Below are 144,179 nucleotides of genomic sequence, written 5' to 3'. Positions count from 1 at the left end.
TCAGGAGGAAATAATTATGGTCTGATTTGTCAAAGGGAAGGTGAGGGAGGGCCTTGTATGGGTTTCTGTGTGTGGAGTAAAGGTGATCTAGAGTTTTGTCACCTATAGGAGCAGGTGACATGCTGGTAAAAATGAGGCAAAACGTATCCTGCATTAAAATCACTGACCACAAGAAACACCGCCTCTGAATGTGTATTTTCTTGTTTGCTTATGGCCCTATACAGCTTGTTGAGTGGGTTCTTAATACCAGCATTGGTTTGTGGTGGTGTATACTGTAGACAGCTAGTATGGTCTGCAGCTTATCATTAAGTATTCAAATTCATGCGAGCAAAAACTTCCTTAACATTAGAGATCGCGCAACAGCTGTTGTTAACAAAGCGACACACTCCCCCCCCCCTCACCTTACCTGAATCTGTCGTCCATTCTTGACGATGCATAGAAAAACAAGGTGGGTTGTATATACATGTCCTCGTTCAGCCACAACTCTGAGAAACATAGGATAATACAGAATTTCAGGTCCCGTTGATAGGACAGACTCAAACGGAGCTCATCCAGTTTGTTCTCCAGTTTCTTCTGACTACACGTACGCCAACAAAACAGAGGGCAATGGTGGTCTGCATACTTGCCTACGTAGTTTTGTCATGACGCCGCCTCACTTGCCTCTCTTTCGCCGCTGCTTCCTCTTTTGAGTCCTGGGGATCAGGACCTGTTCCGGGGGTAAGCAGAATGTCCAGTGCTGCTGAGTCGATGAAATAGCAATCTTCATCCAAATTGAGATTAGTGATCGCTGTTCTGATGTCCAGAAGCTGTTTTCGGTCATAGGAAATGATGGCGGAGACATGACAGCGTTAACAAAAATCTGCATTAAAAAACACAAATAGCAGGTCAGGAGCAGCTTTCCACTGCAGCATCATCTTTCCATCTTCCCATGATGTGGGACAGCCTTATGTATCAGGACAAAGAGGACTAAATAAGTAAGTAAGATAACATACAGTATAAGAAAGACTGGATTTATTTGATGTGCTTTCCTCTTGTCTCTATGGATTAAAAGTACATGTTTTTTACATAAATACATTAAAAGTACAGTGGAGTATATCAAATGCTGCACTCTTGTTTTGCTTGTGATGTGTACATTGTTACTTTTTCTCTCTCTCTCTCTCAGAGACAGGATCACACATCCTTTGTCACACACACACACACACACACACACACACACACACACACACACACACACACACACACACACACACACACACACACACACACACACACACACACACACACTATCTCACTCACACATCCTTTATCAGAGCAAGGCGTCGCTCTCTACGGTGACAGGGCCAACTCCCCCTTCCTGCCTGGCTCGCTCCATCGCTCGCTGAGTGAACTATGTTGTCATGGCAACAGAGACAGTTGTCGTGGAACTGACTTATAGTGCATCTCCTTAAGAAGAAAAAGTGAAGACCCATCATCATTGCCATAGTAGCAGCGTTATGCAAATACTTGCACCGTTTTTGTTACTATTCAAGTCGATAAATATTTATTTGGTTTGGATGAGTTAATGAAGTGTGTGTGTGTGTGTGTGCATGTGTGCACGCATGTTTCAGATTGCCCTCCCTCCCTGCCTCTCTCGGAGTACTGAAGGGATATGAGGTATAAGAGCAGCACTTGTGTATCTATTTCAGGGGTGGGCAACATACAGCCCACGTAATCCGGCCCGGGGGATTGTAATAAAAAATGTATAAATACAAATGTTTTTTGTTTCTTTGGAAGGAAATCATTATTTTAGGTTAAACAAAAACTCCAGACCACTCTTGAATGTCTTAAACTAGATAGAAAGTATGTCGAATTTACAATGGACCTATACTGTACGTTTTCAAATTACTGCCCTTTTCCTGGCCTGCAAATTGCTTTTGATGAACAGTCTGGATAAAAATCTGTGCGGCGCTGTGGCCCTCGGGTTGAAATGAATGTCCATCCCTGATGTATTAGGATACATTACTGTTACCTTACAGTTATAATGGGGAATCATAGCACAGTCACAAACAAGGGCCGCACAACATTTCTGTGTTTGCATTGCCATTTGTAAGTGCAATGCAAACATTGGAATTGATCCGTGATCAGAGTCCTGTAGTTAAAAGGAGTATAAAGAGATTTAAAAAATCGTATCACTTTATAAGTAAATACAGATCTCTGCTCCCCTAACTTCACTCCCCCACTGTTTCTTTGTCTCTGTATTTACGATGCATAATAACAAACTAAAAACTGTCCACGTACACAGATGTGCACAGATAGAGTCCACACCCTGGACCCAAACTGTTACAGACCTATATCCATCCTGCCCTGCCTATCTAAAGGTCTTCGAAAGCCAAGTCAACAAACAGGTCACTGACCATCTCGAATCACACCGCACCTTCTCCGCTGTGCAATCTGGTTTCAGAGCCGGTCACGGGTGCACCTCAGCCACGCTCAAGGTACTAAACGATATCATAACGGCCATCGATAAAAGACAGTACTGTGCAGCCGTCTTCATCGACCTTGCCAAGGCTTTCGACTCTGTCAATCACCATATTCTTATCGGCAGACTCAGTAGCCTCGGTTTTTCTGATGACTGCCTTGCCTGGTTCACCAACTACTTTGCAGACAGAGTTCAGGGTGTCAAATCGGAGGGCATGCTGTCCGGTCCTCTGGCAGTCTCTATGGGGGTGCCACAGGGTTCAATTCTCTGGCTGACTCTTTCCTCTGTATATATCAATGATGTTGCTCTTGCTGCGGGCGATTCCCTGATCCACCTCTACGCAGACGACACCATTCTATATACTTCCGGCCCGTCCTTGGACACTGTGCTATCTAACCTCCAAACGAGCTTCAATGCCATACAACACTCCTTCCGTGGCCTCCAGCTGCTCTTAAACGCTAGTAAAACCAAATGCATGCTTTTCAAACGTTCGCTGCCTGCACCCGCACGCCTGACCAGCATCACCACCCTGGATGGTTCCGACCTTGAATATGTGGACATCTATAAGTACCTAGGTGTCTGACTAGCCTGTAAACTCTCCTTCCAGACTCATATCAAATCATCTCCAATCGAAAAGCAAATCTAGAGTCGGCTTTCTATTCCGCAACAAAGCCTCCTTCACTCACGCCGCCAAACTTACCCGAGTAAAACTGACTATCCTACCGATCCTCGACTTCGGCGACGTCATCTACAAAATAGCTTCCAACACTCTACTCAGGAAACTGGATGCAGTTTATCACAGTGCCATCCGTTTTGTCACTAAAGCACCTTATACCACCCACCACTGCGACCTGTATGCTCTAGTCGGCTGGCCCTCGCTACATATTCGTCGCCAGACCCACTGGTTCCTGGTCATCTACAAGTCCATGCTAGGTAAAGCTCCGCCTTATCTCAGTTCACTGGTCACGATGGCAACACCCACCCGTAGCACGCGCTCCAGCAGGTGTATCTCACTGATCATCCCTAAAGCCAACACCTCATTTGGCCGCCTTTCGTTCCAGTTCTCTGCTGCCTGTGACTGGAACGAATTGCAAAAATCGCTGAAGTTGGAGACTTTTTATCTCCCTCACCAACTTCAAACATCTGCTATCTGAGCAGCTAACCGATCGCTGCAGCTGCACTTAGTCTATCGGTAAATAGCCCACCCTATTTTACCTACCTCATCCCCATAATGTTTTTATTTATTTACTTTTCTGCTCTTTTGCACACCAATATCTCTACCTGTACATGACCATCTGATCATTTATCACTCCAGTGTTAATCTGCAAAATTGTAATTATTTTCCTACCTTCTCATGCCTTTTGCACACAATGTATATAGACTCTCTTTTTTTTCTACTGTGTTATTGACTTGTTAATTGTTTACTCCATGTGTAACTCTGTATTGTCTGTTCACACACTGCTATGCTTTATCTTGGCCAGGTCGCTGTTATAAATGAGAACTTGTTCTCAACTAGCCTACCTGGTTAAATAAAGGTGAAATAAAAAAATATGTAAAAAAAATACATTTAGAGTGCCCTCTCCCAAAATTGGGCATTCAAGATTAGCCAAGTGAACTGTTCTATATTTCATGTGTTGCACACTTAATTGAAAGTGGTTTTTGCCTCTCTCTCTCTCTCTCCCCTCCACCTTCTCTCTCGCTCTTTCCTTTTCCCTCTTTCTCATCTCTCTCTCTATCTCGCTCTCTTTCCATCTCCTCCTCGCTCACTTTTCCTCTTTCGCCCTCTCGCACACACAGGGCCTATATTCTCTTTTGTCTCCTCTCTCCCTGTTGGACTCAGTTAAATCTGTTCCATTATTTGACAGGAGAGTGCAGAAAGCGAGTCACCCCCTAAAGGCTCTCATGCTGTGTTCACTTCTCAGGCAGATTAAATCATAAGCAGAGCCTGTGGAGTCTGCTCCATCTGTGTGTGAAAAAGAAAAAAAAGAGGCTTATTTCATTTGCATGTTTTTCTCATCTCTCCTCCCGGTCCTCTCTTTTCTCTTTTTCTTCAACATGAGCCGCCTCCTACGGCAGTTTGACAATACATCCTTTCCATAATGACTCTTTTAAATGTCTTCGATAATCCGTTAGTGTTATGAATTAAATATACATTAGTCAAATTTCACAGAGAGAAGTGGAGTAAGGAGGATGTGGCATGAGACTGAATAGTGTAGTGTGGTCTCTCTCTCTCTCTCCCCCTCTTTTGCTTTCTCTCTCTCCACATCACTCTCTCGGTTCTTTCTTTCTCTCTCTTGCCACCATCTCTCTCTCTCTCTATCCACTGAGAGATCAATGTCCTATTCTGTTCAATTTTTCCTCTGTAAAACAAAAGGTCTCTATAACAATGCCATTGGATTTCACTTTGGTTCAATGCTACTTTCTACAATGTAAGGTTCAGAGTCACAAGCCCTGAATGTCAATGATCTCTGGGATGAGAGAGGCTAGAGAACCAAATGCCTGTGAAATTCAACATTTGAGGGCACAATAAAAGGCATTTATAGCCTGGTTCAAGAACTGTTTGATGCTCTACAAGCCGAACGTAGGAGTCACAGATCTGGGACCAGGCTTAAAGGTATCCTCTGTGTCTAAGCCCTGAATGTCAATGACTTGGGTTGAGTGATTAACCATAGAGGCCTGTGAAACTAAACAATTAAACTAAACAATTAAGATCAGTTTGTGTTTTCTAGCCAACTGTTGACTATACAACTTAAACTGGGACCATGCTAAAATACTTCCTGTGTTTTTTTTAGGGTCATGATAAAATCCTCTATAAGCCTGTTTCTCAAGTTAAATCTGGTAGCTGATGTAGACTCCTGGGTGGTCTTGTGTTCAGTACAGTAGGTGTTCCAGTTTGCCAGCTTGCCCAGTGTTGTGCAGTCTGTCACAAACCCTCCAGGAGAGGAGGGGAAACCAACCGGCTTCCATTATTAAACAAACCCCTCTGGCGACACAGCAGTGTGTCTGTGTGTTTGTCTGTCTGACTGTGTGTTCTTAGCAGTAATTAACAATGCAATGTTCCTTGAGGGTAAACAGTTTAGTAGGAGGAAGGAAACAGGAGATGGTAATAGAAACAGCAACAAGACGGTAACAAACTGTAAGGTAGACTAGGATTTACGAAAACATGTCTTCCTGGTAAAACTGAAAAGAAAGAAAGATAGAAAGAAAGATAGTTTCAGTTCAGAAAGGTTTTTCTGTGCTTGTGCCAAAATCGGTGACTTGATGATGAGCTCTGGGATCTTGGTCTCTACCTTTGATGCTAAAATGAACCTTTGTTTAACTTAAACTGATCCAGTCAGGTGATTCCCGTGAAACTACCCTACTGGGTTCAAATGGTTCCAACACAGAGATATAGTAAACGAAAGCTTTGCACTTTTTTTTTTTTTTTTTTACACTCTTCCTCCTCCTTTTATCATAGATTTTCATCTTGATAGCTTGCATAGTCAACAATACTATGATTCATACTACTGTGTGTAAGCGTGTCTTAAAGATGGAGTAGGGAAAACAGTGCCATTACCTTGTCCGCCCCATTACCTTTGTTATTGTTTTGGTTTTGTTGGCGTAGCGGATCAGTGTCGTGTAACGTGCCAAAATAAATTGCAGTACATATTCTATTGTTCTATCTCTGTTCTTACACACGTGCACTGACGTCCGAGGGAAAACACCTGTGTTTGTTGTTTGCAGTCACTTCTTTGTTAATATCACAAGCGGGCATAGCAGTTTCAACGTTAAGGACTCCAAATTTGACACCACTGATCCAACTGAAGGATAACTGCTCATTTCAGACTCTCACACCTTCAGCTTGCCTGCCTCTGTCCTGTTTATAATTAGCCCTTTGTGTTGTGGCACATTTCCTCTACCTATCTCATTCCAATGTCAAACTCTCGCAGCCTGTGACGTCATTTTAATCAATCAAGGACGTTATCTTGGAAATTGGAGTGTTTACACACAGTGTGTGTATAGGCTGGCCACAGATCCAGTTGTTAATGAATGTGTCACAGACACATCAGACATAAGGAGTCATCTGTGTTCTAGTGGACACATAATCGCCAATAGTGTAGAGGTCCTGTCCATCTTGTCACTCAATGATAGGAAGAGAAGGAGTCATAACTGTAATGCTCCGGGTGTCGTGGGTGTGGAGTCAAACGCAGGAGACAGAGAGTGCAATGCTGTGCTTCTTTAATAGCACCAACACACCACAGGGTGCTCACAATAGTAACGGCCCCAAACACAGGGAATGAAAATGTACAACGGAAAAATGCACGACCAGGCACTAACCGTACCTCTACAACAGAGCCGAAGGTTACACTGAATAATCCCGCACAACAACCAGGCGGGCCGGCTGTCTAATAAAGACAAACTAATCATTCATAAACAGGTGCTACCAATAAACATACAAGGAGGGGGAGGAAAGACAATCAGTGGCAGCTAATAGGCCGGTGACGACCGCCGAGCGCAACCCGCCCGGGAAGGGAAACCACCCTCGGTCGGACTCGTGACAATAACCTTCAAGAAACAGTCAACAGCTCACCTGGAGCTGGTAGTCATGATCCATTATCCCCACATCAACATGATCTTCATTAGTAATGCTTCATACCCTTTAAGGGAAGCAGCTCTGTCCTAGAGTCCTTTCTTGGTCACTGACTTTGGGTATGACATCACCATCCCTTTCCTTTCCATACAGTTCCTGTGAATGTATAGACAAGTTAACATTCTTCTTCTATTTTATTATTAGTTTTATCTTCCTCCAATAGCACAACTGTATCTCAACTATAACACACTAGAGTCATTATTTCAGTCATGTGCAATGAAACTTAGGTTATGATTATAATCCAGATGATTTTATATACATCCATCACACAAGAGGAGCAAAATATCTCATGCAGTGAGTTTATGAGTTCATGTTGATATGCAATTTAACTTTGTTTTGTCATTGCAATCAGATGACGATATCCATGACTATTCTCCAGGGATGTTTGTGGTGTATCCTCTGTCTGTGGTAAGGTATTTACACCCTTATGGTCTATTGAGTTCAAACTGTTGGTATAAAGTTCAGTTTAATCTGTAGAGCTTCAATATCACCATTGTGCTGGAGTTTCTTTTCATTAAAGTGTTTATGTTCATGAGAAGACAGCTGTGCTTTAGTTTGATGAGCAGAGCTTTTGTCTGTGTTGTTCTTGCCCACACACAGTGGTTGCATTTGAGCGGATCACTTTTGTCAAGTCAGTGACCATCTTTGGTCACCACCTTTCAAAGTGTGTTGCATTATCGGCACATAAATTAGCCGACTTGCGCTTACACGTCGACTGCGTGAACTTTACATAAGTCATGTGATCAAAGCTCATGACATTTTGACAAGTTTCATGACAAGTTTCTGCAGTTGCTCTTCACCAATTTCCTCCTGCAGAAATCGTCTGTATTGTGGGAGGCTCTATCGTCAACCAATCATTAAGGTGTTTTTGTTTGACCTAAACGAATGTGACCAAGGACGTGACTGAAACTGGAACCAACTTTGCTGGCATTAATGTATACAGTGGATATATACAAATTAATGTGATATTTCAAACTCTGTATCACTAATTGAATAACCACCTTTGATTTCAATTTGTGAGTGTGTGATATGGGGGTTTGAGGCATGTTTATTTAGATATCATAAAGAATCAAATCAAAATCAAATCAAATGTATTTATATAGCCCTTCGTACATCAGCTGATATCTCAAAGTGCTGTACAGAAACCCAGCCTAAAACCCCAAACAGCAACAATGCAGGTGTAGAAGCACGGTGGCTAGGAAAAACTCCCTAGAAAGGCCAAAACCTAGGAGGAAACCTAGAGAGAACCAGGCTATGTGGGGTGGCCAGTCCTCTTCTGGCTGTGCCGGGTGGAGATTATAACAGAACATGGCCAAGATGTTCAAATGTTCATAAATGACCAGCATGGTCCAATAAAAGTAAGGCAGAACAGTTGAAACTGGAGCAGCAGCACAGCCAGGTGGACTGGGGACAGCAAGGAGTCATCGTGTCAGGTAGTCCTGAGGCATGGTCCTAGGGCTCAGGTCCTCTGAGAGAGAGAAAGAAAGAGAGAAAGAGAGAATTAGAGAGGGTACACTTAAATTCACACAGGACACAGAATAGGACATGAGAAGTACTCCAGATATAACAAACTGACCCTAGCCCCCCAACACAAACTACTGCAGCATAAATACTGGAGGCTGAGACAGGAAAACCTTATTAACCATGTCAACACTGCCATGTTGATCTGAGCTGGTTGGAAAAACCACATTAGTGTCCAACTTTCGGTTGTTGCAGATGCACCTCCCCAACATTACTCCTCGACTTTCATTTACAGTCGGTTGCTTCAGCATTACCACTCAAACAAGCCTAAACACTCTCATAGGTTTAGTGAAATGTGTTATTTTACAAGGTCAGCCATAGTAGAACGACAACCCTGGAGCAAATTATGGCTAAGTGCCTTGTTCAAGGGCACATCGACAGACATTCAGGTGAAAGTCGGCTCGGTTACTGGCCCAACACTGTAACCACGAGTCTACCTGCTGCACCACACATCCACATGAACAAAATACAATAGTTTACTATGGTCTAAATACTGTAGTTACACTAAATTTACTGTAGTGTTTTTGCAGACATGACTAGTATACTACAGTATTCACTGTAGTGTCTTTGTGGACATGGCTGTAGTATACTGTAATATTTACTGAAGTGTTTTTGCGGACATGATGGTAGTATACTATAGCATTCACTGTAGTGCTTTTGCGGACTTTACTGTAGTATTCACAGTAGTGTTTTTGCAGTGTTTTTGAGGACATGACTGTAGTATTATAGCATTCACTGTAGTGTATTTGCAGACTTTACTGTAGTATTCATTGTAGCGTTTTTCCGACATGACTGTAGTAAATCAAATCAAAGCAAATTTGATTTGTTACATTCACATGGTAATGTCTAACAAGTAATCTAACAATTTCACAACAACTACATTATACACACAAGTGTAAAGGAATGAATAAGTACATAAATATGTACATAAAAATATATGGATGACCGATGGCCTCTGCTGTTTTCTGAAGTCCACGATCATCTCCTATATTTTGTTGACATTGACTGTGAGGTTATTTTCCTGACACCACACTCTGAGGGCACTCGCCTCCTCCCTGTAGAACGTCTCGTCGTTGTTGGTAATCAAGCCTACCACTGTAGTATAGTATTCATTTAGTTTTTTTGCAGACATGCCTGCACAGATGTTGGCTCATAACTTCATCACTCTTTTGTCGCAGTCTTTTCCTGAAAGGTTGCAAGATTGAATCCCTGAGCTGACAAGGTAAAATCTCTCGACCTGCCCCTAAACGAGGCAGTTAACCCACAGTTCCTAGGCCGTCATTGAACATAAGAATTTGTTCTTAACTGGCTTGCCTAGTTAAATAAAGATACAATTGGGTTCAAGGCTTGCTGTCAAAATTATGTTATTTCTCGTGAGGCCTAGGTCCTATTACTGGAACATTGATTTAACGAGACATCAATTGTGGCCTGGGGGGGTCTAGTGGTTAGGACTGCTACTTTCAGTGCGGACATAAGCCTACTGTGTCAGCATGGGGTTTGATACCAGCCACACCCTTCTAACATAAATAACTCAATCACCCAATCTGACTTGATGTAACAACACATTTAAAATATGGACACTACAGGGTTATTTCACCCCTGATCTTAATAAGAAATGACCACACCAAACACTTTTGGAAAACATACATCAGAAACAAATTAAATAATAAGTCAATAGACTACACCAAGATGAGTTTCCATTCATACAAAGTGTTTTGTCATGGTAAACCAGGAAATACTTGATTTCTATTGTACAGAATGAATGCTTGTCAATAAGATAAAACACCCTTAGTCTGTTCAAAAAGGACTAAGTAGTTGCGATTACAATACCAACCAAAGGGCGAATATATCTTGAAAGACTGGTTGCATCTTTTAGGGAGTGGTAATGAAGTGACCAATAATGGTTGCAATTGAGATCAGCTGTGCGGGTGAATTTAGAGCATATAGATGGATTAACGAGACATGAGCTGGCAATAATAAGGAATTAATATTGGACAGAAGTTCTCATTTGGGATTGAGAAAAATCCAAAACAATAAGGAATAACTAAATAAATAAACCATACTGCTAAAGCAACTCTCTAGTGGCTTAAGGGGAAACATTTAAAGGTCTTAGAATGGCCTAGTTAAAGCACAGACCTCCTCATTCAATTGAGAATCTGTGGTATGACTTAAAGATTGCTGTACACCAGCAGAACCCATCCAACTTGAAGGAGCTTGAGCAGTTTTGCCTTGAAGAATGGACAAAAATCCCAGTGGCTAGATGTGCCAAGCTAATAGAGACATCCCCCAAGACACTTGCAGCTGTAATTGCTGGAAAAGGTGGCTTTACAAAGTATTGACTTTTGGGGTGTGAATAGTTATGCATGCTCAAGTTTTCATTTTTTGTCTTATTTCTTGTTTGTTTCACAATAAAACATATTTTGCACCTTCAAAGTGGTAGGCATGTTGTGTAAATCAAATGATATACAACCCCCCCAATATCACTAATGTGGGGGTATTGATATCGGCCACTAATGACTGTGAAATGCTAATGGCTCAGTTAAACACCTATTTTGAGTCTATTGATCTGTTCTCTTTGGTACTCGTAGTGTTAATGGCAACATGTTAATTGTTGCACTTTTTGTGCATTGACTTTGTTATGCTACGTAGGCATACTTTATGGCTATGCCTGCAACTTTTGTTAGTTTTATAGTGTTCATGTGCATGCCATGCTATGCTTCGTAGCCATTGATCAATTAGCCTCATAACTTCAGCCTACCATGCCACCTGCTGTTGCACCCCCTTTCTGGCCATTCATTGTTAACTGCTGCGATATTTATGATTAGCTTTACCTATTTATATGCTTACGGCATTTGCATAATTTTATGGATTACTGCCATTAACAGCTGATCAATTATATATGATCATTGCTGTTATTATTATTTTCACGTTTCTGTGTCTCCTTTTAGATAAACCATACTCCATACAAAGCCAACCAAGTCTCAAATCGAGTCGAGTCATGTAAACAACTGTCTATCATTCCTTGCCATGTATCATCTCCATTATCTGAATTTATAAAGAATCTTAAACTGAACTGCTTCTCTGCGCCCGCCTGCTCTTTAACTGGAGTCCCACAGTAGATGGGCATCACCATAACCCTCACCTACACCGCAATCTGTTACAATTGTTTAACTGAAGAATATTGTGTGACAGCCTAGGAACCAAAGTTTTGGTCAGTGTTTCACTGGGCACCCTTATTAGGGACAGAGTTGCTAGAAATGTATTAAATAACCCCTTGGTCATGTTCATCAAAGTAGCAGAGCGAGAGAGCAAGAGGAGCGACAGCTATCCATCATTCTAAAAGATCAACCCTTTAAGAGTCATTCCTAGTTCCTTTCTCCTTTGGGGCTGCCATCCAAGCTACTGTAAACCTACAGCTCTCAGTGTTGTACCGGAGCGACCTCAAGCCACATCAACCCAGACACAAGGCGCTTGATTTGATCTACTTTTGCGCAAGGTATGGTTGCCTGGCTACCCAAAGTCCTTGCTCTGGCCAAAGGCTACACCACGCCAATGTCCGGTTTCTTCTCCGCAACGAGTCTGGATCTGAGTACCTCCCTGATGATTTCTAGAATGCAAACACATTCTAACTGTTCTGATTGGTCCCAGAAACCGATGGGTTGAGCCCGAACACAAGGCGTCAAGAAGTGTTTTGAAAATTCGTCATTGGCTTCGATACTCTGATTGGTTAGAGATGATCCAATCGCTGATTTGTTTTGTACAAATCCCCTAATTTTGACGTCACCTCAAACAACTTCAACAATAGCAGTCTCAGATTAAAGTATGTACCGAACATGAAGCAGCGAAATAATTAGTTTGAGTTATCAGGAAAGAGGTATAGAGGAGCATGGTTGATTCCTGGGACTTGTGCAATCACAGTCACTGTTTTGCACCGAAGCACCTCGTCGTTCACTGTCGGCACCTAGCACAAAGCCAGTCCCCTAACTTCCATATTGTCACATTCCTAAGAACATTATTGTCTCCCGGCAAATTAGCACAGCCATTAGCACTTCTTCCCAGCAATAAATCAATAAATAAACCGTAGCTTACCCTCCGACCAGCCTACATAGGCTATTGAATCACTTGTAAAGTTTCATTTTAACCGCGCAGTTTTAAAATACATTTCCCTGCAGGATTTTATGACTACTGGTTTTATATTGTTCCATCTAACATGCTCTCTACAGCTTGGTTTTATGGAGTAGAGTTTTAGCCCCGCAACGCTGACATCCTTCATCCCATAGATGGTCTGCCTATACAAGCACCACCTGGACTTGACACAGCTAGACAAACTTATCTTTTTGAGAAGATCAGGGGGTTTTGCAAAAAAGAGGCAATGGACAACAACGTCAATGGCAGGACAGGAACAGGCTCTCGGATGGACCAGTAATCAGCACTATCTGCATGGCCTCTATTCAAATGACTCTCTTCTAACACAAACACCATACGTTGCTGCTACTATTATTTTTGTTGCTGCTCAGCCACTTTACCCCTGATTGTATGCATACAACTACCTCGTCTGACTATCGCTATTGTTTATGTACATATGGTATATTATTTTAAATTGACACTCTCTACAGTTGAATTTGGAAGTTTACATACACCTTAGCTAAATGCACTTAAACCAAGTTTTTCACAATTCCTGACATTTAATCCTAGTATAAATTCTCTGTCTTAAGTCAGTTAGGATCACCACTTTATTTTAAGAATGTGAAATGTCAGACTAATAGAAGACTTATTTCAGCTTTTATTTATTTCATCACATTCCCAGTGGGTCAGAAGTTTACATACACTCAATTAGTATTTGCCTTTAAATTGTTTAGCTTGGGTCAAACGTTTCAGGTAGCCTTCCACAAGCTCCCCACAATAAGTTGGGTGAATTTTGGCCCATTCCTCCTGACAGAGCTGGTGTAACTGAGTCATGCTTGTAGGCCTCCTTGCTCACACACAATTTTTCAACTTCCTGACTGATGTCTTGACATGTTGCTTCAATATATCCACATAATTTTACATCCCTCATGATGCCATCTATTTTGTGAAGTGCACCAGTCCCTCCTGCTGGAAAGCACCCCTACAACATGATGCTGCCACCCCCGTGCTTCACGGTTGGGATGGTGTACTTCGGCTTGCAAGCCTCCCCCTTTTTCCTCCAAACATATGGCCAAACAGCTTTGTTTTTGTTTCATCAGACCAGAGGGCATTTCTCCAAAAAGTACAATCTTTGTCCCCATGTGCAGTTGCAAACCGTAGTCTGGATTTTTATGGTGGTTTTGGAGCAGTGGCTTCTTCCTTCCTGAGCGGCCTTTCAGGTTATGTCGAAATAGGCCTCTTTTTACTGTGTATATAGATACTTTTGCACCTGTTTCCTCCAGCATCTTCACAAGGTCCTTTGCTGTTGTTCTGGAATTGATTTACACTTTTCGCACCAAAGTACATTCCTCTCTAGGAGACAGAACGCGTCTCCTTCCTGAGCAGTATGACGGCTGCGTGGTCCCATGGTGCTTCTTCGATATAGGGGGCACTCTTTTAATTTTTGGATGAAAAATGTTCCCGTTTTAAACAAGATATTTTGTCACGAAAAGATGCTCAACTATGCATATAATTGACAGCTTTGGAAAGAAAACACTCTGACGTTTCCAAAACTGCAAAGATATTGTCTGTGAGTGCCACAGAACTGATGTTACAGAAAAAACCCAGATAAAAATACAATCAGGAAGTGCCGCATTTTTTAAAACCGCCTCATGGCAATGACTCCTTATATGGCTGTGGAGGAGCTAGGAGTCAGTTTACCTTTTCCACGTTTTCCCCAAGGTGTCTGCAGCATTGTGACGTATTTGTAGGCATATCATTGGAAGATTGACCATAAGAGACTACATTTACCAGGTGGTCGCTTGGTGTCTGTCCTCCGTCGCAATTATTGCGTAATCTCCAGCTGCAGTATTTTTCTGTTTTCTTCTGATGAGAAGGCATCTGCCACCACTGATTGATTATCGAATAGATATGTGAAAAACACCATGAGGATTGATTCTAAACAACGTTTGCCATGTTTCTGTCGATATTATGGAGCTAATTTGGAAAAAAGTTTGGCGTTGTAAGTGACTGCATTTTCGGGTTTTTTTCTTAGCCAAACGTGATGAACGTTTTGGAGCTATTTCTCTTACACAAATCATCTTTTTGGAAAAAAATTAACATTTTGCTATCTAACTGAGAGTCTCGTCATTGAAAACATCCGAAGTTCTTCAAAGGTAAATTATTTTATTTGAATGCTTTTCTTGTTTTTGTGAAAATGTTGCCTGCTGAATGCTAGGCTTAATGCTATGCTAGGCTAGGCTATCAATACTCTTACACAAATGCTTGTGTAGCTTTGGTTAAAGCATATTTTGAAAATCTGAGATGACAGTGTTGTTAACAAAAGGCTAAGCTTGTGTTTCAATATATTTATTTCATTTCATTTGCGATTATCATGAATAGGAAACGTTGCGTTATGGTAATGAGCTTGAGGCTATGATTACGCTCCCGGATACGGGATTGCTCGACGCTAGAGGTTAATATTTGCATACTATTGTTTGTACGGATGAACGTGGTACCTTCAGGCATTTGGAAATTGCTCCCAAGGATGAACCAGACTTCTGGAGTTCTGATTTATTTTGATTGTCCCATGATGTCAAGCAAAGAGGCACTGAGTTTGAAGGTAGTCCTTGAAATACATCCACAGGTACACCTCCAATTGACTCAAATTATGTCAATTAGCCTATCAGAAGCTTCTAAAGCCATGACATCATTTTCTGGAATTTTCCAAGCTGTTTAAAGGCAGTGTATGTAAACTTCTGACGCACTGGAATTGTAATACAGTGAATTATAAGTGGAATAATCTGTCTGTAAACATTTGTTAGAAAAATTACTTGTGTCATGCACAAAGTAGATGTCCTAACCCGACTTGCCAAAACAATAGTTTGTAACAAGACATTTGTGGAGTGGTTGAAAAACAAGTTAATGACTCCAACCTAAGTGCATGTAAACTACCCAAAGTCGTTTACATTCAGACTTCAACTGTATTTCTGATATTGCTACTATGCAAGAACCCATTTGCTGTACCGTTCACACCTTCTGTAAAGACCCATCCACTTAGCAAGGCTTACCAATATATTGATATATAATGAATTTTGATATGTTTGTTCATAACATGATTTTGTTACATACCACACAGACTCACTGAACACAAATGCTTCATATGTAAATTATGTCTGAGTGTTGGAGTGTGCCCCTGGCTATCCGTCAATAAAAAGAGATTGGTCTGTCTGGTTTAAGGAATTTGAAATTATTTATACTTTTGATACCTAAGTAAATTTTTAGCAATTCCATTTACTTTGATACTACCACATTTAGTCTTAATCTTTACTACACTACTCACTGTTTAGCAAATGACCTCACGTGAATCCTTAAAGAGATGGGTGGGGCTGGCTTAAGAGGGTGTGAACAATGCTGAATGGGTGTAGACAAAGGAGTGCTATCCAGTAGGTGCCAAAACATTCAAAGGCCCTTTTCTCAAAAGTGAGTTTACAAGTGTATCAACTTTCAAAACAGAATTACTTTCCCATTGTTCCTCAAAAATGCAGTATATGATATACCATTTTGTAGCGCTGAGTCTCTACTTTTTACCAATGTAAAAAATCCCATTTCAAATTTTGCCACATAAGACCGAATCCAGGTGGTGAGTCACAACTACCAAAGCACATAGGATCATCAGCCTAGCCACACATCAACGCACTACCTTCATCTGCATTCACCTTAGGATGAAGAAGCTAGCCTACCACTTGCGGGGTTCTACATGGATTATTTCCACTTCAAGGTGGAAAGAGCACAACCACCCACCAGCATCAAACAGTTCCACAAATGCCTAGAATGAATCCACAACTCCACACACTGCAATAAGGTCAAATGCCTCCAATGTGCAGAAAACCACCACTTCAAAGAATGCCCCAAAGAAAAAGAAGATGCAAACTCTGCCAACTGTGGTGGCCCTCACTCATCGGCCTCCAGACACTGCCACACCTATTTAGCCCTCACCATCACCAACCAGACCTCCCCACCACCAAAATAATACCATCACACAAAGCCTCTCCAGCTCTTAGCCCCCACAGCCACCTTTAAGAACATTGCCTACCTGCAGAATGACCTGAAGAAGATATGCGCTGATGATGAGAGTCTTAGAAAAGACACACAACTTTTTAACCATTTTAATCAGTCTTAACTTCTTAACTTTTAACTTCATCCTACATAATTTATTCCCTTTTTTATTAGATGGCTTCTCCAACCACCTGTTTACATGTATACATCAGAGGCATAAGGGTGCACAAGTAGGAGCTGATCCCGCTACTCGAAGAAAAACAAGTGAAGATCGCCTCCATCGATGAGACCAAAAAAATATATATAAGATTTCGCATTCCCTGGTTGAAACATTTTAAGAAATGAACGTTCAGGGGGATTCAGAGGGTGTTGCATTGCTCTTAAAGGAAGGCATTGAGTACTCAGAAACCGTTATTAACCTCACAGAAGAAAATGCTATAAGAATGAGTACATAGCAAACAGAATCGATTTAAACGCATACACCCCTCTCCTGTCCACCTTCAATAAAACCTTCAGAAAAGCTGATCACTGCCATACTTTCATCATGGATGATTTTAATGCCAATCACACCAATTTTAACTGCAAGACTACAAACCACTCGAGAAGAACATTAAGGGACATTCTCAACAACACAAACCTCACCATCCTCAACACCAATACACATCCACACACATCCACTCCTCCACCTCCACTGCAGACACCCTCGACCTTGTCCACTGCTTTCTGGACCTGGCTGCATAACTCCGGAGCTTCTCCATCAGCTATGAAGTAACTACCTTCCCCTCCTTGCCTCCTTTTGCCTTAAACTAAAACAAGCACCTGCCAAACTAAAGTACAACTACAAAAAGCAAACTGGGATATATAGAAAAAATATATGTAACATTACAGCAACAACACAGGACCCCCAGGAGCTGGCCCAGCTGGCAGAGAGGCTGGGAAGTGTCCTCATTCAGGCCCGGGAAGGGACTATTCCCCTTACCACCACCACCGCAACAGCTCCCTCCACACATCCTCAGCCTTATCAAGCAGAATAAAAAGATGCAGAGAGGTTTCATCAGAACAAGAGCACCTCAGCCAGCTACAGAATAAATCAGACACCAACTCACCCTTCATAAACAGAAACAATGGACTGCCTTCTACCACAAGCTAGACACCGACACCAACACCCGGACTTTCTGGCAAAAAATCTAAAGCGTTTACCGAAGACAAGGCCAACAACATCATACCTGTACATAAATCCCATCGTCAACTCATAAAAAAACAACAAAGACTGTCACGCCCTGACCTTAGAGATCCTTTTTATGTCTCTATTTTGGTTTGGTCAGGGCATTCTATGTTTTTGTGTTCTATGTTTTCTATTTCTGTGTGTTTGGCCGGGTGTGGTTCTCAATCAGAGGCAGCTGTCTATCGTTGTCTCTGATTGAGAACCATACTTAAGGTAGCCTTTTCCCACCTGTGTCTTGTGGGTAGTTGTTTTCTGTTTTGTGTCTGCACCAGACAGAACTGTTTCGGTTTCGTTCTTTCTTTTTGTTATTTCATTTTTCAGTTCAATAGAAGTATGAACACGTACCACGCTGCACCTTGTCCCTCTCCTTCCAACAGCCGTTACAGAACTACCCACCACAAACTGACCAAGCAGCGTGGTAACAGGGAGCAGAGGGTTCAGGACTCCTGGACTTGGGAGGAGATATTGGACGGACAGGGACCCTGGAGACAGGCTGGGGAATATCTCCGCCCCAAAGAAGAACTGGAGGCAGAAGGAAAGGGAAACCAGCGGTATGAGGGAACACGGCTGGCAAGGAAGCCCGAGAGGCAGCCCCCAAAACATTTTGGGGGGAGGCACACGGGGAGTTTGGTGGAGTTAGGTTGGAGACCTGAGCCCATAACCCGTGCTTACCGGGGCGAGCATGTGACTGGTCAGGCCCCGTGCTATGGGGTGATGCACACTGTGTCTCGGCCGAGCATTCACAGGCCGGTGTGCTCGGTGCCAGCGTCCCGCATTTGCCGGGTGGAAGCTGGCATCCAGCCAGAGCGGGTGGGGCCAGCTCTGCACTCGAGACCGCCAGTGCGCCTCCACAGCCCAGTGTGTCCGGTGCCTCGGCCAAGGAGGAGGCCGCCTGTATGTCTCCCCAGCCTGGTGAGTCCTGTGCCTGTTCCCAGAACCAGGTCTCCTGTGTGTCTCCCAAGCCCGTTGAGTCCTGTCCGGAGCTGCCAGAGTCGCCCTCCTGTCCGGAGCTGCCAGAGTCGCCCTCCTGTCCGGAGCTGCCAGAGTCGCCCTCCTGTCCGGAGCTGCCAGAGTCGCCCTCCTGTCCACGTCCCGCACCAGAGCCACCGCGGATAGATGCCCACCCAGACCCTCCTCTATAGGTTTAGGTTTTGCGGCCGGAGACCGCACCTGTGGTGGGGGGTACTGTCACGCCCTGACCTTAAAGATCCTTTATATGTCTCTATTTTGGTTTGGTCAGTTATAGACCCCTGTTATAGACCCCCTCAGCTCCCAGCTGTGCCCTGGACACCATATGTGAATTGATTGCCCCCCATCTATATTCAGAGTTTGTTCTGTTAGGTGACCTAAACTGGGATATGCTTAACACCCCAGCAGTCCTACAATCTAAACTAGATGCACTCAATCTCACACAAATTATCAAGGAAACTCTAAGTCCGTAAACATGGGCACCCTCATAGATATTATCCTGACCAACTTGCCCTTTAAATACACCTCTGCTGTTTTCAATCAGGATCTCAGTGATCACTGCCTCATTGCCTGCATCCGCAATGGGTCCGCGGTCAAACGACCACCCCTCATCACTGTCAAACGCTCCCTAAAACACTTCTGTGAGCAGGCCTTTCTAATCGACCTGGCCCGGGTATCTTGGAAGGATATTGACCTCATCCCGTCAGTCGAGGATGCCTGGTCGTTCTTTAAAAGTAATTTCCTCACCATCTCAAATAAGCATGCTCCTTTCAAAAAATGTAGAACTAAGAACAGATATAGCCCTTGGTTCACTCCAGACCTGACTGCCCTTGACCAGCACAAAAACGCAATAGCATCAAATAGTCCCCGCGATATGCAACTGTACACGCAGTCAGTCAGGAAAGCAAAGACTAGCTTTTTCAAACAGAAATTTGCATCCTGTAGCTCTAACTCCCAAAAGTTCTGGGACACTGTAAATTCCATGGAGAACAAGAGCACATCCTCCCAGCTGCCCACTGCACTGAGGCTAGGTAACATGGTCACCACCGATAAATACATGATAATCGAGATGGCTACCCCGACCCCGGCCAACAGCTCTGCACCCCCCGCAGCTACTTGCCCGAGCCTCCCCAGCTTCTCCTTCACCCAAATCCAGATAGCTGAAAGAGCTGCAAAACCTGGACCCGTACAAATCCGCTGGGCTAGACAATCTGGACCCTCTCTTTCTAAAACTATCCGCCAACATTGTTGCAACCCCTATTACCAGTCTGTTCAACCTCTTTCGTATCGTCCAAGATCCCTAAAGATTGGAAAGCTGCCGCGGTCATCCCTCTCTTCAAAGGGGGTGACATTCTAGACCCAAACTGTTATAGACCTATATCCATCCTGCCCTGCCTTTCCTCAGGGTTCAATTCTCGGGCCGACTCTTTTCTCTGTATATATCAACAATGTCGCTCAAGCTGCGGGTGATTCCCTGATCCACCTCTATGCAGACGACACCATTCTGTTTACATCTGGCCCTTCTTTGAACAATGTGTTAACTAACCTCCAAACGAGCTTCAATGCCATACAACACTCCTTCCGTGGCCTCCAACTGCTCTGAAACGCTAGTAAAACCAAATGCTTGCATTTCAACCATTCGCTGCCCGCACCCGCCCACCCGACCAGCATCACTACTCTGGACGGTTCTGCCCTAGAATATGTGGACAACTACAAATACCTAGGTGTCTGGCTAGACTGTAAACTCTCCTTCCAGACTCATATTAAACATCTCCAATCCAAAATCAAATATAGAATCGGCTTTCTATTTCGCAACAAAGCCTCCTTCACTCACACCGCCAAACTTACCCTAGTAAAACTGACTATCCTACCGATCCTCGACTTCGGCGATGTCATCTACAATATAGCTTCCAATACTCTACTCAGCAAACTGGATGCAGTCTATCACAGTGCCATCCGTTTTGTTACCAAAGCCCCTCATACCAGTTCTCTGCTGCCAGTGACTGGACCGAATTGCAAAAATCGCTGAAGCTCGAGACGTACTTTTCCCTCACTAACTTTAAACATCAGCTATCTGAGCAGCTAACCGATCGCTGCAGCTGTACATAGTCCATCTGTAAATAGCGCACCCAATCTACCTACCTCATCCCCATATTGTTTTTATTTACTTTTCTGCTCTTTTGCACACCAGTGTCACTACTTGCATATCATCATCTGCTCATCTATTACTCCAGTGTTAATCTGCTAAATTGTAATTACTTCACTACTATTGCCTTACCTCCTCACGCCATTTGCACACACTGTATATTTCTTTTTTTTCTATTGTGTTATTGACTGTACGCTTGTTTATTCCATGTGTAACTCTGTGTTGTTGTTTGTGTCGCACTGCTTTGCTTTATCTTGGCCAGGTCGCAGTTGTAAATGAGAACTTGTTCTCAACTAGCTTACCTGGTTAAATAAAGGTGAAATAAAACAAAAAAAGTGTTGGACTTTTTGTACCCATTAGTGAAATGGCTGTTCAGGTCTAGATGGTTTAGGTAGTCTAATTTATGAATCTTTCTAAGCCTGGCAGTCATTCTGAATGCAGATTGTGGATGAAATCATGTTCAAATGTTTTTGATTTCCCCAGTCAGGCTGGATTCCAATAGGAATTAGATATCACTTTACACACTAGCATAATGTGATGCTGGTTTTGCGGGTGACCAGCATATGCTGGTATGCTGGTGACCAAAGGCTGCTCACCAGCGAAAATACAATGAAAACTGGTCACCAGTAAAAACACAACGAAAGGTGGTATCCAGAGAAAACACAACGAAGGCTGGTCTCTAGACCATGCTGGTCTATGCTTTTTTTTCTCAGCGTGGCAACGTCACAAGCTATTGACCAATCATCCTCCCCAGCCACGTCGGAAAATTCTTTGAGTGAACACTCACCCAAACCCTCAGCAATCATATAGAAGTCATGGGCCTGCTTGGAACTCACCAGGCTGGCTTCAGAAAGAAAAGGACAACAGGAAATATATTAAGACTTTCTGAAGATATTCTGAGTAACTGTAAAAAGATCGAATTCACCCTGGCTGTCTTCTTTTACATAGAGAAAGTGTTTGCGGCACAATGGGCTGTGCTACAGGCTCTGACTCCAGCCTCAAACTCCCACCAGAAACATTATCACTAGCTTCCTCCACAACCCCACAATAAAAGGGTCTCCACAGCAATCTCTCCATTATTCACCCCCAAGCAGGTGTCCTGGAGGGGGCGGTCCTTAGTTCATTACCCTGCCTCCTCTACATCTGACATCTATTACCCCCCCAACCTAACATTGATCAAGTCTCCCAATTAGCGTATGACCTTTGCTATTGGACCAGCTCTAAATGTCCCCAGCCAGCAGCAAAGAAGCTACACCAGTTTATTGCAGATTGAGAAATGGTCCAACAAAACAAGCCAAAACATAGCAATAAAATGTCCTACAGACAACCAAGACAACCAATACATCCACAGCATATCTGTGCAGCATCTGAAATAATAGTTCAATCTACGGAGGATGTTCATATGGATAACATTGATTATTCGGACTAAGCTAATTGGGAGGGAGATCCAGGTTCGGAGATCATTCTTGATTCGATCCAGGAGTGGGAGATAATTTTCCTTGAAATGACAATTCAGATCTGGTGTTACAAATATCCCAAATGTATCTTATATCCTGAAAACTTGCCGTACTGAGCAACACTCACACTGAGTGTGTCTAAAATGGGAGGGATGGGTTGGATATGTAGATATTATCCAAGGGCGGCAGGTAGCCTAGTGGTTAGAGTGTTGGGCCAGTAACCGAAAGGTTGCTGGATTTTATCCCTGAGCTGACAAGGTAAAAATCTGTTGTTCTGCCCCTGAACAAGGCACTGTTCCCCAGTAGGCTATCATTGTAAATAATATTTTTTTCTGAACTGGCTTGCCTAGTTAAATAAAAAATAGCGTACAGTGAAATCTTGTGCTGAAGTCTGCCTGCAGAAACACCCATAATACTTGGATTGCTCCTTATCAACTCTGCCAGAGGCTCCGTCCCCAACAAGTAGAGCAGGGGGGACAGCGAGCATCCCTTGTCTTGTGCCAAAGGGAATCTGTCATAATTCAGACTGTTAGTAGTCACCATGGCATTTGGATGAGAATATAGGGCCTTCATCCATTTAATAATGTTTGGGCCCATATTGAACTTTTCTGAGCTTGAGAACAGAAAGCTCCACTCCATCCTGTCGAATGCCTTCTCAGCATTCAGTGAAGCCACCGGGACAGGGGTCTTCTGTGTGTTTACTTGTTCTATAATATCAAAAGACGCTGAACATTATCAGAAGAGTCGCTGTTTCTAATAAATATAGTTTGGTACGTATTTATTATTTTGGGGAGAAGAGTGTTTAGTCTTTTAGTGAGCAATTTGGTAATGATATTGTAGTCGAAATCCAACAAGCTTATGGGCCAGAAGGACGAGCAGGATAGAGGGTCCTTGTCTTTTTTGAGCAACACTAATGCGGGCTGTGTACAGAGTCTGCGAGAGTTCCGTTTCTGGCATGAAAATAGGGCTAAACTGGGGCCAAAAAGCTTTGTCATTTGTATTTCACAAATAGCGATTGTTTATGTAGATGCAGTAGCTAATTGTTCTTCCTTTTCTACCATCAGAAATACAGTTTTTCATCATCTTGTGAACTTGGTCAGTGGAATCTCTGTGAAAGCACTATTTCACAAAGCTATCTAGTGGAAATAACAGCTCTAAGGCATTAAACTAGCAAACATAATCCTCTAAGTTTTAATAAACTTAGCTTGTTCTTTATATCTGCCTCTGTACTCTTTCCTTTTAATGGGCCTAGAACTGGTATCTAATGTTTAGATGTTACAATTGTAATAAAAATTCTATATTTTTGCTAATGTGGCAGCCCAGGGGAGTCAGAGGTGAAACTCACAATCCGCAATCTGAGAGTTTGGAATCTGATTGATTCTTCTGTGGACAGGTGTCTTTTATACAGGTAACAAACTGAGATTAGGAGCACTCCCTTTAAGAGTGTGCTCCAAATCTCAGCTTGTAGCCTGTATAAAAGACACCTGGGAGCCAGAAATCTTTCTGATTGAGAGGGGTCAAATACTTATTTCCCTCATTAAAATGCAAATCAATTAATAAAACATTTTCATGCGTTTTTCTGGATTTTTTTGTTGTTATTCTGTCTCTCACTGTTCAAATAAACCTACCATTAAAATTATAGACTGATCATTTCTTTGTCAGTGGGCAAAAGTACAAAATCTCAATCTCTGGAGAGACCTGAAAATAGCTGTGCAGCGACGCTCCCCATTCAACCTGACAGAGATTGAGAGGATCTGCAGAGAATAATGGGAGAAACTTCCCAAATACAGGTGTGCCAAGCTGGCTGCAATCGCTGCCAAAGGTGCTTCAACAAAGTACTGAGTAAAGGATCTGAATACTTAAAAGTCATATTTCTGTTGCAAACATTTCTAAAAACCTATTTATTCTTTGTGATTATGGGTTATTGTGTGTAGATTGATGAGGGAGAATACAGTAGAATAGGGGGGAGAATGGGCATCTGTGAAAGGACTGATGGTAAACTATTACTGTAACGCATCCCAAACAAACCCCTGGGAACATCATTAGGTCCATGGACATTAGGGCTAGACCGGTGGTGTGTGTCTGTGTGTGCGTGAGTGTGTGTGACCAGTGGTGGGGTTAGACAGTGGTGAGTTATGGCCCTATACTGCCTCAATGGAGCAACATTAACAGGTTTTCACATTAAGCAGAGCAACAGTACAGTCTCTGACAGAAGGGGCGAGTAGAGGGAGAGTCAGACCTGGGTTCCAATAATATTTGAAATATTTGAAATACCTTATCAGTGTTTGATTGAGTTTGTCTGGCGCAATGGAGTCAATAAAAAAAGTCCACACAGAGCAAAACCTTCCCACCTGGCACTCTAGGCATACACTCAAAGTATAAATGATTTTAAAAAGTACTGACCCTGGTCTGGAGAGTGTGAGAGAAAACACAATGGTAATTATGTTTCTCCCTCTTCCTCACCTGGCTACTACAACTAGCCTACTGCAAACCAAACCCACACAACACAGAGAGTCTATTGAAATGCACATGAACAGAGTATGTTCTGTTCTGGCCCTAAAAGAGCTGCTTGCCAATTTGAATTAAGCTTGAAAAAAAGGAAGTTGACAAAGCCTACATACACATGCATGCACGCACACATTGCACAAACAAACACACACACATAGGCAGGTAGGTAGGCAGGCACGTGTACGCACACACACACACATGAAAACCCCACATTAAAATTCCATATGACACAGAAATGAATCATTCCCCAGCACTGAATCTGATTTCTGGGGCTGGAGGAGAGGGGAAGAGGGTGGGAGGATGAGGGATGAGGAGTGGACAGAGTGGTGGTGATTCCCCTGCCCTACTTTCCTCCATTCACCAGCTTCTCCTGGGAAAAGAGGAGGAGGTGGATGGAGGGAGGATGGAGGGAGGCTCTTCTGCCACGCTTGGCCTGTCACTACGAGATGCCACATAGCTCAGCAAGCCCACCACACCATACTGCTCTCTCTAACTCTCATGCTCCAACGGTCAGTTTCCCAGACCCAGATTAAGCCTATGGTTTTAGGCTAAAAATAACTGTCAATGGCTGACTATGTATAACCATGCCAGCCCAGGACCTTCACATCCGGCTTCTTCACCTGTGGGATCGTCTGAAACTGAGGAGTATTTCAACAATATATAACAATAAATTATCAAGGTCACCCCCTCTCCTAGGGAGGGTGACATGTTCGATGCCAATATAACGCAGAGACGAAATCGAGTGGCCTGCCTCCAAGAAGTGGGCCGCAACTGGATAAGTAAAATTTTTACACCTAATGGTGCTACGATGCTCTGAGATACGTACTTTTAATTCGCGCTTTGTTTTACCTACATAATTTTTACCACAAGGACAAGTTATAAGATAAATAACTGCCTTAGTGGAGCACGTAATAACACCTTTTATTGGGATCGATTTCCCTGTTTGTGGGTGTTTGAAGGATCTACATTTATAAGTGCCATTGCATTAGGGGCGCAAATAGACGTTGTTCAGGAATATCTTGGGGTGGTAAGTTTACCAATTGGTCTCTGAGATTTCTGCCCCGCGAGAATACGACCAAGGGAAGGTTCGAAAACACATTACCGAGACTATCATCGGATTTTAGGATGTGCCAATGTTTGTGAACAATTCCCTTAATTTGTTCAGAGCACTTTGAATAGCGGGTAGTTAAAACGCAAGAATGCGTCTTTTTGCGAGACTGACCTTGAAAAAGGTCATGTCTCGTTTTGTTTTGAATTTTCTCAATGGCAATATTAATCTGATCATTCTTGTAGCCCCTCTCCTTGAACTTTCTTTGCGTCTCAGCCATATTTCTGTCGAAATCGGACTGTTTTTTGCTAATTCTTTTGATTCGACAGAATTGGCTGTAGGGCAAACTATTTTTTAAGGGAAGTGGGTGACAACTATCAGCCCTCAACAAACTGTTACGATCAGTAGGTTTCCTGTAAAGATCAGTGTATAGAACATTATCTTCACACAAGATCAGAAGATCAAGAAAACTGATTCGACGTGTATCAGATTGAATAGTAAATCTCAGATGCTCAGAACAGGAGTTAAGAAAAGCATGGAACGCCTGGAGCTGTTTTGCATCACCCCTCCATAGAACAAAATTATCATCAATATACCGTTTCCAAATAATGATGTGAGGCAAGAAAACATTTTTGAGAGGATTGAAAATAGACTGTTTCTCCATGTAACCCAGATACAAATTAGCATAGATAGGAGCCATGGGGGATCCCATAGCAGTCCCTTTAGTCTGAATAAAGAAATAATTTAGAAACATGAAATAGTTATGCGTGAGTACTATTTCAGCCAATGTTACAATGCATGCACTGGAAGGTAGTTCATTAGGGTCACGTTGCAGAAGAAAATGTTCCATAGCTTCAATACCGCCCTCGTGTGGAACTTGCAGTTGCCTTGGTGGAAGAGTGGGGTAACATCTCACAGCAAGAACTGGCAAATATGGTGCAGTCCATGAGGAGGATATGCACTGCAGTACTTAATGCAGCTGGTGGCCACACACTGTTACTTTTGATTTTGACCTCCCCCCTTTGTTCAGCGACACATTATTCCATTTGTGTTTGTCACATGTCTGTGGAACTTTAGTTTGAGAAACAGACGTATCACAAGTCCTCAACTGGCAGCTTCATTAAATAGTACCCACAAAACACCAGTCTCAATGTCAAGGGTGAAGCGGTGACTCAGTTTCTGTGTTTCTGTTTCTGTGCGGGTGGACCATTTCAGATTTCAATGATGTGTATACCGAGGAACTTGGTGTACACATCACTGTGTACACCTTCTCCACTGTGGTCTCGTTGATGTGGATAGGGGTGTGCTCCTTCTGCAGTTTCCTGAAGTCCACGATCAGCTCCTTCGTTTTGTTGACGTTGAGGGAGAGGTTATTGTCCTGGCACCACTCCGCCAGGACCCTCACCTCCTCCCTGTAGGCTGTCTCGTCTTTGTTGATAATCAGGCCTACTACTTTTGTGTCATCTGCAAACTTGATGATTGAGTTGGAGGCGTGCGTGGCCACGCAGTCATGAGTGAACAGGGAGTACAGGAGGGGGCTGAGCACGCACCCTTGAGGGCCTGCTGTTTTGAGGATCAGCGAAGTGAGGGTGTTGTTTCCTACCTTCACCACCTGGGGATGGCCCGTCAGGAAGTCCAGGACCCAGTTGCAAAGAGAAGGGTTCAGCCCTGAGCTTAATGATGAGCTTGGAGGGTACTATGGTGTTGAAGGCTGAGCTATAGTCAATGAACAGCATTCTGACGTAGGTATTCCTCTTGTCCATCTGGGATAGGCCAGTGTGCAGTGCAATGGCTATTGCATCGTTTGTGGATCTATTGGTGCGGTAATCAAATTGAAGTGGGTCTCGGCTGTCAGGTAAGGTAAGGTATAGTCTTTTAGTTCAGTTACCTTAGCTTTCTTGGGATCAGGAACAATGGTGGACATCTTGAAGCAAGTGGGGACAGCAGACTAGGATAGAGAGAGATTGAATATGTCCGAAAAACACTCCAGCCAGTTGGTCTGTGCATTCTCTGAGGACGCGGCTAGGGATGCCATCTGGGCCGGCAGACTTGCGAGGGTTAACACGCTTAAATGTCTTACTCACGTCAGCCACGGAGAACAAGAGCCCACAGTCCTTGGGAGCGGGCCGCGTTGGTGGCACTGTGTTGTCCTCAAAGCGGGGGAAGAAGGTGTTTAGCTTGTCTGAGAGCAAGGCGTCGGTGTCCTCGACTTGGCTGGTTTTCCCTTTGTAGTCCGTGATTGTCTGTAGACCTGGCCATATACGTCTCGTGTCTCCACTTGGCTCTGTACTGACGTTTTGCCTGTTGGAATTTCTTAAGGAGTGAATAAGTACACTGTTTTGTATTCTACCATATTCCCATTCACATCGCCACGGTTAAATGAGGTGGTTCACACTTTCAGATTTACGCAAATACTGCCATCTATCCACGGTTTCTGGTTTGTGTAGGTTTTTTTAGTCACTTTGCGAACAACATCCCCTACACACTTCCTGATGAACTCAGTCACTGTGTCCATGTATACGTCAATGTTATTCTCAGAGGCTACCTGGAACATATCCCAGTCCACGTGATTAAAACAATCTTGAAGCATGGATTCCAATTGATCAGAGCAGCGATGAATAAACCTTAGCATGGGTACTTCCTGTTGCCTTATAGGAAGGGAGGAACAAAATGGAGTTGTGATCTGATTTGTCGAAGGGAGGTCGGGGGAGGGCCTTGTAGGCATCTCAAAAAGGCAAGTAGCAGTGGTCTATTGTTTTTCCTAAGCAAGTACTACAGTCAATGTGTTGATAGACTTTCATTAGCCTTTTCCTCAAATTTGTTTTGTTAAAATGTCCTGTTACAATAAATGCGGACTCAGGATATGTGGTTTCCAGTTTGCATAAAGTCCATTATAGTTCCTTGAGGGTCGTCGTGGTATCGGCTTGAGGGGGAATATACACAGTTGTGACTATAACCAAAGAGAGTTATCTTGGAAGGTAATACGGTTGGCATTTTGATTGTGAGGTATTCTAAGTCGGGTGAACAAAAGGACTTGAGTTTCTGTATGTTATCACAATCAAACAATGAGTAGATAATCATGAAACATACAATGTCGCCTTTCTTCTTCTTCTTTCTTTATTCCTGTCTGCACCATGAACTGAGAACCCAGCTGGCTGTATGGACGGGGACAGTATATCCTGAGAGAGCCATGATTCCGTGAAACAGAGTATGTTACAGTCCCTGATGTCTCTCTGGAAGGAGATCCTCACCTTGAGCTTGTCTACTTTATTGTCCAGAGACTGAACATTAGCGAGTAATATACTCAGAAGCGGTGGATGGTGTACTAGCCATTTCAGCAGGACAATAACCTAAAACACAACAGGGAATGTTCCTGCGTGGCCGAGTTACAGTTTGACAGAGCTTGAAGAATTTTGAAAAAAATAATGAACAAATGTTGCACAATCCAGGTGTGGACTTACCCAGAAAGACTCAAAGCAGTAATCACTGTCAAATGTCCTTCTACAAAGTATTGACTCAGGGGTGTGAATACATATGATAAATGAGATATTTCTGTATTTCATTTTCGATACATTTGCTAAAACAACAACATGTTTTTACTTTGTCACTATGGGGTATTTTTATTAGATGGGTTAGAAAAAAAGAAGAATGTAATACATTTTGAATTCAGGCTGTAACACAACATGTAACAGCCTGACCTGTTGAATAAGTCAAAGGGTATGACTACTTTCTAAAGGCACTGTATAGGGAATAGGGTGCCATTTGGGACACAGCCTGAGAATCAGCCAGTCAGTTAGTTAAAAACTTCATATGGCTGCAGGGGCAGTATTGAGTAGCTTGGATGAAAGGTGCCCAGAGTAAACGGTCTGCTATTCAGTCCCAGTTGCTAATATATGCATAATATTATTAGTATTGGATAGAAAACACTCTGACGGTTTCTAAAACTGTTTGGATGATTCTGTTTGGTCGATTTTCAACCCATCCCCTATTGAATTAACAGTAGGATATGGATGAAGTTGCACTTCCTAGGGCTTCCACTAGATGTCAACCGTCTTTAGAAACTTGAATGAGGCTTCTACTGTGATGTGGGGCTGAATAAGAGCTGAATGAGTCAGGTTACTGGCAGAGAGCCAGGTCCTGGTCATGCGCATTTCACATGATAGCGACCTGTGTTCCATGGCTTCTCTACAAACAAAGCAATTTTCCTGTTGGAACATTAGTGAAGATTTATGCCAAAAACATCCTAAAGACTGATTCTATACTTTGTTTGAAATGTTTCTACGACCTGTAATATAACTTTTTGAAGTTTTTGTCCGACGTTATGCCTGACCTACACGCGCGTTTGGATATGTGTACCTAACGCCCTAACAAAAGTAGCTACTTGGACATAAATAATGGACATTATCTAACAAATGAAGCATTTATTGAGGAACTGCGATTCCTGGGAGTGCATTCTGATGAAGATCATCAAATGTAAGGGAATATTTATAATGTCATTTCTGATTTCTGTTAACTCTGTTAGAGGAATTCTAAATTCCTATATGTTTTGTAGCCAAAACCAAATTCACACTATCTATTTCATAATAAGTTGTAAATGTATCATTTTGCATGAAATAGAAAGGGACCAGTCTTAAAAACAAGTTCAGCATTTATTCTTGATGAGTACTGACCCAAAATACAAAGAAAATTACATTTTAAGGAGAGGACATGAAATGACGTCATCAGTTTCTCACACTCTCTCCGATCCACACAATAGCGCAGTGTCTTCAGGTCTGGAGATTGTCTTCTACTCCCCTCATAAAACAAACATTCCAATCTGTCTAAAAGATATACTCTCCCTCTTCCTTAAACCCGCAAGGTACAGACAATTCATTCGTTTTAACTACATTTTCAGTCCTAGTTTAACCAAGAACCCATACATTTCATACCATAACATAATAGTATTAAAATAAATGGTTCTAATTTAAATGTATACATAATTAATCATTGCAACTATAATTTCCTCCAACACTCAAACATGGCGGAAAATGTTATTTGTTTTCTGAGCGCGTTTCAGATTATTGCATGGTTTGCTTTTTCCGTAAAGTAAGGAGAGGTATATCTATATTTCCATGTCTAATGTCACGTTCTGACCTTAGTTCCTTTATTATGTCTTTGTGTTAGTTTGGTCAGGGCGTGAGTTGGGGTGGGTAGTCTATGTTCTTTTTCCTATGTAGTATTTATGTGTTTGGCCTGGTATGGTTCTCAATCAGATGCAGGTGTCGTTCGTTGTCTCTGATTGAGAATCATACTTAGGTAGCCTGTTATCCCCATTTTAGTTGTGGGTGATTGTTTTCTGTCTCTGTGTCTTCACCAGACAGAACTGTTTAGTTTTCATTCGTTCTCCTTGTTATTTTGGTTTTTGTGTTCAGTGTTAATACATCTCAACATGGACTCGTACCACGCTGCATATTGGTCCGATCCTTCATACTCCTCGTCAGAGGAAGATGAATCTCGTTACAGAATCACCCACCACAACCGGACCAAGCAGCGTGGTAACCAGGAGCAGAGGGTGCTGGACTCCTGGACATGGGAGGAGATTTTGGGTGGAAAGGGACCCTGGGCACAGGCTAGGGAATATCGCCGCCCCATGGCAGAGCTGGAGGCAGCGAAAGCTGAGCGGCGGCGATATGAGGAGGTAGCGCGGCAGCACGAGAGGTTTTTGGGGGAGGGGCACACGGGGAGGGTGGCAGAGTCAGGTTGGAGACCTGAGCCCACTCCTCGTGCTTACTGGAAGAAGCGCAGTACTGGTCAGGCACCGTGTTATGCGGTCAAGCGGACAGTGTCGCCAGTACGCGCTCATAGCCCGGTGGGCTATAGGCCAGCCCCCCCGCAAGTGCCATGCGAGAGTGGGCATCCAGCCAGGGCGCGTGTTGTGCCAGCCCAGCGTGTTTGGTCTCCAGTATGCAGTTTCGGCCTTGGGTATCCTGCGCAGGCTCTGCGTGCTGTGTCTCCGAGGCGCTGGGAGGGTGCAGTGCATTCTATGCCTGCACTCCGCCCATGCCGGGCGAATGTGGGTATTGAGCCTAAGGGAGAGGTGTGAGTGGTATGCACCAGATCTCCAGTGCTCACCCACAGCCCGGTTCAACCTGTGCCTGCACTCTGGATGGTCTGGGCTAAAATGGTGATCCAGCCGGGAGGAGTGGTGCCAAGGCTGCGCACCAGGGCTCCAGTGCTCCCCCACAGCCCGGTCCATCCGGTGCCTCCTCCAAGCACCAGGCCTCCTGTAGGTCTCCTCCCTCCAGGTCCGCCCGTCTGTCCTGAGCTGCCAGAGCCGCCCGTCTGTCCTGCACTGCTGGAGTCTCCCATCTAGTCCGAGGTCGGCGGCGAGGGTCGCCGCTCTAAAGGCGCCACTGATGCGGGCAAAGACTATGGTGGAGTGGGGTTGGTTGGAGTGGGGTCCACGTCCCGCGCCAGAGCCGCCACCGCGGGCAGACGCCCACCCAGCCCCTCCCCTATAGGTTCAGGTTTTGAGGCCGGAGTCCGTACCTTTGGGGGGGGGGGGGGGGATCATACTTAGGTAGCCTGTTTTCCCCATTTTAGTTGTGGGTGATTGTTTTCTGTCTCTGTATCTTCACCAGACAGTTTTCGTTCGTTATCCTTGTTATTTTGGTTTTTGTGTTAATAAATCTCAACATGGACACGTACCACGCTGCATATTGGTCCGATCCTTCATACTCCTAGTCAGAGGAAGACGAATCTCGTTACATGTAACACTTGAATTTTCATCGACATTCATGAGTATTTCTGTAAAATGATGTGGCTCTCTGCAATATCACTGGATGTTTTTGGAACTAGTGAACATAACGGCGGCAGGGTAGCCTAGTGGTTAGAGCGTTGGACTAGTAACCTAAAGGTTGCAAGTTCGAATCCCCGAGCTGACAAGGTACAAATCTGTCGTTCTGCCCCTGAACAGGCAGTTAACCCACTGTTCCTAGGCCATCATTGAAAATAAGAATTTGTTCTTAACTGACTTGCCTAGTAAAATAAATAAAAAACCGCACCACTGTAAACTCAGATTTTTTTATATAAATATGAACTTTATCAAACAAAACATATATGAGTGTCATCTGATGAAGATCATCAAAGGTTAGTGATTCATTTTATCTCTATTTGTGCTTTTTGTGACTCCTCTCTTTGGCTGGAAAAATGGCAGAGTTTTTCTTTGGCTTGGTGGTGACCTAACATAATCGTTTGTGTTGCTTTCGCTGTAAAGCCTATTTGAAATCGGACACTGGTGGGTGGGCTTAACAACAAGATTACCTTTAAAACGGTATAAAATACATGTATGTTTGAGGAATTTGGCGCCCTGCACCGTTAACGGGATTGCAGCCCAAAGAAGTTTTAATACCAGACACTGTATCCATTGTTAGAGTGTGGACACCAATGCTATGATTTTATATTCTGAAAGTGACAGTGTTCAGTTGGTATTCCAGTAGTCATTGCCTGTTCACATCTACTTATATATATGCCATTCTGCATAACCAATGCCCACAATAGCCTATCTATGCTCTTTTGCCATTCACTTCAAACACAGTGAAGTTAAAGAGTGACCCAGTCTGTTACTGAGAGTGTGGTCCCTCACTGTGAAAGAGTAAATACAGAGTTTACACCTCTATTGCACAGAGCAACACAACTCAAGGACCATGGAGTCTGCATCCCTGATACCACCCTATTCCCTATGTTGCGTACTGCTTTTGACCAGAGCCCATTTGGGCCAAGCCTACTCACTTCTTTGTTTCCTCTCAGGGTTAATGTGATAAATCAATAATGAATGAAACAGTCAACTCACCCCAGGTTCTGATGACTGGATAGTGGAGGAAAACCCAACAGTACTAACTGATCTGGTGGACTTCCCCAAAAACAGTATTTTGACCTTATTGTGTGTGACAAACGTGGACCTCTGTCCTCTCTGAGCCCTGTGCCTAAAACACCAGACAGCTGCTATCATGTAGCTGCTATCACACACACATACCCACATGCACACACAACACACACACTTCCATTTTGATGGTCATTTAACAAGTAGTTTCTTCTACTCAAGATCCTGACACTTTCTCTCTGTATTGAAATGTTCTTGTTTGGGGTTAGGCAAGTAGAGGGGAAAGGGATAAGGAAACACAGAGTAAAACACAAGGGAATGCAGTTGGGGGTATCACCTATACCACAGGGAATGTCAGTGTCACGATCTTCTGAGATAAGGAAAAAGATCAGCCTGGATACCTGCTTACCTTGCTCTCCCATCTGTAGTAGATTTGTGACATTTGGGACATGCCTGAAAAGAAAACACTTCCATCACCCCAGCCGCACCTCTCTAAATAATCAGTGACCCAAATTGCATTTAATTTATCATAGTCTTTCACCTGTGAGTAAAGTTATCATTACCTTGTGTTTAGAAGATACAATCTAATTCAAACTGAAATAAAGGAGTTAAAGGGGCGTGTCTTGCAGGCTGAGTGCCCGCCCCCGAGGGCTGAATAACGTGTGGATGACTCCAGAGCTTTTCAGCGTGTGGTTCGTTCAGTGAGTTAGGAAGAAAACTGTTTGCATTCCAATCTCTCTCTCGTCTGGAAGACAGCATGACCAAATTGGGGCTATAGTTATCTTCGGCTCTGGAATTTATTTGTTGAAGACTGAAGTCTAAGGCTTGTTGTTATTTTCTTGGACACATATCCTACTTGGCTATTTTCTTAGAATATTTATTTCGTTTTTTTCTGCTCTGATTTTAGTGCATAATTCTATTATCTGACATATTTTGTGGAGAGAACACTAGAAAGCTCGCGCAGAGGTGTTGGACTAAGCTGCAGTTTTGAGGTAAGAACAGCCAATGTCTCTCTTTAGTCGATCTCAATAGAACAACAAAACTATTGCGACCTGTGGAATTTGAACCGAATCCAAATGTGTTCCTTGAAAAGTAATTATAGAGAGCAACATGAAGTGATGGAGAAAACTGTTATGTAAACAATGTTATCACATATCTTCTAATCTTGTTACGCGGTTCTGTGGTATAACGTTGCAATATTGATACAAATTGTACTATGCTATTCATGTCTTATTAACTGTGTATGTTGTGCGCAATGTTTTGATTTGGAAATGGTTTGGATTAGCCTAATGGACTAATGCAGCTGTCGACTATTGTTCTAGTTTGCTCAAGTATAGGTGTTTTTTCTGACCGTCGTATATGCACACTTTATTACACCACCACAACATTTGTTCAATAATTTTAACAAGCAAAAGACTATCTGCTGAATTAAATGTCAGTATTGCGCAAAGGAAATCTTTGCTACATATTGGAACGTTGGACTCATAAATGTATCCAATTTCTCCGGCGTCAAGCAGCGTGCATTGTTCAAGACTGTATCAGTATTAACTCGGATGAGTGGACATCATTAACGTTAGGTGTGGACGTGGAGTCAAAAACGGAATTATAAAAATGCCTGTTGAACTTTCAACAATCGATTTTGCTTTAGCCTATACCTAGCCTCATTTTTCAATATATAAAGCTTATTGTCAGTGGAGTGCATAAGTTATATTGAACATAATATATCCTACTTTAACACTGTAGAATAAACTAATGATAGGATACATTCATTTTGTATGACCAAAACATTTATGACGCTACCATTTATCTTGCAAGACACATTTAATCTCTGGTATGAGGAACACCGTTGACACCGTTGACATATTTACCAATTAGCTTGCCTTTGAGAGAGCAGGCAGCCGGGCGATATTGGAGAGTTGAGAGTGAAAGCCGATGTTTGCCAGTCAATCAGTACATCAGTCTTCAAGGCGGCATCTTTCCCACGCGAAGTGACAGCGTAACGCGCGCGGCCCAGGGGGTTCGGTCATAATGTGTTACCACGACGCACGTGGTAACAGATGGGAACGTCTGGAGCTGTCTCAGTTGGAGGCACCTTGGCTTAAGGGCAGGAGTTTACTGACAATTAACATTAATCAAAGACTAGCACACATTGGAGGGAGCCCTTTGATATTAGATGTAAACTGGAGTACAGTATGATAGCAGAGAGGTTTGAAACCTCTATACAGACTCCAGCCACCCAAGTCAAAGACTGTTCTCTCTGCTACAGCACAGCAAGTAGAGACCCTGAACATCTTCGAGCCCCAAGCCGTAAGAATGCTAAATAGTTAGTGCAATGTAGATAGTTAAATAGTTAACTTGGACTAACTAATTTGACTCATCACATATGCTGCCTCTACTTTTTATTAGCTATCTTGTTGCTTACCCACTTTATACTTAGCTATATGTACAGTGCCTTGCCACAGTATTCATCCCCCTTGGCGTTTTCCTATTTTGTTGCATTACAACCTGTAATTTAAATTGATTTTTTATTTGGATTTCATGTAATGGACATGCATAAAATAGTCCAAATTGTGAAGTGAAAAAAAAAAAAAAACTTGTTTAAAAAAAAAAAAGTGGTGCGTGCATATGTATTCACCCCCTTTGCTATGAAGCCCCTAAATAAGATCTGGTGAAACCAATTACCTTCAGAAGTCACATAATTAGTTAAATAAAGTCCACCTGTGTGCAATCTAAGTGTCACATGATCTCAGTGTATATATACACCTGTTCTGAAAGGATCCAGAGTCTGTAACCACTAAGCAAGGGGCGCCACCAAGTAAGCTGCACCATGAAGACCAAGGAGCACCAAACAGGTCAGGGACAAAGTTGTGGAGAAGTACAGATCAGGTTTGGGTTATAAAAAAAACAACGAAACTTTGAACATCCCACAGAACACCATTAAATCCATGATTAAAAAATGGAAAGAATATGGCACCACAACAAACCTGCCAAGAGAAGGACACCCACCAAAACTCACGGACCAAGCAAGGAAGGCATTAATCAGAGAGGCAACAAAGAGACCAAAGATAACCCTGAAGGAGCTGCAAAGCTCCACAGCAGAGATTAGAGTATCTGTCCATAGGACCACTTTAAGCCTTACACTCCACAGAGCTGGGCTTTACGAAGACTGGCCAGAAAAAAGCCATTGCTTAAGAGACAGGCCCCTTTTTTCATCACTTCCTGTCTGAATGACGTGCCCAGAGTTAATTGCAGTTTGAAGAAATGTTAAAATAATGTAGGAGAATATAGTAGATATAGTAGATAGATATAGTAGATATGGTAGGAGAAAATCCAAAGACAAATCTGCCGTGATTGTTTTTTTTTGAGAGACCATCCTCTTTGAAATGCAAGAGTAAGGTCATATTGAAAATTAGCTCCCTGGATGCAATTCCTATGGCTTTCACGGGGTGTCAGCAGTCTATTTTCAAGGTTTCATGCCTGTAACTTAAAAAAATAAGAAGTATCCGTTTTAGTAGTGGGACACAGTCTTGTAAATTTGTGTTTGCGCAAGCCGTGAAGACATTACGTACGTTTCCTATTGAACATACCTCTTTCTGTAAGAAATATTATAGTTTGATTACATTTTAGGCTGTCTGAGGAGTAAATGGAAACATATTTTGACTAGGGGTAGATTTTCTGATTCTTTCTCTGCACGTGTGGACTCCTCAAATCGATGCCGACTTTTGGGGATATAAAGAAGGATTTTATCTAACAAAACGACACTACATGTTATAGCTGGGACCCTTTGGATGACAAATCAGAGGACGATTTTCAAAAAGTAAGTGAATATTTCATCGCTATTTGTGAATGTATAAAACCTGTGCCGGTGGAAAAATATTTTGATGTGGGGAGCCGTCCTCAAACAATCGCATGGCATGTTTACGCTGTAATAGCTACTGTAAATCGGTCAGTGCACTTAGATTATCAAGCATTTAGCTTTCAGCCAACATAAGATACTTATATGTACCTAAATGTTTAAAATCCATATTTATGATTATTTATTTGAATTGCCCGCCCTCCAGTTTCACCAGAAGTTGTCCCGCTAGTGGGACTCCTATATAAAAAATAAGCAAACACATTTGGTGTTTGCCAAAAGGTGTGTGGGAGACTCGTACAAACATATGGTGGAAGGTACTCTGGTCAGATGAGACTAAAACTGAGATTTTTGGCCATCAAGGCAAACGCTATGTCTGGTGCAAACTCAACACCTCTCATCACCCCAAGAACAACATCCCCACAGTGAAGCATGGTGGTGGCAGCATCATGCTGTGGGGATGTTTGTCTTTGGTAGGGACTGGTAAACTGGTCAGAATTGAAGGAATGATGGAAACGATCAATACAGGGAAATTCTTGAGGGAAACACGTTTGTCTTCCAGAGATTTGAGACTGGTACCGAGGTTCACCTTCCAGCAGGACAATGACCCTAAGCATACTGCTAAAGCAACACTCGAGTGGTTTAAGGGAAAACATTGAAATGTATTGGAAGGGCCTAGTCAAACTGTCTTGTCCTGCATTGCATATAACCAATGCAGTGCCTGTTAATTTATCATCGAATCACAACCTACTTTGCCAAACGGCTGACAATTTAACAAAAGCGCATTCGTGAAAAAAGCACAATCATTGCACGTATGTACCTAACCATGAACACCAATGACTTTTTAAAAATCATTACACAAGTATATATTTTTAAACCTGCATATTTAGTTAAAAGAAATTCATGTTAGCAGGCAATATTAACTAGGGAAATTGTGTCACTTCTCTTGCATTCGGTGCAAGCAGAGTCGGGGTATATGCAGTAGTTTGGGCCGCCTGGCTCATTGCAAAATGTGTGAAGACCATTTCTTCCTAACAAAGACCGTAGTTAATTTGACAGAATTTTACATAATTATGACATAACATTGACGGTCGTGCAATATTATATTTAGACTTATGGATGCCACCCGTTCAATAATATAGGGCACGGTTCTGTATTTCACTGAAAGAATAAACATTTTGTTTTCGAAATGATAGTTTCCGGATTTGACCATATTGATGATTTAAGGCTCGTATTTCTGTGTGTTTATTACATTATAATTAAGTCTATAATTTGATATTTGATAGAGCAGTCTGACTGAGCGGTGGTAGGCAGCATCAGGCTTTTAAGCATTCATTCAAACAGCACTTTCCTGCGTTTGCCAGCAGCTCTTCGCAATGTTTCAAGCACAGCGCTGTTTATGACTTCAAGCCTATTAACTCCCGAGATTAGGCTGGCAATACTATAGTGCCTATAAGAACATCCAATTGTCGGTCTATGAAATACAAATGGTAAAGAGAGAAATAGTCCTATAATAACTACAACCTAAAACTTCTTGCCTGGGAATATTGAAGACTCATGTTAAAAGGAACCACCAGCTTTCATATGTTCTCATGTTCTGAGCAAGGAACTTAAACGTTAGCTTTTTTACATGGCACATATTGCACCTTTACTTTCTTCTTCAACACTGTTTTTGCAATATTTACATCAGATTGAACATGTTTCATTATTTGAGACTAAATAGATTTTTATTTATGTATTATATTAAGTTTTAAAAAAGTGTTCATCCAGTATTGTTGTAATTGTCATTATTATTACATATATATATATATATATATATAAAATATAAGCCAATATTTCGGTTTGGGCTTTTTTTGGACCTCCAATAATCGGTATCGGCGTTGAAAAATCATAATCGGTCGACCTTTCTCACACACAAACACACACACACACATTGACTCCGGTGGATTCATTACAGTAACACAGCTCTCTGGTCAGGTGTGTGTGACAGTGCTGGACTGCTCAGCCTCTTGTAAATCCAATTCACTTATTCAGGTTTTATGTCTCTCTGAGGCCAGTCTAGCTAGCAATACTCTCCAGACCGCAGGGTGAGGCCAAATGAGGTTAGAAAGACAATAGACTAGGTTATAGATAGTCTTTCAGAGCCAGCTGACTGAGGATTGGAAACCTCTCACATCATGATTAATGGACAACACAAGGAACGTACACCAGCAGTATATACAACAGTACATGGCAAACTAAACTCAGGCTAAGTCAGTTGTGTAGCTATAATGTTCATTTATTCAGTGCGTGCCTATCATAGGGTCAGTGTAGCGACAGAAATAAAATATATTCTATTACCTTTATTTCTATGAGTGTAGCGCTCCATCCACATTGTAGGGTGAGAACAAAACAAGGTAAGAACAGTTCACTGGCTCTGAATAGCTGTGAGTGACTCAGATCACATCCCCTATGATGATTAATGTGTTTGGCTAGGATCATGTACATACCCACATTTGTTATCTCACTTTCCCTCTTTTACTTTCTCCTTCTTTCTTTCCCAAATATCTGGGAGGTTTTGAGTGCTTTTTGAGGGGTGAGACATACACACACACTGCAAAGTGTAAACAGAGTATTTTGTTCCTTGTGTGTGTTGCGGCTGGGTAGGAGAGCATTTGCCTTGTTAAAGAAAGAAGAAATAGTCGTGTGATGATGGTAGAACAGCTGCCAACACGGATGACTGAACACACACACTCTTACCACCGCCTAAAGCTTTTCTTCTCTTAACTTTCTTCACATGCGTGTTGTTGGAAAATAGTTTTGCTGCCCAGATACAGAAGTTATGTCCACAGGATATAAAAATGCTAATGTCAACACAGTTCACAAACCCTACAATTTACACAGTCATATGCGTCAGAGAGTAGCAAAAATGCATTCAGTTTTCTTAACGGACCTTCTAATTGTATTTATTTTATTTGTATTTATTTCACTTTCATTTAACTAGGCAAGTCAGTTAAGAACAAATTCTTATTTACAATAACGGCCTACCTAATATAGCAGTGGACCCTGTAAGATAGCAGGAGAGAGAGATATGAGAAAACATCTCATCTCCACCCTAACAAGCCTGCTTTGATTTTGCCTGCACTACAGGGATGAACTGGATTTTTGCCATCAGTGATACCATTATACTTGTGAAACACCCAATCAGCCAGAAAGGGACAGACTGGGAAAAGGCACTGTGCTGTTTGTGTGTTCCCTATCCAATCTAGACCAATCCAGTTATGGGTAGGAGATATTAACGTGTGAAATTCCCATGGCAATAATAATAAGAATTTGGTGGATGCTTATTTTTGTCCTGGAGCAATTAGGGTTAAGTGCCTTGCTCAAGGGCACATCGACCTATTTTTAACTTTGTGGGTTTGAAGGTTTCAAACTAGGAAATTCTCAAGTTACTGGGCCAACCCTCCACCGATCCCTTCCTGTTGTAGCTGATGAGGGAAGGGGTGACAGTGGTGTGCTGCGCTCGCTGGCCTGGTTTAGTATCACTCATAAAAGAGCTCAAATTAAAGATGCACTCTGCAGTAATCGCTCCGCCACTTCTTGGTTGCTAAAATTCTAAAAGTTAGACTAATTTAACTTTAATTGACAAAACAAGCAAGTATAGTGTAGAGAATCATTGTACCACCTAACTGCTGTGAAATATATTTTCCAAAACGAAAAATACTGTATTTTCAGCTGTTAGAAGCAGGTCAACAAAACAAACTACAAAACCGAAAGTAAAAAATAAAAAAAATAAACTTCAAAATGGGAATCATAGAAATAGTGCACATAATTTACTTTCAATGAGAATGATAGATCTATAACACATATTAATTTTGTTTGGTGGCTCAAAAAGTTACACATTGTAGCTTTAATCAATCTGCGGAGGTTCCACATGGAGGGTGTAAGAGTCTCTCTCTCTCTCTCGTTAATAACTGCTGATGTGGCTGTCCGCTTGGACAGCCACATCAGTGTCTGATCGCTGCATGGCCCCGTTTTCACAGCCCTAATCACACCACATGATTCATACTAATACACCATTCTCTCTCTCTCTCTCTCTCTCTCTCTCTCTCTCTCTCTCTCTCTCTCTCTCTCTCTCTCTCTCTCTCTCTCTCTCTCTCTCTCTCTCTCTCTCTCTCTCTCTCTCTCTCTCTCTCTCTCTCTCTCTCTCTCTCTCTCTCTCTCTCTGTGGCCGGTCGTTTGATTGCTGCATGGCCCTAAACAGACCAAATGATTAATACGAATGCACCATCCCCTTTCCCACTACCTTTCTCCTTCTTTCTCTCTCCTTTACATATCTCCATCTCTTTTCTTCCTTCCATATCTCTCTCTTCTTCCTTACCCCTTTTCTCTCTCCCTCCCCCCTCCCCCCACTCTCTCTCTCCTCTGCTCTCATCCAGCCTGAGGGCACGTCTGCATCAGTATCGAGGGGGCAGGCAGGAAGGGGAAAATCAGGCCCGGTGGGTCATCTCTGTGTACTTTGCTTCCCGGTATCGTATCAGCCCCACTGCTCTTCACTCCGGCACCATCCACCATGCTGCAGTTCACCCACATATGCACACCACACAGGCATGTGCACACACACACGCACGAGCACACACACACCGTCCTCTGAGAGCTCGGAACTAAATGGTGTATCTATATATTGGCTCAATGTGAAAATTGCTTTTTTTGATCGCTGGAGGACCCTTCATTGAATGTGTGTGATGTAGGAGAGCAGAGTAGCCTGTAATGGGTTCCGTATCTTTGTTCTCGAGAGACACCAGGAAAATGACATTTGCTTTCCAGTGTTGAAGCAGAAATAATTTACACAGTCGAGGTGAGAAAAGGAGAGGAAAGGTGTGTACTTTTCCGGCACCTTGTATAAAAGGGAATAGATGTATGTTTATGGGGTTTTCACACACAATACATGCATTGGAATTGCACCGGTGTTCTCTCAATTGATTTGATGTTCAAAGACAGTGGGATTTTGTAGTCTTGCTATTTCTTTAAGCTAAAGGTCACGTCATGCAGCAATTGCTTTCATAGCTGCCCAGTTCTTAAAACAATAATGCTGCCCAGTTTTAAAAACAATAACCAGTTCTTAGAATAGCCTATAGAGAACAATGGATGTTTATGTCTGCTTTTTACATGTGTGAGGTTCGCTATGAATATGACTCCCATGAGCATCATAAAAAAATATAGACTAGGTTATAAAAAAATATGGAGGAAGTCGAGGACATGCACATACTGTACAGCAGGGATCCTCAACTACAATGAACAAAAATATAAACGCAACATGCAGCAATTTCAAATATTTTACAGAGTTACAGTTCATAAGAGGAAATCAGTCAATGGAAATACATTCATTAGGTCCTAATCTTTTGATGTCACATGACTGGGAATACAGATATGTAGTATACAGTACCTTAAAAAAAGGTAGTGGATCAGAAAACCAGTAAGTATCTGGTGACCACCATTTGCCTCATGCAGCGCAACACATCTCCTTTGCATAGAGTTGATCTGTGGAATGTTGTCCCACTCCTCTGGATATTGGTGGAAACTGGAACGCGATGTCGTACACATCGATCCAGAGCATCCCAAACGCGCTCAGTGGTTGACATGTCTGGTGAGTATGCAGGCCATGAAAGAAATGGGACAGTTTCAGCTTCCAGGAATTGTGTACAGATCCTTATGACATGGGGCTCTGCATAATTATGCTGAAACATGAGGTGATGACAATGGATGAATGGAACGACAATGGGCCTTAACATCTCTCTGGTAAGAAAAAGGGCGGGGGTGTATGCCTTATGATTAATGAGTCGTGGTGTGATAATAACAACATACAGGAACACAAGTCCTTTTGTTCACCTTACCTAGAATTCCTTACAATCAAATGCTATTCTCTTCGATTATAATCACAGCCGTGTATATCCCCCATCAAGCAGACACCTCGACGGCCCTGAAAGAACCTTATTGAACTCTATGTAAGCTGGAAACAACATAGCCTGAGGCTGCATTTATTGTAGCTGGGGATTTTAACAAGGCTCATCTGAAAACAAGGCTCCCTAAATTTTATCAGCATATCGAATGCGCGACCCGGGCTGGCAACACCCTGGATCATCGCTACTTTAATTTCCGTGATTTATACCAAGCTCTCCCTCGCCCTCCTTTTGGCAAATCTGACCTCCACTCCTTTTTGACGGCCGCCCCAGGTGGTGAAGGTAGGAAACATCATCTCCAGCTCACTGATCCTCAACACTGGGGCCCCACAAGGGTGTGTTCTCAGCCCTCTCCTGTACTCCCTGTTCACCCATGATTGTATGGCCATGCACACCTCCAACTCAGTCATCAAGTTTGCAGACGACACTACAGTGGTAGGCTTGATTACCAACAATGGCAAGACGGCCTACAGGGAGGAGGTGAGGGCCCTCGGAGTGTGGTGACAGGAAAATAACCTCCCACTCAACGTCAACAAAACAAAGGAGATGATCGCCTTTTCAGCGGAATGTTGCCCTAGAAACCCCTGCCCTAGAAAGGTTAATTTATCATTGAATCACAGCCTACTTCGCCAAATGGGGGATTTAACAAGCTCATTCGCGAAAAAAGCACTGTCGTTGCACCAATGTGTACCTAACCATGATCATCATTGGCTTTCTTAAAATCAATACACAAGATATATTTTTGAACCTGCAGATTTAGTTAATATTTCCTGCTAACATGAATTTCTTTTAACTAGGGAAATTGTGTCACTTCTCTTACGTTCTGTGCAAGCAGAGTCAGGGTATATGCAGCAGTTTGGGCCGCCTGGCTCATTGCGAACTATGTGAAGACTATTTCTTCCTAACAAAAAAAATTATAGTTTCTGGATTTGACCATATTAATGACCTAAGGCTCGTATTTCTGTTATTATGTTATAATTAAGTCTATGATTTGATAGAGCAGTCTGACTGAGTGGTGGTAGGCGGCAGCAGGCTCGTAAGCATTCATTCAAACAGCACTTTCCTGCATTTGCCAGCAGCTCTTCACTGAGCTTCAACCATTGCGCTGTTTATGACTTAAATCTATCAACTCCCGAGATTAGGCTGGCAATACTAAAGTACCTATTAGAACATCCAATGGTCAATGGTATATGAAATACAAATGGCATAGAGAGAAATAGTCCTATAATAACTACAACCTAAAACTTCTTACCTGGGAATATTGAAGACTCATGTTAAAAGGAACCACCAGCTTTCATATGTTCTGAGCAAGGAACTTAAACGTTCGCTTTTTACATGGCACATATTGCACTTTTTACTTTCTTGTCCAAAACTTTGTTTTTAAATTATTTTAACCAAATTGAATGTTTCATTATTTATTTGAGACTAAATTGATTTTATTTATGCATTATATTAAGTTAAAATAACATGTTCATTCAGTATTGTTGTAATTCTCATTATAACAAATATATCAATATCGGCCGATTTAATCGGTTTCTGCTTTTTTTGGTCCTCCAATTATCGGTATCGGCATTGAAAAATCATAATTGGTTGACCTGTACTTAAAATTCACTGTATCACATTACCAGTGGGTCAGAAATTTACATACACCAAGTTGACTGTGCCTTTTAAACAGCTTGGAAAATTCCAGAAAAAAAAGCTAAAAGCTTCTTATAGGCTAATTAACATAATTAGAGTATATTGGAGGTGTACCTGTAGATGTATTTCAAGGTCTGCTTTCAAACTCAGTGCCTCTTTGCTTGACATAATGAGGAAATCAGCCAAGACCTCACAAAAACATTTGTAGACCTCCACAAGTCTGGCTCATCCTTGGGAGCAATTTCCAAATGCCTGAAGGTACAATGTTCATCTGTACAAACAATAGTACGCAAGTATAAACACAAAGGGACCATGCAGACGGCATAAAGCTCAGGAAGGAGACGCGTTCTGTCTCCTAGAGATGAACGTACTTTGGTGCGAAAAGTGCAAATAGAGCCAAGAACAACAGCAAAGGACCTTGTGAAGATGCTGGAGGAATCAGGTACAAAAGTATCTATATCCACAGTAAAACGAGTACTATATCGACATAACTTGAAAGGCCGCTCAGCAAGGAAGAAACCACTGCTCCAAAACCGCCATAAAAAAGCCAGACTACAGTTTGCAACTGCACAAAGATCATACTTTTTGGAAAATGTCTTCTGGTCTGATGAAACAAAAATAGAACTGTTTGGCCATAATGACCATCATTATGTTTGGAGGAAAAAGGGGAGGCTTGCAAGCTGAAGAACACCCTCCCAACCGTGAAGCACGGGGGTGGCAGCATCATGTTGTGGGGGTGCTTTGCTGCAGGAGGGACTGGTGCACTTCACAAAATAGATGGCATCATGAGGCAAGAAAATTATGTGGATATATTGAAGCAACATCTCAAGACATCAGTCAGGAAGTTAAAGTTTGGTTGCAAATGGGTATTCCAAATGGACAATGACCCCAAGCAGACTTCCACAGTTGTGGCAAAATGGCTTAAGGACAACTAGGTCAATGTATTGGAGTGGCCACCACAAAGCCATGACCTCAATCCCATGGAAAATTTGTGGGCAGAACTGAAAAACCATGTGCGAGCAAGAAGGTCTGACTCAGTTACACCAGCTCTGGCAGGAGGAATGGGCCAAAATTCACCCAACTTATTGTGTGAAGCTTGTGGAAGGCTACCCGAAATGTTTGACCCAAGTTAAACAATTTAAAGGCAATGCTACCAAATACTAATTGAGTGTATGTAAACTTCTGACGCACTGGGAATGTGATGAAAGAAATAAAAGCTGAAATAAGTCTTCTATTATTCTGACATTTCACATTCTTAAAATAAAGTGGTGATCCTAACTGACCTAAAACAGGGAATTTTTACTTGGATTAAATGTCAGGAATTGTCAAACTGAGTTTAAATGTATTTGGCTAAGGTGTATGTAAACTTCTAACTTCAACTGTATATAGCAAAGGGCACATATGTACAGTGCATTGGGAAAGTACTCAGACGTCTTGACTTTTCCCACAATATTAAATAGTTTCTCCCTCATCAATCTACCCCATAATGACGAAGCAAAAACAGTTTTTTAGATATGTTTGCAAATGTATTAAAATAAACAACTGAAATATCATGTTTACATAAGTATTCAGACCCTTTACTCAGTACTTTGTTGACGCACCTTTGGTAGCGATTACAGCCAAATCAAATTTATTTATAAAGCCCCTCTTACATCAGCTGATTTCTCAAAGTGCTGTACAGAAACCCAGCCTAAAACCCCAAACAGCAAGCAATGCAGGTGTAGAAGCACGGTGGCTAGGAAAAACTCTCTAGAAAGGCCAGAACCTAGGAAGAAACCTAGAGAGAAACGAGGCTATGAGGGGTGGCCAGTCCTCTTCTGGCTGCGCCGAGTGGACATTATAACAGAGCATGGCCAAGATGTTCAACTGTTCATAGATGACCAGCAGGGTCAAATAATAATAATCACAGTGGTTGTCGAGGTTGCAACAGGTCAGCACCTCAGGAGTAAACGGCAGTTGGCTTTTCATAGCCAATCATTCAGAGTATCTCTACCGCTTCTGCTGTCTCTAGAGAGTTGAAAAAAGCAGGTCTGGGACAGGTAGGATGTCCGGTGAAGAGGTCAGGGTTCCATAGCCGCAGGCAGAACAGTTGAAACTGGAGGAGCAGCACGGCCAGGTAGTCCTGAGGCATGGTCCTAGGGCTCAGGTCCTCAGAGTGAGAGAAAGAAAGAGAGAATTAGAGAGAGCATACTTAAATTCACACAGGACACCAGATAAGACAGGAGAAACACTCCAGAAATAACAGACTGACCCTAGCCTCCCGACACAAACTACTGCAGCATATATACTGGAGTCTGAGACAGGGGAGGTCGGGAGACACTGTGGCCCCATCCGACGATGCCCCCGGCCAGGGCCAAACAGGCAGGATATAACACCACACACTTTGCCAAAGCACAGCCCCCACGCCACTAGAGGGATAGCTTCAACCGCCTACTTACCATCCTGAGACAACACAGATCTCCGCCACGGCACAACCCAAGGGGGGGCGTCAACCCAGACAGGAAGATCGCGTCAGTGACTCAACCCACTCAAGTGACGCCTCCCTCCTAGGGACGGCATGGAAGAGCACCAGTAAGCCAGTGACTCCGCCCCTGTATTAGGGTTAGAGGCAGAGAATCCCAGTGGAGAGAGGGGAACCGGCCAGGCAGAGGGTATTTTGGGTATGATGCTACAAGCTTGGCACACCTGTATTCTCCCATTCTTCTCTGAAGATCCTCTCAAGCTCTGCCAGGTTAGAGGGGGAGCGACGCTGCACAGCTGTTTTAAGGTCTCTCCAGAGATGTTAGATCTGGTTCAAGTCCGGGCTCTGGCTGGGCTACTCAAGGGCATTCAGAGACACACAGCCAAGAGACTGTCTTGGCTGTGTGCTTAGGGTCATTGTCATGTTGGAAGATGAACCTTCGCCCCAGTCTGAGATCCTGTGCTCTCTGGAGCAGGTTTTCATCAAGGATCTCTGTACTTTGCTCTGTTCTTTCCCTAAATCCTGACTAGTCTCCCAGTCCCTGCCGCTGAAAAACATCACCACCGCATGAGGCTGTCACCACCATGCTTCACTGTAGGGATGGCACCAGTTGTCCTCCAGACGTGACGCTTGGCATTCAGGCCAAAGAGTTCAGTCTTGATTTCATCAAACCAGATAATCTTTTTTCTCATGGTCAGAGTCCTTTAGGTGCCTTTTGGTAAACTCCAAGCGGGCTGCCATGTGCCTTTTACTGAGGAGTGGCTTCCTACTGGCCATTCTACCATAAAGGCCTGATTAGTGGGGTGCTGTTGTCCTTCTGGAAGATTCTCCCATCTCCACAGAGAAACTCTGAAGCTCTGTAAGAGTGACCATCAGGTCCTTGGTCTCCTCCCTGGCCAAGGCCCTTCTCCCCCGATTGCCAGGTCTAGAAGAGTCTTCTACCATTTAAAAGTAAAAAATTATGGAAGCCAAAGATTTCTTGGGGACCTTCAATGCTGCAGAAACGATTTGGTACCTTTCCCCAGATCTGTGCCTCAACACAATCCTGTCTCGCAGCTCTACGGATAATTCCTTCGACCTCATGGCTTGGTTTTTGCTCTGACACGCACAGTCAACTGTGGGACCTTATATTGACAGGTGTGTGCCTTTCCAGATCATGTCCAATCAATTTAATTGATTGATTGAATGAACTCCAATCAAGTTGTAGAAACATCTAAAGGAAGATCAAAGGAAACAGGATGACCCTGAGCTCAATTTCGAGTCTCATAGCAAAGGGTCTGAATACTTATGTAAATACTTTTTTTTTTATACATTTGCAAAAATGTCTAAACTGACAATTATGTCTAAACTGACACTGTGGACTGCGACGGTCCGGAGTCTCCAGCGACGGTCTGCAGCCCAGAATCTTCAGCGACGAGCTGCAGTCCAGAGTCCTGAGCTACCGGGGACAATCTGCAGTCCGGAGCCTCCAGCGGTGGTTCCCAGTTCATAGCCTCAGGCGATGATCCACGGTCCGGTTCCTCCGACAACGATTCACGGTCCAGAGTCTCCGGCGACGATCCACGGTCCGGTTCCACAGAAGCCGAGGGATCCGCGCATGGAGCGGGCGCTACGTCCCGAACCGGAGCCGCCACCGAGGGTAGATACCCACCCGGACCCTCCCCTATAGGTTCAGGTTTGCGGCCGGGAGTCTGCCAAGTATGGTTCCCAATAAGAGGCAGCTGTCTATCGTTGTCTCTGATTGGGGATCATACTTAGGCAGCCCTTTTTCCCACCTTCAGTTGTGGAATCTTTTCTTTTTGTGTTGCATGTGTTGCACTCCTAGCTTTACGTTCGTTGATTTGTTTATTGTTTTTGGTGGAACATTTAAAAAATTTAAGAAAATGTACACCTACCACACTGCACCTTGGTCTTCATTTAACGACGGACGTTACAGATATAGGACATTTCATATCCCAATAACAATACATATCATGATATAGCACATTTAAATCGTTTATATAAAATTTTCTTAATTTTTCAATTAAGAATTTAACAAAATATAAAATATGAATCTATTCAACTATAGTTGCAAACAAAATAAATGTAGAAAAATGTAGAAAAAAATATAAATATTTTTGGGGGCTTGCCTCTTTTGCATGTTATTTTGGCATTAATACGTGTCACATACCAATGTGCATTTGGTACCTTGGGTCGAGTGTTAGCACCAACTCATGAACCCTCCATTTCTCGACCGTGTAAATTGGGGCCATGTCTTTGCAGATGTAAGTTGTAACGGGAGTTGTTATCTCATCTTTGTGATTCTTTGCCATATGGTGTGCCGCGGGCAAAAGCCTCTTGCAACGTCTGAGTCAGGTTTGTTTTGAGCACTCGATTGTACTTTTTGGGGTCTCATCTGTAGACTCTCTCTGCACTGTTTCACATGATTCTTGCGTAGGTGGTAATAGAGGTTAGTGGCGTTTGAGCCTGTCGTCGGGACCAGCCTGCGGCATATTTTGCAGAGGACGGTTTTCTGGTCTGTGTCAGCATTTTCATACCCAAACCACGTCTATGCTACCGAAGTAGCTCCTCTTTTAGGTACGAGCTCCTTCTCTCCGTGCCCTGTGTCACGTTCACTCTCCTCCGTCTTTGTTTGTGTTGCAAATTTCCTTCCACACGGCACGTGTGATCTAAGATTGGGCGCAGCTGGAGACTCCAGAGTTCACTGAGAATGGGAGGAAAGACACACACACACAAAGGAAGTTTGTCTGTCCAGGGGCCTCTCGCTGAGACTCCCTCTTTATCTAGTGGAAACAGGCTAGTTGTTTGTCCTCCGCCTTGCTCCTCGCCTAGGCCACCCGGCCTAAGGATTCTTGGTGCTTATCTCACACTCTCCCTATTTCCCTTCAATAATAGCCTGGCGAAGACTTGCGGAGAGCAGGTAATTAGGTAAAAGGTATCTTACTGACAAGCTGGACCGGACAGATAGCAGCCGAAGCTGGGAGCAAGGGGAGATTGGATTCTGACAGGCGAGTCAGACGGTTTGTAGAGCAAGGAGAGAGAGGAGTCATTTGTCTAAGGATGTGGAAAAACAACATGTCCACAATGTTTTTTAGTCCTAATAAGCCGTGCCCCTCATGTGTCTATTAAAGCCTACAGCCAAGCAGACAGAGGAGATGAGAGGGGAGTCGGTGGTCATTATGGAGACTGAGTACACAGAGTAAATCCTTGCTAGGCTTCATCTCTCATGTCTCCCACTAATTTATTCATCCCCTAGGTTCAGGGCTCAGCCAGAGAGCCAGTCTATGTCCAGAGAGAGGCTTAAAGAGAGCAGGGTGTCAGCCGTCTGATAGGCATGTGTCTGTCTGGGGGTTAGATGGGATTGGTTGACTGTGGGAGATGACCTAAATGACTGTGGAAATTATCCTGTGTGATGCTGAAGATTAGGGTTGGGCGATGTCTGGAAGGACAGATTGGTTATAACATAACATTGATTTGGTGCATAATGTCATTCTTCTTCATTTAAATTGTTACAAAAGCCACAAACAATAGCATTACATGATTGTTAGGCCTGATTATGTTTTACCTAGTTTAGGCTGCAGAATGATTTTCAAATTGTTAGGGGTATTGTTATTTCATCTTGATTATCTGGGTAAGCGCATTTGCGGCATTCCTTATTCCATTAGGCTACTGTTAATGACAGTTTCAGACTGTAAAAACATTTCACATAGTAACTATAGTATAACCTGCCTTAGCTAAATCAGAAAAAAAAACTATGGCTGTTGGGAAAGAAAAGCAGGTATTTTCCTGTTTAGCTGTTTTTCGTTTTCAGGCTGAATGATGAAGGTGAGCCCAGAAGACCTGAACCAAGTCATATGCTACAACATTTATCCGGGCAAAGGATGGACAAACTACCAACCTCCATCATCCTGCTGAGTTCGCTAATATGGGGGTGAACCTGTTGGTGTTCCTTGTTATGAGGAATGTTATGCAGATTTGTTTTATCTGATTGTATAGTTAGGATTTTGACAGGTCAATAGGCAAAAGGCAAAGCCTTTATTTGTTTTTAGGCTAAGCCAATGTTCCTTCAAGCGTTATAAAGAATGTTATAGGCTAAATAATCATTTGTTTTATCTGATTGTTGTTGACTTTTATATAAATGCACAATTCGTAAGCTATTCAAAATAAAGTTTTTTGTTCCCGCTTATTGAAAGTGCTTGTGAGGGAGCATTTGCCCATTGGGCAATTCAAGGACATTAATAAACACTTTGGCAATATTATACATATTAGTGTATAAGTGTAATGTTTACTGCAACTTTTATTGATAGCAGCCTATATTATTGGCTGTTTTGTTTGCAAGGAGGGATTTTCTGATAGCACAAGTTATTTTGCCCACACTCTGTCAAGTAAAGCAGTAACAAATCAGGTTTGTTTAAACTTCCTATTTGATTAGTCTATCTTGCAATTGTTTGTTATTTCTCTCATTACTAAAACACTACGTTTCACAAATTCACAAACGAATTTCTGAGATTGAACTCCGTTAGGTCTATCGAGTCATTCAACGGTTGATCATGAAAGAGTAGACTAGGCCTAGGTCAACACGTCACATTCAAATCAAATGGGGATTAGGGAGTAAAAGGGAAATTAAGATTTCAAAACAATAAGGCAGACATCAGATTGTCTGCTGCAAATGCTGGCCCATGATCATGCTAATGCCAATAGCTAGCTAAAAGCCATTTATCTAAATGCACTAGTTAGGGCAAAGCAAACTTTGGCTCTAATACAGGTTGCTATCAGTGGTGGTGTAGATCAGCATGTTGTTTGTGCAACGGCATGCTCTTTGTCTAAGTGCAACATCTATTTAAATGTGATTAGGGTCCCCTGGGAAACACTGACCAAAACTTTGGTTCTAATCCTGTCATAACTCCTACCTGGCTTTTTCATTTGTTCTCATGCCAAACAACACCGACCGTAGAATTAGAATAATCATTATATTTATGTGATTCCAGCAGTTTACCCAAGTCTTTTGATCTATTATCGTCAAACATATATTGTCAAACTAAAAAAAAAAAAACTCTATTCGATTTTGGCCCATATCGTGCAACCCTACTAACAACCTGGTATATGCAAACATTTGGTGGCACAGAAAGAAAGGAAAAGGGATGTCTTCTTTAGGAGGTGTGCTTCAAAAGTAAGTAGGATTTATGTAGGCCCAATGTAAGCTATATCTCAATTAATGAAAACATATTATTCTAGTACTCCTAAATTTGATTTGGTGCTTTTAACTTTTCTAAGTTAGGAGTACCATTGCAACAAATGAAAAGTTTTAATTTAAAGCCCTGTATATCGTAATGTTCTAGTCAGTACCATTCTCCAACAGGACACAGTGGCTTGTATTGAGTAGCTGTTCAGTGTTGAAAACAAGGGGAATCCCAACTGTGTTAATCCTACAGCACTGTCTGTGAGTAGGAACTCCTATTAAGCCTTTTGATATCTGATTGTTTTCCACCCGCTCCCTTTAACACTGTAGTCTTTCACTCAATGTCCTGTTGTGCCAAAATTGGCAATTTAAAAAAAGTTTAAGATAAGCAGTGTAGCGACGCCACGCTTCGACACTGAGTTTAATAGCAGTGTCGCCTCCCACTGCCCTTGCACACCCCGTCTGGTCAGGAAGGATACCTCCTACAAATCAACACCAAGATGAAGATGGTCGACCAATCTTCAAAGTCACAGAAGGCAACATCTTTTAAACTGGATCCTGTGTGTCATCATAATTGGTGGATTGTGTACCCATTTAAAATGTGTATCACTGAATTAATATAGTGAAGAAGAGGAGCTTTAGTGGAATACGGCTGGCTTAGGCACCGTGAATAATTAACCATTAATGCCTGAGAACTCCTGAAGGGCTGTTCTAAGGCCCGAGGCGAAAGCAAGGGCCTGGATACAGACTTTGGAGAGTTCACACCAAAATTCCTGGATTTGAGGGCATCATTGCTTTTATAAAACAGTTGGCAACATATTTATTAAAATAGGAATCTTTCATAAATATTACATTTAGTTTTGCACTCTGAAGGGGATAGTTATTTTCTCATGTTTTGACCCAGTCATTAATTAATAAATAATTATATTCATTTTAAGTTGCTATGTGTCACGTTCTGACCTTTATTTCCTTTGTTTTGTATTTATTTTGTATGGTCAGGGCGTGAGTTGGGTGGGCAGTCTATGTTTGTTTTTCTAGGTTTTGGGTATTTCTATGTTTCGGCCTAGTATGGTTCTCAATCAGAGGCAGGTGTCATTAGTTGTCTCTGATTGAGATTCATACTTAGGTAGCCTGGGTTTCACTGTGTGTTTGTGGGTGATTGTTCCTGTCTCTGTGTTTGCACCAGATAGGACTGTTTAGGTTTTCACATTTCATTATTTTGTAGTTTATTCATGTATAGTTTTTCCTTTATTAAACAAACATGAATCATCACAACGCTGCATTTTGGTTCGACTCTACTTCACCTAAAGAAAGCCGTTACACTATGCTAAACAATCATTGGCATGTACCTAGCTAGAAGAGATTCAATGATGATAAGAGACAAGAACCTCAATAAATAATGATTTAATAAATATCCAATAGACCTACATTCAGTAGGCAACTATTATGGTTGGCGAGTCCGAGCTAACCCATCTTGTTGGTGATGTTAACAGTGGAGTTTCCGTTGATGGCACACGAGTGGAAGAACAGCCAGTGCTTGCTGGTGGAGAATCGGACATCCTACTCACATGGTTTCCAGCTAAAATGGCACTTCAGCGCTTATGTTCTCCATGATAGGGGCTGCCAATAACTCTTGAGTGAGATGGCCACTCACAGCCCTTATTTCCCGTGCCTCCAGGCCTGCTTGGAGGACTTTTGCATTCTGAAGTTGCTACACAAGCAGACTGGTCGTTAGTAATTCTAGTCATTCTATTAATTTGAATATGAATCTATTCACGTTGCTATGCTAAACAAATCGTTGGCATGTAGCTAGCTAGCAAAGATTCAATGATGATGAGAGACAAGAAATGCAATAAATAATGATAATAAATATTCAATAGGCCTACAAAGGCCGCATTTGCGCTGGTTAATGTTTTTACGTTTTCAATGGTGAATTATTATTTTCAGCTTCATTTGTGGGCTAGGTAGCCTACTGGCACGGGAGAGATCACATTTGTAAAATGATACATTGTTGCACAGGTCGTAGAGTCAAACAGGTTTATACGTTTTTCCAGATGGAGATGAAGTTGATGAATTTCCTGCCTGGGCTGCAGGACAGTGGACTTATGACATTAACATGTAACATGTAAAACCCCACTGCTCACTATGACTCCTCCTGCCCTGATCTTTAGATTCTAGAGAGGATACCATAACAGCACTGTAGTTGACTGTACTTTTGCAGATAGCAGCTATTTTGAATAACTTGCAATGGTCGTGATATGTGCTTGTTGTACCTACTTTATTTGAGTGCATTGATTGTATGCCACTCTGGAGAAAATGTAGTGTAATGCAAATGTTTGTGCCTCTAGGCCTCTCCTTTCCTCTGGTCTTCTGGGCCGATGCTGTGACTGTGAGCCAGTCCTTTTTTTACTTCCTCTCCCTGTTATGTGACTGTGACTCACTAGGCCCTAATGGCTCCATTCGCCTTCCCCTGACACACACACACGTGTGCCCACACACACACGCGCAACCACACACATGCACCCGCGCCCACACACATATCCCCTGACTCTGGCATTCTTCTGATGAAATGGGACTCTTCTCTTCATGCTTCTGGTCTTTTTTCTATTTCCCCAGCCACAACTGTGTCCCAAGTCTTTCCCCCTTTCGCGTTCAGTCCTTCCTCTCTCTTTCTCTCTCTGGGTTCTGGAAAAGTGCCTTTGGAATGCTCTTTCAATCTGTATTTGAGTGCAAGAAGAGTGTAGCAGTGCAGACAAACCTACTGTAGCTCAGTCATTGTGGGCTTTGTGTGTTTGTAGCTTATAGTGGTTGTTCTGTAATGGGATGCTATTGTTTTGGCATCGTAGCACTCCACTTTATACTATTGTACCTTATGTACCAGTATAATTCTTCCATAAGATAACTTCTATCAAGACTCCTGCGTCTATGTAGCTGCTTATTTCAAATCACACACTAAGGCTTCAACTTGAAATAGTATGCGGATTTCACTAGACACCAAACAGTTGTCTTACATGCTGACTATGCCATCGTGCGCATGTTGATTTTGTCCATCCACACCAGACGCGATCAGGAAACACAGGTTGAAATATCAAAACAAACTCTGAACCATCTATATTAATTTGGGTACAGAACACATTAAATATTCATGGACATTTAGCTAGCTAGCTTGCTGTTGCTAGCTAAATTGTCCTGGGGTATAAACAGTGGGTTGTTATTTTATCTGAAATGTACATGGTTCTTTTTTTGCTGGATCTTTGTAGAATATTGATACATTTTGTGTCACACAAAATCATGTGTTCTCTACTCCAACAATTAATCCACCGATAAGTAATCTCTCCTTGTTCAGTCTTCTTCTTCTTCTGTGGATTTTATATGGTGTTTGGCAACCAACTTTAATGTGCATTACCACAACCGACTGGAGTGAGGACCTCGTTCATCTTTCAATCACCTATGTGGGTATATGCTCCTAAAAACCAATGAGGAGATGGGAGAGGTGGGACTTAAAGCGCGTCAAGCGTCTAAAATAGAACCAATTTCTATTTTAGCGCCTGGCTACGCAGCCGTGCACGAGCAGTTTGGATGAAATGATTGAATAACATGTATGTGTAGATTTATTTTGCAACACTTATTGCATGCATTGTGGCCAGTGTGGTCAACATGTTACAGGGATGGATGGTTGTTAGTGATGACCCTGCCAATTAGCCTAATATTCATTCAAACTATTTAATTAAAACACGTTTGATGTTGAGGGAAGTTGGGAAATTGGGGTTTATGAATGGAGGTCAACGTATTATACTGAGAGGGAGCAGTTAAAACAGATTTATAGACCTGGAGCCAACTGGAGATTTGGGATGCTTCCAAATTGCACACTATTCCCTATATAGTGCACTACTGTTGACCAGAGCCCTCTACTCTAGGCCCTGGTCAAAACTAGTGAGCTTATAAAGGGAATAGGGTGCCATTTGGGACCCACACTTGGTGACTTGGTGGATTGATGTGGATGACGTTATTCCCTATTTGGTGTTTCTGCCTTTTTCAGTGAATTATAGAGTGGCTTTTCCAAGATTTATACTGATTTGGGCCTGCCAAATGTTCTCCATAGAACACACACACAAACACACACCAGGGTTTCTATTAGCCGGTAATTGCTGGCTTTTGGGCGATAAAATAAATTATAGCCGGCCTTATTGTCCAGGTCTGTCTCTCATACATCCCGATTCTCATTCCTTGAGCGTTGACTTACCTGCATGCTCTGCGCCTGCTGCTGAGTTGCAACTTTGGGATTAACTTTATATTAACGGAAGAAATTTGGAACCACTGAGACTCTTCTTCCTAGAGCTGGCCGTCTGTCCAAACTGAGCAATCGGGGGAGAAGGGCCTTGGTCAGGGAGGTGACCAAGCACCCAATGGTCACTCTGACCGAGCTGCAGAGTTCTTCTGTGAAGATAGGAGAACCTTCCCTTCAGCACTTCACCAATCAGGCCTTTATGGTAGAGTGGTCAGGCAGAAGCCACTCCTCAGTAAAAGGCACATGGCAGCCCACTTGGAGTTTGTCAAAAGCACTTAAAGCATGCTCAAACCATGAGAAACAAGATTCTCTTGTCTGATGAAACCAAGACTGAACTCTTTGGCCTGAATGCCAAGCGTCATGTCTGGAGGAATCCTGGCACCATCCCTATGGTGAAGCATGGTGGTGGCAGCATCATGCTGGGGGAATGTTTTTCAGCGCTAGGGACTGGGAGACTAGTCAGGATAGCGGGAAAGATTAATGGAGCAAAGTACAGAAAGATCCTTGATGAAAACCTGCTCCAGAGGGCTCAGCACCTCGGACTGAGGTGAGGGTTCACCATCCAACAGGACAACGGCCGTAAGCACACAGCCAAGACAATGCAGGAGTGGCTTTGGGACAAGTCTCTGGATGTCCTTGAGTGGCCCAGCCAGAGCCTGGACTTGAACCCGATCGAATAATTCTGGAAAGACCTGAAAATTGCTTTACAGCGACACTCCCCATCCAACCTGACAGAGCTTGAGAGGATCTGCAGAGAAGAATGGGAGAAATTCCCCAAATACAGATATGCCAAGCTTGTAGATTGATACCCAAGAAGACTCAAGGCTGTAATCACTACCAAAAGTGCTTCAATAAAGTACTGAGTAAAGGATCTGAATACTTACGTAAATGTGATATTTCAGTTTTTTTTTCTTTACATTTCTTTTGTTTTTGCTTCGTCATTATGAGGTAATGTGTGTAGAACTATTTAATACATTTTAGAATAAGGCTGTAATGTAACAAAATGTTGAAAAAGTCAAGAGGTCTGAATACTTTCCGAATGCACTGTACTTAGCTAAATGCCACTATATTTTTTAGTGGGCATTACGACTACTCACTTCTTAAAAACCTCTTTGGGCTGCAATCCCGTTAACGGGATGATATGACAACAGCCAGTGAAAGTGCAGGGCGCCAAATTCAAAACAACATAAATCTCATAATTTAATTCCTCAAACATACATGTATCTTATACCGTTTTAAAAATATTGATCAAATGAATCACTAACCTTTGATGATCTTCATCAGATGACACTCATAGGACTTTTTGTTACACAATACATGTATGTTTTGTTTGATAAAGTTCATATTTATAAAAAAAAAATCTGAGTTTACATTGGCGCGTTAACATTCACTAGTTACAAAAACATCCAATGATTTTGCATAGCCACATCGATTCAACAGAAATACTCATCATAAATGTAGATGATAATATACACATGGAATTATAGATAAACCTCTCCTTAATGCAACCGCTGTGTCAGATTTTTTTTTTTTTACTTTACGGAAAAACACACCATGCAATAATCTGAGACGGCGCTCAGAACAATAGTCAAATTAGCCGCCATGTTGTAGTCAACAGAAACCAGAAATTACATGATAAATGTTCCCTTACATTTGATGATCTTCATCAGAATGCACTCTCAGCCGCATTAATACGGCTGATGAAACAGATCAGAATGTTTAGCTTAAAGGATAGGAAGCGCTTTCATTCACCAATGTAACAACACAGGCATAATAACTTAGTTGTAGTCATTATCTGGTTACCTATAAGTCCAAACACAGTTGTGTTTTGTGGTATTACATATTTGCTAACTTGTTTCCAGATGTCTTCTAAACTAGCCACAAAGCACTATTGCTCAACGCCATATGGAGGATCTATTATATGCTACCGAGTTTGTATGCTATCTCGGTAGCTAGCTTAATTTGGCTAAGTTTAGCCACACCTCATGTTCTTCACAGACTTTGTGGCTGTGTTATCTAGTGGGAACTCTAGCATGGCAGACTCTAGTTCTTGAGGTGAGCTCAAAACAAATGAGAAAATCATACCTGCTTACTCTGATTGTTTATTACTTCGTGGGTACTCCTTTTTGTTTTGTCAACTTTTGGCCTTTTCAACTTTTCAGCATGTTCTCTGTGAAGAAGGCTGTGGAAGTTTTGTAAACTTTTTCCACCTTGGCTAAGTGCTAGCGCACTAGCTGACTGACATCTGGAATCTATCTATTTTGGATTTTACTAGCTAAACAACTATTGGATTTCCTTGACTCTCCCTCAGCCTGGAGAAGCACCCACCTCCTCCTTGCTTTAGTAGCTTACTCAGCCTGCACTCTTTTAAAAGTTTTACCATCAGATGGACCCCAACCATCATTCTGTAAGTCTCTGCTCTCTCTTTGCTTTTGATCTGCGGTTATGTTTTAGTTGTGTTGTGTGCTAGCTGGTCTCCAGTAGTTGGCCTCTAGCTTGCCAACCAAAACAGTGGTGGTTGGCTAGGCTAGCTAGCCTAAAAGCTTGTTGGCTAAATAGCTCATTTTAGCTGGCTGGCTAACATTCTTAGATTTTTGGTTTGATGGTGTTATGTATTTTGAAACTTTGGTTTACGTCAATGTACAGTGCCTTAAAACTTCCTAATGGCTAGTGGAACCCCTCGACAACATTCCGCTGAAAAGGCAAGAGCGCAAAATTCAAAAATATTTTTTTGAAATATGTAACTTTCATACATTCACAAGTGCAATACAACAAATTAAAGCTTAACTTCTTGTTAATCTACCCATCGTGTCCGATTTCAAAAAGGCTTTACAGCGAAAGCACAGCATATGATTATGTTAGGTCAGAGCCTAGTCACAAAAACACACATAGCCATTTTCTAGCCAAAGAGAGGAGTTACAAAAAGCAGAAATAGAGATAAAATTAATCACTAACCTTTGATGATCTTCATCAGATGGCACTCATAGAACTTCATGTTACACAATACATGTATGTTTTGTTCGATAAAGTTCATATTTATATCCAAAAATCGCAGTTTACATTGGCGCTTTATTGTCAGTAATGTTGTGCCATCCGGCAAATTTTCAGAGAGCCATATAAATTTACAGAAATACTCATAATAAACCTTGATAAAAGACACAAATATTATGCACAAAATTACAGATATACTTCTCCTTAATGCAACTGCAGATTTCCAAAAAGCTTTATGGAAAAAGCAAACCATGCAATAATCGGAGTATGGCGCTCAGACACAAAAACAAGCCATGCAGATACCCGCCATGTTGTGGAGTCAGTAAAAGTCAGAAATAGCGTTATAAATACTCACTTACCTTTGATGATCTTCATCAGAATGCACTCCCAAGTATCCCAGTTCCACAATAAATGTTTGTTTTGTTCGATAATGTCCGTTATTTATGCCCAAATACCTCCTTTTGGTATTTGGTAAACAAATCCAAACACGAAACGTGAAAGTTCAGACGAAAAGTTCAAAAAGTTATATTACAGTTCTTAGAAACATGTCAAACGATGTATAGAGTCAATCTTTAGGATGTTTTTAATGTAAATCTTCAATAATGTTCCAACTGGAGAATTCCTTTGTCTTTAGAATTGCAATGGAACGCAGGTCGCTCTCACGTGTGCGCGTCTGATCAGCTCATGCCACTCTGGCAGACCTCTGGTTGAATCAGCTCTTATTCTCCCCCACTTCACAGTAGATGCCTCGAGCAATGTTCTAAAGACTGTTTACATCTAGTGGAAGCCGTAGGAAGTGCAATATGACCCCACAGACACTGTACATTCGATAGGCAATTAGTTGAAAAACTACAAACCTCAGATTTCCCACTTCCTGGTTGGATTTTTCTAAGCTTTTCGCTTTTCGCCTGAGTTCTGTTATACTCACAGACATCATTCAAACAGTTTTAGAAACTTCAGAGTGTTTTCTATCCAATGCTACTAATATGCATATATTAGCATCTGGGTCAGAGTAGCAGGCAGTTTACTCTGGGCCCGCTTTTCATCCGAACGTGAAAATGCTGCCCCCTATCCCAAACAGGTTATTAAGAAAGTATTCATCCCATTGACTTATTCCCCCCAAAATTGTAGCTGACTGGTGTTAGCTATTCAGCAGCCTGATGATCTGGGGGTAGAAGCTATTGGCCAGTCTGTTAGTTTTAGCCATGACGCTCCTGTACTGCCCGCGTCTGAGTGATGGAAGCAGTGACAACAGGCTGTGGCTCGGGTGCCTGAGGTCCCTGATGATCTTTAGAAACTTTTGTGAAGGTTTAGTTTTGTGTGGCCTATTATACTGCAGGCCTATGATATGAGGCATTGCGCACCGGCTGACTCCGACAGTTGAACTTCAGGTGAGGAAGAATGTTTTAGGCCTACCAGAGTTAGTCCTATAATTGAACAATATAATGTTTATCTTTATGAAAATATTCTGGCTAATGAATTAGCCTCCTTCTGCCTATATTTGTATAGCAGATGTTGTAGCCTATCTGACAAGGAGAAAGAAATGCATTTCTGAAATGCATTTCATATCTGGTGAGGATATTGAAATGCATTTCAGTGTCGCATCATGCCACCGGCATATCTCTGTCTCTCTCCCTGGGACTAGGCATAAGCTGTTTTTCCTTTATATAAATTTTTGTTTTTACATATGTGTCTTTGTATTTGCATGTTAGTCAAATGTAGGCTACATATTTGAGATTCAGAGAACGTGGTGTAGAAAACGGCTGAGGTAAACATAAGTACTGTGTCTAGCCTTTGATTTGGAGGTGAACTGGGTAAACATCAGAAGACATAAGTGGGCTAGTTTGATTCTAACTCCAGTTTTCAATTTAAGTCTATACAATCCTATGCAAATATTATGCTAATATCAAGGTAAAGATTCTCATAAATATTTTTTTTTTTTTACTCTAGGCTGGTTTTCTTTCTTTCTCTCCATCTTTGTCTCTTTCTCTACCTCCCAATCTTCTTCTTCTTCAACTTCTTTCATTCGTCTCTTTCTCTCTGAAGCCCACACACAGCCTTAGTTCCCTGTAGGTCTTCTGTAGTAACAATAATATCACACTACCTCCCGCAGGTTGACCTTCATCACTGGTCTATTAGATTCACAGGTTTCCTTCCATCCTTCCCCCCAATCTCCCCACCTCCGTTTCTGCCTTCCTCCATAGCATCACAGTGCATCCGGGGGACTGATAAATGTTTGATTGTTTGATTGAAATATCCCCTAGTGGTTCATAGACTCTACCTGGGGAGCTGAACCAGCTAATGAGCCCTCCCCCGCTGATATCAGTAGGATCACAATCCTCCCTTCCTGAGACAGAATGGAGATGGTTTTACGCATATACAAAATAGCCTAATAACATGAGCTGGGGAAAAAGAAGGTCCAACATGTAGAGAAAAAGGGAATGTCCACTTACTACCCGGGAGGTAGTCTTGTGTTGCTCTTCTTCTACTTCTTCTTGAGGGTACACAGAACACACTGGATTATTGGTACGATAGTGGATTTCTGTCACATTGCTTCAGGACTGTAGTGTTCTGGTACAGACCATTTACCTTTGACAGCTTCACACTCAAACTATTAGACAGCATAGGTTTTACAGACTTTTTCTTGCTGAAGCCACTGAAGCGCTCTTAGTTGCATCCTTGAGCGATCCAGGTCACTCACTCAGTGTGAAGACAGTCCAGTGACGATGGTTCTTGTACATCTTTCTTTTTTTTCTCTCATCCCTTTAATATTTCTTTAAGACAGAGAATGTAGAGAAGGATACAGTAAGTAAGAGCTTAACATAATTTCTACTCCCAGGGCTCTAATCACTGCTGCCATGGGAGCATAGGTCTACGTGGTCCAGAGTCTAGAGCAGGACTGGGCAATTATTTTCCATGGAGGGTCACATTAGAATATATTTTTGTCATCGCGGGCCAGAATCATATTACAGGATTATACATAATGTGTATGACTGTTGACAGATATCTACTGTAAATCACATCCAGATATGCTACTTATTTAACTTTTTTAACATGCACAGAAATAAACCACATTCATGTTCTCCTTTTCGTAGGTATTTTCATTATTAAACATGCACTGAACTACACAGAGGGAAAAGTACACTGTGCATTCAGCACCACGGACAAAACTCTTGTTAACGGGTATGCATAAAAACACAATGAGCGAGAGCTCAACATTACATTTAAACTACTCAATCAGTGTGAGGAGTGAAGTCTCCGATGGGCATTGACTAGAGCAGTGAAGTCAGGTATAGTTTCTGGCGTCGCTATGCACAGGATTGCTGAGAGGTGAGAGTCAGTAAGAGATGATCTGTGCCTTGACGTGTTAAATTTCATCACTGAAAATGTCTGTTCACATACATAGGTTGACCCAAACAGTACAAATATCTTCTGAGAATGACTCCTAATCTTTGGAAAATGTTGTTCGTCGAGAGATGCATAGAACCTCATCAGTGACATTGTTTTGAATAGTTCTCCAATCACTGCATCAGACTGAAGATATATAACCTCAAGTTGCAGGTCAGTGGGGGAGTTATCCACATTGAAGGTGAAAGGAGAGGAAACTAACAGCATGTCTTTTTTCAACACTTTGAAATCTTCAAAACGATGAGAAAACTCACCCGTTCAAAAAACGCTGCAGCGATGTATACTTCACCCGCTGGTCATCTGATTGGGAACAGACTCGTAGTGTCGGAAGGTGGGTGAGATTGTTGGCTTCTACTTGGTGGGTCAGAAGGAGTGATTTCCCTTGAAGGATTTGACAATGCTGTACATTTGATGTGCAAAAAGGCCCTTCCCTTGTAGTTTGGAATTCAGTTAATTCATGAGGGCCATGATGTCCACTGGGAAGGCAAAATCAGCCAACCATTCTTTATCTTGTAGTTGAGGGAAATCCACATATTTTCCTTTCATTTGCAAAAACTCTGCAATCTCCGACTTCAGGTCCCACACCCTTTTAAGCACCTTCCCCAAACTCAGCCATCTCACGTTTGTGTGGTAGGAGAGATCTGCATGACCCAACTCTGTCTCTTCCAACAGTGAGACAAACTCCCTGTGTGTTAAAGATTTTGCTCTTATCAAATGTACAACTTTAGTGACTGTATCCACAACATGGTTCATTTTCAGAGCACCTCCTGATGAATAATGCAATGCAGGAAAATAATTTCAGCCACTTGATCTTGTATCCTTTTCAAAAGGCCAATATTTTTCCTGTCAAGTTTGGTTACCCATCAGTGGTCACACTGGATAACTTTTCAAAACTCAGTCTCAGCTTTGCCACACACTTATTAACCTCCTCCAACAAATCTTTCCCTGTGGTTGTGCTCTTCATTGACTGCACTGAAGCAAGCTCCTCTGTAATTTCAAAGTCTGGGGTTATGCCTTGTAAGAATATCAACAACTGTGCCGCGTCACGTGCATCACTGCTCTCATCCAGGGCCAAGGAGAAATAGGTGAAATCCTTTACATTGTCTTTCAACGGTTGTTCCATATTCTCTGCGATGTCCTCAACACGCCGTGTCACTGTTCGTCTTGACAGGGAAACATTTTCAAACAGCTCTTTCTTGTCGGGGCGAAGTATTGCTGCAGAGTCAATTAAACATTCTTTAATGAATCACCCTCAGCGAATGGCTTGCAATTAGCAATTTTGTGGGACAGTACATAGCTAGCTCTCGCAATTCTGTTGTTTGCTGAATGCAGTTTTATGAAAACTCCTTTCTGCCTTTGCAACTGAGAAAGCAACTCTTTTGATGCACTTGCCCTCTGCTCAGAAGACATATTCTTATATTTCTATGCATGCTTCATCTGGAAGTGTCGGGACAAGTTTTACTCTTTCAAGACAGCGATGCTCTCTTTGCACACTAAGCACACAGCATGCCCTGATTCCCTGTCCACTCTTGCTGGAACATCCTATATTCATTGTCTACTTTCCTTTTCCTTGAAAAACTCATTTTTGCGCTATTTCTAGCCAGCTACTATTTGTAACTTTGATAGGTGTGTCAGCCTGTCAGTCCTCGTGCAGTTGTTATTTATACGTGCCTTCAAAATAAATGTCCCACAAGCGGTGGGAGTTAAATCATTACATAAAGGAGAGTATTCATTGGGCGTTTAATTTGAACAACAAATGTATTTTTCAAAACTTTACCATCGAAAAATCTTTATGTGATCTGAGCATGATTCCGCGGGCCGTATTGAATCAGGTGGCCGGCCTTTACCCAAGTCTGTAGTAGATCATATAAATAAAATATGTTTTTTATTTTGTAACATTGTGTGTTGATTTCAGAGGTGGCTCCACAGGTCCCAGAATGGTGGGGTGGAAATTGTTTTCCTGGGGCCCAGGGAGGCTAACCTAACCAGGGAAAACTATGGGTATGAGAGTAATAAATCAGCTGTAAAAAAAATGTTTTATATGGGCTATGATGGGACTGTATTGAATCAGGTCGCGGGCCGCATACGGCCCCCGGGCCGGCCTTTGCCCAAGCCTGGTCGAGAGCGTTGCCACTCAAGCAGACTCAAATCAAATCAAATGTATTTATATAGCCCTTCGTACATCAGCTGATATCTCAAAGTGCTGTACAGAAACCCAGCCTAAAACCCCAAACAGCAAGCAATGCAGGTGTAGAAGCACGGTGGCTAGGAAAAACTCCCTAGAAAGGCCAAAACCTAGGAAGAAACCTATAGAGGAACCAGGCTATGTGGGGTGGCCAGTCCTCTTCTGGCTGTGCCGGGTGGAGATTATAACAGAACATGGCCAAGATGTTCAAATGTTCATAAATGACCAGCATGGTCCAATAATAATAAGGCAGCACAGTTGAACCTGGAGCAGCAGCACGGCCAGGTGGACTGGGGACAGCAAGGAGTCATCATGTCAGGTAGTCCTGAGGCATGGTCCTGGGGCTGGGGCATTGAAGTCCCCGGCCACTAGGAGCGCCACCTCTGTTTGAGCATTTTCTTGTTAACCTATTGCCTTATATAGCTCATTGAGTGTGGTCTTAGTGCTATCATCGGTTAGTGGTGGTATATACACAGCTATGAAAAATAGTGTGGTCTACAGCTTATCATGAGATACTCTACCTCAGGCGAGCAAAACCTCAAGACTTCCTTAATATTAGATTTCGTGCACCAGCTGTTATTGACAAATAGACACAGACCGCCACCCCTTGTCTTACCGGAGGCAGCGGTTCTATGTTGCCGATTCACAGAAAATCCAGCCAGCTCTATGTTATCCATGCCGTCATTCAGCCACGACTCAGTGAAACATAAGATATTACAGTTGTTAATGTCCTGTTGGTAGGATGGTCTTGATCAGAGCTCATCCAGTTTATTATCCAATGACTGCACATTGGCTTATAGGACTGATGGTAGAGGCGGATTACCCACTCGCCGTCAAATTCTTACAAGGCACCCCAACCTACATCCCCAATATCTCTGTCTCTTCTTCATGCGAATGACAGGGATTTGAGCCTTGTCCGGTGTCTGAAGTAAATTATTTTGCTTCAGACTCGTTAAAGAAAAGATGGTGGTTGTTGAATGTCTTGAGAACCTATGTACCTATTAGACCACTCCAGTCTACGTCTCTGCGGGTAAACCTTGTCTGCACACTCTCTACTGTTTTCTGTACATTTTACTCTTCACTTCACTACTTTTAAATGCAATGTCATATCAGACCGATGTTTAAACAGCAGATTAAATCTACATGATGTAGATGGTTATATTTACTGTACACCCAGGGACAGATGATTACAGAGCAAGGCTGAAGTAAAGAGGAAGTAGCCTCATGATTTTTTTATGTCGCTTTATAAAAGATTTAGCCCGCCGCCACTTTAAAAGTGCGCTGCTCCAGGCTTTAGTGTTTGTGCGCTAAAATAGTCTTAGAGTACAGCCTTCTCTGTCCTCTGGGTACTGAGCAGGTCAATGTGTGTCTGTACAGCCTTCTACAGAGGAATAACAAGTCAGTATGTGTCTGTGTAGTTTTACTACAGAGAAAGACCATGATTTCAATGTACAGTTAATAGAGGTGCAATGTGTTCTAGTTCATTCTGTGGTATAGACCTACAAGTACTACTGTCAGTGGCTCTGTTATTTAGTAGTATTCCATTTCTCTCCACTTTCAGAAGAAACAATTGTCACATACACCAGATAGTTGTTGTTTTAAAGGGTCAGCCATAGTATTACTGCTAGAGAGAGGTAGAGAGAGAGAGAAGGAGAGCAAGAAAGAGAAGAGCGAGAGAAAAAGAGAAGCCACCAGACTGTTTAATGTAGACATTTAGAAGGTGTTTGATATTGTCATGGCAATGTATTTCATCATCCAACCAACTAATGTTTCTGACAGCAGCATCTGTCCTCCACGAGGAGGATGAGAGTTGAAATTGACTGCAGTCTTCTCTTCATCGATTTAAGCAGAGTAATTAAAACAAGATTGAGCTCTTACACACACACATACACACACATACATACACATAGACACACACACACACTCCCTCGCTTTTAAAGGTTTTATTTTGCACGGGAAGGTCAGAGAGAGAGAGAGGATGCCTTGGATGTGTTCCCAATGATTACTCATGACCTGTCCCTCTTCCAGAGAGCAGAAAGTGAAAATGGTCTAACCTATTCATCACCGTGTGTGTGTGTGTGTGTGTGTGTGTGTGTGTGTGTGTGTGTGTGTGTGTGTGTGTGTGTGTGTGTGTGTGTGTGTGTGTGTCCTTCGCTAATCAGAAAGTGAAGGCAATAGGGCCAAGCGAAACCAGACAATTTTAGGCAGTGCTCCAGCAGCAGTGGTGGAAAAGGTACCCAATTGTCATATTTGAGTACTTTTAGCAAACGAGACGGCACAGTTTTCTTTTTTAAATGTATTATTATTTATGGAACTCCATGGTGAATACTCCAACACTCAGACATCATTTACAAGCGAAGCATTTGTGTTTAGTGAGTTCGCCAGATCAGAGGTAGTAGGCATGACCAGGGATGTTCTCTTGATACGCGCATGAATTCGCCAAATTTCCTGTCCAAGCATTCAAAATGTAATGAGTACTTTTGGGTGTCTGGGAAAATTTATGGAGTAAAAAGTACAATATTTTATTTAGGAATGTAGTGGTGTAAAAGGAAAAGCTGTCAAAAATATAAATAGTAAAGTACAGATACCCCCCAAAACTACTTAAGTAGTACTTTAAAGTATTTTTACACCAGTGTCCAGCAGTATACACTTTAAGGCCTCATGATGATCTCTAATGATAACTGTTGAAGGAGAAGAGACAAGCAACCCCAAAGGAATAGGCCTTGATGATTAATAAAGCTAGCCAAAGCAATTTGGGGGTGTCTCCTAAGCCTCTGGGTGCCCAGAGATCTTTATCTGCCAACTAATTGACGTTGAGTAGTATGTAGGTTTGTCGGCACTACTTAAGGTTTCTATGAGAATAAGGTGCTTGCCTGTGGAAATATTATAGATTCTCAACTTTCCAAAAAAGTAAAAATTGTGCCCAAATCCATCATGCAGTTATTTTCCCTTTTTTGGAAAGATCAGCATCATTGATCCATCTGTCTGCCAACAATACATTCTACCTGGATATGGTTGCCAATGTTGTCTGAGATGGTGGTTGCATTGTAGCCATAGAAAAGCCTGTTTCTCCAAACCAAATACATGCTCATGTAATGTTGAGATAGACACGAGAAACTACCAAATGAAGTCCATACTCCAAAAAAAAGTATAGATGATCTCAGACTGTTCTCAGTTGTGAATGACTAGAGAAGAATAAGAATGATAGAAAGATACTTTCCCTTATCACTTTATAGGCAGTTTGGAGTAGCTAGCACATCACTCTTTGTCTACTCCTAACAGAAAGCAGATGTTTAAAGTATTTTCTGCTCAAAACATCTCCAGGTGAAAGGGGAGCTTGCAGCCTCAACGAGAACCCACCATTCCTTATAATCCAGGACCATGTTCATTAAGGACACTTGTGCAAAATGTTACACTCAGTTCAATACTGTTTTGTTCCTAGTGAACACAACCAAGTGTATGTTTCAGGATTTACAAACTCTTCAGGCTTTTGAGGAACCCGAGACACCATAGATCAGAGGCTGAGGTTTTCCAACGAGTTTGACATAGACAAAACCCCAATTTTGTATCTTTCTACCTCATTATTATACTTAAGCTATGCCTATCTCCCTTTTCTCTCTGCCTCGTCCATATCTTTACCATTTGTGACTGACCAGCTCGATACGATCTTATGTAGCAAAATTATTATTATTATATCGGTTTTTTTTTTACATTGGTTTAAACTAAAGACCCAGAGCTAGAAAATTATATATCATACACTACAGTTGAGGGGAAAAATGGGATAGTAATTCTGCATTGAAAGTTGTAACCCCACTTTTGAGAAAATGGCCCTAGAATGTTTTGATGCACCTACTGGAGAGCACTTCTTTGTCTACACCCATTCAGCATCGTTCATAAGCCAGCCCCACCCATCTCTTTAAGGATTCACATGTGAGGCCATGTGCTAAACAGAGTGAGTACGGTAGTGTACTTAACAACCAAAGGTTTCTAGATTAATGGCTGGTTTATACTACGTCTATCAACATGTCTGTAGACAGTTGTCGCAGTGACATCATGAACATTCTATTGTCGTCCGATATCACACTTGTTGTCGTTGTGAAAAAGTATAAACACAAAAATGGCAGGCTGCGTTATGGTCAAAAATAGCATAACAGCAAACTCATCCGTTTAAAAATTAATTGAGTATGTGTCAATTTAATAAACAATGTTTTGGTTGGTTTCTAGCTTGTTAGCTAGCTAGGTAGTTCAAATAATGACCATATCACATAGCTGAAACCTCATTTGTATTCATTATTACAGGAAAATAAACTCACAACATGTTAATGGCGAGCTAATTACAGAAAATAGCTTACAGTTGTGAGTGTGGCAAAATAAAAGTAGGGCATTGGCCTAACCTTATTATGCTGGATACATGACATTTTTAACAATGCTTTTTCTGACAACAAAATAGTTAATTGCATCCGGCGTGCAACCCAGTTTCATAATATGTACCCGCTGCTAGCCATAGTTTTGAAGTAATCACAAAAAAAATAAGCCTTATTTTAGGGCATTTTTCACCCTGCCAGCACTTATTAGTTCTACTGAGCACTGTGGCACCAACTTGCCTTCCGAACGTTCTATTCCCAGCCTATTGTTCTACATCACAATGGCTGCTTTGCTATTGTTGGCAATGAGACCTGCCCACGTTGTTGGTAGTTCAAATGTAAACAACATCAAAAAAATGATTAATGGAACTTCATGGAGGTTGTCCCATTCTTTCCTATAGGGAAATATAGGTATGTCTGTCTATTGTGCCCGATATCTCACAATGTGTATATTTAGATTTTTTCAAGTCAGACACCATTTTAATCAGGATAATCTCCTCTTTCTAATTACATAAGGTTGGGCAGCGTACTCTTTAGTCATCAATCACTAGACCAGAAATCGGTAGTCCATTTTTTCCCCTACTTTCTCGTTATGCAGACATAAGCACACTTGGGACCATCGAGGTGCGGATGTTTACTTTCACCTGCTTGTCAAACATCTCATTCCAAAATCATGGGTATTAATATGGAGTTGCCCCCCCCTCCCTTTGCTGCTATAACAGCCTCCACTTATCTGGGAAGGCTTTCCACTAGATGTTGGAACATTGCCGCGTGGACTTGCTTCCATTCAGCCATAAGAACATTAGTGAGGTTGGGCACTGATGTTGGGTGATTAGGCCTGGTTCGCAGTCGGCGTTCCAGTTCATCCCAATGGTGTTTAATGGGGTTGAGGTTAGGGCTCTGTGCAGGCCAGTCAAGTTCTTCCACACCGATCTCGACAAACCATTTATGTATGGACATTGCTTTTTGGACGGTGTCATTGCCCCGCTGTAACTGGAAAGGGCCTTCCCCAAACTGTTGCCACAAAGTTAGAATCGCAGAATGTGCTGTAGCGTTGATTTCCCTTCACTGGAACTAAAGGGCCTAGCCCAAACCATGAAAAACAGCCCATGGAAAACAACCCAAACAGACCATTATTCCTCCTCTACCAAATGTTACAGTTGGCACTATGCAGTCGGGCAGGTAGCGTTCTCCTGGCTTCCGCCAAACTGACTTGTTGGAAAGATGGCATCCTATGACGGTGCCATGTTGAAAGTCACTGAGCTCTTCAGTAAGGCCATTAAACTGCCAGTGTTTGTCTATGGAGATTGCATGGCGGTGTGCTCAATTTTATACACCTCTCAGCAACGAGTATGGCTGAAATAGCCGAATCCACTAATTAGTGCACGTACCTTTGGCTATGTAGTGTAATTTAATTTTAAACTCATTATGCATGCACACTGAAATATGAACACTGTTGATCCCCATTTGCCTCAAACTAAGCATTCAAGCACTTCAGCTATTTATTTTCACTTTACATTTCCTCAAATAAACCCCTTCCAAAGGTTTAAGATCAGGCTAAACCATGAAGTTATGAATTCATTGTATATTATTTACTCTCCCATATGGGAGCCTTTCAATAAATAAATTCTGAACACTGGTATGACTCCAGGCCAAGTTGTCTGCCCGTCTGCTATCCCATCCAATCTATCATGTTTTGTGGTGGAACCTATGGACTTGTGTTCCTTCAGGGACCTAATCTTGGACCTCGTCCAAATGTCTCAGTTCCCTCCCTCTCCCTCTCCCTGCCTCCCTCCCTCGCTCCCATACATAAATGTGATGTAATTGTGTAAACTCCCTTTCCCACAGTCTGGGACTCAGTGAGGCAGTGCATTCTCACAGTGTGTTTGTGTGTACACATTCTCATAGTGTAGTTGTCTCAGAGTGGGCTAGTTAACCTCAACCCCATGTCCCAAAAACAGTCCCTCTGGGTCTGGTGAGGGCATGTCAGATCACTCCTATTTCCCCGGACTGCCTTGTAAATAAAAACCTAACATATTTATGCCTTTTAAAGACTTCTGTTTGTGGCCCTTTTCCCCCCATTCGTGATAAGTTTAGGCTTTTTTATGTTTTGTTTTCCCAGGCGGGGAGAGAAGGTTTGATCACTCTGATGTCCCCGGCTTGCCTTGTGAATGAAAATCAAACTATTTTGGCCTTTTGAGCTTTTGCAGTGCAGAAACAGGCAGCGGTTTGTGTTTTGTGTTTTTTATGTTTTGTTTTTCCAGGCTGGGAGGGGAGGGATTGATCGGGAAGTGATCTTTCTTTCTCACAGTTGGCTCAAAGTGTTGATGTTAGGTTCCCTGCTTCCCTTTAGCTACTCGGCTCGTAAGATTAAATCTAATTTCTCTGAGTGCTCTTTGTGTCAAGCTGAGGGTGATTTCTGATTCTCCGTCTCTCATCTTGTGACTTTCTCAAGGCTGGCGGTGGAATGCTCTTAAATGCAGCTCCACGCTTTTTTGAATTTTCACGAGATTGTAGCCTCACGGCTGTGAATAATGTTCAGAGTCTGACCCCTTTTTCCATTCCTCCACCTCTTAGCTTCAGCTTGTTTCCTCTCCAGACTCAGTAAGACTCAGTAAGAGAAGCAGGATGTACAGTATGTCCTTAAGGATATCTTTCAACTCCTTGTCCATGAAGGATTGAGCTTAGGCCCTATTCCCACTATGAGATATGAAGGAAAGTCTGAGGAGCGGGGTGGCGAAAGAGAATGTTCAATTCATATTTCATCCTTGTCTCTTACCTTTTGTTGTGGATGGCAAAGCAAAATTCATGATCAGCAGCTCAAATTGACCATAAATATCACAGTAGCCACTACTAGCCAGTAACCACAAACTATTCAACAATGACAGAAACATTTATTCTAAAACATATTAGATTATTGAATAATGCAACCAAACCATATTACACTCTTGAATAATGCAACATTCCACAAGACTGTAAAGTATGTGCAGACAATTAAAGTTTTTTTTCTTCTCATCCGTAGGTTACAGTCATTACATTTTAGCCTCAAGACAAAAGCACACAGTTGTTAAAATGTCGTTATCAAGTAACCTTAGCCTATCAAAAATGAACGGTTAACCCTCTCACACAAGTATTAAAGTACATTAGGCCTACCTTACAACATTTACAACAAACCAGGCTTAATTTTGATTAATATAATGCAAATCATTACATGTGGAAAAAGCTAATTGTAACTGAAAACATGGGCATAAGGGAATTAACCATGATGAGCTATTTTATATGGAAGCCTATACCCTCCACCAAATTTTTTTAAATAAAATGAAATGCATCACGATTTGTGAACATGCACAATTATTCTGTGCTTCAGTCTGATCACCTGTAGCCTACTAATAACAACCACAGCTGCAGGTAGCCTAGAGAAGCCTATGTGCTCTAATCCTGTCTGTAATATCATGTTTTTACAGCCTAAGCTATGTATTTAAAATAGGCCCATTTTATTTTTCTTCTGAGAAAATGTGAATGTGAACGTGATCAAATTTGGTTTATATTCACACTTCGGGTGGCTAGGTTAGACCTGTTTACTCCAAAATGATTGACTGAAATTAATCAATCAACAATAATGAATACATACTGTAGGAGTATCTTTCTAATTATAGATGCAAAGGCCTACATGATGCGACCCTGCATACAGCGAGTTCAGGACTGTTTGTTTTTGTCCCTTCACAGTTGTTTCTTTGTCTGTGTAAAGGGTTTTAATGTTTTCATCCTCCCCAGGGCCAGGATTTTTACCAGGATTTAAAAATGTAAAAAATGTCATATGACCTGACTACAAAAAATTATCTGGTCCCATCATAATTTTTTTTTTACAGTTAATTTATTACTATGTCATACGCTACAACTAGGGTCTGGAGTTGGTTAGGTTAGCCTAATAACGGTTCAGGAAAAACTAAGCCTCAGGAAAACACTCCCCCCCCCCCCCCCACCAACCACTTTGGGACTACACAAATATATCCTATTTGTATGATCTACATTTTACATGTTTTTGGTGGTGGGGGGATGTAACAGAATGTAACAGGCTGTTAATGACATTTCAGGTAGAAACTCAATAAAACAAGCCTCAAATATTAGGAAAATGTCTATACATTTCAGCTGTTTTCAAAAACATTGCTCTCCTATAGGCTCTATGCATTATACCACCTCCAACGTTCTAATTTACTTCCTACCGGGTTGATGACTTCCGGAAACTGTCGTCGATGCATTTCTGACTGAAGTAGTTCGCAATGACTACGTTTAAATTCCAGCCCCGTGAAGGAGGTGCTAATGAACATTGTTCAGTGCCTCTGGTCAGTTTCTTCCAAATGTAATGGTATTGTGAGCTTCCATAGTTTCCTGGTCGACGTAGAGCTCAGAAAAAGGTGGTTGGTGGCAGTACGTCGTGACAACTTTACTGTCACCAAACACACAAAGATGTGTAGTACACATTGTTGAGAGTGACTTTGTTGAGGGAAAAATTGGGGGGTGACAATACCTAAAAAGAGGAGTTGTTCCTACAGTCTTCACGTGGAACTGGCACATTCAAAAGAGACCTGGTGTTTGGGAAAGAAGACCGAAACCTCCTGCCCCGACTGAGGAGGATAAAGAACAAGGTGCGCTGCCTATGGACAGTGCCGTCTCTGATCCGGTCCACTCCAGACACTTGATTACTGTGCAGTCCTTGAAACTGCAGCCCTGGACATGGCCCTAATGGCACGTAAGAGAAATTGAGGAGCTTCGAGCCAAGCTGGAGAAACTGACCGCCCAACACGGCTTTGGTCTACAGCGATTTGCTGGTTCTGACGAGGATATACATTTTTACACAAAGTACAGTAATGAGTAATTATTAATTATTGACCTAAGCCACGCTAGCATATCTTAGCATAAGTAGGCGCATTGAATGTATATTGTATTTACATTAGTTTTCAGTTAACCCCCCAAAATTCTACCAGGTCATTGCTGCAAATAAGATTTGGTTCTTAGCCAACTTCCCAGGTTAAATAACGGAACATTTAAAACAAAGTCACTGCTGTGATGATAGCTGCTGTGAATTACAGTACGAAATGCAGTAACAAGAAAAACAGGCTCAATAGCAGCTAGGTCATGTCTAGTGCTACTTGATGCTTAGAGAAGTTGGGCAATAATAGTAATGAGCTTTTTTAGTATTCAAATAACTCCGGGTCCATCTTTAGATTTGCAAGCTACACCTGGTGTTACTCGAAGAAAACCGGTAAGGGACATTAAATACTTAAGAGAATATTAATTATCAAACATTTACTTTTTGTTATGGACCGAATATAAGGACTATATTGTACTAAAATGGTTTTCTTTACGTTCAGACACTGCCATCAATCAACAAGTTCTTCTTGTTTATGACTCATCTGTCGCTGGGTCTGAAGCAGAAGGATTTGACCCATCGGTTCAGCATCCACCAATCGACAGTGAGCCGGATTATCATCTCTTGGACCAACTTCCTCTACTGTCTGCTTGGATCAGCACGGATATGGATCCCGGAGGAAACCATCAAAGCCCACCTGCCACCTGAGTTCAAGGACTATCCAGACACCCAGGTAGTGATGGACTGCACTGAACTCTGCTGCCAGACACCATCTTCACTACTACTGCAGAGTGAGATGTTTTCTTCCTACAAGTCACACTGTACCTTTAAGGGCATGTTGGGAATGTCACCGCATGGAGCTGTCACTCTTGTGTCATGGTTGTATGCTGGATCTGTGAGTGACAAGGAGATCTTCAAGCAGTCTGGAATTATTTTCTTCCCCAATCCAATCCATTGCCAGGCTGAGAGTGCATTTTGAAAGAATGATCCCCAGAGTAAAGGAGCACAAGCTGTTTGACACAGTTTGACCATCTCAGGCAGCATCAACCAATTATTTGCAGTGGTGTGCCTGTTGGTCAACTATCAAAACGGACCTTTGGTCAGAGCATGGGCCAAGCCAGTGTAAATGTACATGTGTTGATTTGCTAGTAGCAAAATAATAATTTGTTTATCTACAACACGTATAGTCACGTGTAGTGAATATCAGTTTGTGTGGAGCTTGTATTGGCTTTAATTAGGCAATGAGTTTAGGGGAAAGAAATAAAGTAAACACAGAATAACCAGAATGCAAGATTGAATACAGTGTTAGAGATGTGTAATTGATTAACTGAACTGTTGAACATTTGCTGAAATACATTTTTTTAAACAAATCTATTCTACTGTAGTTTTCTTCACAAGAACATCAATACTTATTTTTCATGAAACCACTAAACTTGGCACCCATGCAGGCAATCAATTCACGTGCGAGAGACACTGATGCAAGTAATGGTAAAAATAAAAGTGGTCAACCTTCTCTCTTGCCGTTTTTGAAACCTGTAGATCTTTATATATCCTTTCAACTAGGATGTCCTCCTGTGCACAGCTGACAAAGTCACACCAGCTACAACCTGTGAGAAGCATTTGACCTTGCACCTGCCAGTAGTAAGCATGAGATCTCTTCAACTTCAGCTCTCCATTCTATATATTCAGGTAAGGGCAGGCAACATAACTTGGTACATTTGGGCACTTGACCTCTAACTCCAAAGTGTGGTCTCACACTGGGATCAAATATGATTCCATCTGGAGAGGATCCTAACCACGGAGCATCTGGGTGCACTACGAAGCCACGCGGAAAGAAGTTAACATTCTTCAGTGTGCAGTACTCCTGTACAGCCACTGGCTCCATGGCTAGCCCCCTCTTCATCTTCATGGTCTGTATACCAGATCCCTGTACAGCCACTGGCTCCATGCCTAGCCCCCTCTTCATCTCCATTGTCTGCATACCAGATCCATTGAACATCCGCTCAGCTAGGCGGTCAGCTGAGGTCTCTCCCAGGACATGGCAAACCTCTCGGAAACGAGAGGATGTTATTCTCATTTTTCTGAGCTGATGCCATTCCGGGCTGCTCTGCTCCCTTGTAGCAACCTCGACTTTGTGTGACATCTCATAGGTTGTCTCTAATGCCTTGACGTGGAACTACTCCTGATGGCTAAGGACGTAAGCACACTGGGAAGCCTGAAGTCTGCCATCTAATGGAAGTATTGGAGAAGGGGCATCGGCAATCTTCCCAATTTCACGGGTCTTTGGCTGTGGAAGTTGATAGGACAGCGCACTGCCAGCTTGCACTGGCCCAAAGGCAGACTCAAACAGGGGCACGTCAGCTGACATTTCCATTATTGTCACAAGAGTGGCAGTAATTTGAGAAAAATTGACATACGTTTCTGAGACGCAGAGAAGGTCCATGTCAGAGAGAGAACTTCTGCAAAACATTTTAAAACCTTAACATCAGGTTGGAGAGATTACTATGACAAAGACTCATGTTACTTTTCCAGAAACAGCACAAGCCCGAAAGTTCAAATAAAATGAATTCAAATATACAGATTATACATTTCCCTCCAGTCTTTGTCCGAAAAATTTGTCATCACATCTTAATGTTTAGGCGTATCAAATGGATACAAAAAGAAATGACCAGAAAATGTTTTCTAAAATGTTTCCATTCTAGAAACCTCCAACTTAACTTATTCAATTAGCACGGGAGTTAGCGGGTTTACGGAACTCTATCCCATCAACCGGACCTGGCTTCACACCCTAATTAAAAAGGATTTACTGTTGCATAGGCAGAATACTTTTCAGGTGCATTTTTTATGGATATTGATAGACTCACAAGTGTTCTTGGCTTGTGCCAACGCTGTTCTGTGTCTGTGCAGCTGTGAACTGGTAGTGTAGCAGGAATGTTTAGTTGAGAGTAGTGCGCTGTCTGGTAAAGAAGGGCCACCAGATGATTGCCCATAGCACTTCCTGCAACACAGGAGCTACCACAATCACTGGTATGGAGTGCTTTAATGCCATCTGTGAAGATAAGTGTGATAAAAGACTGAAATGAGAAACAAGAATGATGTGGCCCATAAATAACAATAAACATACAGTTGAAGTCGGAAGTTAACATACACCTTAGCCAAATACATTTAAATTTTTCACAATTCCTGACATTTAATCCTAGTAAAAATGCCCTGTCTTAAGTCAGTTAGGATCACCGCTTTATTTTAAGAATGTGAAATGTCAGAATAATAGTAATTCTAGTAATGATAATAGTAATGATTTATTTCAGCTGTTATTTATTTCATCACATTCCGTCAATTCGTTTTTGGTAGCATTGCCTTTAAATTGTTTAACTTGGGTCAAACGTTACCTTCCACAAGCTTCCCACAATAAGTTGGGGGAATTTTGTCCAATTCCTCCTGACAGAGCTGGTGTAATGGAGTCAGGTTTGTTGGCCTCCTTGCTTGCACAATGCTTTTTCTGTTCTGCCCACACATTTTCTATAGGATTGAGGTCAGGGCTTTGTGATGGCCACTCAAATACCTTGACTTTGTTGTCTTTAAACCATCTTGCCACAACTGTGGATCATTGTCAATTTGGAAGACCCATTTGCGACCAAGCTTTAACTTCCTGAGTTATGAGGTCTTGAGATGTTGCTTCAATATATCCACATAATTTTCCTCCCTCATGATGCCATCTATTTCTGAAGTGCACCAGTCCCTCCTGCAGAAAAGCACCCCCACAACATGATGCTGCCACCCCCGTGTTTTATGGTTGGGATGGTGTTCTTCGGCCAACAAGCCTCTCCCTTTCTCCTCCAAACATAACGATGGTCATTATGGCCAAACAGTTCTATTTTTGCTTCATCATAGCAGAGGACATTTCTCCAAAAAGTAAGATCTTTGTCCCCATGTGCAATTGCAAACCGTAGTCTGGCTTTTCTATGATGGTTTTGGAGCAGTGGCTTCTTCCTTGCTGAGCGGATACTTTTGCACCTGTTTTTTCCAGCATCTTCACAAGATCCTTTGCTGTTGTTCAGGGATTGATTTGCACTTTTCGTACCAAAGTACGTTCATCTTTAGGAGACAGAATGTGTCTCCTTCCTGAGCGGTGTGACGGCTGTGTGGTCCCATGGTGTTTATACTTGCATACTATTGTTTGTACAGATGAACATGGTACCTTCAGGCGTTTGTAAATTGCCCTCAAGGATGCACCAGACTTGTGGAGGTCTAGAATGTTTTTTCTGAGGTCTTGGCTGATTTCTTCACACTGCCGTGCTTTAAGGGGGGAACTGTCGGGGGAGAGTCGTGAGCTACCTCCGGAGGTAGCGGTCGAGACGTAGCAAGTACGCAAGTTTACATTTGAGTAATATGTGTAGCTGACGGTATTTTTACCAAAAGTGTAGTAAGTGTGAAGAGGCTCTTAAAGTAAAGCAAGAGATTGGATGGAGTGCAACCTGAATTGTTTCTCTCTTTCTCGCCCCCACCCTCTTTCTCTCTCTCTCGCCCCCACCCTCTTTCTCTCTCTTTCTGTATATCTCTCTCCCTCAGTATCTCTTTCTGTCTCTCTGAGTGTAACTTCAGATGATTTGGATGGTGGGTGTGTAACCGATGCGAAATGTCTAGCTAGTTAGCGGTGGTGTGCGCTAATAGCGTTTCAATCGATGACGTCACTTGCTCTGAGACCTTGAAGTAGTGGTTCCCCTTGCTCTGCAAGGGCCGCGGATTTTGTGGAGTGATGGGTAACGATGCTTCGTGGGTGTCAGTTATTGATGTGTGCAGAGGGTCCCTGGTTCGCACCCAGGTCGGGGCGAGGGAACGGACTACATTTATACTGTTACATTGATGCTGTTGACCCAGATCACTGGTTGCTGTGGAAAAGGAGGAGGTCAAAAGAGGAGTGAGTGTAACCGATGCGAAATGGCTAGCTAGTTAGAGCTGGTGCGCGCTAATAGCGTTTCAATGGTGGGCATACCGATGACATACCACACCTCTGTCATGTCAGACAGGGTAAAGCTACCGTTGTCATGGTGTGCTCTGTCATATGGACCCCTGCCCTGCTCCAGAGCTACCGGGGAAATCAGACAGAATCCTGGATTATTGTCTCCCATAGTGGGTACACCACAGCTGTGTCACTCTCACACTGCACTCTAGCGACTGTCATGTCAGACAGTGTAACGACATCACTGGCATGCTGTGCTCTCTCATATGGTGCTTTACTGTCACATTGTCAACCCTTTGTCAGAAGAATACACATTTCTGTTTTCAAGACACTTAGCTAGTCCAAAAACAGAAGGAGGAGGGGTCTAGATTAGAATCATAGCCAGTCCAAAGAGATGAGGAGAATTGTATAACTCCTGGAACATGTTCTTCTTCCATTCTAAAGAGATAAGGAAAGTTCTTGGACCATTGTACATATGTTTCTTCCATTCTAGTTTCCACTTAAAGAAGGAGAGTGCAGGAATCCTCAGGCCTCTGTTAGTTATCCCTGATCCCTGAAGTCAAAGCAGTCTCTTAAGCGCATGTTAAACCACATCTGTTCTCCATTTAAACCAGGGTTTTAACATAACACATGATGTTAGAACATGTTGGGACTGAGAAGACCGTAAAGGTTCACCAGAACAAATACCAAGAGAAGTGAAACAGTCCTTATCTAAATCATTTTGTTATATGGAGACTATAGATGTTTTGAAGCCCTGAAAACCATTTGCATTATTCTCCAATTTCTAATGTTTTGTTTGTTTTGTGGGGGGACACCAAGATATACATTATGCTACTATTGTTGTTGTTTTCTGGACCGAGCGACCTGTCTCTAGGATGACCTTATTCCTCTCTTCCACTTTTCTCTCCAGTCCATCGGGGGCTCACATGGTGTTTGTTTAGCTGTGCTGACTAACAGTGTGGTAAACATCTGAAAACCTCAAAGACCAGAACAGACCGGGACTGAGGGAGCACTAAAGGGGAAACACACTTTCTGGCTCTGAGAAACCATCTGCCACTCACTCTCATAATTAAAACCAGTAGAAGACCTTTGTGTTTTCGTTCTTTTACAAACAGGCCTAATTATCTTTAAGTCCTTCTTGGCAGCCCATATGTATCACAGACTGCAACAAACACAGGGATTGTTTAACTGTTAGCAGACTGGACATGCTATGGTCATCCAAGACCTATAGCTATCTCCATCCAGATCTAAAGTCATCCAGCCTGAAATGTCACAGCACACACAAACCTATTGTCCTCTTTAAACTGGGATAATAAGAGATGACAGACTACTGATCTATCCCAATACTGTAGCTACAAGGTATAGGCTACAGCAATACTGTGCATACAGAACAGTAATGACAGGATACACTTCATTGACCAGTACAGTGGAGGAAATTACGGTCACGAAAATGCCAAAAAATATTCAAAATTAGCTCCATAATATCGACAGAAACATGGCAAACGTTGTTTTATAATCAATCTTCAAGGTGTTTATCAAATATCTATTCGATAATATATCCACCGGGACAATTGGTTTTTCAGTAGAACCGATTGGAAAAATGGCTAGTTCTGTATTTTACGCGAGAATCACTCTGAGAGCCATCAGGTGACCACTTACACAATGTAGCCGCTTACGGGTATTCTTCAACATAAATGCGTAAAACTACGTCACAATGCTGTAGACACCTTGGGGAATACGTAGAAAAAGTAATCTGGCCCATTCACTGCTCAATAGGGACGCATTGGAACGCAGCGCTTTCAAAACATGAGGCACTTCCGGATTGGATTTTTCTCAGGCCTTTGCCTGCAATATCTGTTCTGTTATACTCACAGACAATATTTTTACAGTTTTGGAAACTTTAGAGTGTTTTCTATCCTAAGCTGTCAATTATATGCATATTCTAGCATCTTGTCCTGACAAAATATCCTGTTTACTATGGGAACGTTATTTTTCCAAAAATGAAAATACTGCCCCCTAGTCACCAAGAGCATTTTGCTAATAATCAATCATGTATAATAGTAATCGATCATGTGGATAGCCAGCGTTATGTATTGAATGCTAGCTAGTGCATTAGGCCTAGTACCAGCCCACTACACAAGGCCCTGTGTGTCTGGTTGTCATTGTTCATGGTTTTATCTGCATACCTCAGTGTGTGCACCATGAAACCAGCCCCCATCATCTGTCCTCTTCTCTCTTTCCATTTCCACTCCCCCTTTTAAGAGTTGCAGCTGAGCAAGCTTTCTAGACTGAGCATGACTTGCAAGAGGGAATAAAAAAGAAGAATGCAGTGTAAACAACAGTAGGTAGCAAAGACCTATTAGAGACTATAATCAATCTCATGTGTCCTAAATTTACAATGATCAGAAATGTTCCTCAGTGAGCTGGATAGAGAGGAATGTAGAGGCCATAGGAGGGCATTTCACAGACTCTCAGCTGAGGGCATAGATGATATTCCAGGATTGACCAGGATGAGACTGTAATACGCAAACCACACCGGCCACATTGCGTGCGCTGGCGTTTCAAAATAAATGTACACATAAGTTATTCAATAACTTCACCCACACTGTGTGCTCGGTTGAACGAGCGTCTGCGTAGCCAAGCGCTGAAATAGAACTTAGTTCCATTTGAGACACTATCAGGAAGATACAAGTCCACAAGTCCTACTCCTCCTCTGTTCCACGGGTGATGTGGAGGTAAACCCAGGCCCTGCATGTTCCCAGGCACCCTCATTTGTTGACTTCTGTGATCGAAAAAGCCTTGGTTTCATGCATGTCAACATGAGAAGCCTCCTCCCTAAGTTTGTTTTACTCAATGCTTTAGCATACTCTGCCAACCCTGATGTCCTTGCCGTGTCTGAATCCTGGCTTAGGAAGGCCACCAAAAATTCTGAGATTTCCATACCCAACTATAACATTTTCCGTCAAGATAGAATTGCCAAAGGGGGAGGAGTTGCAGTCTACTGCAGAGATAGCCTGCAAAGTAATGTCATACTTTCCAGGTCCATACCCAAACAGTTCGAACTTCTCATAAAAAAAATGAATCTCTCCAGAAATAAGTCTCTCACTGTTGCCGCCTGCTACCGACCCCCCTCAGCTCCCAGCTGTGCCCTGGACACCATTTGTGAATTGATCGCCCCCTATCTAGCTTCAGAGTTTGTTCTGTTAGGTAACGTAAAATGGGATATGCTTAACACCCCGGCAGTCCTACAATCTAAGCTAGATGCCCTGAATCTCACACAAATCATCAAGGAACCTACCAGGTACAGTCTTAAATCTGTAAACATGGGCACCCTCATAGACATTATCCTGACCAACTGACCCTCCAAATACACCTCCGCTGTCTTCAATCATGATCTCAGCGATCACTGCCTCATTGCCTGTATCCGCTACGGGCCCGTGGTCAAATGACCACCCCTCATCACTGTCAAACGCTCCCTAAAACATTTCTGCGAGCAGGCCTCTCTAATCGACCTGGCCTGGGTATCCTGGAAGGATATTGACCTCATCCCGTCAGTTGAAGAAACCTGGTCATTCTTTAAAAGTAACTTCCTCACCATCTTAGATAAGCATGCTCCGTTCAAAAAATGCAAAACTAAGAGCAGATATAGCCCTTGGTTCACTCCAGACCTGACTGCCATCGACCAGCACAAAAACATCCTGTGGCGGACTGCAATAGCATCAAATAGTCCCCGCGATATGCAACTGTTTAGGGAAGTCAGGAACCAATACACGCAGTCAGTCAATACACGCAGTCAGCAAAGGCCAGCTTTTAAAAAAAATTTTTGGCTCTAACTCCAAAAAGTTCTGGGACACTGTAAAGTCCATGGAGAACAAGAGCACCTCCTCCCGGCTGCCCACTGCACTGAGGCTGAGCAACACAGTCACCACCGATAAATCCATGATAATCGAAAACTTCAACAAGCATTTCTCAACGGCTGGCCATGCCTTCCTCCTGGCTACTCCAAACTCTGCCAACAGCCCCCCCGCAGCTACTTGCCCTGCCTATCTAAGGTCTTCGAAAGCCAAGTCAACAAACAGATCACTGACCATCTCGAATCCCACCGTACCTTCTCCGCTGTGCAATCTGGTTTCCGAGCCGGTCACGGGTGTACCTCAGCCACGCTCAAGGTACTAAACGACATAATAACCACCATCGATAAAAGACAGTACTGTGCAGCCGTCTTCATCGACCTGGCCAAAGCTTTCGACTCTGTCAATCATCATATTCTTATCGGCAGACTCAGTAACCTCGGTTTTTCGAATGACTGCCTTGCCTGGTTCACCAACTACCTTCAAGACAGAGTTCAGTGTGTCAAATCGGAGGGCATGTTGTCCGGTCCTCTGGCAGTCTCTATGGGGGTGCCACAGGGTTCAATTCTTGGGCAGACTCTTTTCTCTGTATATATCAATGATGTTGCTCTTGCTGCAGGTGATTCCCTGATCCACCCCCACCGCAGACGACACCATTCTTGGACACTGTGCTATCTAACCTCCAAACGAGCTTCAATGCCATACAACAACCCTTACGTGGCCTCCAACTGCTCTTAAACGCTAGTAAAACCAAATGCATGCTTTTCAACCGTTCGCTGCCTGCACCCGCACACCTGACTAGCATCACCACCCTGGATGGCCTAGATGACCTAGAATACGTGGACATCTATAAGTACCTAGGTGTCTGGCTAGACTGTAAACTCTCCTTCCAGACTCATATCAAACATCTCCAATCTAAAATCAAATCTAGAATCGGCTTTCTATTTCGCAACAAAGCCTCCTTCACTCACGCCGCCAAACTTACCCTAGTACAACTGACTATCCTACCGATCCTCGACTTCGGCGATGTCATCTACAAAATAGCTTCCAATACTCTACTCAGCAAACTGGATGCAGTTTAACATCCATTTTGTTACTAAAGCAACTTATACCACCCACCACTGCGACCTGTATGCTCGAGTCGGCTAGCCCTCGCTACATATTCGTCGCCAGAACCACTGGCTCCAAGTCATCTACAAGTCCATGCTAGGTAACGCTCCGCCTTATCTTAGTTCACTGGTCACGATGGCAACACCCACCCGTAGCACGCGCTCCAGCTGGTGTATCTCACTGATCATCCCTAAAGCCAACACCTCATTTGGCCGCCTTTCCTTCCAGTTCTCTGCTGCATGTGACTGGAACGAATTGCAAAAAATCACTGAAGTTGGAGACTTTTATCTCCCTCACCAACTTTAAACATCTGCTATCGGAGCAGCTAACCGAGCGCTGCAGCTGTACATAGTCCATCGGTAAATAGCCCACCCAATTCACCTACCTCATCCCCATACTGTTTATACTGTTTATTTATTTACTTTTCTGCTCTTTTGCACACCAGTATCTCTACCTGCACATGATCATCTGATAATCTATCACTCCAGTGTTAATCTGCTAAATTGTAATTATTCACTTACCTCCTCATGCCTTTTGCACACAATGTATATAGACTCTTTCTTTTTTTTCTACTGTGTTATTGACTTGTTTATTGTTTACTCCATGTGTAACTAAAATACAAAAATAATACATTAATGAAAGATTACTAACTAAAAACTCGAAAATAGGTTTCCTTTGTTGTCTGTGGATTAATTGTCGGAGTAGAGAAACACGATTTTATATGACTCTGGGTGCAAATTCTACAAGTATCCAGCTAAAAAGAGGACCATTTGTGACCCATTTCAGGGAGGTAAGCATATGTCTCACGTCACTACTTCACATGTTCCAGAGGCATTAGAATGATTATTTGATCAAAATGTGGCATTTTTTGGCAGAAATGCCTCTGGAACATGTGAACTGTCATGTGCCTTAATAACTTGTATGACATCTGTAAATACAAATACAATTGTTAAATTACGAGCCTGGTTGGTTTAGTCACGGAAAAAGAAAGGAACATTCCTGCTAGCCATAATTGGTTGACATAATGGATGGGCTGGACATGCTGAGAAAGGAGTTCGGATTGGTCTGCCATATAGCATGCTTCTGCCTATAACATGAGCTGCTCAGTATGTGTAGATATTCCTTGAAATCACAGATTTTTTGAAAGATATGTTATCCTCCATGGTGAACTGCAAAAGTGTTGCTACTTCTCTCAATAACATTGCTGCCCTCAATTTAGCAGGCACTATCGATAAAGATCAGTGGCAGAAGGTTATGATGGATTATTTTCTGCACAAGGTCAGTGTGAACCGGAGTGACTTGACACAACGGGAAACAAGCTTGCGTTCCAAACAAAACAAAAATGACACAGGACGTCTTACTTAGAAAAAGGGTTCCAGTCTGGAGTGAAGCGTTCACCCATGTATACGGGTAAGAGTCTAGCTACATTTGATATATTATACGTTCCTAATTTGATCAGAAAGTTGTTTTCATTGCAATTTAAAGCGTACTGTTAGATAGCTAGCGAACATTAGCTTGGTGACTTGCTAGCTAATGTTACGTGTAGGATCTATGTCGTAATATTATTTGTATCTCAGAAATCCATTTGATTTGCTAGTTATAGCCTAATGCTAGCTAGCTAACATTTCACCTAGTTCATACTACAGCATTTCATGCATGGTGACTAGCTATGACAACCCGTTTGTACTGTATGGGTTGTTATTGTTTAGCTAACTACAAGTCGAAACAAAAGACATGTTAGCCAAAATAACACATCCTAGATCTGAATTAATGAAATATTCTTATTAAATACTTTTTTCTTTACATTGAATGTGCTGACAACAACAACAAAAAAAACACATAAAAATTATCAATGGAAATCAAATTTATCAACCCATGGAGGTCTGAATTTGGAGTCACACAGTGGAAAACAGTGGATGGAGCGAGATATTATTATTATTTTTTATTTTTTTAACCTTTATTTAACCAGGCAAGCCAGTTAAGAACATATTCTTATTTTCAATGACGGCCTGGGAACAATGGGTTAACTGCCTGTTCAGGGGCAGAACGACAGATTTGTACCTTGTCAGCTCGGGGGTTTGAACTCGCAACCTTCCGGTTACTAGTCCAACGCTCTAACCACTAGGCTACGCTGCGGCTACGCTGCCGACATGATGTCCAAGATGTGCTCAATTGGATTCAGGTCTGGGGAACGGGCGGGCCAGTCCATAGCATCAATGCCTTCCTCTTGCAGGAACTGCTGACACACTCCAGCCACATGAGGTCTAGCATTGTCTTGCATTAGGAGGAATCCAGGGCCAACCGCACCAGCATATGGTCTCACAAGGGGTCTGAGGATCTCATCTCAGTACCTAATGGCAGTCAGGCCACCTCTGGCGAGCACATGGAGGGCTGTGCGGCCCCCCAAAGAAATACCACCCCACACCATGACTGACCCACCGCCAAACCAGTCATGCTGGAGGATGTTGCAGGCAGCATAACGTTCTCCACAGCGTCCCCAGACTGTCACATCTGTCACATGTGCTCAGTGTGAACCTGCTTTCATCTGTGAAGAGCATAGGGCGCCAGTTGCGATTTTGCCAATCTTGGTGTTCTCTGGCAAATGAAAAACGTCCTGCACGGTGTTGGGCTGTAAGCACAACCCCCACCTGTGGACCATGGAGTCTGTTTCTGACCGTTTGAGCAGACACATGCACATTTGTGGCCTGCTGGAGGTAATTTTGCAGGGCTCTGGCAGTGCTCCTCGTGCTCCTCCTTGCACAAAGGCGGAGGTAGCGGTCCTGCTGCTGGGTTGATGTCCTCCTACGGCCTCCTCCACATCTCCTGATGTACTGGCCTGTCTCCTGGTAGCGCCTCCATGCTCTGGACACTACGCTGACAGACACAGCAAACCTTCTTGCCACAGCTCGCATTAATGTGCCATCCTGGATGAGCTGCACTACCTGAGCCACTTGTGTAGGTTGTAGACTCCGTCTCATGCTACCACTAGAGTGAAAGCACCGCCAGCATTCAAAAGTGACCAAAACATCAGCCAGGAAGCATAGGAACTGAGAAGTGGTCTGTGGTCCCCACCTGCAGAACCACTCCTTTATTGGGGGTGTCTTGCTAATTGCCTATCATTTCCACCTGTTGTCTATTCCATGTGCACAACAGCATGTGAAATTTATTGTCAATCAGTGTTGCTTCCTAAGTGGACAGTTTGATTTCACAGAAGTGTGATTGACTTGGAGTTACATTGTGTTGTTTAAGTGTTCCCTTTATTTTTTTGAGCAGTGTATTTCATAAACATGTCTTGACAATATTGATCTATCCACTTACTAGATGTGGCTGGGGAGTGGTTATAGCTTATCTTTCACATGACCCATCAATTTAAACAAGTGTGTCTGGGTAATAATTATCCAATATTTATCCAATATTTTTCTGGACACTTTATATTTCTTTGCTACTATGCAAATATGCAAGAACCCATTTCACTGTACCTGTTATGGCTCTCGTTTGTGGAATGACATCGTCTTTTTATTGATGACACCAAAACAAAATAACAACGACAAAAAAAGAAAGCGAACAGGTTCTGTCAGGCTCAGATACTAAACAGAAAACAAGATCCCACAAAACCCAAAAGGAAAATGACAACTTATACATGATCCCCAATAAGAGACAACGATAGACAGTTGCCTCTGATTGGGAACCACACTCGGCCAGAACGAAAGAAATAGAAAATATAGACTTTCCCACCCGAGTCACACCCTGACCTAACCAAACATAGCGAATAATAAGGATCTTTAAGGTCAGGGCATGACAGTACCCCCCCCCCCCCCCCCCCCCCCCAAAAAAAGGTGCAGACTCCGGCCACAAACCTGAACCTATAGGGGAGGGTCCGGGTGGGCATCTACTCTTGGTGGAGGCTCCGGTGCGGGACGCAGACCCCGCTCCGCTTGAGGCTCCCCCACTTCGGTGGCACCTCTGCTGCAGGGATCTTCACAGGGACCTCAGGACCGTAGATCGTCGTCGGGGACTCCAGGCTAGGAACCCCCCCTGTAAGCTCCGGACTGGGGACCGTCGCCGGAGGCTCCGGACTGGGGACCCTCATTGGAGGCTCTGGACTGGGAACCGTCGCTAGAGGCTCCGGACTGAGGACCGTCGCTGCAGGCTCCGGACTGGGGACCATCGCTGCAGGTTCCTTGCCATGGATCTTCACTACAGGCTCCGGGCCATGGATCATCACTGGAGGCTTCGTGCCCTGGATTTTCACTGCAGGCTCCGGGTCATGGATCATCACTGGAGGCTTTGTGCATGGATTATCACTGGAGGCTCCGGGCCATGGATTATCACTGGAGGCTTCGTGCCATGGATCATCACTACAGACCCCGGGCCATGGATCATCACTGGAGGCTTCGTGCCATGGATCATCACTGGAGGCTTCGGACCATGGATCATCACTGGAGGCTTCGTACGTGGAGCCGGAACAGGTCTCACCGGACTGAGGAGACGTACTGGCAGCCTGGTGCGTGACACGGTGCCTGACCGGTCACACACTCCCCACGGTAAGCACAGGGAGTTGGCTCAGGTCTAAACCCTGACTCCGCCAATCTCCCCGTGTGCCTCCCCCCAAAAATATTTTGGAGCTGCCTTTCGGGCTTCCGTCGTTGCCGTGACTCCTGGTCTCGTCGCCGTTCCTCCTTCGCTGCTTCCGCCTGTTTCCACGGCTGGCTCTCATGCCCTGCCATTACCTCCTCCCATGTCCATGATGTCCTCCACTCCGGGGCACGCTGCTTGGTCCATTGGTGGTGTCTTCTGTTACGGCTCTCATTTGTAGAAGGAGACCAAGTGGTTGGTGTACATCGTCTTTTTATTGACGACACCAAAACAAAATAACAACGACAAAATACGAAAGCGAACAATTCTGTCAGGCTCAGATACTAAACAGAAAACAAGATCCCACAAAACCCAAAACTTATATATGATCCCCAATCAGAGACAACGATAGACAGCTGCCTCTGATTGGGAACCACACTCGGCCAGAAACAAAGAAATAGAAAACATAGACTTTCCCACCCGAGTCACACCCTGACCTAACCAAACATAGAGAATAATAAGGATCTCTAAGGTCAGGGCGTGACAGTACCGTTTACACCTGTATCCTGTGCATGTGACAAATACACTTAGATGTTATTTTTACAGAGATGGTAATGTGAAGAACAACATGACCTGCACCAAAGTTAGATTAGGATATAGGCCAAGAAAAGTGTATTTTTGCCTGGAGTTTTTCCTTATTCTAGGCTACTACTTTCACCACGTTTAGTTTTGAAAACGTTGGTTGTTTACTACACTACCTTATTCAGTCTGTGTAGCACATGGCCTCACATGTGAACACTTAAAGAGATGGGTGGGGCTAAGGATTAAGAGGGTGTGAACAATGCTGAATAGGTGTGTAGACAAAGATTAATTCTCAAGTAGTTTTACCAAAACATTCATGGGCCATTTTCTCAAACGTGGGGTTACAAATCTATCAACTTTCAAAGCAGAATGACTTTCCCATTGTTCTTCAACTGCAGATTGTGATACACCATTTTGTAGCTGAGTCTTTACTTTTATCCAATGTGAAAAACACCATTTAACATTTAGCAAAAAAACAAATCGAGGTTGTATGCATGTCAGGTAAAATAACAACAAAACAGCTAGCTAGCTACATTTCCATGAATGTTTCATGTGTGTTTCGACCTGCCCCAAAATTAATATAATTGATTCACAGATGATTTGGGTATTTTAACCTGCGTGTCATGAATGCGTCTGGCGGAAATAGACAAAATCAACATGCACATCTCCCGGCAACCTTGCTTGCTATGTTTTTGTAACCCTCTCTCTGAGAGTTCCAACTCCTAATTGTATCCTACAGGCCCGTGCCCTCACTGTTCACAGCCTTTCCTGTCCCTCGCAGCGATCTGCTCCCCCCATCTCCTTCACCCTCACCCTCACCCTCCACCCGTCCAACATTACCAACATTCATTCAGTCCATTCCCTCAGTGATCCCCACCCTCTTCTTTCCTCTCCCTCCCTCTTCTTCCCTTGCCTCACCCCCCTCCAACCTCACCCCCTTCAGCTTGCTGCTCCGACAGGTCTTCCCCCTTTAATCGCTCCACTGCAAAGCTTCACTGTTGTTGTGTTGCCCCCCAGTCCTTCCTCTGGGCACACCATGCCATTGCAACCTGGAAATGTCTATCACTGTGTTTTCAACAATTTAAAAGCACAGTAAAGTTCAATTGGTAATACAATGTCAGATATTTTGTTTATTTATACAACAGATTGTGTTATCACTGTGCTTCATCTAATAGCAGATTCAAATGACCTAGATTGCATTTGAGATTACATTAAAGGTGCAATATGCAGAAATTGCTCTGCCATTTCCTGGTTGATAAAATTCTAATTATTTTGCTAATTTGTGTTTATGTGACAAAACATGTAATGTGTAGTGTAGAGAATCATGGTGCCATCTAAACTGCTGTGAAATACATTTACATCAATAACCAAAAATATTGTATTTTTTCAGCTGTTTGAAGCTGGTGTACAACACCGAAAGTAAAACACACAAAAACAAAACTTAACGGGAAGCATAGAAATAGAGCACATGGAACATATCTAGTTTTTGTTGTGTTACCAAGTGGGATTCAAATGCATTTAATTGTCATTTTTTTGTCAACGATCAACACAAAATACTCTGTCAAAGTGGAAGAAAAATTCAAAAAAATAATATGAAGAATAAACATATCTTGATTACATAACTATTCAACCCCCCGAGTCAATACATGTTAGAGTCACCAGTGATTACAGCTGTCAGTCTTTCTTGGTAAGTCTCTAAGAGCAGTGCACCGGAATATTGCAACATTTGCCATTTATTATTTTCTAAATTGTTTAAGCTCTGTCAAATTGATTGTTTATAATTGCTAGACTACAATTTTCAGCTCTAGACTTAGATTTGCAAGCAGACTTAAATCAAAACTGTAACTTTGCAACTCATGAACATTTATTGCCCTCTTGGTAAGCAACTCCAGTGTACATTTCCCCTTGTGTTTTTGGTTATTGTTCTGCTGAAAGGTGAATTAATCTCCCAGTGTCTGGTGTAAAGCAGACTGAACCAGGTTTTCCTTTAGTATTTTGTCTGTGTTAGCTCCATTCTGTTTATTTTTTTATGTATTGAATCAGGGGTGTGAATACATTCTGTATTTCATTTTCTAAAATATATTTTCACTTTTTCATGATGGAGTTTTGTGTGTAGATGGATGAGATTTTTAAAAATATTGAATCAATATTGAATTTTGGTTGTATCACAACAGAATGTGGAAGAAGTCCAGGGGTATGAATACTTTCTGAAGTGCTATTTGCCTGGAAATTGCAGACTTGCTTTTACAGAACTCCAGCTATGCAAGGGAAATGCAGTCATGCAGGTACAGCCCTATGTTGGAGAAGATGTGGAAAGACTCACACCATTATTTGAATGGGCTGGGTGTCACTGGCGTTTTGGGTAGGTAGCTTGGACCTTTGCTGCCCCATTGTGAATAGGGTTGGACTTAGACACCACTACTCTACAATGTACTGCAACTTTTGTTTGTATTTTTATGTAATTGTTCAGTGTTTATGATTATTTATTATTTTGATGATGTGATCTGTTTTTTATTTGAACATATACACTATCTATACAAAAGTATGTGAACACCCCTTCAAAATAGTGGATTCTGCTATTTCAGCCACACCCGTTGCCGACAGGTTTCCCAGTTTTGGGAAGGCCCTTTCTGGTTTCCACATGGCAATGACCCCGTGCAAAAAGCGATGTCCATACAGAAATGGTTTGTCGAGATCGGTGTGGAAGTATTTGACTGGCCTGCACAGAGCTCTGAACTCAACCCCATCGAACACCTTTGGGAAGAATTGTAACGGTGACTGTGAGCCAGGCCTAATCAGTGCCTGACCTCACTAACGCTCTTGTGGCTGAATGGAAGCAAGTCCCTGCCACAATGTTCCAACATCTAGTGAAAAGCCTTCTCAGAAGAGTGGAGGCTGTTATAACAGCAAAGGGGGGGACCACCTCCATATTAATGCCAGTGATTTTGGAATGAGATGTTCGACTAACAGGTGTCCACATACTTTTGGTCATGTAGTGTATATGTAAATTATTGACCTGCTATCTTTGACTTATCTCAGTCCTCAGCAAAATGAAATTTTGGCAGAACAGTGTGTTTTTCGATCAATGTTTTGATGCTCCTGAGGAGCACCATCTGGTGTTGTGTTGACACCTGTAGTCCGTCTGAAAAGTACAGAAGAATTTGACAAATAAATAACCATTGAAGACTTGAATTTATTGCTGTTGCATGCATTTATTGAGTGTAAAAACCGGTCTGAGCGCATTCCATTCTGTTGATCATGTAATTTCACTATACTCAGAAAAACAGAGTTGGACAGGAACAATGCCAGGGCTGCTAAAGTTGTGGACCTACTGTACCTTAAAAATGATCTGATGTCCTTTCCTCAGTCTGGTCCTCTCCACCCTCCATGTCACATGTCAATCCTTGGTTCTCTTCACCCACTGATGTACCTCCTCCACAGATGGATATTCTGAGAATTGCCTCAGTCTTGGTGGTCTTCAGTTTAATGTGTGTTCTCATAAGAGCAAAACTTGTAGTCAAAACCATTAGCCAAGCAGCACTATGGTAGAAGTCTATAAGGGTTTGTGAGGAGTTTGTTGAATTTTGACATATTACATACATTGTGTTTTTTTATCCTAGGAAGGGTGGACTACATTCGCACTTGGGTTACTTCATCACAAACTTACAGTGCATATGGTTATGCACTGTAGGCTACACTGTAGGCTACAATAAAGGATCATTTGGACAATGTAGCCTACCTTCAAGTGAGGATAGTCACATATGTATGATGGGTTGACAGACTTGAACTGTTCCTTGTTGGGAATGCAAGGTGTCAATTGTTGATTCCCTTTCCAGTAACTTTTACTGAAATCGTAGAGCATTACCCACTTCCATATAATGACAAAATAATAATATATCATCTTTTAGGAATGCCCCCACATTTCTGCTGAACATTAAGTGGAAAGGAGGAGGGGCATAGGAAATGACTTGTCTGTTTGTCTAATGGACGTTGAATTAAGAGAGTATGGATAGATGAAGAGAGCAGGAACAAGAGGGAGAGAGAGAGGGAGAGAAAGGGAGAGAGACAGACAGGGAGATGGGGCTTAAGAGAGATTATGAGATGTGAATAAAGAAGGAACAGACAAGTAATTTCCTATGCCCCTCCTTCTTTCCTCTTAATGTTATCCTTACATCTATCCATACTCTCTTCATTCATCTATCCATACTCTTGATTCATCTATCCATACTCTCTTCATTCATCTATCCATACTCTCTTCATTCATCTATCCATACTCTTCATTCATCTATCCATACTCTTCATTCATCTATCCATACTCTCTTCATTCATCTATCCATACTCTCTTCATTCTTCTATCCATACTCTCTTCATTCTTCTATCCATACTCTCTTCATTATTCTATGCATACTCTCTTCATTCATCTATCCATACTCTCTTCGTTTCATCTATCCATACTCTCTTCATTATTCTATCCATACTCTCTTCATTCTTCTATCCATACTCTCTTCATTCTTCTATCCATACTCTCTTCATTATTCTATGCATACTCTCTTCATTCATCTATCCATACTCTCTTCATTCATCTATCCGTACTCTCTTCATTCATCTATCTGTACTCTCTTCATTCATCTATCCATACTCTCTTCATTAATCTATCCATACTCTTCATTCATCTATCCATACTCTTCATTCATCTATCCATACTCTTCATTCATCTATCCATACTCTCTTCATTCATCTATCCATACTCTCTTCATTCTTCTATCCATACTCTCTTCATTCTTCTATCCATACTCTCTTCATTATTCTATGCATACTCTCTTCATTCATCTATCCATACTCTCTTCGTTTCATCTATCCATACTCTCTTCATTATTCTATCCATACTCTCTTCATTCTTCTATCCATACTCTCTTCATTCTTCTATCCATACTCTCTTCATTATTCTATCCATACTCTCTTCATTCTTCTATCCATACTCTCTTCATTCATCTATCCATACTCTCTTCATTCATCTATCCATACTCTCTTCATTATTCTATCCATACTCTCTTCATTATTCTATGCATACTCTCTTCATTCATCTATCCTCTTCATTCATCTATCCATACTCTCTTCATTCATATAACCATTCAAGATACAAATGTAACTCTTTATCATGCTTTTTTACTAAGAACTTTAGCTACCTAGTTGGCTAACATTAGGTCTTAGCTTATGATCACAAACATCAATCATTCATCATGATCGATAAATGACTGATAATCTGAAAATCCCAAATAGCCTACTTCATTGACTTTGTATACAACACCATTTTAAAATAATTATCAAGTGTGTTAACCTTGTCATGTTGATTTTCCTTTTTCCTTTGTTCAATAACTAGCAACAAGAGAAGAGATTCCAAGGAGCTCTGTGAAGAAGTCAGGTTCTCTCACCAGCTCATTTCAAACGAGGCTGTGAAACTGTGCATCTCCCGCGGTTCGTGGCAGGCATGAGTGAACTCCGAACTCTCTGTTCCTGGGATTCCCTCTCTAAAGTTCTTCCTATATAGTGCGCATTTACTTTGTCACAGGGAATGACCAAACTCAATCAGTGCGGCGTTGAATGTTGCTACGTTACTCATGGACGTGGTTTTGCACCAAGTTTGCTGTGGACAAAAAGGACACCCATCACCATCTAAATGGCTTTAAGGGGCAATGGAAACCTGTGAGACTGCAGCTCCATGAATACCTAAAGGAGTTACTTTGATGCTGATTGAAGTTGTGGAGTCTGTCCTCTTTTCCACACTAGAGGCAGATATTACATCAACGGGTAGCTGGCGGCATGGCTGTTAGTCAAAGTGATCGTCATGTCAGACTACGTGTGCCTGGTGTAATTATAGGAGACATTCACAGATGTTAGAGAGGTGAGATCTCAGTAGATCAGGACACACTTCACCAGCCTTTGGCCCAATCCCAAATTGACCTTTGCTGTTGTGGAGATCTGAAAGGATCTGATCGGCATCTTTGATGATGACATGTTCTAGGGGTGAACCTTAGAGCCACCCTAGAGTCCCCTAGATAGACCTTTGTAATGTTTGCTTCCATTTGCCTCCATCTTTGAAAAGAGGAAGATATATTTAGATACATTTGCATCTTTACTGAAATGCATGGCATGCCTGACAATATTCCACAAATGCATGGCTATGATATCTAGTAGCCAAAGTGGTTTCTAATTCGGCTTCTTAAGTTACATTTCACGCGTTGATCAATGGAGAAACATTTTTGGGCCCACCAAACCAAAATTTGGGAAGTGATAGAATTTAAATTGTGATGGGGAGTCATTGATTGCACCTAATTGCAACATTCTGTGATAAAGAGCACATATTAAACTTCATAATCACAGAGGGAAGTACAGATAAATACATTTTACATTTGTATTTATTACATATGCACATGAAAGACATCACTACATGACTGATAATGTATCATGTTTGTAGTCATTTCTGTAGTCATTTAAATGCATGTTCATGCTTCTGGTATGTGTCAAGTAAAATAAAATGCATTTGGGCAAAATGCGTCATAGCTGCGGCAGCCTATTAGAATACTTGTAGGGATGACTTTGTCTTGTCTTAGGACTTTTAGGCCTCCCATGAGATGGATTGTCATGCCAGTTAATGTGTTATGTTGAGTTCTGTGGTTAAAGGTTAAGCTTGTTCTTGTTCTGCAGTCTTATTGATAATGACATACAGTGTCTTCAGAAAGTATTCGTACCCCTTGACTTATTTCACATTTTGTTGTGTTACAGCCTGAATTAAAAATGGACTAAATATATATATTTTTTCAATCATCTATACACATTGCCCCATAATTACAAAGCAAAAACATATTTTTAAAAAATGTTTCCAAATGTATCTAAAATAAAATACAGAAATATCTCATTTACATAAGTATTCACACCCGAGTCAATACGTGTTAGAATTACCTTTGGCAATGATTACAGCTGGGAGTCTTTCCGGGTAAGACATTAAGAGCTTTGCACACCTGGATTGTACAATATTTGCACATTCTTCAAGCTCTGTCATGTTGGTTGCTGATCATTGCTAGACAGCCATTTTCGATTCTTGCCATAGATTTTCGAGCCAATTTAAGTAAAAACTGTAACTAGGCCACTTATGAACATTCAGTGTCATCTTGGTAAGCAACTCCAGTGTATATTTGCCCTTGTGTTTAAGGTTATTGTCCTGCTGGAAGGTGAATTTTTCTCCCAGTGTCTGAAAGCAGACTGAACCAGATTGTCCTCTAGGATTTTGCCTGTGCTTAGCTCTATTGCGTTTTTTTATGAAGAGAAAACTCTCTAGTCATTGCCGATGACAAGCATACCCATAACATGATGCAGTCACCACCATGCTTGAAAATATTAAGAATGGTACTAGGTGATATGTTTGGGGCAAATCCAACATAACATAACACTTTCTATTCAGGACATATAGTTCATTGCATGCCACATTATTTAACATGTTACTTTAGTGCTTCATTGCAAACAGGATGCATGTTTTAGAATATTCTATTCAGTACAGGCTTCCTTCCTTCTTTGGATTAACTGCAATGTTGTTGATCCATCCTCAGTACTCTCCCATCACAGCCATTAAACTTTGTAACTGTTTTAAAGTCACCAATGGCCTCTTTGTGAAATCCCAGAGTGGTTTCCTTCCTCTGGCAACCGAGTTATGAAGGATGCCTGAATCTTTGTAGTGACTGGGTGTATCGATACACCTTACAAAGTGTAAATAATAACTTCACCATTTTCAAAGGGATATTCATTGTCAGATTTTTTTTAAATTTTACCCATTTACACGACATGGCCAAAAGTATGTGGACACGTGCTCGTTGAACATCTTATTCAAAACTCATGGGCATTAATATGATTAATTCATTTGACGCTATAACAGCTTCCACTCTTATGGGAAGGCTTTCCACTAGATGTTGGAACATTGCTGCAGGGACTTACTAATGTTTCTGTGGCTGAATGGCAGCGAGGTCAGGCACGGATGTTGGGTAATTAGGCATAGCTCGCAGTCGGCGTTCCAATTCCTCCCAAAGGAGTTCAATGGGGTTGAAGTCAGGGCTCTGTGCAGACCAGTCAAGTACTTCCACACCGATCTCGACAAACCATTTGTGTGTGGACCTCGCTTTGTGCACAGGGTCATGCTGAAACAGGAAAGGGCCTTCCCCAGATGTCATTGTATGCTGGAGCGTTAAGATTTCCCTTCACTGGAACTAAGGGGCCTAGCCTGAAAAACAGCCCCAGACCATTATTCCTCCTCCACCAAACTTTACAGTTGGCACTATGCATTCGGGCAGGTAGCGTTCTCCAGGCATCCGCCAAACCCAGATTCGTCCGTTGGACTGCCAGATGGTGAAGTGTAATTCATCACTCCAGAGAACGCGTTTCCACTGCTCCAGAGTTCCTCTGTCCAGAGTCTGTTCTTTGCCCATCATAATCTTTTCTTTTTATTGGCCAGTCTGAGATATGGCATTTTCTTTGCAACTCTACCTAGAAGGCCAGCATCCCGGAGTTGCCTCTTCACTGTTGACGTTGAGACTGGTGTTTTGCGGGTACTACTTCATGAAGCTGCCAGTTGAGGACTTGTGAGGCATCTGTTTCTCAAACTAGACACTCTAATGTACTTGTCCTCTTGCTCAGTTGTACACCGGGGCCTCCCACTTCTCGTTATATTCTGGTTAGAGACAGTTTGCGCTGTTTTGTGAAGGGAGTAGTACGCAGCATTGTACGAGATCTTCAGTTTCTTGGCAATTTCTCGCATGGAATAGCCTTCATTTCTCATAACTTGAAAAGACTGACGAGTTTCAGAAGAAAGTGCTTTGTTTCAGCCATTTTGAGCCTGTAATCAAACCCACAAATGCTGATGCTCCAAATACTCAACTCGTCTACAGAAGGCCCGTTTTATTGCTTCTTTAATCAGGGCAACAGTTTTCAGCTGTGCTAATCTATTTGCAAAAGGGTTTTCTAATGATCAATTAGCCTTTTAAAATGATACATTTGGATTAGCTAACACAACGTGCCATTGGAACACAGGAGTGATGGTTGCTGGTAATGGGCCTCTGTATGCCTATGTAGATATTCCATAAAAAAAGAAATCAGCCATTTCCAGATAAAATAGTCATTTACAACATTAACAATGTCTAAACTGTATTTCTGATCAATTTTATGTTATTTTAATGGACAAAAAAAGAGCTTTTCATTCAAAAACAAGGACATTTCTAAGTGACCCAAAACTTTTGAACGGTAGTGTATATTTACTAAATATATAGATAAATACGTGTTAAAATATATTCTAACATACATTCTTTAATGTATTTCCGAAAGTATTCTGAATTACAATAAATACATTTTCTGATGCATTTAACATATTGTGATACATTTATATATGCACATTTTAAATAAATTCGGTAATATATGTTGGAACGTATATTTATATCTAATTTAAATATTTTACATGTATCCAAATGTTTTTTATCTAAAAAAATATATATATATATAAATAAATAAAAAAAATTTTTTCATCTGCTTCAACCAGCATCAAAGTAACTCCCCATAAACACATATTCAAGGGGCTGCTGCTGCAATCTCTCAGGTTTCCCATCGCCCCTCAAAACATTAACACTGAGAAGACATATGACAGCGTAAAATGAGTTCAATCAGAATCATTTAAGATGGGTGATTGAGTTCAGTTGGTGATGGGTGATTGAGTTCGGTTTACCCACCTATTGTTCTAGACACATGTTTGTTGTTGAGTTAGGGTTTACCCATCTGTTTACCCAAGGTGCTCACTGTTTACCAATCTATTGAGAGCTATGACCAAAGAGAGGGGAAGGTAAATTAATGATGAGTTTTCTGATTCAATCAGATGTGTGTGGGGATTGAACCTCCAACCTCAGCAGTTTATCCCTGTCCGTCTGTCCTGGGCGGTTGATTTATACACTGTAGATCAATAAATCTGGATCTGCTAGAAGAGCCATAAGTCTGTCTCAGCACTCTGCTCATTAAAACCTGTGACATCCAGGAGAAATATAGCTGAAAAAGCTCTTGCTCTATTGCTATGCTCTTTTGCTCTTTGGGCTGTGTCCGAAATAGCATCCTATTCCCTGTACTTTTAACCAGAGCCCTACGATCTGTCAGAATCGTAAGGTTATTTGGTGGCTGTGGAGCTGGTTCTTAAAAGTCATAATTTTACAGCAATAGAAGTCCTGCTTTGGGTGTAGCTCACTCGTCCAACAGCGGGTCAGTGGTCACAGAGAGGAAGAGGCGAAGCGATGGGGGTGGATGGACAATGCTCAGAGGATTGGAAATAATTTATTGGTTTTAACTCCTCTTCTATCAATGTTTAAGTAATCTGGTACTTTTCAAAGAATGACAAAATGAGAAGTGAAACCTGTTATTGAAGAGCACTTAGCCGTGTAAGATGTATTGTCACATTGCAAGGTCCTCTGCATAGGAGTGCCCTGAAATAAATGAGGTAGGGTTGATCAAAGTGTGTAAGATGACATTAGATCCCGAACAAGGTCCCGAATCACATCCTTGTGGTACTTCACACCCGATTTTCAATGAGGCTGACAGTAGATGCAACAATAAACTCACTCAGAGCCTGAATATCAACAGACACTATTCAATTACCTACAGGCTTGATTTGTAAATCTCTCACACAGCGGTCGATGCTTAAATGTCAACGATTGGAGAGTAAAAGGGATTTAGAAGCCCTACTTGAAAGGGTTTATTTTGAGTGGATGTAGATGAAACCTATTGCCTGGTGGTAGAAGTCTTTCATTCTCTATTTCCTCTCTTTCACTCGGACCCTCAATGGCCTGGCCTTTCTAGTCTCCCACGAGGCAAGGATCTATACTATACCGCCGCCCTTTAGTTGTTGCCGTGTGTGTGTGTGTGTGTGTGTGTGTGTGTGTGTGTGCAAGTTTGCCGATCTCCCCCTCACCCCACGTAACATACACCCGATACCGCCGCCTTGCTGAGTCTCTCTCTCTGATCCTATTGGTGCTCCACTTTCCCCCTGTGCAAGGTTACCATGGAGATCTGAAAATAATGCAGACCCTCTCTACTGTTGCCTTCTCTCCACCAGCTACTCTAGCAGATAATAATTAGGTGGGTGCTTACATGTGTCCTATTTCATGTGTGTATTATACATGTGTTTTTTTGCATATCCCACTCCCCCTGAGACATCCTCAGAGGGTCACAGCTAGGGATCAGTAATTATTGACAGCAACCTTGGAGAAATTAGGGTCAAGTGCCTTGCTCAAGGGAACATCAGCCAAGTTTTCACCCAGTCAGCCCAGGGATTCATATCAGCAACCTTTCGGTTACTGGCCCAATGCTCTTAACCGCTAGGCTACCTGCCAACCAGAATAGCACTAAGCACAGGGCATTGGAGAGGCTTTTTTGCTACCAGCTTGGCAGGATAGATAGACTTGACCCCTTTTGTTTCAGTACACACTTCTAAGTATGGCTGCTATTGATATATGGGGGTGGGGGGTTAGGTAGTGATAGACTTGCCTGATAGAGAGAGATCTATTGTCTGTCTGTCCAAGAAGCAAATAGAGCCGATGATATTGGATTGTTTGTAAACAAGTAGGCTGTAAAATTGGTTTAAAACACCTCTGTTGCTCTCCTAAAGAGGGATTTTGGTTCCACATACTATAGATGTGTGCCTCTATATCCTCTGTACGACTGTGGAGGTTTATTGATTCCCTGGGTGTTTACTGTGAAGAGTATCACTGTGCAAACCCTGTGATAACAGTGTATAATTTTGGAGCATCTCTCTTCCTCGCTAGTTACCTACTCAGGCTGTGATTGCATTGTGTAGTGTGTAGATATAATCACAAAATGTGTGTCTGTGTGTGCATACGCGCGTGTGCATATGCTATATGGGGGCTGGTGTGAGTGTGTTTTTGTTCCATGGGTGGTTGGTGAGCTGCAAGTGTCAGTTTTGGTGTCTTGTTGATTCTGTAGGATACTGCTGGCAATATGGTATAGAAGGATAGAAGGATGATGATGGTGACGGTGATGGCTTAGGCTCTGGTTCCAGAATACTCTCGTGACATTATGATTCTCCATTCTATCCCAGCGTCTGTAAGAGGTAGAATACACACAGCCTGGAATTGTACATCTAATGGAGGAGAATGTCTCCACAGACAGCTAACACTTCTATCTATAGATATTTGATGTTACAGTTGTCAAAGCCACTGTCAATCACTTTGAAATCCACTCCAACGTATTGTCATTCTATCAGAATAGCTCCTCTGACTATTTTTGCATTAAGCTCAAGCAGGCAGGAATAGCTACTAGCAGTAATGTAGTTGGCTCTCCATTGCGCTGCCATATAATTATTTTCAGCTGGGACACTTGTGGCAAAGAAAGCAAACTGAAAAGAACAGAAGAGCGAAGTAGGAAAAGTTAAAAGCATTTAGGCTCATTAGCCACACTAAGTTGAATATCCATTTTGACAGTCAGTTATTGCTAGCAATGTGTATTTAGCAATGTATGCTAGTTTACCTATGTATAATGCATGAGATGCTAATCAAGGTTAGCATCAGATAGATCCAGTATGAGGAGACAGAGAGAGAGAGAGAGAGAGAGAGAGAGAGAGAGAGAGAGAGAGAGACTGTGTTACACACAAATAAAGGACCAATTAACTGACCCATATGGTTCAAGGGGGATACCTTTCCCCTTATCAGCTCTGGGTTTCAATCCAGCAACCTTTTGGTTACTGACCCAACGCTCCTACCCTCCAGGCTTTCTTGGAGGCAGGCATTACAATTTTACTTGACTGTTATAACACGCACGCACACACACACACACACACGCATGCGTGCGCACAGACACAGACAGGATTGGAACTATTAGAGGAGGCAGCTGCTGCATTTTTTATTCTCTGTCCCCTTTTATTTCTCCCTCCAGCTGAGTATCAGCGTAATGTTCCCATGGGTAAAACACTGGCACAGTCTCTGTGATTGGCTCGCCAAATCTCACCATTTGAAATGTCTTGTAGAGGCTTATTTTATACACTTAACTAAATTACAAATGCAACATGCAATCATTTCTAACATTTCACTGAGTTACAGTTCATATAAGGAAATCAGTCCATTGAAATAAATTCATTAGGTCCTAATCTATGGATTTCACATGACTGGGAATGCAGATATGCATCTGTTGGTCACAGATAAAGTACCTTAGGGGAAAAAAAGTAGGGGCGTGGATCGGTAAACCAGTCAGTATCTGGTGTGACCACCATTTGCCTCATGTAGCACGACACATTTATTTCACATAGAGTTGATTGTGGCCTGTGGAATGTTGTCCCACCCTCTTCAATGACTGTATGAAGTTGCTGGATATTGGCGGGAACTGGAACATGCTGCCATACACCTCGATCCAGAGCATCCCAAACATGCTCAATGGGTGATATGTCTGGTGAGTACGCAGGCCATGGAAGAACTGGGACATTTTCAGCTTCCAGGAATTGTGTACAGATCCTTGCGACATGGGGCGGTGCAGTATCATTCTGAAACATGAAGTGATGGCGGAGGATGAATGGCACGACAATGGGCCTCAGGATCTCGTCACAGTATCTCTGTGCATTCAAATTGCCATTGATAAAATGCAATTGTGTTCATTGTCTGTAGCTTATGCCTGCCCATACCATAACCCCACCACCACCATGGGGCACTCTTTTAAAAACCGCTCACCCACATAGTGCCATAAATGCTGTCTGCCATCTGCTCGGTACAGTTGAAACCGGGATTAATCCATGAAGAGCACACTTCTCCAGCGTGCCAGTGGCCATCAAAGGTGAGCATTTGCCCACTGAAGTCAGTTACGACGCCAAACTACAGTCAGGTTAGGTCCCTGGTGAGGACAACGAGCATGCATATGAGCTTCCCTGAGACAGTTTGACAGTTTTTGCAGAAATTATTCAGTTGAGCAATCTCACAGTTTCATCAGCTGTCCGGGTGGCTGGTCTCAGACGATCTCTCATTTGAAGAAGCCGGATGTCGAGGTCCCAGGCTGGCGAGATTACACGTGGTCAGCAGTTGTGAGGCCAGTTGGATGAACTGCCAAATGATCTAAAACGATGTTGGTGGCGGCCAATGGTAGAGAAATAAACATTCAATTATCTGGCAACAGCTCTGGTGGACAGTCCTGCAAGTCAGCATGCCAATTGCACGCTCCTTTTATTGTCCCCAGCACAAGGTGCACCTGTGTAATGATCATGCTGTTTAATCAGCTTCTTGATTTGCCATATCTGTCAGGTGCATGGATTATCTTGGCAAAGGAGAAATGCTCACTAACAGGGATATAAACAAATTTATGCACAAAATTTGAGAGAAATAAGCTTTTTGTGTATATGGAACATTTCTGGTATCTTTTATTTCAGCTCATGAAACATGGGACCAACGCTTTACATGTTATGTTTATATTTTGGTTGAGTGTACATGTTCTTAATACCCGGGTCCTACAGGTTTTCAGCACAGAGAAACTGACTGTCATTATTGTGGTTCAGCACATGTTCTTCATGCCTGTTCTGTAGACAGTTTTTTACAGTAGTAAAAATAGAGAAACTGTAACCATTAGGGTGCTGCACGTGATCTATGACCCCTGACCTGTGTCTGTCTTTTTGTCCACAGCTAAATGAAAACAGGAGAGGAGGGGAAACAGAGAAGTCATCTGCTTCATCTGAACAAAGACGCAGAAACAGAAACTCATGGTATGTTGGTGTCACTTCCATCCAAATCTCAACTCATGATCTCTCAGCATATAGCTTCATCACCGAGTTTGCCCGACTAATACTTTTCTCTCAAAAACACTTCCATTTCTCATTTGCCCATTTCTCAAAGCCTCCTCTCCCTCTGTGTTTTTCTCACATCAGTTATTTCCCTGTGCATGTCTATCTTAGCCCAGAGAATTGTGGAGGTGTTTAGGCCCAAACTGTTATCCTCTTCCTCCAGCCCCAGTTTAATCAAGCACACTGAGGTGTGTGTGTGTGTGTGTGTGTGTGTGTGTGTGTGTGTGTGTGTGTGTGTGTGTGTGTGTGTGTGTGTGTGTGTGTGTGTGTGTGTGTGTGTGTGTGTGTGTGTGTGTGTGTGTGTGTGTGTGTGTGTGTGTGTGCGCGCGTGCGTCAACAGGAGGCATGGAGTTTTGACCAAGGATCTTATACAACCACCTTATAGGCTTGGAGAAGGATTCTGGTGAATGATCTGAGTCTCAAGCTTTCTCCAGAGAATTGTGGAGGTGTTTAGGCCCAAACTGCTATCCTCTTCCTCCAGCCCCAGTTTAATCAAGCACACTGAGATGTGGCTGGGTCTTATAGGCTTGGAGAAGGATTCTGGTGAATGATGAGTCTCAAGCTTTCTACAGAGATTACCAACAGTCTGCATTCCATTGCAACATACTGTACATCCGTGCCTTGATATGAACCAAGGGAATGGCAAGGGATAGATGGGTCTTACGCACACCACCAGAGCTCAGAGAAGGAAGGCTGGGTCTCACTAAGACACCACCAGTGGGCTTTGACCCCTCAGCCTGTCACAGCGGTGCAGTGAGTTAGGGTTAGACCCTTTGTTAACATAGAGATCTAAAGCATTAGCATTCAAAGCACGCCTCGGCAGCAGACATGCATAGATCGAGAGGTTAAAGTAGACTTCAGACAAAGCCACAACATAGCCTGCAGACAGACATGGAAACCTTTCACCATACAGCTTTCCCCTTAAAGCTAGAAAACAAGCGTGTGTGTGAGCCCGTGTGTGTGTGCTTGCACGTGTGTGTTTGTTTTTTCCTGATAACGTTTATGGATGAAATAATGTATTTCCATTTCCAGATGGTAGCCTAGAGCAGTGGCTCCCAACTCTCAGGTGTGCCATAACTTTTCCTAATTAGATTTCTTTTTTTTTAACACTGACTTATAAACGTGACCTGTGGAATGCACTATGCACATGGAATTTGACTTGTGTTATTTAACAAGTGGTGTATTTACATGTGTGTAGCAGATGGCCATCTTTCTTTTTCTTTTGAGACACAAACACACGCCCACACACAGACCCCCCCCCCCACCACACACACTTTCTCCAGGCTTTGGTTTTGACTCCCTCAAAGGTGCAAACTGTAACACAACTAGGCCCTGCTGTGATTGTTTTGACCTTTTCTCTTTACATGCACTCAGTCTGATTCCTCTGTATTGTAGCCTATCTTGAATATTAATGTGTCCCTTCAAAAAAAGCTTCACGGTGAGAGGCTTAGCTAACAAACCAACAAAGTAAACAGTAACAGGTTTGGCCTGTGGTTCTGGTCCTCTATCTAACTAACATATGGCCTGGTAATAGGGAGCAGGGCCGTGTGAGTGATCACTCATTAGATAAATGGCCATCCAAGCTGTTCCTAACGCTAAAGTTCTCCCGCAGCTCTGATGTGCTGTTTTTTGTTGGTGTAGGGTGAATTTACCCCTAGACGCTGATCTTGGGTCAGTTTAGCATTTTCCTCACTAATGGAGTTCTTTGTTTGTAGTAACAGGAACTACCCCCTGGGCACAGACGTCAATTCAAAGTCTATTCCACGTTGGTTCAACATAATTTAATTAAATGGCTTGGAATCAACGTTGATTCAAACATATGTGTGCCCAGTGGGTAGTGTTAAGTGGAGATGCCAAACACTAGTCTGCAAAGACAAAACACACTCTCACCCCCTCCCCACAGCGCACAACACCTCAGCCCATGCCCGTCTTTTATGCAGAGCTCGTAGTCTTGGAAAGTTTTCTAAATGTTGTCGAAAATCCCAGGGGGATATTATGATAAAAAAGTCCCATGTTACATTTTCACCCCTTTTTCATGTTCACTTTGTATTAGTTTTTTTATGGATTATAAAACAGACATAAAGGGGCAGTTTCCCAGACAGATTATGCCTAGTCTTGGACTAAAAAGTATGCACAGTTCATCAACAACACTGTAGATTCTTATCCCTAAAAACCTGTTTACATGTTTTCCCACTCTGGGCTGACTACTCAGCCAGGAGTCTTATGCTATTTAGAACAAGATCTGTCTCAGTTCCTCTATTGCACTCTATGTATAACCCTGGCAGAAGTGTGTGTGCGTGCCTGCGTGCCTGCGTGTGTGTGCATACTAGCGTTTACTGCTCTTGGGCAGAGGGGTTTGTCCGTCCCTATAAGGACCTGTTTCTGCCGCTGTTTACTTCCATCTTCGTTGTTTCCACATCATTTCAACAACAAAATCTATCTGATGACGTTGAATTAATGTGGAAAAACAGATTGGATTTCCAAAAAGTCATCAACGTAAGGGAATGTAGTATTTTTTTCACCTAACTTTTCACCTAAATCTCAACCAAATATAAATCAAAACTAGACGTTGAAATGATGTCTGTGCCCAGTGGGTTTTGTAATGGTCGAGGTTGGAGATGAGAAGCAAGTACAGGGAGTGAACATTTAATTAGCACGGACATGGAACAGGACAGGATAGCGTCTCGACATAAACACATAACAACATTAATGGAGACACAGGGAACAACCAGGGGAGCAGACAATTAGACCTGCCAATCAACAAAGGGAAGGAGTCCAGGTGAGTCCAATGAGCGCTTCTGCGCATAATGATAGTGACAGGTGTGTGTAATGAAGGGCAGCCTGGCGCCCTCGAGCATCAGAGAGGGAGAGCGGGAGCATGCGTAACAGGTTTACTGGACTAGCTTGGTTGCTATCACAATAGTATCTACACGTAGATTTTGGAAGTAGCAGAAGACCGTTTTGTGATAGTAGATGATGTGGGTTACTCTGAGAAGGTTCCAATGTAATGATGCGTGTTCTTCGATTTGGACAATATTCAAAGGAGTTTGTAATGCAATGAACGATGTGTGTGCTTTGATAGTCATTGATTCTATCAACACACATGCCTAGGCAGACAATCCATTCCATACGTCCATTCACAGAGCATTCCGGTTCAAATGGTCTGAACCCAACAGGAATGCAGTCAGTCTAATAATATACCCCATTGTCATCAACTCATTATCATTTCACACATGATTTACATTGAGCTTCATTCTCATGGAAAGTCCCAGTGTGTGCGTGTATGTATGCATGTGTGTGTATACAGCCCCCTTGGGAACACCCTGGTTGCGCCCTAACAGGCCTCTGTGTTGAAGTGTTTGTGATCCCTGCGGGAATTAAACCCACAACCTAGTCATGTGTTGCTAGAGACATCCTGTTACCAATTGAGCCACACAGCAGACCACAAATGTGTTTGTGTTCATTGTTCAACACTACCGCATACACAGAGAAAGAGAAAGAGAAAGAGAGAGAGAAGGCTAAGGAGGAGAGGGGGTGATTCAGTGCATCAATGCCCATTGACCATCTGCCATCCCTGGGCTATAAATCGATCCATCCTCCCTGAGCATGTTACTATCTCCACTCTGTCTGATACAGGTGTTGACACTATTAAGTGAGAACTGGAGCAAAACCTATATATCTGCTGTATGAAGGAGAATGTGGAGGAGGAGATGGAAGAGGTTGGGATTGAGGTGGAGGACGGAAAAGACGGAGGGGGGTTGACAGAGGAGGGGAGGGAAAAGACTGAGGACTAGGGGGTGGAGGAGGGTGGGGGAGGAATAAGAGGGAGAAGACGAAGGACGACAAGGATCACTACCACACCGAGCATGGATATCAGCCAGGATCTTTCCCCTTACTCCTGTGGGTGTATTGAATTGAATTGAAAAATGCTAGATGGAAGAGACCTTGGCCTGCATTCTTGTTGATAGCATATGGTCTGGATATATTCTATCAGACTCATCTCTCTCTCTCTCTCTCTCTCTCTCTAATTAAATTCAAGGGCTTTATTGGCATGGGAAACATATGTTACCATTGCCAAAGCAAGTGAAGTAGATAATAAACAAAAGTGAAATAAACAATAACAATTAACAGTAAACATTACACTCACAGAAGTTCCAAAAGCTGGGTCTCTCTCTCTCTCTCTCTCTCTCTCGACTGGGAGGACTCTGTGTCCAGATTGGAAAGAGTGTTAGTGAATCAGACTATTGTTCAGGACTGTGTCAGCTGCTTGGTCACCTTTATCCTTGGGCCTCAGACTTACTCATTGGGACTGTACCAGCATGAAAAGTGCTCCCTAGAGGCAATAAAGGGGATTACTGTTCACTGTACACTGGCATGCTGCAGTTTCTGAAATTGTAATACACATAATACCTTTTCCCAATAGCTGTTTTGTCTCCAAATGCCTTCACAGATTTTTTTTCTAGTCTTAACAAAGATTTTTTGTACAATGAATAGAAATGATAAATGAGCGAGGATAACTGAGACCAATCTTACCCACTTGTCTTGGTATACATTACAGCGCCTGCAGAGGTCATCTGTAAGATCTCATCTTACATCTATAAGAGCTATCTTGTATAGCCTTCTCTGAAACATTTAAAATACCTTGCCTGATGGCAGAGGAGTAGCAGTATTGTATGTTTCCACCTGGACATTTAACCAGCATTTGGGCTCTGGCCAGCCAGCCACAGCCAGTTTCCCTAACAACCAGATCCAAATGAGTTACAGTTTGACCATGAGAACACCGTATCCTCTCTGTGAGTCCCATACCGTGAAGCTTGAAGCTTCACACTTTCTTTGTGTGAGATCTGCTTGTAGAACTTCTCATTCCCTGAGTGTTCAGTCAAAGTTGTCTGTCAATCTTTCTTTGACAAAGATTTTTTTCTACAACAAGCAGGACCCACAAGACATTCTCCAAAAACCCGACAGGGCCAACATCCCTGTTATATGCAAGAGGAAGAGGCGCAGGTACAGGGGACACAGAGCCGGATGTCTCGTGAGGACCCGCAGAAGGCGAGTGGGAAAGCTGCCGTTACCGTCAATATTACTCGCCAACATGCAATCATTGGACAATAAATTAGACGCGGTACGATCACGAATATCCTACCAACGGGACATCAAAAACTGTAATATCCTATGTTTCACGGAATCGTGACTGGATGACGACATGGATATTCACAAGCGGGAAATAAGCTGCACCGGCAAGATAGAACAGCACGGGGGGGGGGGGGGGGGGGGGGGGTATGTGCATATTTGTAAACAACAGCTGGTGCGCAAAATCTAAGAAAGTCTCTAGATTTTGCTCGCCTGAAGTAGAGTATATTGTGATACATTGCAGGCCACACTACTTGCCTAGAGAGTTTTCAGCTATACTTTTCGTGGCTGTTTATTTAACACCACAGACAGGTGCTGGCACGAAGACCGCAGTCAGCTGTATAAGGAAATAAGCAAACAGGAAACCACTCACCCAGAGGCGGTGCTCCTAGTGGCCGGAGACTTTAATGCAGCGAAACTTAAATCAGTTCTACTAAATTTATATAACCATGTTAAATGTGTAACCAGAGGGAAAAAAATTCTAGATCACCTGTACTCCACACGTGTACAAAGCTCTCCCTCGCCCTCCAGTTGGTAAATCCGACCACAACTCTATCCTCCTGATTTATGCTTACAAGCAAAAATAAAAGCAGGAAGCAACAGTGACTCGGTCTATAAAAAAGTGGTCAGATGAAGCAGATGCTAAACTACAGGACTGTTTTGCTATCACAGACTGGAACATGTTCTGGGATTCTTCCGATGGCATTGAGGAGTACACCACATCAGTCACTGGCTTTATCAATAAGTGCATTGAGGACGTCGTCCCCACAGTGACTGTACGTACATACCCCAACCAGAAGCCATGGATTACAGGCAACATTCGCTAAAGGGTAGAGCTGCCGCCTTCAAAGGTGGGAAGCTTACAAGAAATGATGCTATGCCCTGCGACGAACCATCAAACAGGGAAAGCGTCAATGCAGGGCTAAGATTCAATCATACTACACCGGCTCCGACACTTGTCTTATGTGGCAGGGCTTGTAAACTATTACAGACTACAAAGGGAAGCACAGCCGCGAGCTTCTCAGTGACACGAGCCTACCAGACGAGCTAAATCACTTCTATGCTCGCTTCGAGGCATGAGAGCATCAACTGGCCAATTGCCAGGGGAAATGCAGAGCACGAGATTAAAATGAAATGCTATAAAGTTCAGACTTTCATTAAATCACACATGTAAGATACTCAATTAAAGCTACACTCGTTGTGAATCCAGACAACATGTCAGATTTTTTAAAAGCTTTTCGGCGAAAGCATAAGAAGCTATTATCTGATAGCCTGCACCCATCTGCACCAGCAGTAAACAAAGGAGCTAGCATAGCAGGCACTACACAAAACGCTGAAATAAAATATAAAATATGCATTACCCATAAACATCACAATTGGTCCTTTTGTTCAATTAATTCCGTCCATATATATCAAAAATGTAAATTTATAAAGTGCGTTATTCCAGAAAAAGTCAGCTTAGTACAAAAACGCAACGTCACTACAAAATATTTCAAAAGTTGCCTATAAACTTTGCCAAAATATTTCAAACTACTTTTGTAATACAACGTTAGGTATTGTTAAACGTTAATAATCGATCAAATTGTAGACGGGGCAATCTGTATTCAATACAGGAATGAAAACAAACCAGCACTGCTGTTCACGTCTTGAGCAACCCTGAAAAGTGTCCCCAGTTCCGAGATGGCCTACTTCTTCATAGCACAAAGGAATAACCTCAACCATATTCCAAAGACTGGCGACATCGTGTGGAAGCGGTAGGAACTGAAAATAGGTTCCTATTAAATATGCAATGGCAAAGACAATTTAGTGAACAGAGAGGGGGGGGGGAATCTGAACAGTTAGCCTGCTACATAAGTTCTGTTATACTCACAGACATGATTCAAACAGTTTTAGAAACTTCAGTGTTTTCTATTCAAATCTATGAATAATATGCATATCTTATATTCTTGGCATGAGTAGGAGGAAGTTGAAATTGGGCATGCTATTTATCCAAAAGTAAAAATTCTGTCCCCTAACTTTAAGAGGTTAGACAGGTCAGCATACACAAGGCTGTGGTGCCAGAGGGATTACCAGGATGTGTGCTCCGGGCATGTGCTGACCAACTGGCAGGTGCCTTCACTGACCTTTTCAACATGTCCCTGGTTGAGTCTGTAATAACAACATGTTTCAAGCAGACCACCAAAGTCCCTATGCCCAAGAACACAAAGGCAACCTGCCTAAATGACTACAGACCCGTAGCACTCACGTCCGTAGCCATGAAGTGCTTTGAAAGGCTGGTTATGGCTCACATCAACACCATTACCCCAGAAACCCTAGACCCACTCCAATTTGCATACCGCTCAAACAGATCCACAGATGATGCAATCTCTATTGCACTCCACACTGCCCTTTCCCACCTGGACAAAAGGAACACTTATGTGAGAATGCTATTAATTGACTACATCTCAGCGTTCAACATCATAGTGCCCTCAAAGCTCATCACTAAGCTAAGGATCCTGGGACTGAACACCTCCCTCTGCAACTGGTTTTGGACTTCCTGACGGGCCACCCCCATGTGGTGAGGGTAGGTAGCAACACATCTGCCACGCTGATCCTCAACACTGGAGTTCCCCAGGGGTGCGTGCTCAGTACCCTCCTGTACTCCCTGTTCTCCCACGACTGCATGGCCAGGCACGACTCCAACACCATCATTAAGTTTGCAGACGACACAACAGCGACAACGATGAGACAGCCTATAGGGAGGAGGTCAGAGACCTGGCCGGGTGGTGCCTGAATAACAACATATCCCTCAACGTAACCAAGACTAAGGAGATGATTGTGGACTACAGGAAAAGGAGGACTGAACACGCCCCCATTCTCATTGACGGGGCTGTAGTGGAGCAGGTTGAGAGCTTCAAGTTCCTTGGTGTCCACATCAACAACAAACTAGAATGGTCTGCGTCTGTATTATGAGGTATTAGCATTATCATCCGTGTGTGTATGTGCAAAGATTGTGTGTGTGTGGTGTGTGCACCTTCTGTATCCAGACTGATGCAAACAATGTACCACACACATACACACACACACCTGCTCCCCCTGCATGGTGGAGAGGGGACAATCAGCCTGGTCCCTAGGGGTCAATTATAGGTGATCATTGAAGAGGTCAATGGCATTTGAGAGAGGTCAAGTTCCATCCTCATGATCCCAGCAGTATCTGATGGGTTAATGATGACTTGCTATGCAGCCTCATGGCTCATGGTCTGGGCGGGCAGGCGAGGGTTTGAGGAGGGAGGGAGAGTAAAGAGGGTAAGCAGCAGGGTGGGGGAAGGTGAGGGAGAGAGGGTGAGGATTTGGTATGCAGGCTCATGGTCAGGGTTGAGGGAGGGTGAAGGTGGCTGGGGGAGTTTGGCTCAGATCAGACACAGCTACCTCCCAAATGGCACCCTATTCCCTATAAAGTGCACTATTTTTGACTGGGCCCTGGTCAAAAGTAGTGCACCAAATAGGGAATAGGGTGCCATTTGGCTCAGAGCAGACACAGTGTCCTTGTCTTGCTGGTACATCTGTCCTGAATGGGGGGTAGGGGAGAGATGATGGGTGAGATGAGGGAGGGGGGGAGAGACGGAGGAGATGGGGATGATAGTCACTTCATTACTGTCCTTGGTCAGGAGAGAGGGATGATGGGAGGAGCGATGGGGTGATGAAGGAAATGGTGGAGAGGAGAGATGGGGAGGGAAGAGGGGGGCAATAGAGTCACTTCATGAATTGAGCTGAAAGTGTCACACTCAAGGAGAAACCACCATGCAGCCAAGGGTGTTCAGTTTTGAAAGAGAACCCAACCACTACTATCTTCAAAGGTAATCATATATTATATAGCTATTTCTGACTTTTGTGTCGCAACTCCCTGGTTGAAAATTTGTTATGCATTTGTGTGCTGGACGCTGTCCTCAGATAATCACATGGTTTGCTTTCGCCATAAAGCCTTTTTGAAATCTGACACCTTGGCTGGATTAACAACAAGTTAAGGTATATTTTGATGTATTACACTTGTGATTTCATGAAAGTTTCATATTTATAGTAATTTAATTTGAATTTCACGCTCTGCAATTTCACCAGATGTTGGCCAGGTGGGACGTTAATGTCCCACCTATCCCAAATAAGTTTTTTTAACTGACTTGCCTAGTTAAATAAAGGTTATAAAAAATAGAATGGCATTTACAATGGATAGCTTCTGTTTTACAGGCTCCTCACCAATTCTGCTAGGTTGTGTTTTTTTGTGCTGATCATAACTTTTTTTGTACATAATGTTTCTGCCATCATTTCCTATGACAGAAAGAAAGCTTCTGGACATCAGAACAGCTACACTATATATACAAAGTATGTGGACACTTCTGCAAATCAGTGGATTCGGCTATTTCAGCCACACCTGTTGCTGACAAGTGTATACAATTGAGCACACCGCCATGCAATCTCCATAGACAAACATTGGCAGTAGAATGGCCTTACTGAAGAGCTCAGTGACTTTCAACGTGGCACCGTCAACAAGTCAGTTTGTAAAATGTCTGCCCTGCCAGATCTGAGCTCAACTGTAAGTGCTGTTATTGTGAAGTGGAAACATCTAGAAGCAGCAACTGCTCAGCCACAAAGTGGTAAGGACGAATATGGGTTTGGTGGATGCCAGGAGAACGCTATCTGCCCGAATGCATAGTGCCAACTGTAAAGTTTGGTGGAGGAGGAATAATGGTCTGGGGCTGTTTTTCATGGTTTGGGCTAGGCCCCTTAGTTCCAGTGAAGGGAAATCTTACTGCTACAGCATACAATGACATTCTAGACGATTCTGTGCATCCAACTTTGTGGCAACAGTTTGGAAAAGGCCCTTTCCTGTTTCAGCATGAAGCGAGGTCCATACAGAAATGGTTTGTCGAGATCAGTGTGGAAGAACTTGAGTGGCCTGCACAGAGCCCTGACCTCAACTCCATCGAACACCTTTGGGATGAATTGGAACGCCAACTGCGAGCCAGGCCTAATCGCCCAACATCAGTGCCCGACCTCACTAATGCTTGTGGCTGAATGGATGCAAGTCCCCGCAGAAATGTTCCAACATTTAGTGGAAAGTGTTCCAAGAAGAGTGGAGGCTGTTATAGCAGCAAAGGGGAGACCAACTCCATATTAATGCCCATGATTTTAGAATGAGATGTTCGACGAGCGGGTGTCCACATACTTTTGGTTATGTAGTGTATGTTGACTTTGATGTTAGCTAATAATGGTGATAACGATGTCGGCTGTGTGTAGTGGTTAGCAATTATAATATGAAGGTTTGGTGATGTGTTGCTTTGTGCACTAAAGTCCACAAGAAAAGGAAAAATGTGAGAGGAGGAGAGCGGGTAGATGCAGAACTAATTATAGCTACAACGATCAAAGTGATCATGCTGTTTGTATGTGGCTGCTATGTAAGTGAACTGTGTTTGCGTGTGTATTCATTCAGCCGATTTTGCTTTCTTAAATGGAAGCAAACGGAACAAAACGGGGAGGAACATACCTGAGTTCGTCCAATAGAAACTCTCTTTTGCAACCGTTGGACTAATGATTATACCCTAGATAAGCTAGATGCAGGCAAGAGTGTGCAAGGCGTTATTGAATGTGTCGCTGTCTGTCACCTTGATTATACAAATTTGTGCACCTACGTTGTATAATTTCATTCATAGGTTAGGTTGTAGCAACCTCATGATAGGTATAGGGAACATTTTGGTTTCATGTAGTAGCCTAAACCTATTGATGTTACATTGAGCTGGGAGAATGGAATCTGAATGACCATCCAATATGCTGTAATATATATAAGGCCATGCTCAAGAAAACAAATTATCATCCTCCCTCATCTTAAATGGTACCAATCGCCACTGGTGTCAGAGGTAAAACCAGCAAAAACAAAAGATTTTCCCCGACATGCCCGTATTTATTTCACATATACGCAGCGGTACTTAACTCTTCCGAGACGGCTAGAAGTAAATCTACCTTTAGGGAGTGTAGGAGTTATGAACAGACCTGGTTTGGGCAACCAGACAACTCCTCACAGACACTGCCAATCTGTAAAAAAAAGTTGAAATGGCTTCCATTTTCCCTGTCTTCCTTTCTAGCTTCAGACTCCTAATCTTCCAGCTGTCTTTTCCTCTAGCCTTATCTGCTGTGAAAGCCTAGAGGAGTTATCTCGATTTCTCTCAGGAACTCTGAGTCAGTGGTTAAAACCAGGGCAATATCTACCCAATCCAGGGCTTGATGGTTTTAAGCTATCAGAGGAAAAGCTTGAAGCCTCAACTGTGTTTGGGCCTGAATGTCTGATCCCCTCTTCTGTGACGTTCAAAGTCTATGTAAAAACAGTCAAATAAAATTGAATCAAATCAAGTTTTATTGGTTGCGTACACATATTTTGCAGATATCGCAGCTTCAGCAGTGTAAACTTAAACGACTAAAAATAGATGTAAAGTATGTAGAAAAGATAATGGACCTATATATGATTAAATAAGAGCATATTTGAGAACTAACAATCACCAAAATAAAAGCTAGACAGTGAGGTAGAATCTTACATAAAAAATGTTTTGCAATCAGGAGTATTTTATTCATGGCTAATGTTTGTAGCTCCAACAGCGCAATTGATTTTGTCATAATGTTTAGAGTCACTCCAATAGCATAAGCCATGGCAAAATATGTAGACTTACAGAAAATTTGCTTTAAAACAGCTACATTTTGTCACTGCGGCCAACAGGAAGTCCTATAATTCCAGTGCCATGCTCATTTTGTTCCAGAAAATACCCTGGGAGGGGCCGATACTAGCAAAGTTAAACACTGACAAGTTTTCAGTCACAATTTGGGGGCTCACCGAGTTGTGTGCCATGTCATGTTGTGTGGTTCTGACACTGTGCATATGTTGTTGTCCCAACCTATACTGTAGGTTTCTGGTTTAGTTCAGAAAGTGTTGCTGTTGCAGAATGCCTGTGGGTATGATTTTGGTGTTTTTCTGTTGCGATTATATTGGCTGAAATGAAGATACTCACTTTGTTTACGTACAATACCAGTCAAAGGTTTGGGCACACCTACTCATTCCAGGGGTTTTCTTTATTTGTAATATTTTCTACATTGTAGAATAATAGTGAAGACATCAAAACTATGAAATAACACATATGGAATCATGTGGTATCCAAAAGAAAAGTGTTAAACAAATCAAAATATATTTGAGATTTTTCAAAGGAGCCACCCTTTGCCTTAATGACAGCTTTGCACAATCTTGGCATTCTCTCAACCAGCTTCATGAAGTAGTCACCTGGAATGCATTTCATTTAACAGATGTGCCTTGTTAAAAGTTCATTTGTAGAGTTTCTTGCCTTAATGGGTTTGAGCCAATCAGTTGTGTTGTGAGGTAGCGGTGGAATACAGAAGATAGCCCTATTTGGTAAAAGCAAGAACAGATCAAGAACAGCTCAAATAACAAAGAGAAACTACACTCCATTATTTTAAGACATGAAGGTCAGTCAATCCGGAAAATCAAGAACTTTGAAAGTTTCTTCAGTTTCTTCAAGTGTAATCGCAAAAACCATCAAGCGCTATCATGAAACTGTCTCTCTTGAGGACAGCCACAGGAAAGGAAGACCCAGAGTTAGCTCTGCTGCAGAGGATACGTTCATTAGAGTTACCAGCCTTAGAAATTGCAGCCCAAGTAAATGCTTCACAGAGATCAAGTAAGACACATTTCAACATCAACTGTTCAGAGGAGACTGTGTGAATCGGGCCTTCATGGTCTAATTGCTGCAAAGAAACCACTACCAAAGGACACCAATAAGAAGAGGAGACTTGTTTGGGCCAAGAAACACGAGCAATGGACATCAGACCGGTGGAAATCTGTCCTTTGGTCTGATGAGTCCAAATTTGAGACCTTTGGTTCCAAATGCCGTGTCTTTGTGAGACACAGAGTAGGTGAATGGATGATCTCTGCATGTGTGGTTCCCACCGTGAAGCGTGGAGGAGGAGGTGTTATGGTGTGGGGGTGCTTTGCTGGTAACACTGTCAGTGATTTGTTTAGAATTCAAGGCACACTTAATCAGCATGGCTACCACAGCATTCTGCAGTGATATGCCATCCCGTCTGGTTTGTGCTTAGTGGACTATCATTTGTTTTTTAAAAGGACAATGATCCAACACACCTCCAGGCTGTGTAAGGGCTATTTGACCAAGAAGGAGAGTGATGGAGTGCTGCATCAGATGACCTAGCCTCCACAATCATCCGATGTCAACCCAATTGAGATGGTTGGTGATGAATTGGACCGCAGAGTGAAGGAAAAGAAGCCAACAAGAGCTCAGCAAATGTGGGAACACCTTCAAGGCTGTTGGAAAAGCATTTCATTGGATGGTTGAGAGAATGTGAAGAGTGTGCAAAGATGTCAATGCAACAGGTGGCTACTTTGAAGAATCTCAGAGTTGTTTAACACTTTTTTTGGTTACTACATGATTCCATATGTGTTAATTCATAGTTTTGATGTCTTCACTATTATTCTACAATGTAGAAAATAGTAAAAATGAAGAAAGTCCCTTGAATTACTAGGTGTGTCAAAACCTTTGACTGGTACTGTATATTTGATGGGCTGAACTCATTAAAAAGTGAGTGCTGGGTTTTGTGTTGTGTGTATTCTTGCAGAACAAAATCAGTTTAAATGACTGCTCTGTCTCTGTGTTCTCTCTCTCAGGGGCTGGGAGAGGCTTCAGCGAGAGGGACAGCCATGGACAGAGACTGTCTCAGCTGCATCAAATACCTCATGTTTGTCTTCAACTTTCTCATCTTCGTAAGTATTCTCTTATGCCCTATAATATAAGCTGTCCTCCTATATACAGTACACTGTATATATTCTGTATATCCTATATATCCTCCTATGGTATCTAACAGTACTCTTTCCATCTCTCTATTGTGGTCTCACGTGTATTTAACAAGACACGGAGGCATTTTGGTGATGACACATATTTACAGTTCCACTGGGTATGCAGCTTGCAATTGACATTTTGCTTGATCAGTTTTGATCAGACAATCAAAGGTAACTCCAGGGAGAGCCAATAACTGGGGGTATGGGGGAAGTGGTGAGGAGGGTCATATAATTAAATTTAGTGGGGAGGTTTGAATAACTTCTCAGTAGAAACCAGTGACTGTTACCATGTCCATTCCTTTGTTTATACTCTCAGACAATTCTACCCTCTCACCATCCCATGAAACAATGGTTTCCTCTATAGCTCTAAGCTCTGCCTTTGACAGAACGTTTTCTTGGACATTTATTGAAAGACAGGTTCTTTCCCAGGAGGAAGGGAATGGTGTGAGGATGAGTGTGTGATGCTCATATCTCTACCCCCTCTTCTCTTCTCCTTTCCTTCCTATCCCCCTTCTCCTAATCACTAAAGAGTCACCCACTGGTGCTGCAGATAGGGTTTAGTGAAAGTGGGAGGATGGAGATAAGAGAATGTTCAGGAGGGAGGAATGGAGGGAAGGGTGGATTCACTTTGAGAGGTATAGGAAAGGGGGCAATGGCAGTTAGCTGAAGCCCCCCACTGACCTACCTTACAGTGCCTTGAAAAAGTATTCATACCACTGGACTTATTCCACATTTTGTTGTGTGTAGTTGTACAAGAAACAAATATATGTAATCAATTTTAAATTCAGGTTGTAACACAATACCCCATAATGACAAAAGGAAACATGTTTAGACATTTTTGCAAATGTATAAAAAATGTATTGAAAATTAAATATCTAATTTACGTAAGTATTCACACCCCTGAGTTAATAGGTGTTAGAGTCTGGGTAAGTCCTTAAGTTCTTGCACACTTGCATTGTATAGTATTTGCCCATTATTCTTTTAAAAATTCTTCAAGTTCTGTCAAATTGATTGTTGATCATTGCTAGACAACTATTTTCAAGTCTTGCCATAGATTTTCAAGCAGATTTAAGTCAAAACTGTAACTCGGCCGCTCAAACATTCACTGTCTTCTTGGTAAGCAACTCCAGTGTAGATTTGGCCTTGAGTTTTAGTTTATTGACCTGCTGAAGAAAGGTGAATTCATCTTTCAGTTTCTGGTGAAAAGCAGACTGAACCTGGTTTTGCTCTAGGATATTTTCTGTGCTTAGCTCAGTTCTGTTTCTTTATCCTGAAAAACTCCCCAGTCCTTAACGATTACACACATACACATACATGATGCAGCCACCACTGTGGTTGAACATATGGAGAATGGTACTTAGTAATGTGTAAGTAAGTTTGGGGCAAATCCAATACAACACGTTTTATTCAGGACAAAAAGTGAATTGCTTTGCTGTATAACTTTAGTGTCTTGTTGCAAACAGGATGCATGTTTTGGAATGTTTTTATTCTGTACAGGCTTCCTTCTTTTCACTCTGTCATTTAGATTAGTATTGTGGAGTAACTACAATGTTGTTGATCCATACTCAGTTTTCTCCTATCACAGCCATTAAACTCTGGAACAGTTTTAATGTTACCATTGGCCTCATGATGAAATCCCTGAGTGGTTTCCTTCCTCTCTGGCGACTGAGTTTGGAAGGACACCTGTATCTTTGTAGTGACTGGGTTTATTGATACACCATGACAATTATTGAACACAGAGTGAGTCCATGCAACTTATAATGTGAATTGTTAAGCACATTTTTACTCCTGAATTTATTTAGGCTTGCCATAACAAAGGGATTGAATACGTATTGACTCAAGGGATTATGGGATGTTGTGTCACAAAAATTCTAAATTTAATCAATTTTAAACTTAGGCTGTAACACAACAAAATGTGGAAAAAGTCAAGGGGTGTGAATACTTTCTGAAGGCTGTATATGCCTTAACCCACCCCCTGCTCTGGCATAAAGACTACAGATAGACTTATTCACACTGGAGTGAGTTATTGGGATTTTTTTTTAACCTTTATTTAACTAGGCAAGTCAGTTAAGAACAAATTCTTATCTTCAATGACAGCCTAGGAACAGTGGGTTTAACTGCCTGTTCAGGGGCAGAACGACAGATTTGTACCTTGTCAGCTCAGGGATTTGAACTTGCAACCTTCCGGTTACTAGTCCAATGCTCTAACCACTAGGCTACCCTGCCGAAATGTATATTTACATAATATGCACATACACTTTTCCATTCACATTAGCGACGGGAATGTCAAGAGCCGAGAGAGAGTTTGGTTGGTGTTCTTGCTTCGCAGCTCAAAAGTACCGTAAATGTCACAGTAGCCACTAGCCAGGAAGCTAAGTATTACAAACTATTAAACTAGCTAGCTACTAGCTAACATTAAGCAAGCAATTCTTCATGCATCTACCATATTACACTATTAGTGCAACAATTCACAATTAAAGTGTTTTCTCGTCTTTACACTCATTACATTTTAGCTTCAGGACAAAAGCAGAGTTACTGCTAGCTAAAGCTTCATCAAGTAATGTTAGCCTATAAAAAATGAATGATTACCCTTCTAATACAAATATAAAAGTACAGTAGGCCCCTACCTTACAACAAACCATGCTTAATTTTAATCAATATCATGCAAATCATTGGGCTGTGGTAAATCAAATCAAATCAAATTTATTTATATAGCCCTTCGTACATCAGCTGATATCTCAAAGTGCTGTACAGAAACCCAGCCTAAAACCCCAAACATCAAGCAATGCAGGTGTAGAAGCACGGTGGCTAGGAAAAACTCCCTAGAAAGGCCAAAACCTACGAAGAAACCTAGAGAGGAACCAGGCTATGTGGGGTGGCCAGTCCTCTTCTGGCTGTGCCGGGTGGAGATTATAACAGAACATGGCCAAGATGTTCAAATGTTCATAAATGACCAGCATGGTCGAATAATAATAAGGCAGAACAGTTGAAACTGGAGCAGCAGCACGGCCAGGTGGACTGGGGACAGCAAGGAGTCATCATGACAGGTAGTCCTGAGGCATGGTCCCAGGGCTCAGGTCCTCCGAGAGAGAGAAAGAAAGAGAGAATTAGAGAGAGCACACTTAAATTCACACAGGATACCGAATAGGTCAGGAGAAGTACTCCAGATATAACAAACTGCCCCTGCCCCCGACACATAAACTACTGCAGCATAAAAACAGTGCCTTGCGAAAGTATTCGGCCCCCTTGAACTTTGCGACCTTTTGCCACATTTCAGGCTTCAAACATAAAGATATAAAACTGTATTTTTTTGTGAAGAATCAACAACAATTGGGACACAATCATGAAGTGGAACAACATTTATTGGATATTTCAAACTTTTTTAACAAATCAAAAACTGAAAAATTGGGCGTGCAAAATTATTCAGTTAATACTTTGTAGCGCAACCTTTTGCTGCGATTACAGCTGTAAGTCGCTTGGGGTATGTCTCTATCAGTTTTGCACATCGAGAGACCGAAATTTTTTCCCATTCCTCCTTGCAAAACAGCTGGAGCTCAGTGAGGTTGGATGGAGAGCATTTGTGAACAGCAGTTTTCAGTTCTTTCCACAGATTCTCGATTGGATTCAGGTCTGGACTTTGACTTGGCCATTCTAACACCTGGATATGTTTATTTTTGAACCATTCCATTGTAGATTTTGCTTTATGTTTTGGATCATTGTCTTGTTGGAAGACAAATATCCATCCCAGTCTCAGGTCTTTTGCAGACTCCATCAGGTTTCCTTCCAGAATGGTCCTGTATTTGGCTCCATCCATCTTCCCATCAATTTGAACCATCTTCCCTGTCCCTGCTGAAGAAAAGCAGGCCCAAACCATGATGCTGCCAGGGTGATGAGCTGTGTTGCTTTTACGCCAAACATAACGTTTTGCATTGTTGCCAAAAAGTTCAATTTTGGTTTCATCTGACCAGAGCACCTTCTTCCACATGTTTGGTGTGTCTCCCAGGTGGCTTGTGGCAAACTTTAAACGACACTTTTTATGGATATCTTTAAGAAATGGCTTTCTTCTTGCCACTCTTCCATAAAGGCCATATTTGTGCAATATACGACTGATTGTTGTCCTATGGACAGAGTCTCCCACCTCAGCTGTAGATCTCTGCAGTTCATCCAGAGTGATCATGGGCCTCTTGGCTGCATCTCTGATCAGTCTTCTCCTTGTATGAGCTGAAAGTTTAGAGGGACGGCCAGGTCTTGGTAGATTTGCAGTGGTCTGATACTCCTTCCATTTCAATATTATCGCTTGCACAGTGCTCCTTGGGATGTTTAAAGCTTGGGAAATCTTTTTGTATCCAAATCCGGCTTTAAACTTCTTCACAAGAGTATCTCGGACCTGCCTGGTGTGTTCCTTGTTCTTCATGATGCTCTCTGCGCTTTTAACGGACCTCTGAGACTATCACAGTGCAGGTGCATTTATACGGAGACTTGATTACACACAGGTGGATTGTATTTATCATCATTAGTCATTTAGGTCCACATTGGATCATTCAGAGATCCTCACTGAACTTCTGGAGAGAGTTTGCTGCACTGAAAGTAAAGGGGCTGAATAATTTTGCACGCCCAATTTTTCAGTTTTTGATTTGTTAAAAAAGTTTGAAATATCCAATAAATGTTGTTCCACTTCATGATTGTGTCCCACTTGTTGTTGATTCTTCACAAAAAAATACAGTTTTATATCTTTATGTTTGAAGCCTGAAATGTGGCAAAAGGTCGCAAAGTTCAAGGGGGCCGAATACTTTCGCAAGGCACTGTACTGGAGGCTGAGACAGGAGGGGTCAGGCAAATGCAAATTATGACTGAAAACAGGGGTATAATTCACCGGGTAGTTGACATGAGGCGTTTGTATCGAAGCTCATTCCAGCAACCCAAAAATAAGATACATATAAATCATACATGTAGGTTATGTTTGTTAATTTGTTGCAGAGATCAGCACAGCAGTACGTGTGGAGAGCTGGCATTTGCCACAGCACTTTTGATTCAGGTTTAATAAAACAAATAGACAAAAAGCGTTGAAAAGAGGAACAAAGTACTGTTTAGACTGATTCGCCTCATGACTTGTTTGACAGGATTTTTATGTTTTAATCCTCCCTAGGGCCAGGAGTTTAAACAGGAGTAAAAAAAAAAAGCATATGAACTGATTAGAAGAAATCTGGTCCCATCTGTCACGACTTCCGCCAAGGTCGGTCCCGCTCCTTGTTCGGGCGGCGTTCGGCGGTCGACGTCACCGGTCTTCTAGCCATCGCCGATCCACCTTTAATTTTCCATTTGTTTTGTCTTGTTTTCCCGCACACCTGGTTTGCATTCCCTCATTACTCATCTTGCATATAACCCTCTGTTTCCCCCCATGTCTGTGTGTGGAATTGTTATGTGTAAATATATGTGTACTCCAGGCTGGTTTGCGCCGGGTTATTGTAACCCGTGTGTGGTTAGTTGTCTGAGTGCCGTATTTTGTTTGCCTCAAAAAAGGGTTCCGTTTGCTACGCATTTCAGCGCCTGACTTCCTTGCAGCCAGTTACGCACTCCATTACAGAATTCCACACCCGAATTATGGAGTCAGTAGGAGCAGGTACCCCGGGTAGCGGAGTCGAGGAGCACGTCCAGGAGCACGCGGCGATGCTTTACCATCTTGGCGCCGCTATTGACCGCGTCGTCCAGACGATGGACCGCTGGGAGAGACAGAGCCCTCCAGCAACCCCATCAGCACAACAGTGGTCTCCACTACTCACCCCCTCCACACACGGTTCCAGTGGGATTAATCTAGCTCTTTCCAGGGAGTACGATGGGACGGCCAGACGCTGCCAGGGTTTCCTGCTGCAGCTGTATTTATACCTGGCGACCGTTCACCCGACTCCCTCGGGCCGTGAGAGGGTGTCCGCCCTCGTCTCGTGCCTCTCGGGGAAAGCTCTGGAGTGGGCCAATGCTGTGTGGGGAGAAGGAGATGCGGCGCTGGACCACTTCGAGGATTTCACCTGCCGTTTCCGGGCCATCTTCAACCACACGCCCGAGGGTGTAGACCTTACAGTGAAATACTTACTTACAGGCTCTAACCAATAGTGCAAAAAAGGTGTTAGGTGAACAACAGTAAAAAGACTATAAAAGTAGCGAGGCTACATACAGACACCGGTCTGCTAACTGCTAGCCCTTGCTAACTGCTTGCTTGCTAACCAGGTCTGCTAACTGCTAGCCCCTGCTAACTGCTTGCTAACCCGTCCTGCTAACGACTAGCATGCCCCGGTCTACTAACTGCTAGTTTCCGGCCCCGGCCTGCTAACTGCTAGCTTACCTGCACGGTCTGTAACTGCAAGACCATGCTAACTGCTTGCTTACTAACCCGGCCTGCTAACTGCTAGCTTGCTCCGGTCTACTAGCTGCTAGCTTGTTAGAATTGGCCTGGTAACTCTCTGAATCGCTGTGTCCCCAGCCAGCCCAACCACTCACTGGACCCATTTGTTCACTTGGCTACGCATGCCTCTCTCTAATATCAATATGCCTTGTCCATTACTGTCCTGGTTAGTGATTACTGTCTTATTTCACTGTAGAGCCTCTAGCCCTGCTCAATATGCCTTAACCAACCATGTTGTTCCACCTCCTACATATGCGATGACATCACCTGGTTTAAACATCTCTAGAGACTATATCACTCTATTCATTACTCAATGCCTAGGTTTACCTCCTACCTTACCTTTGTCTGTACACTATGCCTTGAATCTATGCTATTGTGCCCAGAAACCTGCTCCTTTTACTCTCTGTTCCAAACGTGCTAGACGGCCAGTTCTTATAGCCTTTAGCCATACTCTTATCCTACTTCTCCTCTGTTTCTCTGGTGATGTGGAGGTTAATCCAGGTCCTGCGGTGCCTAACTCCACTCCCACCCCACAGGTGCTCTCATTTGTTGACTTCTGTAAACGTAAAAGCCTTTGTTTCATGCATGTTAACATTAGAAGCCTACTCCCTAAGTTTGTTTTACTCACTGCTTTAGCACACTCTGACAACCCAGATGTCTTAGCCGTGTCTGAATCCTGGCATAGGAAAACCACCAAAACCCTTGAAATTTCCATTCCTAACTATAATGTTTTCCGCCAACATAGAACTGCCAAAGGGGGCGGTGTTGCAATCTACTGCAGAGATAGCCTGTTCAGGAGTCTGTTACCTGTTGAGAAGCCTTTTTGTCCTAGACTTGGCACTCCGGTACCGCTTGCCATGCGGTAGTAGAGAGAAGAGTCTGTGGCTGGGGTCTTTGACAATTTTTAGGGCCTTCCTCTGAAACCGCCTATTATAGAGGCCCTGGATGGCAGACAGCTTAGCCCCAGTGATGTACTAGGCCGTATGCATTACCCTCTGTAGTGCCTTGCGGTCAGAGGCCGGGCAATTGCCGTACCAGGCAGTGATGCAACCAGTCAGAATGCTCTTGATGTTGCAGCTGTAGAACCTTCTGAGGATCTCAGGACCCATGCCAAATCTTTTTAGTTTCCTGAGGGGGAATAGGCTTTGTCGTGCCCCTATTCACGACTGTGTTAGTGTGTTTGGACCATTCTAGTTTGTTGTTGATGTGGACACCAAGGAACTTCAAGCTTTCAACCTGCTACACCACAGCCCTGTCTATGAGAATGGGGGCATGCTTGGTGCTCCTTTGCCTGTAGTCCACAATCATCTCCTTAGTCTTGGTTACGTTGAGGGACAGGTTGTTATTCTGGTACCACCCGGCCAGGTCTCTGACCTCCTCCCTATAGGCTGTCTCGTCATTGTCGGTGATCAGGCCTACCACTGTTGTGTCGTCTGCAAACGTAATGATGGTGTTGGAGTTGTGCCTGGCCATGCAGTCGTGGGTGAACAGGGAGTACAGGAATGGACTTAGCACGCACCCCTGTGGAGCTCCAGTGTTGAGGATCAGCGTCGCAGATATGTTGCTACCTACCCTCACCACCTGGGGGCAGCCTGTCAGGAAGTCCAGGATCCAGTTGCAGAGGGAGGTGTTTAGTCCCAGGAGCCTTAGCTTAGTGATGAGCTTTGAGGGTACTATGGTGTTGAACGCTGAGCTGGAGTCAATGAATAGCATTCTCACATAAGTGTTCCTTTTTTCCAGGTGGGAAAGGGCAGTGTGGAGTTCAATAGAGATTGCATCATCTGTGGATCTGTTTGGGCGGTATGCAAATTGGAGTGGGGTCTAGGGTTCCTGGGGAAATGGTCTTGATGTGAGCCATTACCAACCTTTCAAAGCACTTCATGGTTACGGACATGAGTGCTACGGGTCTGTAGTCATTTAGGCAGGTTGTCTTTGTGTTCTTGGGCACAGGGACTATGGTGGTCTGCTTGAAACATGTTGGTATTACAGACTCAATCAGGGACATGTTGAAAATGTCAGTGAAGACACCTGCCAGTTGGTCAGCACACGTCCTGGTAATCCGTCTGGCCCAGCAGCCTTGTGTATGTTGACCTGTTTATTAAAGGTCTTACTCACGTCGGCTACGGAGAGCGTGATCACACAGTCATTTGGAACAGCTGATTCTCTCATACATGCGATTTAGTGATTTAGTGATTTAGCTCGTCTGGTAGGCTCGTGTCACTGGGCAACTCGCGGCTGTGCTTCCCTTTGTAGTCTGTAATAGTTTGCAAGACCGGAGCCAGTGATTTAATCTTAGCCCTGTATTGACACTTTCCCTGTTTGATGGTACGTCGCATGGCATAGCAGGATTTCTTGAAAGCTTCCGGGTTAAGTCTCGCACCTTGAAGGCGGCAACTCTACCCTTTAGCTCAGTGTGAATGTTGCCTGTAATCCATGGCTTCTGGTTTGGGTATGTACTACAGTCACTGTGGGGACCATGTCCTCAATGCACATATTGATAAAGCCAGTGACTGATGTCAAATCAAATCAAATCAAATGTTATTTGTCACATACACATGGTTAGCAGATGTTAATGTGAGTGTAGCAAAATGCTTGTGCTTCTAGTTCCGACAATGCAGTAATAACCAACAAGTAATCTAACTAACAATTCCAAAAAACGACTGTCTTATACACAGTGTAAGGGGAAAAAGAATATGTACATAAAGATATATGAATGAGTGATGGTACAGAGCAGCATAGGCAAGATACAGTAGATGGTATCGAGTACAGTATATACATATGAGATGAGTATGTAAACAAAGTGGCATAGTTAAAGTGGCTAGTGATACATGTATTACATAAGGATGCAGTAGATGATATAGAGTACAGTATATACGTATACATATGAGATTAATAATGTAGGGTATGTAAACATTATATTAGGTAGCATTGTTTAAAGTGGCTGTTGTCCTTGATGATCTTTATGGCCTTCCTGTAACATCGGGTGGTGTAGGTGTCCTGGAGGGCAGGTAGTTTGCCCCCGGTGATGCGTTGTGCAGACCTCACTACCCTCTGGAGAGCCTTACGGTTGTGGGCAGAGCAGTAGCCGTACCAGGCGGTGATACAGCCCGACAGGATGCTCTCGATTGTGCATCTGTAGAAGTTTGTGAGTGCTTTTGGTGACAAGCCGAATTTCTTCAGCCTCCTGAGGTTGAAGAGGCGCTGCTGCGCCTTCTTCACGATGCTGTCTGTGTGAGTGGACCAATTCAGTTTGTCTGTGATGTGTATGCCGAGGAACTTAAAACTTACTACCCTCTCCACTACTGTTCCATCGATGTGGATAGGGGGGTGTTCCCTCTGCTGTTTCCTGAAGTCCACAATCATCTCCTTAGTTTTGTTGACGTTGAGTGTGAGGTTATTTTCCTGACACCACACTCCGAGGGCCCTCACCTCCTCCCTGTAGGCCGTCTCGTCGTTGTTGGTAATCAAGCCTACCACTGTTGTGTCGTCCGCAAACTTGATGATTGAGTTGGAGGCGTGCGTGACCACGCAGTCGTGGATGAACAGGGAGTACAGGAGAGGGCTCAGAACGCACCCTTGTGGGGCCCCAGTGTTGAGGATCAGCGGGGTGGAGATGTTGTTGCCTACCCTCACCACCTGGGGGCGGCCCGTCAGGAAGTCCAGTACCCAGTTGCACAGGGCGGGGTCGAAACCCAGGGTCTCGAGCTTGATGACGAGCTTGGAGGGTACTATGGTGTTGAATGCCGAGCTGTAGTCGATGAACAGCATTCTCACATAGGTATTCCTCTTGTCCAGATGGGTTAGGGCAGTGTGCAGTGTGGTTGAGATTGCATCGTCTGTGGACCTATTTGGGCGGTAAGCAAATTGGAGTGGGTCTAGGGTGTCAGGTAGGGTGGAGGTGATATGGTCCTTGACTAGTCTTTCAAAGCACTTCATGATGACGGAAGTGAGTGCTACGGGGCGGTAGTCGTTTAGCTCAGTTACCTTAGCTTTCTTCGGAACAGGAACAATGGTGGCCTGGTATAGGGATTGATTGAATATGTCCGTAAACACACCGGCCAGCTGGTCTGCGCATGCTCTGAAGGCGCGGCTGGGGATGCCGTCCGGGCCTGCAGCCTTGCGAGGGTTAACACGTTTAAATGTTTTACTCACCTCGGCTGCAGTGAAGGAGAGTCCGCATGTTTTCGTTGCAGGCCGTGTCAGTGGCACTGTATTGTCCTCAAAGCGGGCAAAAAAGTTATTTAGTCTGCCTGGGAGCAAGACATCCTGGTCCGTGACTGGGCTGGTTTTCTTCTTGTAGTCCGTGATTGACTGTAGACCCTGCCACATACCTCTTGTGTCTGAGCCGTTGAATTGAGATTCTACTTTGTCTCTATACTGATGCTTAGCTTGTTTGATAGCCTTGCGGAGGGAATAGCTGCACTGTTTGTATTCGGTCATGTTACCAGTCACCTTGCCCTGATTAAAAGCAGTGGTTCGTGCTTTCAGTTTCACGCGAATGCTGCCATCAATCCACGGTTTCTGGTTAGGGAATGTTTTAATCGTTGCTATGGGAACGACATCTTCAACGCACGTTCTAATGAACTCGCACACCGAATCAGCGTATTCGTCAATGTTGTTATCTGATGTGGTGTACTCCTCAATGCCATCGTAAGAATCCCAGAACACTTTCCAGTCTGTGATAGCAAAACAGTCCTGTAGTTTAGCATCTGCTTCATCTGACCACTTTTTTATAGACCGATTCACTGGTGCTTGCTGCTTTAATTTTTGCTTGTAAGCATAAATCTGGAGGATAGAGTTGTGGTCGGATTTACCAACTGGAGGGCGAGGGAAAGCTTTGTACACGTCTCTGTGTGTGGAGTACAGGTGATCTAGATTTTTTTTCCCTCTGGTTGAACATTTAACATGGTGATAGAAATTTGTTAGAACTGATTTAAGTTTCCCTCGATTAAAGTCTCCGGCCACTAGGAGCTCCGCCTCTGGGTGAGTGGTTTCCTGTTTGCTTATTTCCTTATACAGCTGACTGAGTGCGGTCTTAGTGCCAGCATCTGTCTGTGGTGGTAAATAAACAGCCAGGTAGCTGGCAAAGAAAGTGGAGAGGTTTCTATGGCAGAGAGGTGGGCAGGGCACTCAGGGCTGATGGAAAGCTGGAAGATTGGCTGGAGGAAGCAGCCGGCTCTACACCAGCGACTTCTCTCAGAGGTGGGAATATCTCCCGGAGACTGCTCTTGGCTTGCTATGACTTTTCATTGAAGCCTTCAACATTCAGTTCCTTTGCCATACTACCACATAATGAAACATAAGGAACACACAACATTGTACATGTTACTCTCTTGCAAGAGGTATACAAATGTAACAGATTGGTCATATGAAAGAGCTGAAATGATCTCTTGGGGGAACAGTTGCAAAGATAGGGAGACGAGACCAGAGTCAGAGACACCATTAGAGGGAGTGCTGACCCAATTTCCTCCTCGCACAGACTTCCTCAGGATCTACTACAGAGCCAGTGACACTCTGACATACAGTCATCATGTAAATATGACTTTTATAGCTGATAACATGGACATGGAGCCAAGATGGAGGAGTCACATACAAGGAGTTCAGGAGTACCGTATTCAAAAAGTAGAGGTTGTGAGGGTGATTTAACTCTCCCTCCCTCCCTCCATCCCTCTTTGGTGAGGTTTTCATAAGTCCCTGTTCGGTTTCCTACCTCCACTGCATGTGTTCTGTTTCTTCCATTAATTGTAATTATTACAGTATATGATAAACTGATAAACTACACTTAACCCTTTCTCTCCCACTCTCCCCTCTTTTTCCAAGCTGGGAGGCTCCTTCCTCCTGGGTGTGGGTGTGTGGGTGCTGGTGGACCCTACAGGCTTCAAGGAGATCGTAGCAGCCAACCCTCTGCTCTTCACAGGAGTTTACATCATCCTGGCCATGGGGGGAATGCTTTTCCTATTGGGCTTCCTGGGCTGCTGTGGAGCCATCCGGGAGAACAAGTGTCTGCTGATGTTTGTAAGTAGGCCTACACTGTGTTATATTATAGAGTAATTGTGATAGTACAGTAGGTCACAGCGTTATAATAGTGTTATCAACATTCCTTTGCTGCTTTGGAATCATCATTGAGAACAAGTGTCTGCTGCTCTTTGTATGTGAGCGAGAGAGAGTCATGCTGGCCTGAGATAGATGGAAAAATAAATAAGCCATAATAAAACAGAGTATATTTCATGCTTCCAATAATTTGCCTTCGGTGCACCAGGCCACATGCATAGTTAATGTTGATTTTTTTGTGACTTGCACTCACTAAGTCTGTTACTCGTTCTCTCCCTTTATCTCTCTCCGTCTCTCCTCTCACTGAATGTCTTGTCCACCCCCCCTCCCTCCCTCCCTCTCCCTCCCTCCTGCTGTCTCTCCTGTGCCACTGCAGTTCTTCATGCTCATCCTGGTCATCTTCCTGGCGGAACTAGCTGCAGCCATCCTGGCCTTCATATTCCGGGAGCATGTGAGTAAATTCTCTCCTTATAGATCCTATGACCATCCACTGTAGTGTGCAAACACTGTCCCCTTCATCATGGGGATACAGTAAAACCTCTGACCATACAGAACTAATACTAACATTCTCCATGTCCTGTATAGCTGACCAGAGAGTACTTCACGAAGGAGCTGAAGAGGCACTACCAGGGCTACAATAACACTGATGTCTTCACTGGAACGTGGAACGCTATCATGAACACTGTAAGGCTAAAATACTTTACTTGCTAAGCTTGAGGTCAATTCCATTTCAATATACTCAATTCAAGTCAATTCCAATCAGTTCACTTCCAGAATTTACTGACTTGAAAGGGAATTGACCCCAACCCTGATACTTGCTTTTGGTAGATATACAAAATACAATTATCTCCTTAGCAGGCGTCTTCTTGGACATCTTCAACCTGTCCCTGTCTCAGGCTGTAGTCCCCACTTGATTCAAGGAGACCACTATCGTCCCAGGGCCCAAGAAAAACAAGGTGACATGTCCAAATGACTATCGCCACATCACACTAACCCAGGTCATCATGAAGTTCTTCAAGAGGCTGGTCATGTCCCACATCAAGGCCAGCATGCCAGGCACTCTGGACCCACTCAAATCTGCCTACTGCTCCAACAGATCCACAGAAGATTTCCATCACTATTCATATGGTCGTAACACATCTGAACAAGAGGAACACCCATGTGAGAATGCTGTGCATTGACAACAATTCAGTATTCAACACTATTGTTCCCTCCAAGCTCGACACCAAGCTCAGATCCCTGGGTCTGGACACCACCCTCTGCAATTCGATCCTGGACTTCCTGACAGGCAAACCACAGGCTGTGAGGATTGGCAACATCACCTCCTCCACACTGACTCACCACACTGAACACATGGGCCTGCCAGGAGAGTGTCCTCAGCACTCTGTACTCCCTGTTCACCCACGACTGCGTGGCTTTGCACGACAACAACGCCATCATCAAGTTTTCTGAGGATACCACGGATGTAGACCTGATAACCAACAATGACGAGTCAGCCTAGAGGGAGGAGGTCAGAAACTGGAATTGTGGTGCCAGGAGAACAACCTCTCCCTTAACCTCAGCAAAACAAAGGAATTGATTGTTCACTTCAGGAAGCAGATGAGGGAACACGCCCCGATCAACGGTACTGCAGTAGAAAGAGTCAGGAGTTTTAAATGCATCGGTGTCCACATCACTGAGGACTTGTCATGGAACAACAACACCACCACTCTTGTCAAGAGGGCGCAACAGCATCTCTATTTCCTAAGGCAGCTGAAGAAATTTAGCATGCCACCCCAGGCCCTCTCCAAATACTACAGCTGCACCATCGAGATAGTCCTGACGGTTGACCGTTTTTCCTCATTAATCTACACACAATAACCCATAATGACAAAGCGAAAACAGCTTTTTAGAAATGTTTGCAAATATATAAATAAGGTATTTCTGTTTTTTTATACAAGTATTTAGACCCTTTTGCTTTGAGACTCAAAATTGTGCTCAGGGGCATGCTGTTTCTATTGATCATTCTTGAGATGTTGCTAAAACTGGTCAATTAAATTGATTGGACACGATTTGGACACACCTGTCTATATAAAGTTCCACATTTGACAGTGCATGTCAGAGCAAAAACCAAGCCAGGAGGTCGAAGGAATTGTCCATAGAGCTCCGAGACAGGATTGTGTCGAGGCACAGATATGGGGAAGGGTACAATTCTGCAGCATTGAAGGTCCCCAAGAACACAGTGGCCTCCATCATTCTTAAATGGAAGAAGTTTGGAACCACCAAGGCTCTTCCTAGAGCTGGCCGCTCGGCCAAACTGAGCAATCGGGGGAGAAGGGCCTTGGTCAGGGAGGTGACCAAGAACCTGATGGTCACTCTGACAGGACTTAACCAATCAGGCTTTTATGGTAGAGTGGCCTGACGGAACCCACACCTCAGTAATTTGCTAAAAGGCACCTAAAGGACTCTCAGACCATGATAAACAAGATTCTCTGGTCTGAGGAAAGATTGAGCTCTTGGCCTGAATTCCAAGCTTCAAGTCTGGAGGAAATCTGGCACCATCCCCACGGTGAAGCATGTTGGTGGCAGCATCATGCTATGGGGATGTTTTTCAGTGGCAGGGACTGGGAGAATAGTCAGGATCGAGGGGAAGATGAACGCAGCGAAGTACAGAGAGATCATTGATGAAAACCTGCTCCAGAGGGCTCAGGATCTCAGACTGGTGGCGAAGGTTCACCTTCCAACAGAACAACGATCCTAAGCACATAGCCAAGACAATGCAGGAGTAACTTCGGGACCAGTCTCTGAATGTCCTTGAGAGGCCTAGCCAGAGCCCGGACTTGAACCCGATCGATCATCTCTGGAGAGAGCTGAACATTTCTTTTCACCTTTATTTAACCAGGTAGGCCAGTTGAGAACAAGTTCTCATTTACAACTGCAACCTGGCCAAGATAAAGAAAAGCAGTGCAACAAAAACACAGTTACACAAACAAACGTACAGTCAATAACACAAAATAAAATAAAAATAGTGTACAGTACTATGTACAGTGTGTGCAAATGTAGAAGAGTAGGGAGGTAGGAAATAAATAGGCCCTAGAGGCAAAAATAATGACATTTTAGCATTAATACTGGAGTGCTAGATGTTGAGGTAGAGATACTGGGGTGCAAAAAAGCAAGAGGGTATATAATAATATGGGGATGAGGTAGTCGGGAGTGCTATTTACAGATTGGCTCTGTACAGGTACAGTGATCGGTAAGCTGCTCTGACAGATGATGCTGGAAGGAAAGGCGTCCAAAGGAAGTGTTGACTTTGGGGATGACCAGTGCAATATACCTGCTGGAGCGCATGCTACAGGTGGGTGTTGCTATGGTGACCAGTGAGCTGAGATAAGGCGGGGCTTTACCTAGCAAAGACTTATAGATGACCTGGAGCCAGTGGGTTTGGCGACAGATATGTAGTTAGGGCCAGCCAACGAGAGCATACAGGTCGCAGTGGCGGATTGTATATGGGGCTTTGGTGATAAAACGGATGGCACTGTGATAGACTACATCCAGTGTGCTGAGTAGAGTGTTGGAGGCTATTCTGTAAATTACATCGCCATAGTCAAGGATCAGTAGGATAGTCAGTTTTACGAGGGTATGTTTGGCGGCATGAGTGAAGGAGGCTTTGTTGCGAAATAGGAAACCGATTCTAGATTTAATTTTGGATTGGAGATGCTTAATGTGAGTCTGGAAAGAGAGTTTACAGTCTAACCAGACACCTAGGTATTTGTAGTTGTCCACATTATTCTAGGTCAGAACCGTCCAGAGTAGTGATGCTAGTCGGGCGGGAGGGTGCAGGCAGAAATCAGTTGAAGAGCATGCACTTAGTTTTACCTGCATGTAAAAGCAGTTGGAGGCCACGGAAGGAGTGTTGTATGGCGTTGAAGCTCGTTTGAAGGTTTGTTAGCACAGTATCCAAAGAAGGGCCAGATGTATACAGAATGGTTTAATCTGCATAGAGGTGGATCAGAGAATCACCAGCAGCAAGAGCACCATCATTGATATATACAGAGAAAAGAGTCGGCCCGAGAATTAAACCCTGTGACACCCCCATTGAGACTGCCAGAGGTCCAGACAACATGCCCTCCGATTTGACACACTGAACTCTGCAAAGTAGTTGGTGAACCAGGCGAGGCAGTCATTTGAAAAGCCAAGGCTATTGAGTCTGCCGATAAGAATGCGGTGAAAGCCTTGGCCAGGTCGATGAATACAGCTGCACATTACTGTCTTTTATCGATGGCGGTTATGATATCATTTTGGACCTTGAGTGTGGCTGAGGTGCACCCGTGACCAGCTTGGAAACCAGATTGCATAGTGGAGAAGGTACTTTGGGATTCGAAATGGTCGGTAATCTGTTTATTAACTTGGCTTTCGAAGATTTTAGAAAGGCAGGGAAAGATGGATATAGGTCTGTAACAGTTTGGGTCAAGAGTGTCTCCCCCTTTGAAGAGGAGGGTGACCGCAGCAGCTTTCCAATCTTTGGGGATCTTAGATGATATGAAAGAGAGGTTGAAGAGGCATTGCAACAATTTCGGCTGATCATTTTAGAAAGATTGTCTAGCCCAGCTGATTTGTAGGGATCCAGATGTTGCAGTTCTTTCAGAACATCAGCTGTCTGAATTTGGGTGAAGGAGAACCGGGCGGGGGGGGGTTGGGCGAGTTTTTTACCTTTTTATTTTACCTTTATTTAAGGCAAGTCAGTTAAGAACACATTTTTATTTTCAATGACGGCCTAGGAACCGTGCTGAGATGTTGGCCGGGGTAGCGGTAGCCAGGTGGAAAGCATGGCCAGCCGTGGAGAAATGCTTTGAAATTACCGATTATCGTAGATTTATTACTAGTGAAGTGGGCAGCTGGGAGGAGGTGCTCTTATTCTCTATGGACTTTACAGTGTCCCAAAACCTTTTGGAATTAGTGCTACAGGAAGAAAATTTATGTTTGAAAAAGCTAGCCTTAGCCTTCCTAACTGACTGAGTGTATTGGTTCCTGACTTAACAGAAAAGTTGCATATCGCAGGGGCTATTCGATGCTAATGCAGAACGCCACAAGATGTTTTTGTGCTAGTCAAGGGCAGTCAAGTCTGGGGTGAACCAATGGTTATATCTGTTCTTAGTTCTACATTTTGTAAATGGGGCATGCTTATTTAAGATGGAGAATAAACTTTTGAAGAGCAACCAGGCATCCTCTACTGACGGGATGAGGTCAATACCCTTCCAGGATACCCGTGCCATGTCGATTAGAAAGGCCTGCTCGCCAAAGTGTTTTAGGGAGCATTTGACAGTGATGAGGGGTGGTCGTTTGACCGCGGACCCATTACGCACGCAGGCAATGATCGCTGAGATCCTGGTTGAAGACATCAGAGGTGTATTTAGAGGGCAGGTTGGTCAGGATGATATCTAAGAGGGTGCCCATGGTTACAGATTTAGGGTTGTACCTGGTAGGTTCCTTGATGATTTGTGTGAGATTGAGGGCATCTATCTTAGATTGTAGGATGGTCGGGGTGTTAAGCATGTCCCAGTTTAGGTCACCTAACAATACGAACTCTGAAGATAGATGGGGGGTGATCAATTCAAATATGGTGTCCAGGGCACAGCTGGGGGCGGAGTAGAAGCTCGAATTGTTTGGGCACAGACCTGGATAGTATGACAGAACTCTGCAGGCTAACTCCGCCCCCTTTGGCAGTTCTATCTTGTCAGAAAATGTTATAGTTAGGAATGGACATTCCAGGATTTTTGGTGACCTTCCTAAGTCAGGATTCAGACACGGCTAGGACATCCGGGTTGGTGGAGTATGCTAAAGCAGTGAATAAAACATACTCAGGGAGGAGGCTTGTAATGTTAACATGCATGAAACCAATGTTTTTTAGGTTACAGAAGTCAACAGATGAGAGCGCCTGGGGAATGGGAGTGATGCTGGGGGCTGCAGGGCCTGGGTTAACCTCTAAATCCCCAGATGAACAAAAGAGGAGTAGGATAAGAGTACGACTAAAGGATAAAAGAACTGGTCGTCTAGTGCGTTTGGAACAGAGAGTAAAAGGAGCAGGTTTCTGGGTGCGGAAGAATAAATTCAAGGCATAATGTATAGACAAGGGTATGGTAGGATGTGAGTACAGTGGCGGTAAGCCTAGGCATCGAGTGGCGATGAGAGGTTTTGTCTCTAGATGCACCATTTAAGCCAGGTGCGGTCACCGCATGTGTGGGGGGGTGGAACATAAGGCCTAGCTAAGGTATATTGAGCAGGGCTGGAAGCTCTACAGTGAAATAAGATAAAATTACTAACCAAAACAGCAATAGACAAGGCATATTGACATTAGGGAGGGGCATGTGTAGCTGAGTGATCATAGGGTCCAGTGAGTAGCTAGACGAGCTGGAGGCACGGCGATTCAGACAGCTAGCAGGCCGGGGCTAGCAGATGGGCCTCATGGGGACGTTGCATTGGGAGAGCCTGTTGTAACCCCCTCAGAAGGTTACGTCAGCAGAACAGTCATGATGGTCGCCTGGGCTCCGTGTCGGCAGCAAAGGGTCCAGGCCAATTGGCAAAAGAGGTATTTGAAGCCCAGAAATTGCTTGATAGATCTCTTCGGCTCGCCGGGAGATGAGCCTAGTAAGCACCAGGCTAACTGGTGCTTGCTTCGGGACAGAGACGTTAGACAGGAGTAGCCACTCGGATAGCAGCTAGCTAGCTGCGTTGATCCGGAGTAAAGGTTCAGAGCTTGCAGTAGGAATACAGAGATGTGGTAGAGAAAAGCAGTCCAATATGTTCTGGGTAGATATCGTGCTGTTCAGGCTGGCAGGAGTTGCCCAGGCTGAGGCTGGCAGATGTCCGAGTTAATGGTGGTGACAGCTAGCAGTGGCTAACTGACTACTAGCTAGTTAGCTGGCTAGCTCCTGAAGGGGGTTCCGGTTCAAAAGTGTAAAAATAGCAGATCCATTACACATTGGGTGAGGCGGGTTGCAGGAGAGTATGTTCAGTCCGTAGATGGAAAATTAGATAAAAAATATATACGAAGATAAAAACGATATATAGAAGAGACAGGACAAGACAATCAAAACAGACTGCTCCCACTGCTACTGCCATCTTGGATTATGAAAATAGCTGTGCAGCGATGCATCCCATCCAACCTGACAGACCTTGAGAGGATCTGTAGAGAAGAATGGGAGAAACTCCCCAAGTACAGGTGTGCCAAGCTTGTAGCGTCATACCCAAGAAGACTCCAGGCTGTAATCGCTGCCAAAGGTGCTTCAACAAAGTACTGAATAAATGTGATATCTTTTTTTTTTTTTTTTTTACAAAATTTGCAAAATTTCAAAAAAACTGTTTTGGCTTTGTCATTATGGGGTATTGTGTGTAGATTGATGAGGGGGAAAAATACAATTTAATTAATTTTAGAATAAGGCTGTAACGTAACAAAATGTGGAAAAAGTCAAGGGTTCTGATTACTTTCCGAATGCACCGTATAATGTATGTATGTGAAAACTACTTCTAAGATGCATACATTCAGACTCACTTCATTCGTGCTAAAAAGGGAGGCTTGCTTGTCTGGTGCTAGCACATGCGCAGATCAAATACACTGCTGGAACACCGACTAAAGTGTTTACATGTCCTAATATTTCCAGAGATGGCTCAGAAAAACAGATGTTTTAATCTGCATATTCTTACTTCAATTTTGACCATAGGCCGATTAAGATAAGCAGAGTAAGGTGTTTACATGACTATTGCATAAACTGCCTACTGACATAGTTCGTTTAATGTTTCATTATTGCTGTGCATGTAAATGTGCTCATTGACAGTTTATCTACAAGCCATCATACTGGTTAACACTTCGAACAGGACTGACCACCTGTACTGACTTTCCACACCTTAGCACACATGCACTCACTCACACACACATACATTCATGATACACACATCACAACTGCTGCTACCAGACTCTTATTAGTATTACTAAGTTCTGCACAATTTAAACACTTGCCCCCAATTCCCTTCCCCAAAACACATGTAAATATTGGACTATAAATGGTGCCTTCCTGTATTATACTAAAATGTTTATTATATTTTACTGAGCCATTTACTTTGTTTGCATTTCGTTGGACGGTGTATACCATGTGTATGCTGTACATACGACTAATAAAACTGTTGTGTCAAGTTGGCTGGATGTCCTTTGAGTGGTGTACCATTCTTGATCCACATGGGAAACTGTTGAGCCTGTAAAACCCAGGAGCGCTGCGGTTCTTGACACAAACAAGTGCGCCTGGCACCTACTACCATTTTTTTTCACCTTTATTTAACCAGGTAGGCTAGTTGAGAACAAGTTCTCATTTACAACTGCGACCTGGCCAAGATAAAGCATAGCAGTGTGAACAGACAACACAGAGTTACACATGGAGTAAACAATAAACAAGTCAATAACACAGTAGAAAAAAGAAAAAAAAGAGTCTATATACATTGTGTGCAAAAGGCATGAGGAGGTAGGCAAATAATTACAATTTATCAGATTAACTGGAGTGATAAATGATCAGATGGTCATGTGCAGGTAGAGATACTGGTGTGCAAAAGAGCAGAAAAGTAAATAAATAAAAACAGTATGGGGATGAGGTAGGTAAATTGGGTGGGCTATTTACTGCAGCGATCGGTTAGCTGCTCAGATAGCAGATGTTTAAAGTTGGTGAGGGAGATAAAAGTCTCCCATAGCCCGTTCAAAAGCACTTCAATATTTTGTCTTGCCCATTCACTGAGTGGCAGACATACACAATCCATGTCTCAATGTTCTCAAGGATTAAACATTTCTTTAACCTGTCTCCTCCCCTTCATCTCCACTGATTGAAGTGACATCAATAAGGGATCATGGCTTTCACCTGGATTCACCTGGCCAGTCTATGTCATGGAAAGAGCATGTGTTCTTAATGTTCTTAATGTTTTGTATACTCAGCTTTGTATACTCAGTGTAATTTACTCATCTCTCCTCTCCTCCCCAGTTTGACTGCTGTGGCGTGAACAGCCCGGTGGACTTTGAGGAGAGCCTGTTCAGACTGATCAACCCTAATGAGATGGTCCCTGCAGCCTGCTGCAGGAGGGGTAGTCAACCCGGAGACTCAGCCTACATCCCCCAGGAGGAGTGTCTGATGGGGAACATGCTGTTCAGAAACAACAAGGTGCTGGTACTGGTACTAGACTACTTCAAAAATACTACTAAAAACCCTTTAATAATCTTTATTGACCCATTCAACAAAGAGAATGGAAATAAATATTTCGCCCCTGGAGCAGGACCTCCAGAGCAGGGCACCTAGAGCATCACATCAGCAGTAGGTGGCACCTGAGATATCTGGCAGCCCTCCACATTCCTACCCTAGGATTTGACCTGGCTACCTTCCAGTTGCATGTTCGTCACTCTAACCTCGAGGCTACCACTGCCCACTCTCCCTGCCACACTGGGAAACAAAATCCTCCTCTTGCCTATCAGCTAAACTAGAGCAGAAGAGTGTTGGAGTGATGATATAATGGGACTGCTTCTCTTCTGGCACTGTCCTCATACCGGTAGACTCATTAGTGCTTTTCTATGTTCTGGGTGTCAAGGAAGTATGCTTTACTGTGTAGTGCAGTGTGTGTATACTTATGCATGCTTGTGTTTGACTATGTAGATTGGAGTAGGGTAGGGTAGTGCGGGCTTGGAGTAGGATAGAGAAGTGGGCGTGCAGGTGTGCGTGTGTGTGGAGGGAGAAACATACAGTATTTAGCCATATTGACAAACGGATTTAGCCATATAGACAAATGGATTTAGCCATATTGACAAACGGAATGCACACGTTTGTGTGCTTGTGTGTGCGGGTCTATATTTATCTCTGTGTGTGCTTGCCTGTTTTAATGACTGTCTTGAGAGTGAAATGTAATTACAGTCAACACTGATAGGAAGGAGAGGCTCCAACTGTTGTTGTTAAGGCCTGTGGAACAATGCAGTATCTCAGGAAGGCGTCTGTCTCTCGCTGTCTCTTTCCCATTCACACACAGAGCCTCATTAAAAGCCAATGAGGCCAGGGGCCCTGTCTCAGTCTCTGTCTCTCAGCCCATTCATCTAGTCTATTGTTCACTGATGCATTCAGTTATGGCTCTGATGATATTTATATTGTCCATGCATTTCAGCACACACACACACATGCATGCATTTATGCACATGCGTGCACACACACATGCAGGCGCAAGTGCATGCATGCACGCACACACAGACACACAAACACACACATTTCAATACTCTCTCTCATATTGACTCATACTATTGAATTGTGACTGAGACTCTTTCCTCTCTGTGTGTTTTCAGGGCTGCTACTCAGCGGTGGTGGACTACTTTGAGCTGTACATCTATGTGGCTGGAGCGCTGGCCATTGTGGTACTCACCATTGAGGTAGGATTCAATATTTTGTTACTTATAATAAATCAACACATTTTTCCTTATCAGTTGGTGTGATTGGTAATGTAAGCTGTTCAGAAAAATCCATGTGGCTTATCTCCCCCACACACAGTACACAGCAACGGAATCTGAAATACTGGAGAATATATAATTTGAAGCAAGTGCTGGTCACTTCCCCGTTTATAGTACGATTGCCCCACTTAGTGGAGAATATTGGTGTTGCAGGACTGTTACACACCATACATTACATAGCAGAATTTACTGAGGAGGCATATCTGAAGTCATAATTATAATCTAGTCGATTTATTAGATTAAGCCAGAGCTCAATTGTCTAATCATCATCATGTAGATAGTTTTGGTTGATTTTGTTTAGTTTCCTCATCATCGTTTGGCTGCAGAACAGTCGACCAGTTTAGGCTCGCAGAATTGAAACACTTACTTGTGTCTTGTTCTCTGTCCTGACTGCTGTTCTGACACTCCTCTGTTCTTCTCCACAGCTGTTTGCCATGGTCTTTGCCATGTGTCTCTTCAGAGGTATCCAGTAGGATTATCGCACCGTACACCGGACAGGAGGACTTTTTGGGGCTACAAAAGGGAAATCAGGAGAAGGGAAAGAAAACATGTACACTTGTAAATGTATTGTCCTCTTTTATATCTGCAAAATGTATTGATTGGTTGGAAAACAAAACAAAACGACACTCAGAAAACAAACAACTTGTACTTCTCAGCTGGACCTTTGAGGTATTTGGTGGGAAAAAAAGAAATGATAGAAAGAGAAAAAGACAAGAACGACAGGAAAACGTATGTAAAGTGAAGCAGATGTTTCATGGACCAGGTCTAACACAGACCGGGTGTATAGTAGTGGAACGCGAAGAGGACCTGGGTGAAACCAGGCGTGGTGAATAAGAGGACCCGGTTGAAGCCTGCCCTGCAGCAGAAGTAGCTTGAGACCCAGATCTGTTTGTGCTGTCTTGCTAGCTAACTGGGACTCAGGCTAGAGCAGAAGACACTGCACTGACTTTTGGATGAAGAATATTTATACTTACTGAGTAAAAAGTTGGCTTGACTAATATAGAAATATGTGTTTTATGTACACTTTAGCTGTTCCTTCCTATGACCACTTCTCCCTCCCCCGATCCCCCGCCCTTCCATCTACTGATACCACAATTCCTCCATCTTTCCCACTCCCTCCCTCCACATACTATTGTTAGAGCCTTACCTCTTTAATGCTGTTAAATGCCCTTTTGACCATACTGTGTCCCATCTATACTGTGTGTGTGTGTGTGTGTGTGTGTGTGTGTGTGTGTGTGTGTGTGTGTGTGTGTGTGTGTGTGTGTGTGTGTGTGTGTGTGTGTGTGTGTGTGTGTGTGTGTGTGTGTGTCCTTGTATGAATGAATGCATGTGTGCATGTTGCCCCTACTGTGCCCCATTCGAGCTTGAAAGCCAACTTCTGATAAAATATTGTATTTGTATTGTGATGTTCATTGCATTTGTGGTTACATGTGGCTTAGGTGAAAATAAATGTATTTGTATGCATTTGTATTAGATTCTTGAAAAGACAATGACATTAAAATGTTCTAAATGTTGTCCATGTGGTGAATTCCTTTCTGATGCTTTTAAAAGTATGTACCCAGTAAAGCAGGATAGAAGGCATTGTCAGTTGCTCTTTGGCAAGGGCGTAGATGTTTGAAGCAGGTAAAATTGTCCCCCCCCAAATTACAGTACCAGTCAAAGTTTGGACACACCAACTCATTCCAGGGTTTTTCTTTATTTTTACTATATTCTACATTGTAGAATAATAGTGAAGACATCAAAACTATGAAATAACACATATGGAATCATGTAAATAAATCAAAATATATTTTAGATTTTAAATTCTTCAATGTATCCACCCTTTTCCTTGACAGCTTTGCACACTCTTGGCATTCTCTCAACCAGCTCATGAGGTAGTCACCTAGAATGTAATTAACAGGGTGTGCCTTGTTAAAAGTTAATGCGTTTGAGCCAGTCAGTTGTGTTGTGACAAGGTAGGGGTGGTATACAGAAGATAGCCCTATTTGGTAAAATACCAAGTCCATATTATGGCAAGAACAGCTGAAATAAGCAAAGAGAAATGGAATATTATGAAAATGAGGGAAGATTATGAAAATGAAAACTCTCAATGGGAAGAAAATCACAAGTCATGCCCCTGGAGCTTCAGCCTAGCTGA

General features: G+C 42.8%; 1 protein-coding gene across 2 annotated transcripts; it reads left to right on the top strand.

Moving 5' to 3' along the window:
• The first annotated feature begins 34,669 nt into the window (after window positions 1-34,669).
• Window positions 34,670-143,557, top strand: LOC109889698 (tetraspanin-18). 2 transcript variants are annotated; one of them, XM_020481315.2, is made up of 9 exons: window positions 34,670-34,978; window positions 104,931-105,010; window positions 118,929-119,024; window positions 131,317-131,511; window positions 131,924-131,998; window positions 132,133-132,231; window positions 140,544-140,720; window positions 141,881-141,964; window positions 142,468-143,557. In XM_020481315.2, the coding sequence occupies exons 2-9, from the start codon at window positions 105,008-105,010 to the stop codon at window positions 142,513-142,515; spliced, it is 777 nt and encodes a 258-aa protein (XP_020336904.1). In that variant the 5' UTR covers window positions 34,670-34,978; window positions 104,931-105,007; the 3' UTR covers window positions 142,516-143,557. The 2 variants fall into 2 exon arrangements, with proteins under 2 accessions (XP_020336904.1, XP_020336903.1); XM_020481314.2 differs by having other exon boundaries at window positions 34,671-34,978; window positions 140,544-140,726.
• Window positions 143,558-144,179: the final 622 nt, after the last annotated feature.

This window comes from Oncorhynchus kisutch, linkage group LG4 (genome assembly GCF_002021735.2).
Source record: "Oncorhynchus kisutch isolate 150728-3 linkage group LG4, Okis_V2, whole genome shotgun sequence".
NCBI lineage: Eukaryota > Metazoa > Chordata > Actinopteri > Salmoniformes > Salmonidae > Oncorhynchus > Oncorhynchus kisutch.
Note: the sequence above shows the minus strand (reverse complement) of the source record. Positions and strands in the feature narration are given on the sequence as shown.

What these genes read in the sequence shown, in the direction of transcription:
- LOC109889698 (XM_020481314.2), top strand. An exon ending in GGAACGCTATCATGAACACT is followed by an intron (nt 132,232 to 140,543) that starts GTAAGGCTAAAA and finishes TCTCCTCCCCAG; the next exon opens with TTTGACTGCTGTGGCGTGAA. An exon ending in TCAGAAACAACAAGGTGCTG is followed by an intron (nt 140,727 to 141,880) that starts GTACTGGTACTA and finishes GTGTGTTTTCAG; the next exon opens with GGCTGCTACTCAGCGGTGGT.